General features: G+C 43.4%; 1 protein-coding gene across 1 annotated transcript; it reads right to left on the bottom strand.

The window, feature by feature from the left end:
- Window positions 1–16,536: 16,536 nt before the first annotated feature.
- Window positions 16,537–54,180, bottom strand: LOC311242862 (uncharacterized protein; the record flags this gene model as incomplete). The annotated part of the gene is made up of 6 exons (XM_084331924.1): window positions 54,133–54,180; window positions 53,581–53,618; window positions 35,156–35,335; window positions 25,819–25,947; window positions 23,702–23,740; window positions 16,537–16,686 (listed from the first exon to the last, which is right to left on the bottom strand). The coding sequence occupies exons 3-6, from the start codon at window positions 35,333–35,335 to the stop codon at window positions 16,537–16,539; spliced, it is 498 nt and encodes a 165-aa protein (XP_084188050.1). The 5' UTR covers window positions 53,581–53,618; window positions 54,133–54,180.
- Window positions 54,181–121,896: the final 67,716 nt, after the last annotated feature.

The following is a 121,896-nucleotide window of genomic DNA, read 5'->3' as shown; positions in this document are numbered from 1 at the left end:
CAGCACTGGCTGGAAAATAGTCTTTGATAATGCGATGGGCAGATTAGACACATAGCCATAATTTAAAACATAGATTAGGCGATATTAACGTTAACATTGGCGCCAATGGTGGCATTCAGCGGGTAAAAAGGAAAACCCGGCGTGGCGCTCAAAGTGTTAATTAGTTAGTTAGTTAATACTTTGACAAATGTAGCCTACATTTTTCAGTCTGTTCGGTCTTTGTGTGCCAAACATTATTTAAGGCAAACTGCTGTAAACCTTTTATTTGTTTTCAAATTAATGAGAAGCATGTTTAAATATTTTTTTTAATAAATAACAACGTATATTGAACCAAACCGAAAACCGTGACCACAAAACCGTGATATGAACCGAACCGTGGGTTTTGTGAACCGTTCCACCCCTATATGTAACCCTAAAAAAAATTACATATACATACATATTACATATATATTGTTGGGGCTCCTTACATTTTGGTGGGTGCTCCTACATTTTGTACACCAGTGCTACCAAGTAAAAAAGTTAATTTCGAGCCCGAAGGATGGAAGACTGTGTTGAAAGAGAACTCTGAACGTTTATTCAGCATGATGTTTATTCAGCATGATAAAACACAACAACAGTCCATCACGTTAGTAGCTAAAACAGTCTATCTGCCGACAGGAAGGCAACACTTTATAGTGCCCGTGCGGAATATTCAATATACCAATATTCCCAACAACAGTTCCGTATGTGAATTGTGTCTAATCACCACAGGTGAAAGGTTTGCATCGGAAGCCACGGTAGAAGCCTCGGAATTTCGGTAGGTGAATTGCTTTCCTAGATGTTACTTATGTGTCAGTTATGTTTTAATTTTTTTTTAATCCTCTTTTTCTCCGCCTGATTTTCTATTTTTCTCCCCATCCCAAACGAGCGAATATTCATGTGTGTTGATGGTTATGGTGTTTTTTGTATTTTTTGTTTTCTTTATTATTTTTCATACAATATTGATCCTATGTATATTTTCTGACCCCCTTCTGATCTGGGTCTGGTGGTCGTGGGCTCTGGCTGGGGGGGGCCGCGGTTCGGGAGACCCTGCGGGTTGAGGCGCTAAAGAGGCTTGGTGCTTTGGCTCACGGGGGGGTCGGGCGGTGGGTCCTCCGGGGTGGTGGCTTGCGGTAGCCGGTCTTGGAGACGGAGGGGGCTCGGTAAGCACTTTTTATAGTATATATTTTATTTTATTACCCTTTTACTTTGTGTTTAACTACTTGACTGGTTGTGTATGTAAATATATAATAGGTCTAATTTATTGTCTAATCATTGTTGTGTTAGTTTGTGTTCTTGGATGTCTGTATGTATTATTGTGCTGTGTTGTTGCTTGTTTAAAAAAATGAATAAAAAAAAAGATTGTCAAAAAAAAAAAAAAAAAAAAAATGACACTTGCATCATTGAATCACTCTACCTTTGAGAGCAGGTCTAGCCTGGTCTTCTGTCTCCATCCCTCCATGGTCCTGCCCAGTAGAGGCCAGTAGAGGCCCAGTAGAGGCGGCATCGATGCTGGGTCGGTTCTCTCCCACCTCAGCCTCTTTGATCTGGAGCTCTGGGTGATCGTCAATCAATGACGCAGATGCATCTTTGACCAATGAAGAGGTGGCGTCTGGCAAAGTGGAATGGGCTTGTTTTGTGGGAGGGGGTTGATTTGTGAGAGGGGCTTGTTGATTTGTGAGAGAGGCTTGTTGATTTGTGAGAGGGGCATGTTGTTTTATGGGAGGGGCGTGTTGTTTTATAGGAGGGGCTTGTTTTGTGGGGGGAGCTTGTTTTGTGGGAGGGGCTTGTTGTTTTGTGGGAGGGGCTTGTTTTGTGAGAGGGGCTTGTTGTTTTGTGAGAGGGGCTTGTTGTTTTGTGAGAGGGGCTTGTTGTTTTGTGGGAGGGGCTTGTTGTTTTGTGAGAGATGATTGTTGTTTTGTGGGAGGGGCTTGTTGTTTTGTGAGAGGGGCTTGTTGTTTTGTGAGAGGGGATTGTTGTTTTGTGGGAGGGGCTTGTTGTTTTGTGGGAGGGGCTTGTTGTTTTGTGAGAGGGGATTGTTGTTTTGTGGGAGGGGCTTGTTGTTTTGTGAGATGGGCTGCTTGTTTTGCGGGAGGGGCTTGTTTTGTGGGAGGGGCTTGTTTTGTGGGAGGGGCTTGTTTTGTGAGAGGGGCTTGTTGTTTTAAGGGAATGAATGAATGAATGAATGAAGGGGCTTGTTTTGTGGAAAGGGCTTGTTTTGTGGGAGGCTCTTCCTCCTTTTCCCCCTTCTCTTTCTTCATGGTCCCACGTTTTCCTCTAGTCGACTCTGCAAAAGACATCATGGCATCAGAGTCTGGCAAATACAGATTTTGGATTACTTTAACCTCTTCCACCCGTGCAGTCCGGTACCGGACCGCAAATGCCATCACGTCATAAATCAGTCTCTCTAGACCAGCGTTTCTCAACAGGGTGCCTCAGAGAGCTGCCAGGGGTGCCTTACATAATTTTTATTTTTTTTTGTATTCGACTAAGAGCTCTTTTCGACAGATTAGTCGACTAATCGACTAATAGGGGTCAGCCCTACATCACGGCATAATTCCTCTTAAAATACACACTCCTTCTGACAACTACATCACTGCATAATTCCTCTTAAAATACACTCCTTCTGACAACTACATCACTGCATGCCAATATTATATATATATATCGATACAGCGACGCAAAGTAATAATAATACAAATATTATTGGAATGAGGTGAACGGATTGAAAATGTTATCTTAGATCAAACAGATTATGTATATATAATAACAATAACTTTATTTATATAGCACCATTCATAGATTGCAGCTAATAATAATAATAGCAAAATTAGACCGTAAACAATACGAAAGAAATTCAACAACAGAAAGTAATACCTAAAAAAATAAAGGTAATATGCAAGTACAAATAATAGAAATAAAAAAAAATAAGAATAATAAAGATATTAATTAATTTAAAAAGGTACGTTTTCCGCAGGTTTTTTGTCAACCGAGTCTACTGTCCTAATGACCTGCGGGAGAGTGTTCCAAAGATTTGGGGTGTAGTAGCTGAAAGCACTCTCACCGCTTCCATTTAAAAAAAAATTACAATGGGTACATTAACTCATTCAGAGCCACGCCCCTTTGACCATATTAGGGCTAGCGTGCCAGTAAGGAAGTCAATGGGAGGTCGGGGAAACACCTAAACTATATCTTAAATTATGGCTATGGGTCTAAAACACCCCTCACTTATCAACAGTGTTGTGCTAGTTACTGAAAAATAGTAACTCAGTTACTTTACTAGTTACTTCATTTCAAAGTAACTTCGTTACTGTACTACCCTCTAAACACTGATAGACCCTCTAAACACTGTGACATACCCTCTAAACACTGTGAGAGCCCCTCTAAACACTGTGACAGCCCCTCTAAACACTGATAGACCCTCTAAACACTGTGATAGACCCTCTAAACACTGATAGACCCTCTAAACACTGTGACAGACCCTCTAACCACTGTGACATACCCTCTAAACACTGTGATAGACCCTCTAAACACTGTGATAGACCCTCTAAACACTGATAGACCCTCTAAACACTGTGACAGACCCTCTAACCACTGTGACATACCCTCTAAACACTGTGATAGACCCTCTAAACACTGTGATAGATCTATCACGGTGTTTAGAGGGCCCGACAAACACTGTGATAGACCCGACAAACACTGTGATAGACCCGACAAACACTGTGATAGATCTATCACAGTGTTTAGAGCAGGGGTGGGCAATTATTTTTCCCGGGGGGCCGAATGAGCAACTGAAAATATGTTGGGGGGCCGGGCCAAAATTCCAAACTCAATTATGCATAATATACATTTTATTTCTATATAAAAAGCAGTAAATGGCATTGTTTTGACCCCTGGTAAGAGTGTATGTTATTATTTGGCAATTAAAAGGTGAGGTTAGCTTTCAAAAATATCATTTATTCAAATAGAATTTATTTCCAAAATGATAAACAAAATGTGAAACATTAATAACAAAGGGCATTTTGAGTTTCATATACTATTGAAACAAGGATTTTCTTAGCTTTCTAAAGACATCACATCATCTTATAGCAAAAATAAACAAGACATGTCACTGAACTGTGTAAAGAAAAGTGTCCCAGTTTTGTAGCCTTTTTTTACTTTACATGCCTATATTAAACATTTAATGTTTTCAGAACTGTGCAAAAAAAAGAAAAAAAAATATCAAGTGTCCCATTTCACTTGTTATATTTCCACATTTTAGTGTTCTTCAGTTCTTTTTTTTCATTCAGTGTGAGAAATCCAGTCTCTGTTGAGCTTTAACAAGTCCATCAAAGTCAGGTTGCATGTCTGAGGTGGAGATGCGAAGCACAGCTGCCAGATGTTCATCAGTGAGAGAGGATCTGTACCTGGACTTGGTAAACGTCATGACTGAGAATGTCTGTTCACATATGTAGGTGGATCCAAAGAGAACCAACATCTTCTGAGCATGTCTCCTAAGCGTATACTGTGCGTGTGAACGTTGACATGAAAAAAAAAAAAGTAAAAAAAAAAAAAAAAAAAAAAAACGAAATAAAAAAATATTTTTTATTTTTTTTTTATTTTTTTTTATTATCATGTAATCTTTCGCGGGCCGGTCAGAATCATCCCGCGGGCCGGATCCGGCCCGCGGGCCGTACAATGCCCAGGTCTGGTTTAGAGGGTCTATCACAGTGTTTAGAGGGTAGTTACTTACACCCAAAAGTAATGAGTTACTGTGAAAAGTAACTATTTAGTTATTAAAAAAAAAAAACTCATGGTACCAAAGCACCTCAAAGGCGCTTAAAACAAAATTACAAACATCACAAAACAAACTGGTCAGACTACTACTTGACCTGAACCCCAGAACCCACCTCACCCCTGCCCACTTTGACAACCTAGGATGGCTTAGAGTAGACGACAGAGTACAGCAACTTGCAATGGGCCTGGTCTACAAGATACACTATACGACCGGGGTACCCATGTACATGTCAAAATACTTCCCAAAGGTCAGTGAATACCACAACCACTACACCAGAGGAAGCTCAACAAATCATGTAAAACCCAGATTCGGCTCAAACAAGGGACTAAACACGTTTCGCAATTATGCCACAACAATGTGGAACGCCCTACCCAAAGCTAGGGGTAACAGTACTGTATATTTGAATACCGTTTATGTCACAAATGTATCAGTACTAAATACCTATATGTCCCTATGCCATAAATGTCATGTATGTTGTGTATGTCATAAATGTCTATATGAATTGAAAATGGGGGACCCTGATGGAAACAAGACAAACGTCTTTCTCAGGTCTGCATCCCCTTAACAATTGTATGTATTGAGCGTACAGTATTGTACCCATTCTGCAATCTGTTAAATAAAGTTTTCATTCATCCATTCATTCATACACCATCTTGCAAGTTGCAACGTTGTTTAAGATATCAATCAAAGCATTGCAACATTAGAATAGTTAGGATAGCAATTGTGCATGAAAGGACTATATTTATATTGTTTGATTAGTATTATGAGATTCCCTGGCAGATTTCATACAGTCAAAATCCGCTGATCAACTTGAGTTTCAGTGAACACATTGCACTCACCAAAGTCTGCGGTGGTCGAGATGTAGTAACGTTACGTTAGTCCAGTTGACTCCAGCAGCGCCTCAAACATGTTCTTTATCTCGTTTCCATGTTGTATATTAATTATCTCTCCAAGTAGTTGCTAAATGGTTTGTTAGTTTGTTACTGCGTTCTTTTTATGTAGATTCATAGCGAGCGTTTGTTTTGTTTACAATAGAGAGGGTCTATTTCTTTCCGTAGCCGCATTTCTGGTTTGCGCATTTCTGATTGGCCAGTGGCTAGGGCTGGGCGATATGGCCTAAATATGATATCACGATATTTTCTGACCTTTCGGCGATACACGATACACATCACAATGTTTTTCTTTTTTACCCCAAACGATTCATTATGAGGCTTACCAAGACAGTATTTGAGTTTGCAAGCTAACATTAAAGACAAAATAAAATACCCATGCATTTAGCATTTTTATATTATATATTAGATTTAGATTATTGGATTATTAGATTATAATATATTGCATATATTTAGCAATGAGATATTATATGATTTAGATATGAAATATGGTGAATTGAAAATGGGGGACCCTGATGTAAACAAGACAAAAGTCTTTCTCTGGTCTGCATCCCCTTAACAATTGTATGTATTGAGCTGTACTGTACCCATTCTGCAATATGTTAATAAAGTTTTAAATCAATCAATCAATCAATCAATAGCATTTTAGCATTTTTATGAAACTACTGTATATTTGTATGTCTCTAAATGTTTTGATGAATTGAAAATGGAGGACCCTTATGTAAAAAAGCCGAAAGTCTTTTTCTGGTCTTCATCCTCCTGTACTGTATTGTACCCATTCTGCAATATGTTAATAAAGTTTTCATTCATTCTGACGGACAACAGAATAATTTTGATTGACAGTCGAGTCTGCCAATTACGTCACACGGCTTGCACCCGCCCTGCTGTTCTTAGCACCAATCGGCAAGCGCCATTAGTTTTTGACTTCCTGAATGTCCGGTGTGCTGACATCAACAAAGCTACTTACATTAGCTCCCCGCAACCGACTAGTAGGAGACCAGTGCACCACAGGATGACTAAATGAGCCATAATGATTTTACCTCAACGAATGTTATAATAAAAGCCTTTCCATACATCTGTCTGATTGAAAACTTTATTAACAGACCGCGGAATGGGCATATCTCAACACAGGCTGAGATATGAACGAGTAACGTGTGGACCAGATTGACGCGACACAATCCTATTGGGCAAAACATCACGATATCCACGATACGTTGAAAAAGTGTATTGTTAATGAACTGTACCCGATATTTATATAATATCGTCATATCGCCCAGCCCTACCAGTGGCCACTGACTGACGCTCTCTGGTCAGAGAACGTCAGAGAACGTCAGTCAGTGGCCAATCAGAAATGCGAAAACCAGAAATGCGGCTACGGAAAGAAATAGACGCTCTCTATTGTAAACAAAACAAACTCAGGCGAAATCAAACGGAGTTAGGAGGACGCTCGCTATGAATCTACATAAAAAGAACGCAGTAACGAACTAACAAACCATTTAGTAACGGTAACAGCGTTACTGAATTTAAAAAGTAATGCGTTAGAGTACTAGAACGGCAAAAAGTAACTTCGTTACTGTAACGCGTTAGTCCCAACACTGCTTATCAATGACTTGCAGTCACAACATGTACAAAACGGATTGTTTTTTCATTGGTACATTTCCGTTTTATACCGTTTTGAATACGAGTATAGTTTTGGAGAATTCCAGAGAAATTCCGTGATAATAGCCCTTTACTAGAATACACAAAACACGTCGTCATTTTTCGGCTGATTTATGAATCGTTTTCAAAAACGCTAGATTATCGATAGTATATGTGTACTTATGCATGCTAGAGAAGCAGGCTGAAAAATCGATTATCCATGCCGTGGATACGGCTAACGGCTAACGTCACGCACACGCACACACACACAGCGCGATGGCAGAGAAAAAACATCCGATTACCCCAAGACTGGTAAAATAGAGTCCTTACCTCACATCAGATGTTCTGCAAAAAGATTAATCCAATTCCTGATCGCCATTCCAAATATTGATCGCGTTTATTGATCCAACGTTATAGCACCAAAACACATAATCGACGCTGCTCCCAGTGGGGGGACTCAATGCAATAGTATCCAGCTGTATGCCCGAGAGGTAAAACCTGGACCGGACTTATTTTTTTGATGCAGTCCCACCCAATCCAATCCAATGATGTGCAATACCATCCGGGAGACGATAGGCGGCTGTATTTGCCATTTTCGAGCTCAGACCCATTCCCAATGATAACGTCAGGCTGGATGGATGAAAAATGAATGGATATTGCTAATGAAAAAAATAACGATTAAAACCCGAGTTTTCTCGGGTCTTGGCACTCAACGCATGGCGAGTTAACCTGACTATCATCGTGGTTGGCACTGAATGGGTTAACTCCCATGTGTTCACCTGCAAAAACAAGTATATATATGAGTGAGTGAGTGAGTGAGTGAGTGAGTGAGTGAGTGAGTGAGTGAGTGAGTGAGTGAGTGAGTGAGAGAGAGATAATATATATAATAATATAGGTGTCAGGCGAGCAACAAGCACGAAATGCGCATGCTGCACACAAAACGCGCAATATCTCGCGTTCCAGGAAACAAGCCTGGATTATTTTGAAACGGGACCTGGGATTGCGGAGGAACGAAGGTATGTAGAAATAAATGGTTTGTTCCCTGTTGGAGTATAAATATTGCCTTTCAAATAAGCCATACTATTGTCTCCATAGCTATAATATAGAATATACGATGGGTCTGCAAACATCGTGAAAATGGTCAAAAACGCTGGTGCCAGGGAGTAAAGATGGAAAAACAGCGTGGCAGTCATGAGTTAAGGAGGTCGGCTGTGGTCATTCTAAAAGCTCGAGTTGGCACATAAAATTACAGGAAGTCAGTAATGTATGAAGGTGCTAAACCATTTACCGGCATTAAAATGTAATATCGGAAATGATCGGTATCGGTTTTCAAAAAATTATTATTATTTATTTATTTTGATTTTTTTTACATTTATTTAACCTTTATTTACCCAGGCAAGCAAGTAAGAACAAATTCTTATTTTATTTATTGTGAAAAGTATGCATAATGTTGTGATAATTCCACGACAAGAGATATGTAATGTTAATTACCTGAAATTATTAAGTTTTTTTGGGGGGGGGGAAACCCAGCATATATCGGTATCGGTTGATATCGGTATCGGAAATTAAGAGTTGGACAATATCGGTACATCGGATATCGGTAAAAAAGCCAATATCGAACATCCCTAATTTGTATATAAGTAAATTAACTTTAAAATCAATTCTAAAGGATGCAATGTAGCTAAAACAGGTGTAATATATTTGTATTGCAAATGTTAACATTATTAAATTGCAATATCGTGATATTACAATATCGTCACTCTAGTATTGTGATAATATCGTATTGTAGGTCAGAAATTCTGAATTTACACTTTAAGTTTAACTCATTCAGCGCCAGGGGTCGCTGTCTACCTTCTGGGTAGAATGCCATCGCTGTAAGTCAATGGGGAGACTGCGAAACTTGTGAGTGCTTAAAATATATGAAATAGTATAGCTATGGATCTAATACACCGGTCGATTGTCAGTGAGTTGCTTCTGGTCAACATGCAAAAAACAGATTGTTTTTTCATCCGTACATTTCCGCTTTATACCGTTTTGAATATGAGTATAGTTTGGGTGATTCTTAGTAATCCCAGGAAAAGACGCGATAATAGCCCTTTAGTGAAATCCAGTTATCACGTTGTAATTTTTCGCCTGATTATCGAATCGTCCTGAGATCAACGCTAGATTATCGTTATTAACCTTCCTCATGCACCCATGAAATGGGACCTGGAGCGCGGCGCTCCCCCCCCCCCCCCTCCTGCCACCAACGGTAAACAGCCACACACAGACAGCTTCGATCATGGGAGAAAAAAATATCAGATCAACGCAGGATTGGATATTAGTGTCCTTACCTTGTCTCTGATGTAATGCAAAAAAAAGAATCCAATTATCTGATCGCCATTCCAAATACTGGTCCCGGAGGTCCATCCCACGTTGTCCGGCATTGTATATGAAGGAGAGGGGGGGCAGCCTCGTAGATGTATCGTTGTAAACGCTCGTCCTGCCGGAGTATTTAAACCCCGCCCGCACGGCTCAGCTCGGCCCAGAAAACAAACTACATAGTTTCAAATGGAGTGCAATACCGGCTGGAAGGTGAAGGCGGTGGTATTTGCCCTTTGCGACCCATTCCCAATGATAACATCAGGCTGGATCGATGAAAAATGTATGGATATAGCTAATAAAAGAAATAACGATTTCTCGTGATTGGCGCTCAACGCATGGCAAGTTAACCCAACTTTTTTCGTCATTGGCGCAGAATGAGTTAAAGGTAGAATCTTTAACTCATTCAGCGCCATTCACGAGAAAAGTCAGGTAAACTCGCCATGCGTTGAGCGCCAATCACAAGAAAAGTCGGGTTTTAATCGTTATTTCTTTTATTCGCTATATCCATTCATTTTATCCATCCAGCCTGATGTTATCATTGGGAATGGGTCTGAGCTCGCAAAAGGCCTAACGCCTTCCGGCCGGTATTGCACATCATTGGAATCCCTCCCCATTGGGCTGTGCGATGATCTAAGAAGTCCGGTCCAGGTTTTTCTTCTCGGGCATGCAGTATCGTTATAACACATGGACTGGGGAGACTGGGAGCAGCAAGGATTATGCGTTTTGGACATATAACGTTGGATCAATAAACGCGATCAATATTTGGAATGGCAATCAGGAATTGGATTAAACTTTTTGCTGTACATCAGATGTGAGGTAACTTGCCCCGATCACGTTTTTTGCTACCGATACCGATCATCGATCGTCTATGAGCCATATCGGCCGATACCGCTAGTTTTTGGTTTTATAACAAAAGAAATAAATATATATATATAATTTTTTTTAAATAAAATATATATATTATATAATCATACTTGTAGTTGTATTATCTGCGAGACATCGCCACCACGCAACAAGTCAAAATGCTCGCTATCTGCAAACAGCTCCACTGTCTGTGTGTATACTCGAGTAGCCTCCAGCTACAGCCAGGATTCTCCGGCGCTGCAGCTGGACCCTATTGGTATACCGTACTCTGCTTTGGTCAAATCACATTCAGCATGCCCTCAGCTAGCCCCTTTCGTGACTGCGATGCAAGCCAGGGGCTCGAATACGCATCGAATCAATGTTATAAGACATTGATATCAGGAGCTATCTGTAGCTACTGCTAGCCGGCTAGATAACGTTAAGACAACGCCTCAGTGAACTATTTAGTTTACTGGGACATTTCATATAGAGCTAACGTGAGCTAACGTTGGCTACCGAGCTAACGGAGGTATCATGCACTCGACTATTGCTGGAGCATTTGTTGATATCAGGAGCTATCAGTAGCTAGCCAGCTAGATAACGTTAGACAATGCCTCATGTATTAAACTAAAAGTGAAAGTTGACTGTCATTTTGTTTAAACGGTAAAGATAGCTAGGTAGCTAACGTTATCTCACAGAGGTCCATGCACTAGTGACTAGATGAGCAGACTGTTGCCGGAGGCAATAGGAGCCTCTGTGTTGACACGGGTTTGGGAGGGGCAGAGGGAGGAGGGGCCGTGCGCTGCAGCTTTGTGTGCTTGAGAGAGAAGTCAGCGAGCGAGTGAGAACTCCGCTAAGAATTGGATCATGTTTTTCGATTGGTTTTCACGATCGGCGAAAATAAAGCATTATCGGAATTCACCGATCTCATATTTATACTGAATATCGGCCGATACCGATCGCTGGACAATCGATCGAGGCATCCCTAGAGGTAAGGACTCTATGTTACCAATCTTGGGTTAATCCGATGTTTCTTTCGTAACGATCACGCATGTGTGTGTGTGAGTGTGTGTGTGTGTGCAGTTGGCTGCGACCAAGGCACGGAGAAGCGACTTTTCAGCTTCTGTTCGTGCATGAAGACACATATGTAAGGGATAATGTATAGCTACGAGGTCATTGTCGCAAAATAATTGACCGACGCGGAGTTCTGTTCTAAACGCAGTGAAGGTCAATTATTTTGTGACAATGACAGAGTATAGCTATACATTATCCCGCTTATTACATGGCTAACTTACTAACAATATACCTCATAAATTTTACACCATCGACAAGACGAGATCAAATGCAGACGCAGTTGTTCTGTGGCTCCTCTGTCATCGCCGGCAGGTGTGGACGTGATTGCACCTGATGTAGTGCAGCTGTACGAGATAAAGCTGGGAACGAGGTTATACCTTTCGTGACTGCGATCAAAATGCTTGATTGTGATTGGTCAATAGCGCTCTGTTGCCCCTAACAGCGGTCATTATTGCACGTTACCCATAGCAGCGGTCAATTATCGAGAAATAATTGACCGCTGCTAGGGGTAACGGAGCGCTATTGACCAATCACAATCAAGCATTTTGGCGAATGTTAAAACGCCATGTAATAAAATACCGATAATCTAGCATTATTTTCATAACGATTCATAAATCAAGCGACAAATGGCACGATTTCTAAGGAAATGCATTGAAGCGCGATTTGCTCGAGTTTCTTGAGATTAGACAGAAACGCTCTGGAACTATACTCATATTCACCACGGTATAAAACGGAAATGTATGAAAAAATTATCTGTTTTTTGCATGTTGACTGGAAGAAACTCACTGACAATCGACGTGTTTATTAGATCTATAGCTATAATATTTCATATAGTTTTAGCACTCGCAAAACACGGCATTCTCCCCATTGCATTACAGCGATGGCGTTTTAACCAGAAGGTAAACAGCGCCCCCTTGGCATCCATTGAGTTAATGTCAAACAGTGAGCTCTAGGTAAAAGGGCCGCGCCTGGCACTGCGCTTTGTTTACTTTTTTATGTTTTGGTCTGAAAAGTGGGTTGGAGTTTAGTAACTTATTCTACTGTGAATTTTTCCAGACCCACTGAAATCCAACCCACATATCAGAAAAAAAGAACTATCAATGTAAGGAAAGAGGGGCTCTTCTGCCAAGAGGTTGCCGTTTGACAACATTACAGATTCTACCTTTAAAAAACTGCTATAAGATTCAAATTAAGAATGTCTTACCAGGTGCTTGGCTTTGCGGTTGGAAAATGTGAGTATCAAAATAGCTGAACATCTCTGGGCTCTTCATGAACCAATGAAACACTGCATTCAAGTCCTGTTGAGACTCAAACTCAACATAGACCTGCAAAACACACACACACAACGGTGTGAGAAGAGAACAAAACACATGAAATATATCTGTGTGTGTGTGTGTGTGTGTGTGTGTGTGTGTGTGTGTGTGTGTGTGTGTGTGTGTGTGTGTGTACAGTATGTGAGCTAGTGCTGGGCGATATGGCCTAAATTTGATATCACAATATTCTTTTGCATAAATTTAATCATATTAAAGTTTATAAATAATATTCCTGTATAAAACTGAACCATCAACAAATTGATTCATGTTATAAACCAGAATGTTTATTTAGCAATTATGATCATCACAAAGAAAAATACCTTTTTCCTGCAGGTATTTACAAATATAATAATCAAAAAATAAAAGCCACTGTAGCAGGCAGGGTAGGGGCCTTATTATTTTAACTCACAATATTTCAAATTGCTAATTTGTGCAAAATAACTCTTGAAGCTATGCTCTTCTACATTAACCAAGATTGTAAATACAGTGAAATAATCATAATTAAACTAAAATAAATAAGAAAAATCTCAAATACCAAAGTACAAAAATAAATAAAAATAAATAAAACATGAGAAAATCTTAAATGAAATACAAAAATAAGTCAAGAACAGATAATGCCACCATATGATATGGCTTGTAAAACATTAGAGCATTATAACATTTGGATACTCTTTGTTTCTATACATTTTCACAAATTAGTGCAAAATAACAAGCTTAACACATCCTGCGCCAAAAACTAGTTTATTATTTATTTATTTATTTATTATCGTTATTACACGCATTCATAATTCATCCAGGAAGGCTCCGGGAGCCAGCTGGACCCGGTCTGATATTTCAATGCCTCAATACCGCCGCCTGGTGGATTTCGGGCGAGTTGCACTCCACTCTAAACCGGATGGGGCGCTCTGTGTATCGGGGAAAATCCTCCGGCAGAGATATCTTGTTATGTTGATCAAGACAAACACTCGAGTACATTTGATCGCTTTCGAGACGCAATAATCAATATGCTTTCGGCGTTTATTGCGTCATACAAACGGAAAATGGATCTAGCCGATCAAGATCAGATAATTTGATTTTTTTTTCTCCAGGCGCATCGGCCACAGGTAAGAGGAATCTAACGTTAATTCCAGCTCGATTGTCCATTTATTTCATCTGCTCAACGTATGATGTCTTACTAAGGAAAGCCGTTACTGACAATCAAGGAGTCATAAACGACCCCCCCCCCCCCCCTTTCCTTCACGCATGATGGAGCATAATGTATACCGAGCATATGCATTTGAATTTTTTAATATAGCGTGTATAGGAACGAAACGCCAATCGATTATGTGTAATATGCGTCAGGGCCTATAACTCGCGTTCTAGGAATGACTGCTATACACTCCAAAAACACTTATATTCACGATGGTACTAACACGACAATGTATAAATGGAAAAATATAACGTTCCCACATCCGGAACGATAGATACCCGATGTTGAATGGGCTATAGTAACGTCGATATAGCTATAATATTTAAAAAGTTATAGCCCTGCAAAGAAGGTGAGCGACTCCATAGGCTTACAGCACTGGCAGAGAGTGGTATAAGATGGGCAAACTGCGTGGCACAGAATGTGTTAACAGCTATAACACCATTTGGTTAACAGGCAAAATTATATACTGAACAAACAACCGTAGTCTGTAAGACTTGTATGAAAGATGTTGCGACGAAGACCGGCACCACTACAAATCTGCCGAAGATAAAGCACGTTATCGAGTACGATGAATGTATCAAGCTAAAGGGAGCCGCTCCTGTAACCTCAGTAGGGTTGGGTACCCTTCACATTTGAACCGATACCGGTACCTGTGAATCGATACCGGTACCCAACGGTACCTTTTTCTGTACTTTAGTCTCTAAAAATGTAATCTACCTACCTTAGTTGTAAAAAAAATCAAAACTTCAAATAATTTATTATCATTATTATTAATATATAATATTGCAGCGAGCGTTGTCTGCATATAGCTTTGTAAAGTGTAACAACACTTGCGACCGTTTTCGGCTTGCCATTGCCCCGACTGCTTTGTTGTTGAATCAAGTCAAATCCTAGGTAAGCGTGTATTGTGTGTGTGAACGTTGACGTGAACGTGCGGCACACTTCATAGGTTTCGTTTCGCGTACCGAAATGTGGCACCGGCGGATCTCAAGTGAATCGGTACTCTGTAGTACCGACGTGATTCGGTCGGTACCCTTAAAAGTACCTGATTCGGTACCCATCCCTAAACCTCAGCCAAACAAACTTCACTAATGCCGCTTTTCCACTGCATGGTACCTACTTGACTCGACTCTCTACTCGCTATTGGTACCTGGTACTTTGTTTGTTTTCCAGTGCAGGAAAACAAATTAAAACATTAGAACCGAGATAAGAGTTTCAAATTGATACACGTTACATGTCCTTTTTTGGAACTAACAGTCCAGCTTGCATCTTTCTTTTTCTCCGCCATGTTCGCCTGCGAGAGCTACTCAGATCAGGGGTGGAGTCTTCTACACACAACAAGGAAGGAGCGCTGCCGCGGAAAACGAAAAGCAAGAGCAACGAAATCTTGTGTGAAAACTTTGAAGTAGTTTAGAAATTAAAACTCGATGTTACTCTTTCCATATCGAGCATTAAAGTGGAACTATTTAGCAATTTTTTTCACTATTTATTTGGGCAATTTTACACAATTCCTGTGAGTTTATGGAACACATCTGTAAGGTTTTTTTCAATCAAATTCATTGTTATGTATTTTTAATCAAGTACTTTGGTGGACCACTTTCTGCCCTTCCAGATTCCAAGCTGTTTTTGGCTGGGCTCCGCCCATACTCGCAATGCGCTTTGAGTGACAGTCACCCACCTGCACTGGCAGATACCTTTGGGGGAGAGAGAGAGAGAGAGAGAGAGAGAGAGAGAGAGAGAGAGAGAGAGAGAGAGAGAGAGAGAGAGAGAGAGAGAGAGAGAGAGAGAGAGGGGGGGGGAGAGACTGATAGAGAGGGAGATAGAGTGAGAGAGACAGATAGAGGGAGAGAGGGAGAGACAGACAGAGAGACGAGAGCACAGAGCTGTGTGCATGTGTGAGCGACTCGAGTCGCGAGTGTGTGTAAAAAGCAGGGGCAGTCGGCAGGGAGGAGAGATCGCTCCGAGACTCGCACCGTATGAGCCTCTCTCTCCCTCTCTCTATCCGTCTCTCCGTCTCTCTCTCTCTTTTTCTCTCTTTTGGGGAAGTGTCTGACAGGGAAACCGCTTCCGCATTATTTCCACTCGCTCCGTTTTGATCATAATTTCAGCGTATTACAGTTGATTGTGGGCGGGCGGTGGCAGATCAGCGCCTTACTACGTAGGAGAGCAAGTAAATTCTGAATGGCTTGGTTTAGTGGGGGAGGATCTTGTGTCAGCTGAACTGGAGGAATGGGACTGAATGAGGATTTCACATCTAGTCAGTGTTGGTACAACCCACATTGCTAGAAAACAATGCAAACCACTGGGAAAGGCCATTTATAAGATAGTGGAGCTTTAATAAAATATCGATCGAATCGAGGTTCACGATATATCGCCCAGGACTAATGTGAGCAGGTGGGAGAATGTGTGTGTATGTGTGTGTGCATGAGTTCACACCCTGCGATGAAGGTCCAGATAGTTCCTGGAGCACGCCAGACCTGCCACAGCCTGTCGGATGGTCCTAGCGGCTTGCCAGTTCGACACGTCCCTATGCACGAAAAGCATTAGCCGCTCCTTCAGCGTCGCTGTGTCGACCAGAGGCTGGACAGGAAGACCGTAGGTTAAGATAAGATATTCCTTTATTGATCCCCTTGGGGAAGTTCAGGCATCATAGCAGCATGGGGGAGGGGGGGTACAGGGTAATAGTAGAAGACATGATACAGGTCATACAATTATAGTACAGTAGAAAAGAAAAATAGGCAGTGTAAACAATATAACAATATTATTAACTCCGATATACGCATTATGAGCAAGTGGGCAGTGTAAATCAAGGTGCAGATGAGGGTATGTATGCCATTTCAGTTATATTTGCATTACAGATTTACAATAAATATAGTTACAATAGACACTGTAATCAAAATATATACTATGAGTAAGTATACAGTATACACAGGTGCAGTATGCATAAGGTCAAAACCAAGACTAAATTATGTGACCCAGCACAGACCTTGGGTCCTTTAGAGCAGTGGTTCCCAAAGTCGGGGTCGCGACCCAAAGGTGGGCCGCGAGCAGCCACGGATGGGCCGCGAGATGATTAAAAAAAAAAAAAAAAATCTTTTTTTTATTTTTATTTTTTTTTATTTTTTTATTAAATTTTTTTTTGTCAGGCCACTGAACTTAGAAGCAGGCCAGGACAGTGTTTCTAGTTGTATTCTAAAATTCTATTCTATTGTATTCTAAAATGTGACTATATGGTTTTATATTAACTTAATAAATAAACAAAAACGAAAAATCTACTTATTTCAACGAACATTTCAAACTAAATAACAGATTATGCACATAAAACGCTGAAAACAACCGAAGCAACAATAGTATTTTAATGAGGCTATTATTATTATCATTATTATTTTGCAACAAGTTAGCCCTCTCATAAATAGCACATATAAATGAATAACTAACTTGAACTAACTTAATAGGATTGAAGTGATATTTGGCTTAAAAAATCGGTCGCCTGGCAAAAAAAAAAAGAAAAAAAAGCCTGACGATGTGCATTGGGCCGCGGCTCTCTGACGCCTTATTTTCTGGGCCCCGGCCTGAAAAGTTTGGGAACCCCTGCTTTAGAGGAGTCTTCAAATTAGTTTTTTTCTTTTTTACATGATATGAAAATACAGGTTCATACCTTCAAAATAAGCCATCACCTGTACAAATCTGGGGGATACTTTTCAATCTATGTCTTATGAAACATGCTGATATCTAGTAGGGATGGGAATCGAAAACCGGTTCCCGTTGGGAGCCGGTTCCTAATTGTTCGATTCCTGGAATCGCATGCCTCCGTGACTATCGATTCCTCGTATCGCTGCCAGGTGTTTCCTACAGTTGCGCATAACGTTAGCGTTAGCATGCAGCCATAGAGCAGACTATTTGATTTCTTAAGGGCTCGAAATTGCCTCCGTTTGTCATATGCTCCCGAAATGCTCCCGGTTTGACTGCTTCTATGTGCAGTGAAAACTACTCCAATGTATTAGAACCTAGTCATTGATTTAATTCAGGGTAACCTAAGATTAGCCGTGGAGCTAACGCTAGCCAACGTTAGCTAACCAAGCTGATACAGACACACCAATCACGCAACAGAGAGATAACAGCTGACTGGGCTCAGGTAGGGTTCGTTTCTACACACTGTAGTTTGTAGTTTATTACACGCTGAACATCGCCCATTTCCGAAAGAATCCAGTGTTTTTCCATAGATCGCGAGATAGGACGCTTTATGTGCAATAAGCCCGAATCGTTCTGGTTGATTCCCTGAACCTCCAAATACTCCCAAATCCAGGTACCGTAATTTTCGGACTATAAGCCGCGCCTTTTTCCCCCATTTTTCGACCCTGCGGCTTATATAATGGTGCGGCTTATATGCGACTCCACGTGACCAAACCCGAAAATGTTAAAATCGAAATATTGCTTTTTTGACTGCATTGAAATGTTATTTATCTGTTCCCTTATTTGCTAAACTTAATACAACTTGTAAATGAGTTAATTCTTGTTATTTGTCCGACAGTATTGTGTCCCAATGCTAATTACATATGGTAATTAAACATTAAAACACCTGCGGCTTATAGTCCAGTGCGGCTTATATATGTACACATCATTCAATTTAGCTGCTGCGGCTTATATTCAGGTGCAGCTTATAGTGCGAAAACTACGGTATATAACATGTACATATGTACCGTCTTACCCCGAAAATCCGATCGTTAGAAAAAGCCTTGTTTATGACCGGTACAGTAAGCCACTGTCATAGTTACATAAACATGTTACATACCACGTTCGGTAAAATAGACATGGGTGGTCCTTACCGTAGCCAGAAGGTAATCCAAAAAGAATAATTCCAATGATCCCACCGGCGATCGCAATTACAAGTTTATATGTAATTATAATTACACGTGTTTACTCGATTTGAGGCAAGCGGATCTGCTTGCAATCGCTTTGGAAGAGCTCCTCCCCCACAGAGCCAGTCTCGATGCCTCGATGCATTCAATGACAATAATGCTGCCTTCCTATCCGAGTTCAAATGGTAGACAATACTGCCATCTGGTGATATTCGATGGGCATTGCAGTTCAAGCATATGTGGCTGTGCCAAAATGATTCAGATCTCTCCGGGCGAGTCTGTAGCGCGGGGATCAAAGGAAAAAGATCAAATGATCTAATAACGTATCATCATCACCGTTCAACGCATGGCGAGCAAACACGTATATATACGTGGATGGCGCAGATTGAGTTAATGTCATACAGTCTGGAGGGATTGATTTATGACGTGATGTCATTTGCGGTCCGCCGATGGACCCCTCGGGCTAAATAGGTTAACTGGCGCCCCCAAAAGTGGCAATTTTTTTACTTGAAGTTGAGGACTGCATACTTCTTTTGCAAACCAAAATACTATACGTTATACTTATAGCACATTCATGAGCCTGGTCTCTTTTGAAAGATAACATTCTGAAGTTTCTGATACAATAAAGTTCACTTTTAGTGCTAATGAAATAGAGTAACATAGGTCTGAACTTGAGTTGTAGAAAAACTTGTTACTCAAATTTTTCTGTAGTAGTTGCAATATCCAAATGTATATTTCTAAAAAAAAATTGGTATGGCTTAAAAAACACCCTGGGTCCATAGCCTGAAGTCTTGTGTGTCCATGTCCATAACATTTCATAAAAATCCGTTCAGAAATTAGTGGTTAGGAGCGATTTTGGTAAAAAGTGAGAGATAAAAAAAAGAACTGCATAAAACCAATTCCTCATCGACTCCAATGCATTCAGCGGACATTTCTCTTCCTGTTTGCACTCGTGACTTTTCACCTAGATCCCCGATTCCCTCATCCCCACGTGGGGTAGCATTGGATAGCCACACTCATTGGTTACAACCCTGTCCAATAATTTCCAAGATCACCAAATGATTGACGGATCTAGAGTGTCGGGAGTTGGGAGTGGTATTCGAAAAAAGATTAAGTCTGCCGTGTACTTCGGCGCACACCTCACATGAACGCATAAACTATATCTTAAATTATGGCTATGTGTATAATATAATAATATTTTTCGGTTCATTTCCGTTTTATACCATTTTGAAAAACGCTCGTTTTATGAAAGTTCCAGAACATTTCAGAAGATTCTGTGATAATCGCCCTTTACTGGAATATACTGGAATACACAAAAAAACATTTTTCGGCCTATTTATGAATCGTTTTCAAATAAACGCTAGATTATCGATAGTATATGTGTACTTATGCACGCTATAGAAGCGGGCTGAAAAATCGATTATCCATTTCCAGCACACACACACACACACGCACACATAGGGCCCACGTTGATATATATGTGAGAAAAGCTCTGATTATCCCAAGACTGGTAAAATAGATTCCTTACCTCAGATCAGATGTTCTCCAAAAAGATTATTCCAATTCCTGATCGCCATTCCAAATATCGATCACGTTTATTGATCCAACGCTGGGTACTGTAAACACACATTCTCTGCTGTTCTGCGGCTCGGCAATGACTTCGATCGTCTCGGGTTACTTGTCTGACAAGTAAAATGTGGAAGCAGGATTTGTTTTTCTCCATGCTTTTCATTCAATCCAATGGGGTGCAGTACCATCCGGAGAGACGATAGGGGGCGGTATTTTCCCAATGGAGCTCAGACAGAGTCCCAGTGGTAACGTGAGGCTAGATTGATGAAATATGAATGGAAATCGCTAATAAAGTTAAAAGAAAAACATCAAAAACGAGATCTCTCGTCTCGTTGGCACTGAACGGTTGGCATGAACTAACGAGAAATCTCGTCGTTGGCACTCAAAGTGTTAAAACGTCCATGGGGCCGGGTCGGTGCCAGTTAACACATTAATTGCCAAAAACGAAGATTCTCGTTTCTGTGTAGTTTTTCCTTTTTTTCGATTTTAATACCCTATTCCAGCGGTTCTCAAACTACGGGTCGCGACCCAAAGTGGGGTCGCGGGTAGGTGACAGTGCATTGGCAAAAGAAAATAACTCAGATCGAGTTTTCCACCCGGGAGCTGTGTGTATTTGCCATGTCTCGCAACTCTCACCCCTTCATCAATGGAGGCCGACACACGTATTCCAATACACATCTCACTACACCCTGCGCATTTATAATCGCGGGAGGGGGGGTCTGGTCTTTTGTGTGTAACCCAGACTCGCAATTGATAGGTTTGTTGTCAGAAGCGGTGCTGGTTGGCCGCGATGAAATGGGCTCTGCCTCTGATCTCGAGGCAGAGTATTCGCCTTTGTTAACTCTGAGAAGAAGCGCAGATTTTCCTTGCAAACAAAAACAACACATTGGCAGAGAAATGTGCTGATAATGCGCTGGAAACTCCGTTAGTGGCAATCCAGGATAATCAGCGGAGATTTGGGGGTATTTACTCAGCTTGATGGCTTTTTGTAGGAACAGAATGCAGCCAGGAGGCGCTCAATGATCTTTCGTGTGACGAGCTACTGAAAGTCAAGTTCACTGGACACTGGACAGGCCCTTGCAAAGTTCTGGATATCAGTCCGGAACGAGTACCAAGTGTTGTGTAATGCTGCGGTGATAAAGCGTGTCACCTTCGTTTTATAAATGTGCATCCAGAAACAATTCCATTGCTTTTGTTGATAATATTCATTCATTTTAATTGATAATAGTGCTATAATTTCATTTTCTAAACAACGTGCTTTTATTTTGATATTCCTTATCTCCACGTTGAAATTACACGATACATTAACAAATTGGTTGCCAGCCGGATATGACAATTTATCGCTTGGATGCCACCACGTTAATCAATGGGAGGACGAGCACATTTGCGAACGCATAAACTATATCTTAAATGATGGCTATGTGTCTAATACACCCGTCGCTTATCAATGACTTGCTTGCAGTCAACATGTACGAAACGGATTGTTTTTATCAGTACATTTCCGTTTTATACTGTTTTGAATAAGAGTATAGTTTTGGAGAGTTCTAGTAATTTCAGAGAAATTCCGCCCTTTACTGGAATACACAAAACACGTTGTCATTTTCCGGCTGATTTATGAATAGTTTTCAAATAAACGCTAGATTATCGAGAGTATTTGTGTTCTTATGCACGATACAAAAGCGGCCTGAAAAATAAATTTATTCGTGCTGCACTCAGCGCCTAACGCCACACACACACGTTGTGAAATCTGTGAATAACAACTCTGATTAACCCAAAACTGGTAACATAGATTCCTTACCTCAGATCAGATGTTCTGCAAAAAGATGAATCCAATTCCTGATCGCCATTCCAAATATTGATCGCGTTTATTGCTCCAATGTTATAGTCCGAGACGCATGATCCAAGCTGCTTCCAGCCCCGCAAGTGACTCTGGTAACACAACACTGCTTGCCAGAGATAGGAAAATCCTGGACCGGAGTATTTCTCTGATGCACTTTTTCACTCAATCCAATCCAATGATGTGCATTACCATCCGGGAGACGATAGGGGCCGGTATTTGCCCTTTTCGAGCTCAGAGCCATTCCCAATGATAATGTCAAGCTGGACGGATGAAAATGAATGGATATCGCTAATAAAAGAAATAACAACGTGATTTCTCGTTGTTGGCAACCAATGTGTTAAGTGTGGGGTCGCCAAAAAAAATCCTAAATAAAATGGGGTTGTGGTATAAAAAAAATTGAGAACCCCTGCCCTATTCAATCTCAGGGTGCTGTGTGTTGGCTGAAAAATGCATAGTGGGAATCCGAAGGTGCAGTACCGGCCGCATCCTACCAGGCGGCGGTATCGAGCTACATTTCTAACATTGTATCCTGGGCTGTGGAATGACCCCATGTCTCGGATTTCATTTTTTGTTCTCGGCGAAGCGCACAGTTCAGCCGGTTACATCGAAGCCCGTCAACTATGCTTGATCCGTATGTTATGGTAATTTATAACGTCGAGCAAATGGGGATTGGATCTACCAGATGGCGATCAAGAAATTGGAATATTCTTTTTGGATTACTTTCGGCCAAAGGTAAGAGCGATTTGACGTCAATTCTAGCTTGATCCTGCAATGCTTTCATAGCGATCGGGCTGGTAACCGTTTCTAGTGTTCAATGCGAATGCCGTTTCTGATGCTCGAATAATCAGAAACGACCCCCCCCCCCCCCCCCCCCCTTTCATGCATTCATGATGGAACATAATACCGATAATGTGGACTTGAATCCGGAACAATAGCGGGTTCAGGCGACATATTTTTTTATTAGTATTTATTTTTATTTATTTTTTTACCTTTTTATTTTTCCTTTTGCTGTGAAGCACCTTGAGATCTTGTTGAGTTTAAAGTGTGCTATATAAATGAAATGTACTATTATTATTAATGCTGGCTAATTGTATTTATTCAATTACATGTTTTTCCGTTCAGTGCTCATAGCCAGATAATTTCTTTGCACTTGTCCTATGTAATGAGTGAGTGAGTGAGTGAGTGAGTGAGTGAGTGAGTGAGTGAGTGAGTGAGTGAGTGAGTGAGTGAGTGAGTGAGTGAGTGAGTGAGTGAGTGAGTGAGTGAGTGAGTGAGTGAGTGAGTGAGTGGGTGAGTGAGTGAGTGAGTGAGTGAGTGAGTGACTTACCTTATTGCTAAGCCTCATCAGAGATTCATAAGCTTGTTCCTGCAGTGGACAAATTGAAGAGGAAATTGGGAGTGGATTATTTTTAAATAAAAAAATACAATTAAAAAGAAAATATTATACAGACTGTAAAATAGCAGGACTCAAACTCTCTGCGTGTATAATTCTAGTAATCAACACCAACATCAAGATTCTCATGCTGATATATATATATACTGTATATCTTTTAGTTTTTACCACATATAGCCTACATCGGGATGAGAAATGGCTTACAGAAATAATATTTATTTTGAATATGAGCTCTTCTTCTGAGACAAAGACATTTAGTCATGAGAGCTCAACCCACTGTTGAAACACTGTGCTGTGGGAAGAACGAGGCAGAATCACCATGCGACAGGCTTAGTCTACAACAGGGGTCTCAAACTCCCGGCCCACGAGCCAATTGCGGCCCGCTGGATGATATTTTGTGGCCCCTACTTGACATTAAAGTTTAGTGTTAGTGCACTGCATCCTGTGGGCGACTTTTTGCAGAGTCGTTGCGCGAGGTGGGCGTTTTATTTATTTGATCACTTATAGGCTACCATAGCTCAGGGTCATGACAGCAAACGTTAGTAACTTGGTTGAAACGTGATTCCGGAGTGATACCAAGTGGAAGGAAAATATATCCCGTATGGCAGGCATCCTCAAAATTCTCCGCTATCTCCTCTGCAAGCAGTGCTCTGCCTGCATGTCCGACTGCACTGCGTGTCGTCTCTTTCAACGGGTCAGAGCGAGAGTTGACAGCGCATCTACAGGTAGTCTAATCTGCAGGTACTGTAACTAGTAGCCTAGTTTCGCCAGCAGGCAGCTAGTAGAAAAATATGGCATGTTCAAAGATGGCTAGTAAAAAAAAAGTCAACAGTGAAAATCGCTGCAATTCAAAGGTGAATGGACTGAAAAATATGCATTCATCCTCCCTCCAACCAGCACCAAACCAATGTGCCTAATATGCCAAGAAACTGTAGCTCGTGAAGAGTGGCAATTTGAAACGCCACTACGAAACAATACAGTTATTTTGATGCAACCTTTCCTCAAAATTCAGTGCTAAGAACCACAAAAATAAATGGAATGAAATCATCATATCAAGCTGCAAGCAGAATTATTGTTAAATCTATGTCACAATGAGAAAAAGCAAGCAAGTCCTCACTCAGTAGCATGGGTGTTGGCTAAACACAAGAAGCCATTATCTGATGCATAATTAATTAAATAATGTAAGACTGAAGTGATGGAGACCATGTTTGAAGGCAAGCAAAACCGCCTCAGATAGCACAGCTACCAGAATAACTGAAATACTGGCTGGTGATTTGATTAAACAGCTTTGTGATAGAATAAAAAAATGCACAGTGCATTTCCATAGCTGTGGATGAGTCCACTGATACCACTGAGAATGCTCAGTTGCTGGTGTTTGTGAGGTTTTATGATGAGGCAAAGGGGTAGTTTGTTGAAGATGTATTGTGCCTGACAAACCTCAGAGGACACACAAGGGGGGAAGACATAAGAGGAAGCGCTGCCAAGTCTCTGGCAGCAAGGAGTAGGTAAGAGAAGCCTATGTTTTGAAATGTTATTGCTAAAGATTGAGAAGATTGGATCAGTTGTACTTTTTTTTTTTTAATACTTGAAACCCTTTTTTTGTGGAATATTTGATACGGCCCAGCCTCACCCAGACTCTACCTCCAGTGGCCCCCAGGTAAATTGAGTTGAGATCCCTGGTCTACAACTACAGTAGCTTAGATATTACATTTATAATATTAGTCTTCTATTTTTTTATACCATTGTGTTGTGTCTTGCAGTGCATACCCACACCCCTTCACACACACCCCTTCACACACACACACACACACACACGTAGCCTTAATTAAATATATATTTCATATTATTATTTTATATATTTCTGCTTTGTTTGACCGTACAGTGTCATTAATTATTGGTATTGGTGCTTTAATCAGCACAGCCCTAGCTGACTCCTGTGCAGAGATTGAGTGCAACAAAGGTCCCGGGATGTTGCGATTACATGGTATGCACCTTAGCTTAGTGAGGGCACCGGGACGTCCCGGCCCAAACCTTCCCTTATTTTATGTTACCCGAGTCAGGTCCATGTTCTCCGTCACCAGGTGGAAGAGGAGTGTGTTCCCTTCCAGTACGGGCGGGATGATGTTGTATTCCTTTACGATTGTGATCAGCTGCATCCAAGATGGCATCACGGCGAATGCCTGTGCGGGGGCAAGGAGGCAGGAAGTTAAGAGTTGGTTAGATCAGCGGGAGTTACTTAAAGGGGAACTATCTTATAAATTGCCTTTTCCAGTGTTTAGCATTGTTTTCTAGCAATGTGGGGTTGTATCAACATTGTATATGTCGGAAATAAATTTTTCTGCGCATTCTTCCAGTTCAGATGAGACAAGGTCCTCCCGCACTGAACCAAGCCATTCTGATTTGACTGGTTCGCTGACATGAATTAGGCACTGATCTGCATATCTCAGCCCCTGGTTGTAGCCACCGCCCACAATCAACAATTCGCTCAACAACAGAGCGAGTTGAAATAATGCGAAAGCGGTTTCCCTGTCACTGACACTTCCTCAAATGGGTTGGCGTGGCGCGGGTGCTGGTGGAGAGGGAGCGGGAGAGAGAGCGGGCGGATGGGGGGAGGCGGACGGATAGAGAGAGGGAGAGAGAGGCTCTCATACGGAGCATTTACACACACTCCCGACTGCATGTGTGTGGGGAAACACTCTCGGAGCATCTCTCCGCTCTCTCTCTCTCTCTCTCCCTCTCTCTGTCTGTCTCTCCCTCTCGCTCGTTCTCTGCTCTCAATTCAATTCAATTGGCTTTATTGGCATGACGCAACTTGTACAGGTTGCCAAAGCAAATTATTAATAACATAAACATGGATTACAAAACAGATATTAATGTCATAGCTCTCTCTCGCCACTCGCGTCACGTCAACCTGTTGCAAAATATCATAGCGCACACACACACTCCCACGCGTATTCCGATCCGTGCAATAATATTCACGGGGTATATATTGTCATTTGAAACAAGTTACCAATGCATTGTCCCGTGGGATTATGCCCCCCCCCCCGCGGCAAAATTAATTAGTCTCTCTCTCTCTCTCTCTCTCTCTCTCTCTCTCTGTGCAGACTGTGGGTGACTGTCATACAGCGCATTGCGAGTATGGGCAGAGCCCAGCCAAAAACAGCTTGGAATCTTGAAGGGTAGAAAATGCTGCTCTACAGAACTTGATTAGAAATACAAAACAATGAATAAAAAAAATAAAAAAAACGTACAGATGTGTTCCATAGACTCACAGGAATTGTGTAAAATTGCCCAAATAGTGAAATAAATAGTAAGATAGTTCCCCTTTAATGATGTAAAGTTGGCCCTCATTTATTTAGGGTATTTATTAATGATGATAATTATCATTCATTGCAGCCCTAGTTGTTTAGGAAACATTTAAGTTACTTAAACTCTTCATTCCTTTTCGGGATTACCCCACAAAGGAGGGTCAATTCCCATGGATATTTGTATGAACCTCAATTCATTGGATTGAAAATAGGGCTGGGCGATATGGCCAAAAATGATATTGCGATAACGATATCTATAACAATATCATATCGATAATTATCGATATTGTTATAAGTATAAAAAATTAGTTTTTATTATTATTATTATATATATATTTTTTAAACAACAGATGTATGTTTATTTTGCAGCAATTCGTTGTCGTTGCCGCCATCTTTAGTGTTACATCCCCTCACACTCCAGTTCTCAGGCTGCAGCTGGTTTGAAAGCGAAAGTAAACGGGCTTCTCTGCTGGCTGTGGCTCCAGGGGAGTTGAACAGTTCTGGCTCTGCTAGTTTCTTTTCTATCTTTTGGTGCTTTTTTGGTGGACAAACCACCGCACATGTGCACCGTGAATAGCCTACTGTGTACAGATGGTTTCAAACTGTATTTTACATTAGAAAGCAAACTTAATAAATGGACACGAGAAAAATAAATCTCAATTTGGTCAGTATTGTCATTTGGACAAGCAAAGCCATTACTTTAAGTTGCAGGCAAGAAAGACAAGTCTGTCCACTGTCTCTGGGTTTAACAAAAAAAATTATAAAATGGCATCTGATCATAAATCAATATTTTTCAGAGTGTTGCAAAAAAAATTCGATTTTAAAATCAAACGTATTCAAGTATTAACATCACTAACATGTCATAAAAGCATGTAGAATGTATATGATCATCAATATGTTAGTTTAGCAATAGGTTAAAAGTGCCATTAGATAGTTTTACCTTCTCGATTTGCTGAAGTCTATTCCAAGACGGGGACCATTTTGAAAATGTTGAACCATGGGAATTGTAGTTTCTTTGCCGCCATTTTGTCGAGGGCATGCATAGCTGTGGATCAGCGTTGGAATTATTCCGAACTACACTTCCTGGCAAGTTCTATGGGGGTTCAAAGTTCAGCGTTCTGAATGAATTATGTCAATAACTGTTATTATTTGGGATAATAAGCCACAAAAGGTAACGTTTTTGACAAATATTGAGACGCAGTTAGTTTCTCCTCCCTATTGTTACAGTAGCATGCAGCAACAATTAGATCTGAAATTAGTTTCAAAATGGTTGCACTGTGGTGAAAATAAAAAATACAGTAAATTACAGTAGATATCATTATCTGTTCTTATGCACGCCTGGTGATACTAAATCCAAATTGAACTCTGGCATTTGAAAGATAATATATGTATATATATATATATATATAAATGTGCGAATTGGTTATAATAAGGTAATTTATAAGCATCATATTCTATATTCTATAATAATATTTCAAATTGCATTGGTCCGGATGGGAGAATTCAGTACTGTATCTACAGAACATTCGGTTTAATCATCTTCCCTTTATTAATTTCCTTTGATTTTTTGTACACATGATCTCAAGAGGGTACTGAACGAGATCAGTGGCAGTTTAAGTTGTCATTATTATTATGGTGTTATTCACTGTCAAAGATGCAAAGAAAATCATAATTCATATTCTCCTTTGTTTCATCACAATTTAAGCAAGCCTAGTAATAGACACAATATTTCTGACACTGTGAATACATTCCCTGAGGTCCATAGATGTCCCTAGATACCAAGAATATGCAAATGGTCCTTGTAGAAGTGGAGCAATATTCCATTTACCTAGGTATATATTTTAGGCGAAAAGATTCCACGGGTGGAACAGGTTAAGAGACCATACGAGACACAGAGTGTGGGAGAGATAATAAACGTGAGAAGAGATGTAGTGTTAATTTTAAGCCATAGCAGCGTTTGATTGGGTCAGAGGTGACAAGCGTAGACAAGCGTTGACAGAGAGACAGCAGAGAGTGGGGGAGGGAGGCCAGTTTTGTACAAGACCTTTTGTTTATGAAAATAAACATCAAGAAAAGAGATCACGTTTCCAGTGTAATTCTTCTGATTATGGATGCATCAACGGGGTGAAACAGTGGGTGACAGCCAGTAAGATCAACCAACAAAAAAAAAAAACAGCGCAGAGACTTCACGGAACGGCAGATGACGGGTTGATAAGACTGAAACACGGTTATCTTTCAGTTTGGACCTTCAACTTTCATTTAACCTCTTCCGCCCGTTTGGTCCGGGGCCGGACCGCAAATGACATCACGTCATAAATCAGTTTTTTTTGTCAAACGTATTCAAGTATAAACATCACTAACATGTCATAAAAGCATGTAGAATGTATATGATCATCAATACGTTAGTTTAGCAATAGGTTAAAAGTGCCATTAGATAGTTTTACCTTCTCGATTTGCTGAAGTCTATTCCAAGACGGCGACCATTTTGAAAATGTTCAGCAGTATGATGGAGGTTTTGTTAATGTAATGTAATCTACTTGCACAGATGTATGTTATATAGCCTAGTACTATTCTTACTGGATTAAACGTACATTTAAACAATTCATCTTTTGTGGAAGATCAACAACCACCCACGGGACTATGTGTTGGCGATAAGGGTTCCGCATGGACCATAATATTGCTTGTTACTTTCCCGTCAGCACACTAACTGTTAGCTTAACGTCAACAAAGTTTAACATTAAATAAATGTTTATCGTCGTCTTTCGACATCCCCGCCTCAGACTCCTATCGTTCTCATGATTATGAATATGTAACGGAACGTAGGCCAATCTCACTAACGTTACTCGACCGAAATCAATTAGCAACATGATTCACCGGTACTACTAGCTAGCTGGCTAACTAGCTAACGTTAACTATCTCCCGTCAAAACGTTAGCTGTAATGGATCATACATGATGTGGTGTGCTGTTAAGTTATCTGAAAATAATGCTCTATACACGGGGGGTAATTAACGTGAGCTAACGTTAGCCCTTCGGTGAGTGGTTTGCATGGCCACTGGACAGTAACGTTAGCTACAGCTTCCGACGTTAGCCTAGCTAACGTTAGCTACATATCTAGCAAGCTATAGACAAAGAACGTTTAATGTGACTGATCTAGTGAGCTAGAATCAGAATATTTCACCCATCAATAGCGGGTCCTACTAATCACCCCAAAGTACCAGAAAATACCAGAAAATACCAGAAACTACCCCAAAATACCCCAAAGTATAACCCAAAATACCAGAAACTACCCCAAAATACCCCAAAATACCAGAAAATACCAGAAAATACCAGAAAATACCCCAAAGTATACCCCAAAATACCAGAAACTACCCCAAAATACCAGAAAATACCCCAAAATACACCAAAGTATACCCCAAAATACCAGAAACTACCCCAAAATACCAGAAAATACCCCAAAATACACCAAAGTATACCCCAAAATACCAGAAACTACCCCAAAGTATACCACAAAATACCAGAAACTACCCCAAAATACCAGAAAATACCCCAAAATACCCCCAAAGTTGACCCCAAAATACCAGAAACTACCCCAAAATACCAGAAAATACCAGAAAATACCCCAAAGTATACCCCAAAATACCAGAAAATACCAGAAACTACCCCAAAATACCAGAAAATACCCCAAAATATACCCCAAAATACCAGAGAATACCAGAAAATACCCCAAAATACCCCAAAGTATACCCCAAAATACCAGAAACTACCCCAAAATACCAGAAAAAACCCAAAATACACCTGGTACTTTGGGGTGATTAGTAGGACCCTTGGGGTATTTTGGGGTATTTTCTGGTATTGTCTGGTATTTTGGGGTAGTTTCTGGTATTTTGGGGTATACTTTGGGGTATTTTGGGGTAGTTTCTGGTATTTTGGGGTATTTTCTGGTATTTTGGGAGAATACCAGAAAATACCCCAAAATACCCCAAAGTATACCCCAAAATACCAGAAACTACCCCAAAATACCCCAAAATACCAGAAAAAACCCAAAATACACCTGGTACTTTGGGGTGATTAGTAGGACCCTTGGGGTATTTTGGGGTATTTTCTGGTATTGTCTGGTATTTTGGGGTAGTTTCTGGTATTTTGGGGTATACTTTGGGGTATTTTGGGGTAGTTTCTGGTATTTTGGGGTATTTTCTGGTATTTTGGAGTAGTTTCTGGTATTTTGGGGTATACTTTGGGGTATTTTGGGGTATTTTCTGGTATTTTCTGGTATTTTGGGGTAGTTTCTGGTATTTTGGGGTATACTTTGGGGTATTTTGGGGTAGTTTCTGGTATTTTCTGGTATTGTCTGGTATTTTGGGGTAGTTTCTGGTATTTTCTGGTATTTTGGGGTAGTTTCTGGTATTTTGGGGTATACTTTGGGGTATTTTGGGGTAGTTTCTGGTATTTTGGGGTAGTTTCTGGTATTTTGGGGTATACTTTGGGGTATTTTCTGGTATTTTGGGGTAAACTTTGGGGTATTTTGGGGCATTTTCTTGTATTTTGGGGTAGTTTCTGGTATTTTGGGGTATACTTTGGGGTATTTTGGGGTATTTTCTGGTATTTTGGGGTATTTTGGGGTATTTTCTGGTATTTTCTGGTATTTTGGGGTAAACTTTGGGGTATTTTGGGGTATTTTGGGGTAGTTTCTGGTATTTTGGGGTATACTTTGGTGTATTTTGGGGTATTTCCTGGTATTTTGGGGTAGTTTCTGGTATTTTGGGGTATACTTTGGGGTATTTTGGGGTATTTTCTGGTATTTTCTGGTATTTTGGGGTGTTTTCTGGTATTTTCTGGTATTTTGGGGTATTTTGGGGTCGTTTCTGGTATTTTGGGGTATACTTTGGGGTATTTTGGGGGTAGTTTCTGGTATTTTCTGGTATTTTCTGGTACTTTGGGGTGATTAGTAGGACCCTCAATAGCTAATGTCAAGTATAAATAACGCAATGGCCATACCAACCCGTTCGTTTTAACGGGAGCTAGTTAACGCTAAGTTAAGCCAGCTACTGACAGTTTGTAAACAGACAGGCAGATTCGCAAAATACCGTCGGCGCCTACCGTCTGAACGTAATTTTAAAGGTTTTGACACAAACATTTTCAAACCGCAGTAAACCGTGAAACCGGTTAACGGCACATGCCTAGTCACAACAGCAGTTATAATGTATATTATCATCAATACGTTAGTTTACCAATAGGTTAAAGTGTTATTAGTGCAATTTTAATATTCGTTTGTGTTGTTTTCATCGTGAAAGTCCGTCATTTTGAAGAATTTACGTTGTAATTTTTTTTTTTTTTTTTTTGCCATTTTGAAGAGGACATCCAGAGCTTTGAATGAGCGTTGGAATTTTTCAGAAGCACACTTCCCATAGGCCTCTAGGTCAAAAAAGCAAATGGGTTCTGTATGAATTTCTTTAATATCTCTTATTATTCGGGATAATATACCACAAAACTAAATGTTATTGGCATATATTGGAGTGCAGTTAGTTTGTCTCCCATATTTTTAGCATTTAGCAACAATCAGATTTTTAATCAGTGTAAAAATGGCGGCACTCTGGCAAAAATAAGAAAGCTACTGTACATACAGTAGATTTCATTATCTGTTCTTATGCACGCCTGGTGATACTAAATCCAAATTAAACTTGGGCATTTGAAAGATACGATTTGGCACAATCCATAAATGTGAGAATTGGCTATAATAAGGTCATTTATAAGCCTGGTATTCTATAATAATATTTCAAATTGCATTGGTCCGGATGGGAGAATTCAGTACTGTATAATCTACAAAACCTTCTGTTTAATCATCTTCCCTTTATTCATTTCCTTAGATTTTTTGTACACATGATCTCAAGAAGGTACTGAACAAGCTCAGTGGCAGTTTTTCATGTCTGGTCATTTTTAGCATGGTGTTATTCACTGTCAAAGATGCAAAGAAAAATCATAATTTGTTTCATCACAATTTAAGCAAGCCTAGTAATAGACAATATTTCTGACACTGGGAATACATTCACAGAGGTCCATAGATGTCCCTAGACACTAAAAAGTGTTATTAGTGAAATATTCGTTTATAGAAATCTCAGGGCATCGAGACGGAAAAAGGCGAGGATTGGCGCGAGGATTTGGCGCAACCTAACTTGAGTGTAGTCTTTTGAGAGAAGAGAGCCAAGGCTTTAGAGTAAAATAAAAAACTACACTTTCCAGCTCACGCCAGCCCTGTCAATCATCTGACTTCTTTTTCAGTTTTTTTCCCCTCTCATTAGTTTCGGGATCATATCTCACCGGTAGAACAAACCTGAGCGTTATTACCATAAATTAGAATGCAGTTAGTTTCTCTACCCTTCTGTGAACGTCTAGCAAAAAACAGCGTTGCAATCTGATGAACAATGGCGGAGAAGTTTAGATTATAAAAAAGTAACTGTAGATTTCATTCATGGTTTGTGAATCACGCTTGGTGATACTAAATCCAGATTGAACTCTGCCATTGGAAAGGGGAGATTTGGCCCGATCCATAGATGTGCGACATTCTATAATCATATTTCAAATTGCATGTGTCCGGATGGCAGAATTCAGTACGGTCTCTACAAAATCTCCCGTTTTACTCATCTTCCCTTTATTCATTTGCTTAGATTTTTTTTACACGTGATCAAGAATCTGAATGAGCTCAGTGGCAATTTTTCACGTGTAGTAATTTTTAGCATGGTGTTATTCACCGTCAAAGATTAAAATTATTATTATTATATTTTGATATTCTCCTTTGGTTAATCACAATTTACTCAAACCTAGTAATGGACACAATATTTCTGACAGTGGGAATACATTCCATGAGATCCATAGATGTCCCTAGATACCAAGAACATGCAAATGAACCTTGTAGAAGTGGAGCAATCTTCCATTTACTTAGGTATGTATTTTTAGGCGGATTTTCCGAAAATAGGGCTAGGGCTTAAAGGGTTAAAAAAGAACTACAGATCCTGTAGTCTTTAGTATCCTTGTGAGTAGTCTTTTTAATTTTTTTTATTCAACATTGTAATTGTTGTATAATGCTGTATTGTATGTATCTGTTGTGTATGAGAGAGGGATATGCGCATGTGTTTGCGCATTAATGAGTGTAGGGGGGAGGGGGGGTTTCGGTGTAGTTATTCTACCGGTATATAGGTTTAAGAGGGGGAGTCGCTTATAAGCCCTTGGGCTTCATGACCTTTCCTGCTGTTCTTTTACTTCTTTTTATTCCAGAATGTATGTTTGTAAGTGCAAATAACAATAAACAAAAATGTGTGAATCTAATTTCTCATCGTTCCACCGCCCCTTTATTTATTTTTATATAATATCCTCGGAAATATCCCTCATGCAAGATATCGTGATTTCAAGAATTTCATAATTTTCCCCTTCAGAGGTGATTGATCCGGTCACCGGGAGACAAAGCCGGAGGTGGTAACTTTTTCCGACCAAACGCTCGTTGGCTGTTTGGGCGTATAACCCGAAATTGGAAGCACATAATAGGCCGAGTAGGGTGTCAATCAAACAGTGGCCATTTTAGCTTTCAACCGACAATAACACAGCGTGACGCGACAGACAAGGGAAAATGTGCTGCGACGTGTGCAGGCGGGCTGTCGGAACATTAAGAGGTTAAAGACTTATTTAGTTTTTATTTATATACTCAAACGTTTTGTTCCATTAGACAACTTTCATGCTAAAGTGTAGAGATGAGCTGGGATGCATACTTATGACCATAGTTAATGTGTTTACTTTATAAATGGAAGCTGATACAAACCTCTAGCCTATCTTAAAACTCTGGGAGATGTGTTTTTGGCCAACAGCTAGGCTAGTGGTCCCTAACCGCTTCCATTAATTTGTGCTAAGCTAGGCTAGCTAAGCTGGATAGCTTTCTACTGAACGAACAGAGAGGACATTGGTATCCATCTTCTTTGTGGGACTCTGGAGAGGACGGAAAGCATATTTCCCATAATGTTGGTGTGCCCGTTTAAGTATTTACAAAGTGATCCTATAAATGGGATGGTGGGGAACAAGGGTCATGTTTCTTACCATGCGTTGGTCTGGCAGTATGTAGAGGTTGTTGTTTGTATGGAGGTATCCATGCGGCGCCAGCAGCTGGATGATGTCCTGCTCTGAGTAGGTAGCCGTCGAGGTCACCCAAGGCAGGTTTGTTATCATCACTACGGGCCTCTGGTCCCCATGCTCAAAATGTTCCATGATACAGCTCATCTACAAAAAAATAGATATATCTTTTTATAGAAAATGCAGAAATATGGAGCTGCATGGGTGTAGATTTAGAGCATCTCAAAAGGAGCAGCATTTTCTTCTTTTGAAATTATTTATCTACTCACTCACACTCACATGGCGCCATTGCAGTTTTTGGATCCTTGTAACACACAGCAAGTTAGCCATTACAGCTCTCATAGCCTTCTCCCAAACAACTGAAGTCAATAGGGTCCATTTCTTTATAGTTCCAAAACGAGCATTTTTTAACCCAATGGAGGCCAAATGGAGGCCTCCATTTAACCCAATGGAGGCCAAACCCGATATAAGTCGGGTTAACTCGCCAGCGGTTGGGCGCCAGACCAGAGATATCTCAGGTTTTGGTAATTTATTCTTTTATTCAATATTTTTATTAATTATTCATCTGGGGACCTTGGCGTTACCATAGGGAATGAGTCTGAGATCGCCAAAGTGCAATACCGGCCGCATCCAGCTAGACGGTATGGAGCACCCTTTGATATCTTGTATGTGCGTCGATGATATGTCTCCAGGCGGACTTTTCTTTGTCGGGCGAATTAAGCGGTTATAACAATCGGATTAAGATGCATCAAATGCTCCCGATGCATGATGTGTGGTGGATTATGTTGGCGACACGATGGACATCAATACTTGGAATCGCGATCAGATAAGTGCAATATTCTTTTTGGGGTACATCCTAGTAAAGGTAAGGACTATATGATATCAATCCTGCGTTGATCCAACCATGTCTTCACCTCAATCTGAACGTGTGTGTGTAACGTTACTCCACAACGTATGCCGTTGGTGACGATCAAAGCATCAAAAAACGTAATACCGGTAACTAGATTTGATTTGAGAATAGTAGCGTGTCCAGGCAAGAAACGGCAACGGTTATAGTAGAATTGACGTATAAGGCTATAACTCAGCATTTCGGGAATTACCCCAGACCGATCTAAAAATATACTTATATTCACCACGGTATAACACACGAATGTATGCATGGAAAAATTATCTCTTTTTTGCATCTTGACCGGAAGAAAGTCACTGTCAAATGACCATAGTATTGTATCCATGGCTAGAATATAGAATATAGATTTAGCTCTACAAACAAGGTGACACACTTATCTTTTAAAGCGTTGGCCTAGCTACAACCGTCTAATGGCTGGCGCTGAATGAGTTAAAATCCCAATTCAATTAATTTGTCCCTTTTACAACATGTTTTAAAAAATAATTAGAAGCTGCGTCTATAGTCATTGATTTTGCGGTTACCACAGGTGCAGTTTTGTTTTTCTTTTCATCATAATCTGCAATCATAAATCAGTAATGTGCAAAAAATATGTGGCGGCGTGGTTGGGGTAAATAAATAATATTCCTGACACTGTCGTTCGGGGATATAGTAAGCATGTAATTTAGTGGTGTGAGTCTACATGATTTAGTGGTGTGACTGAGACTACATGATTTAGTGGTATGACTGAGACTACATGATTTAGTGGTGTGAGTATACATGCTTTAGTGGTGTGAGACTACATGATTTAGTGGTGTGAGTATACATGCTTTAGTGGTGTGACTGAGTCTACATGATTTAGTGGTGAGACTGAGTCTACATGATTTAGTGGTGAGACTGAGTCTACATGATTTAGTGGTGAGACTGAGACTACATGATTTAGTGGTGTGACTGAGTCTACATGATTTAGTGGTGAGACTGAGACTACATGATTTAGTGGTGAGTCTACATGATTTAGTGGTGTGACTGAGTCTACATGATTTAGTGGTGAGACTGAGACTACATGATTTAGTGGTGTGACTGAGTCTACATGATTTAGTGGTGAGACTGAGTCTACATGATTTAGTGGTGTGACTGAGTCTACATGATTTAGTGGTGTGACTGAGACTACATGATTTAGTGGTGAGACTGAGTCTACATGATTTAGTGGTGTGAGTCTACATGATTTAGTGGTGTGAGTCTACATGATTTAGTGGTGTGACTGAGTCTACATGATTTAGAGGTGTGACTGAGTCTACATGATTTAGAGGTGAGTCTACATGATTTAGAGGTGTGAGACTACATGATTTAGAGGTGTGAGTCTACATGATTTAGAGGTGCGAGTCTACATGATTTAGAGGTGTGAGACTACATGATTTAGTGGTGTGAGTCTACATGATTTAGAGGTGAGTCTACATGATTTAGTGGTGTGAGTCTACATGATTTAGAGGTGTGAGTCTACATGATTTAGAGGTGTGAGTCTACATGATTTAGAGGTGTGAGTCTACATGATTTAGAGGTGAGTCTACATGATTTAGTGGTGTGAGTCTACATGATTTAGTGGTGTGAGTCTACATGATTTAGAGGTGTGAGTCTACATGATTTAGAGGTGTGAGTCTACATGATTTAGAGGTGTGAGTCTACATGATTTAGAGGTGTGAGTCTACATGATTTAGGGGTGTGAGTCTACATGATTTAGTGGTGTAAGTCTACATGATTTAGTGGTGTGACTGTGAGTCTACATGATTTAGTGGTGTGACTGTGAGTCTACATGATTTAGTCTACATGATTTAGTGGTGTGAGTCTACATGATTTAGTGGTGTGAGTCTACATGATTTAGTGGTGTGAGTCTACATGATTTAGAGGTGTGAGTCTACATGATTTAGTGGCAAGTCTACATGATTTAGTGGTGTGAGTCTACATGATTTAGTGGCGAGTCTACATGATTTAGTGGCGAGTCTACATGATTTAGTGGTGTGAGTCTACATGATTTAGTGGCGAGTCTACATGATTTAGTGGCGAGTCTACATGATTTAGTGGTGTGAGTCTACATGATTTAGTGGTGTGAGTCTACATGATTTAGTCTACATGATTTAGAGGTGAGTCTACATGATTTAGTGGTGTGAGTCTACATGATTTAGTGGTGTGAGTCTACATGATTTAGTGGTGTGAGACTACATGATTTAGTGGTGTGAGACTACATGATTTAGTGGTGTGAGTCTACATGATTTAGTGGTGTGAGTCTACATGATTTAGAGGTGTGAGTCTACATGATTTAGTGGTGAGTCTACATGATTTAGTGGTGTGACTGAGTCTACATGATTTAGTGGTGTGACTGAAACTACATGATTTAGAGGTGTGAGTCTACATGATTTAGTGGTGTGAGTCTACATGATTTAGTGGTGTGAGTCTACATGATTTAGGGGTGTGACTGTGAGTCTACATGATTTAGTCTACATGATTTAGTGGCGAGTCTACATGATTTAGAGGTGTGAGACTACATGATTTAGTGGTGTGAGTCTACATGATTTAGAGGTGTGAGTCTACATGATTTAGTGGTGTGAGTCTACATGATTTAGGGGTGTGAGACTACATGATTTAGGGGTGTGAGTCTACATGATTTAGAGGTGAGTCTACATGATTTAGGGGTGTGAGTCTACATGATTTAGAGGTGAGTCTACATGATTTAGGGGTGTGAGACTACATGATTTAGGGGTGTGAGACTACATGATTTAGTGGTGTGAGTCTACATGATTTAGTCTACATGATTTAGTGGCGAGTCTACATGATTTAGGGGTGTGAGACTACATGATTTAGCGGTGTGAGTCTACATGATTTAGAGGTGTGAGACTACATGATTTAGCGGTGTGAGTCTACATGATTTAGAGGTGAGTCTACATGATTTAGTGGTGTGAGACTACATGATTTAGGGGTGTGAGTCTACATGATTTAGAGGTGAGTCTACATGATTTAGTGGTGTGAGACTACATGATTTAGTGGTGTGAGTCTACATGATTTAGAGGTGAGTCTACATGATTTAGTGGTGTGAGACTACATGATTTAGCGGTGTGAGTCTACATGATTTAGAGGTGAGTCTACATGATTTAGTCGTGTGAGACTACATGATTTAGTGGTGTGAGACTACATGATTTAGCGGTGTGAGTCTACATGATTTAGAGGTGTGAGTCTACATGATTTAGGGGTGAGTCTACATGATTTAGTGGTGTGAGTCTACATGATTTAGAGGTGAGTCTACATGATTTAGTGGTGTGAGTAGGGCTGGGCGATATGACGATATTATATAAATATCGGGTACAGTTCATTAACGATACACTTTTTTAACGTATCGTGGATATCGTGATGTTTTGCCCAAGAGGATTGTGTCGCGTCAATCTGGTCCACCCCGTTCAAACTTTTGAACAACGCCGCTCCCACACACACACTACTGCATCAAAGTTAGTTAGTACTTATGATTAACAAAGGCATTCGTTTTGTGGCATCAACATTATATAGTTACACGTTATATAGTTACACATCAGCGTATTTACCCAAACATAGCAACGTCCGATGACGACATAGATAGCAAGCGTTACTGTTCATATCTCAGTCCGTGCCGAGTTGTGCGTGCCCATTCTGCGGTCTGTTAATAAAGTTTTCAATCAGACAGATGTATGGAAAGGCTTTTATTATAACATTTGTTGCAGTAAAATCATTATGCCTCGTTGTCATGCTGCGGTGCGCTAGTAATCACTCGTCGGCTGCGGTGAGCTGTTGTTGTTGTCGTTGAGCTGAGCTCTCGTTAAAATCAAGGAGGGCATTCAGGAAGTAAAAAAACAATAGCGCTGCTTGCCGATTGGTGCTAAGAACAGCAGGGCGGGTACAATCGGTGTGACGTAATTGGCAGACTCGACTGTCAATCAAAATTATTCTGAACGTTATTAACGATTGCAGAATGGGTACAATACAGTACAGCTCAATACAACAACAGTGGACTGACTGGAGGATGAAGACCAGAAAAAGACTTTCGGCTTTTTTACATAAGGGTCCTCCATTTTCAATTCATCAAAACATTTAGAGACATACAAATATACAGTAGTTTCATAAAAATGCTAAAATCCTATTGATTGATTTAAAACTTTATTAACATATTGCAGAATGGGTACAGTACAGCTCAATACATACAATTGTTAAGGGGATGCAGACCAGCGAAAGACTTTCGTCTTGTTTACATCAGGGTCCCCCATTTTCAATTCATCATATTTCATATCTAAATCATATAATATCTCATTGCTAAATATATGCAATATATAATCTAATAATCCAATAATCTAAATCTAATATATAATATAAAAATGCTAAATGCATGGGTATTTTATTTTGTCTTTAATGTTAGCTTGCAAACTCAAATACTGTCTTGGTAAGCCTCATAATGAATTGTTTGGGGAAAAAAAGAAAAACATCGTGATGCGTATCGTGTATCGCCGAAAGGTCAGAAAATATCGTGATATCATATTTAGGCCATATCGCCCAGCCCTAGGTGTGAGTCTACATGATTTAGAGGTGAGTCTACATGATTTAGTGGTGTGAGTCTACATGATTTAGAGGTGAGTCTACATGATTTAGTGGTGTGAGTCTACATGATTTAGAGGTGAGTCTACATGATTTAGTGGTGTGAGTCTACATGATTTAGAGGTGAGTCTACATGATTCAGAGGTGTGAGACTACATGATTTAGGGGTGTGACTGAGTCTACATGATTTAGAGGTGTGAGTCTACATGATTTAGAGGTGAGTCTACATGATTTAGTGGTGTGAGTCTACATGATTTAGAGGTGAGTCTACATGATTTAGTGGTGTGAGTCTACATGATTTAGAGGTGAGTCTACATGATTTAGAGGTGTGAGACTACATGATTTAGAGGTGTGAGTCTACATGATTTAGTGGTGAGTCTACATGATTTAGAGGTGAGTCTACATGATTTAGGGGTGTGAGACTACATGATTTAGAGGTGAGTCTACATGATTTAGTGGTGCGAGTCTACATGATTTAGAGGTGTGAGTCTACATGATTTAGTGGTGTGAGTCTACATGATTTAGGGGTGTGAGACTACATGATTTAGAGGTGTGAGTCTACATGATTTAGTGGTGTGAGTCTACATGATTTAGTGGTGTGAGTCTACATGATTTAGAGGTGTGAGACTACATGATTTAGTGGTGTGAGTCTACATGATTTAGAGGTGTGAGACTACATGATTTAGTGGTGTGAGTCTACATGATTTAGGGGTGTGAGTCTACATGATTTAGAGGTGTGAGTCTACATGATTTAGAGGTGTGAGTCTACATGATTTAGTGGTGTGAGTCTACATGATTTAGTGGTGTGACTGAGTCTACATGATTTAGTGGTGTGACTGAGTCTACATGATTTAGTGGTGTGACTGAGTCTACATGATTTAGTGGTGTGACTGAGTCTACATGATTTAGAGGTGTGAGACTACATGATTTAGGGGTGTGACTGAGTCTACATGATTTAGAGGTGTGAGACTACATGATTTAGTGGTGTGAGTCTACATGATTTAGTGGTGTGACTGAGTCTACATGATTTAGAGGTGTGAGACTACATGATTTAGCAGTGTGAGTCTACATGATTTAGAGGTGTGAGACTACATGATTTAGCAGTGTGAGTCTACATGATTTAGAGGTGAGTCTACATGATTTAGGGGTGTGAGACTACATGATTTAGTGGTGTGAGTCTACATGATTTAGTCTACATGATTTAGTGGTGAGTCTACATGATTTAGAGGTGTGAGACTACATGATTTAGTGGTGTGAGTCTACATGATTTAGGGGTGTGAGTAGGCCTGCCACGATAACACATTTTGCTGGGCGATTAATTGCCCCCGAAAATATCGCGATAAGCGATATTATTGCGACCGGTTAGAGAATTTTTTTTGAGAAATTTATTTCCCAAAACTTTTATTTTGAAGCCCACCGCTCCGTCTTTTCCGGTTTTAGACTTTTATTTTGAAGCCCACCGACCGGACCGGAAGTATTGTTGTGATTATCCTAAGCAGAACATATGAGCCGACAACTTGTCTCGTCCGGTTGTTTTTGAGCTAATAACAAATGTTGAGATTGTTGGTGAACAACTAACTTTAGGTTAGTTTTAACGTTAGCTACTAACGTTAGATGCAGCTACTACAGGCAATCAACGATGAGGAGGAAGCGTCAAAGCAGTATATAATAGAATAGCTGTGGTGCGTAAGCACTGCAGCACGACTCGAAACTACCGGAGTGTTATAATAAATTAATTCATGTTTAACTTGTCCCCGTGTCCAGTCCTTTGACTAGCCCCACCCGTTCATTGTAAACAATGATGCATGTAATTGTATTAACGTTATTCTGTGTTGTACTTGTAGCTATGCTATACGTTGTATTTCGTTTGTTAGTTATTTAGCTAATGTTGTTGGCATGGAATGAGAATCAACGCTCTATCTTTCATCTTTATTTAGCAGTCCAGTTTCTCCGGGCAGTAGCGAGTAACTACTTGGGTCTAAAAATAGCTAACGTTACACTACAAATAATGCTACTTGGTTAAAAGGAGCAACACTATTGAGAAATGTAGTTAAGCTGTGGCGTTGCCCCACGGAGCTCCCGTGCTGTACTCTAGTAACGTCAGCGGCCCGCCTCCCAACACGGACAGTGACTGACAAGCGGCACTGGTTCCGCCTCATTAAAACAAACGCGCAAATAGCAATTAATCGCGCCCGTCAAAATCATTGCATTCATTTTAATTATCGCAGCAATTAATCGATTTATTGCTTATCGCGGCAGGCCTAGGTGTGAGTCTACATGATTTAGAGGTGAGTCTACATGATTTAGGGGTGTGAGACTACATGATTTAGTGGTGTGAGTCTACATGATTTAGTGGCGAGTCTACATGATTTAGAGGTGTGAGTCTACATAATTTAGTGGCGAGTCTACATGATTTAGTGGTGTGAGACTACATGATTTAGAGGTGCGAGTCTACATGATTTAGTGGTGAGTCTACATGATTTAGTGGCAAGTCTACATGATTTAGTAGTGTGAGTGTTGTGAAGGGCCAGATTAAACCGAATATATATATTTATTTATATATATATATTTAATTGTATTTGTATATTCTCTAATATTCCCTGATATCCCTTGTATATTCCTTGTACCATATGCATTGAATATCCATTCTAGCCTACTGAACATCCCATAATAGTCTCCATTCTACTATTGGTCGAGACCTTGGTGCCAGGCTGCCATACCCCCCAGACCCAGTTCAAACGTACCGCTCAACATGTACGAACAAGTCCTAGTTCCGCGTAGGAATCTGGCTACCGCACCACTAATGGTACTATTTGTTCATAGTGCGTATATATACTGCGCTACTAAAGTAGGACTTCCCTTTTAGTCCAGTTTCTTACCCTCCAATAGAGTGACAGACGTAAAGCCTCCCCGCGACGCCACGTGTGGGAGTAAGGCCAAGTTCGGCCTACCATCGGTATTGAGACATCGTGTATATTAATATTTGTAATATAATATTTAATTCATATTTGGCACTATATCGTCGAGTTGGACGTAGTCTATTAAGCTAATAATAGTCTATTCATATGTAGTGCTTCGTGCGGTGAGAATACTATCGTAGTCAGCACCCCCATCGTTTCGGGTAGAACTGGCTGCTTATCCAGGGTGGCCGACCCCATGTGAGGCTGCACCCGAGGAGCCCCAGAGCCGACGAGCGAGTGGACCTGCATACCGGATTATTCTACCGACGACAGCCCGCCTTCCCAGGCACGGATTATGCTTTGTATACAGTGATTATTCTATGGATAAAGACCAACACTGCCGTGTGTTGGAAACCCCCCCCCCGGAGAGGACGACAGGTGAGGAGACGCTCTACACGACGAGGTCGCTTCACGTCTCTCCATCGTGGACCGGAGGAAGCCGGCCCACAGAGAGTCCAACTGCTTTCATCTGTGGATCGAGGATCGCTGAGGCACCGAGCCGCACAACCGTGGGTTCTCCCAGGATACCCTCGGCCAGACGGATACAGCCAGACTCTACCCCCCCCCCCCCTTCTCCAGTTGTCTTACAAGCGACCGGAATTCCCCCCTAGTGTATCCAGTTCTATAATCATTAAAGTATCATTGCTATTATTCCTTAAATATTCCAGGTTGTATATTTACCGCCTGCGCCACCAGAGATTGGACGTTCTCTATTGATATACCAACGAATACTCATTTGCCATAAAAGTGCATCCTATTTCAAATCATAAATGTAATTAAGTGATTGCTCTACATACCTTTTGCTATGTATTAATTATTATTAAACGCAGACTTTCGACTTGGTACATTTGTGTTGGATCGTTTCATCTACGTGGGAGTGTTTACCATAATTATTTATGCCTAGTACTGGGTGGCCAGAGTCTAAAGTACAAGAGGTAGTGGTAGTAAGTATCATATCTAACAATACAGTCAGGGAATTGTACCCCTCAGTTACAATTGGTCCTTCGAGCCGGATGGTAATTAGTGTAATATTAATATAGTGTTATTAATATTGAAATGGCCTATGATGAACACTCCACGAAACGATCCTCCTAACCAACGCCCGCAGCGCGAACGACGGCTCCCTCAGTACTTAGAGGCTTACGCTGTCAGTCAACAACCTAGTCTTCTACTAACAGTAAACGCGGTAAAACTAGAAAGTAAAAGTATGTCTAACCCCAACGCCCAGACTACCCCGACCATAGAGGCCCCTACGGGTTCTAATGTAACTGACCAAGCTCACGGTGGGGACCAGTGGGAACCAGACATGACTTCACACCCCGCCAGTACTGAAGAAGTAGTCCCCGATGAGTCCCGGGAGGAATACAACGCTACCGAGAGAGAACTCGGCACGGAAGAAGACGGGGAGAGCACCGTGGAGATAGAGCTCCAAGGCTCCGCAAGGAGTACCCCGAGGGAAGGCTCCCCTATACAACCGCCTTCTCCCAGCGAGGCAGAGAGGACCCTACAGCAGGCCTTCCTCATCAGCCTGAACGCCGCTGCTGAACGCGACCGACTGCAGATCCAGCAGCGGAGCGAAGAAGAGCATATACGTCTAGAAATAAGACGCATTCAGATGGAAGAGAATGTGGCCCGAGACCGAGCAGACAGCCAGCGAGCAGCTGCTGGTGCTCTACGGGACGCAGAGCGCGACAGACAGCAAGCGCAACTAATAGAACAGCTGATCAGACGGACAACACCCTCTCCCTCCGCCAGAGGCTCCAGGAACTCGTCTAGACACACCTCCAGGGCGGCATCCCCTAGCCGAGTAAACAACCCTGAACTTGACCAACAGACGAGGTCTATACCCCCCACAGACCACCTCCCCCCACCGGTCCAAGCGAGACCTAGCAACCGGGAAGGAGCAGCATATCCTGTGGAGAGGCTAAACCAGAGACTACAAGCACTGGATGACCTAACTGAAGACGAAGGGGAAGAGGAGGAGAACCACGCCCGACGACAGCACAGTACTCTACCGGACCAGGAGGTCCGGTACAGCCCAGGCTATACTCCCGCGGAGCTGCGCTACAGACCCCCGACTCTATACACGGGTGAGCACGACGCACGACCCGCACCGAGGAACAGCACCTGGACAAGCGGGCCATGGTACACTGCCGGTACCAGCCCATACCAAGGAGCGGGAGGAGACTCGCCTAGGAGGCCTCTCCCCCAACGCTCGCCGATGTATCCACAGTCAGCGTCATACATTGGCACGCCTATGGTACCCGACTTCACCCAAGAGAACCGGGCCCAGTATACAGAACTCCGCATGTGTCTGGAGACCATGTTGGTGGATGTATTGGATGAACGCCATAAATACGCCATCCTACTGAAGCACTTAAAGGTACCCCGCGCACATAATATAGCGCTCGCCTACGCGACTTCCACCACCCCATACACAGCAGCGCTGGTAGCATTGGACCAGAGGTATGGGCGCATATGGGATTACGTGATCCAGGAGATCCGACACATCGACCGCTTACCCCCAGCAATAGACAATCGAGCACTGGACGACCTGTCCATCAGAGTGCAGTCCCTGGTAGGGATGTTGGGAGCGCAGAGAGAGAAGGGGAGGCATGAACTTTACGCCAACTCAAATGTGGAAAGGATCTTGGAGAAGCTGCCGCCCGCTCGACAGGAGCGTTTTAGGCGGCAGAGAGACCACCGAGACCCGAATGGCCCCGAACCGAACCTCCTCGATCTAGCAGACTTCCTGGCGAGAGAAGTCAGCAGCCTACGGCTAGATACATTCGGACGGAGCACCCCTGGCTCCAGAGAAGGAACCAGACGACTAAATGATGGAAGAAGATCGGTGACTGTGATGCACCAATCGGAGTCAGTACCGAGCAGCAGGAGCCACAGTACCCCCTCCAGAACGGAGAAGTGGAAGATAGTGTGCCCCTACTGTGAGAAAGAACACTGGCTAGCGCAATGTGACTCCTTCCCCAAGCTGAACGCGGAGGAAGCAAGTCAATGGATAAAGTCCAACAAGCGCTGTTTTCGCTGTGCGCGCTCACACATGGCAGCCGAATGCCGCTTAAAGAAAAGGTGCACCAAGTGCGATGGAGCCCATCTGGACATACTTCACGACAGTAACAGACGGCGCCCTTCACCCGCACCATCCAGCAGCAAAGCGAGCGTCATGTACATCGATCCCGCCAGCAGCAGTGGAGCTCGAGTACTCCTAAAAGTAGTGCGTGTGACACTAAGCTACCAGAATAAAGTCCTGGACACTTACGCCGTCCTCGATGACGGGTCAGAGAAGACCCTTCTGCTCGCCTCCGCTGCGGCCCAGCTAGGGCTGCGGGGAAGCGAAACCCAAATGACAATTCGGACAATAAGACGAGATTTGAAGACGATAAAGGGCGAGAATGTCTCATTCTCTATCGCAGCAAGCGGCCAGCCTGAGCGACGGTACCAGATTACAGACGCTTTCACCAGCCAAGAAATAGGACTGTCGCGGTACACATACCCCGTCGCCAAGCTGATGGAGAAATATGCACATCTGCGCAAGTTACCGATCCCGCTCATAGACAATGCTATGCCGACCCTGTTGATAGGCTCCGACCATGCAGACCTCATTGTCCCGATAGACCGGGTTCATACCGGACCCCGAGGCTGTCCTGCAGCAGTCGAGACCCGTTTGGGATGGACTCTCCAAGGCCCGCTCGCCAAATCTCTCAACCGAAGTACAGCCACTAGATGTCTCCACTCCCGAGTCACAGAGGGAGAAACCGCACTCCTGCAACACGTAGAGCGGCTATGGACCTTGGAACAAATGCCCTTTAAGAACGGAAAGAAAGACATTCGCTCTAAAGATGACATTTACGCCATTCACCTCCTCGAGACAGGGACCAAGAGAGTCCCGGTCAACGGCGTGTTGAGATACGCCACGCCACTCCTGCGGCGAGAAGGAATGCCTACTTTCCACGCCAAGACAGACGCCACAGAACGGTACCTGCTGAACACGGAGCGGCGCTTAGCCAAGAACCCCGCCCAAGAGAGTGTATACCGCGCTGAGATTGAGAAGCTCATCACAGCGGGACACGTCACAAAGATGGACATTAAAGAGGCTGACCAGACCACTGAATCGTGGTACGTGCCTCACCACAAGGTCCATCACAACGGTAAAGACTGCATAGTATTTAACTGCAGCTACCAGATCGGATCCCAAAATCTGAATAAAGAGTTACTGCCCGGTCCCACACTCGGCCCCTCCCTACTCGGCGTTCTACTCCGCTTCCGCCAGGAAAAGGTGGCCATCAGCGGGGACATTAAAGGAATGTTCCTGCAGGTGAGATTAGTAGAGGAGGACAAGCCCCTGTTACGGTTCCTATGGAGAGAGAAGCCAGGAGATGAGCACCCAGCCATCTACCAATGGGAAGTCCTCCCCTTCGGAACGACGTGCAGCCCCTGCTGTGCTACATTTGCACTACAGAAATATGTAGCAGAGGACCCAGCAGCGGACGAAGAGGTCCGACACAGCGTAAAGAACAGCTTCTACGTAGACAACTGTCTACAAAGCCTTTCAACCCAGGAAGAAGCCGAGGCTCTCCTGATTAAACTCCGCGCCTCATTGATCAAAGGCGGCTTTGATCTCAGGCAGTGGGCCAGCAGCGATCCGCAAGTACTGCGCAGCCTCTCCCCCGAGGACAAGGCAGCCAGCAGCGAGACCTGGATGGCTACAATCCCGGGAGAAGCCCAGGAGATGACCCTGGGATTGGTGTGGCGATTCAAAACAGATTCGCTTCACTACAGACACAAGCCCCTGACTACGGAGCAGGGAAGGCCGGCGGCGGCGCCGACCACCAGACGGAGTGTGTACACAACACCCGCCCGACAATATGACCCGCTAGGATGTATTCTACCGTACACCACCAGGGCAAAAATGATTGTACGAGCATTGTGGGACAAGGACCAGGGCTGGGACGACCCCATTCCCGCACACCTTGCATCCACCTGGAGAGAGTGGGAGATGGAGCTCCACTCACTCCCAGGCGTTAATATGCGCCGAAGCTACTTCCCACCCACGGTGAGGCCAGAGACATGTAAAATGGACTTACACGTCTTCAGTGACGCCTCAGAGGTCGCATACGGATCAGTAGCCTACTTGCGGGCCCAAGAAGAGGGGGGAGAGATCTACACAGCATTTGTCCTCGCCCGCTCGAGAATAGCCCCACGCAAGCAACAATCTATCCCACGTCTAGAGCTCTGCGCAGCCCTAGCCGGAGCGCACCTAGCCACGCTCATCCAACGTGAGCTCACCATACCGGTGTCTAGAACAATCCTGTGGTCAGATTCCACGACAGTACTCGCCTGGATCAAATCGGACTCATGCAAGTACAAAGTCTTCGTGGGAGTCAGAGTCACCGAGATTCAAGACTTAACCGAAGAGTTAACCGGAGAAACAGAGTGGCGCTACGTTGATACAAAACAGAACCCAGCTGACGTCATCACCCGGGAAATGCCCCTAGATGACCTCACCCGTCGCAATGTCTACAGTGACGGCCCAGCATTCCTAAAGCTCCCGGAAGGAGAGTGGCCCACGCCTATCCCGAGGGAAGCAAGTCAAGAGGAGGCTGAGAATAAGAAACCTATGTTCTGTGGATTGAGCACTGTTATCTCCGCAGACCCCAACATAGATGATTGCACTACCATAGAGAGTGCACAACAAAGGACATTCCTGCGGCACCACCCGGAGTGTAAGTCCCCCGCTGAAATGTCAGCAGCTAACTACGAGGAAGCAGAATTGCTTCTACTGCAGCGAGCCCAGAGAGACTCGTTCCCCGATGAATTGGCCTGTCTACAGGGAGGAAAGCCCGTCCCATCCGACAGCAGATTAATTCATCTGGCCCCCGAGAGCGACGCTCATACCCTCATCAGAGTGGGTGGTCGCCTACGCAGAGCCCCCAATCTACCGGATGACATTAAATACCCGATCGTATTGAACAGCCGACACAAGGTCACAGAGCTGATTATAAAGAAATACGATGAGGATGTACATCACGCAGGAGCAGAAAGAGTCTTCGCGGAGATCAGACGTCGTTACTGGATCCTACAAGGAAGAGAGGCGGTACGACGCTTCCAGCGAACATGTCTAGACTGCCGCAAGTGGCGCGCGCAGCCCAGCATACCAAGGATGGCTGACCTTCCTCCATGTCGCCTCCGAATCGGTGACAAGCCATTCCACTCAACGGGTATGGACTGCTTTGGCCCGCTGCACATAAAGAAAGGAAGAGGAACCGAGAAGCGGTGGGGTATTGTATTCAAATGCATGACCACCAGAGCGATACACATCGAGCTTGTCCCGACCATGAGCACAGACTCATTCCTTATGGCCTTCCGTAGATTCACATCACGGAAAGGAAGACCGTCTACACTATTGTCCGATCATGGGACAAACTTCAAAGGCGGCGAAAGAGAGCTGAGAGAGAGCTTCCAAGCTATGGGCCCAGAACTTAAGACCCACCTCGCTCCAGCACAGATTGACTTCCAATTCAACCCCCCAAACGCACCCCACTTCGGTGGTACTTGGGAACGGGAAGTGCGTTCCATAAAGACAGCCCTGTACGCAGTACTTGGGGCCCAGACTGTGGCGGAAGAAGTCCTAATGACAGTCCTCACGGAGATTGAGGGAGTATTGAACTCTAAGCCCCTCGGCTACGTCTCCAGCGATGTGGCGGATATCGACCCAGTTACCCCCAACACACTCCTGATGGGGCGGCTAGATCCCGCGTTACCCCAGACAATGTACCGGCCTGAAGAAGCGAACGGCCGACGAATGTGGAGGTACAGCCAAGTATTAGCCGACAAGTTTTGGAGCAGTTTCCTACTGCACTACCTACCGTCTCTACAGACCCGCCAGAAGTGGGTAAAGGAGAGAGACAATTTGACAGAAGGAACAGTCGTCATGATTATTGATCAATCACTGCCCAGAGCTATGTGGCCGGCCGGCCGCGTAAGCAAAGTGATCACCGGTGCCGACGGCAAGGTCCGAGCAGCTGAAGTGCTTGTCCAGGGTCGCACTTACACCCGTCCCGTGGCGAGGCTCATAGAACTGCCCCGACTCCCAGACACAATAGATGATGACCATGACCCTATAACCCTATGACTTTGTGAAGTTGACTGACCCCTACAGCAAACCCTTATGTGTAAATAGACAACGCGATTAATCTGTCTCTGCTTAACTGATTAGGTCTGGGACCAATCAGGGGGTGGCTGTTGTGAAGGGCCAGATTAAACCGAATATATATATTTATTTATATATATATATTTAATTGTATTTGTATATTCTCTAATATTCCCTGATATCCCTTGTATATTCCTTGTACAATATGCATTGAATATCCATTCTAGCCTACTGAACATCCCATAATAGTCTCCATTCTACTATTGGTCGAGACCTTGGTGCCAGGCTGCCATACCCCCCAGACCCAGTTCAAACGTACCGCTCAACATGTACGAACAAGTCCTAGTTCCGCGTAGGAATCTGGCTACCGCACCACTAATGGTACTATTTGTTCATAGTGCGTATATATACTGCGCTACTAAAGTAGGACTTCCCTTTTAGTCCAGTTTCTTACCCTCCAATAGAGTGACAGACGTAAAGCCTCCCCGCGACGCCACATGTGGGAGTAAGGCCAAGTTCGGCCTACCATCGGTATTGAGACATCGTGTATATTAATATTTGAATAGTCATATTTGGCACTATATCGTCGAGTTGGACGTAGTCTATTAAGCTAATAATAGTCTATTCATATGTAGTGCTTCGTGCGGTGAGAATACTATCGTAGTCAGCACCCCCATCGTTTCGGGTAGAACTGGCTGCTTATCCAGGGTGGCCGACCCCATGTGAGGCTGCACCCGAGGAGCCCCAGAGCCGACGAGCGAGTGGACCTGCATACCGGATTATTCTACCGACGACAGCCCGCCTTCCCAGGCACGGATTATGCTTTGTATACAGTGATTATTCTATGGATAAAGACCAACACTGCCGTGTGTTGGAAACCCCCCCCCCGGAGAGGACGACAGGTGAGGAGACGCTCTACACGACGAGGTCGCTTCACGTCTCTCCATCGTGGACCGGAGGAAGCCGGCCCACAGAGAGTCCAACTGCTTTCATCTGTGGATCGAGGATCGCTGAGGCACCGAGCCGCACAACCGTGGGTTCTCCCAGGATACCCTCGGCCAGACGGATACAGCCAGACTCTACCCCCCCCCCCCCCCCCTTCTCCAGTTGTCTTACAAGCGACCGGAATTCCCCCCTAGTGTATCCAGTTCTATAATCATTAAAGTATCATTGCTATTATTCCTTAAATATTCCAGGTTGTATATTTACCGCCTGCGCCACCAGAGATTGGACGTTCTCTATTGATATACCAACGAATACTCATTTGCCATAAAAGTGCATCCTATTTCAAATCATAAATGTAATTAAGTGATTGCTCTACATACCTTTTGCTATGTATTAATTATTATTAAACGCAGACTTTCGACTTGGTACATTTGTGTTGGATCGTTTCATCTACGTGGGAGTGTTTACCATAATTATTTATGCCTAGTACTGGGTGGCCAGAGTCTAAAGTACAAGAGGTAGTGGTAGTAAGTATCATATCTAACAATACAGTCAGGGAATTGTACCCCTCAGTTACAGTGAGTCTACATGATTTAGTGGTGTGAGTCTACATGATTTAGTGGTGTGAGTCTACATGATTTAGTAGTGTGAGTCTACATGATTTAGTGGTGTGAGTCTACATGATTTAGTGGTGTGAGTCTACATGATTTAGTGGTGTGAGTCTACATGATTTAGTGGTGAATAATTTTCATTCTCTGCTGCAGTCAGAGCTGGGTCCGGACTTCAGTGAGGACTTTTTAATTATACAACTCAAACTATTTATAGAGAAAAAAAATTGTATCCACTTTTTTCTCCACATTTTCTATTTTTCTCCCATCCCAATTTCGTATTGGCAATTCTCCCCTTCCCTGTCTTGAACGTTGCTAGACTATGCCCCCCACTGGTCAGTTGTAGCGAGGATAGAAGCCTTGCATCACGTATCCCCTCCAGTACACGAGGAGGCAGCCTGTCGCATCTTTTCACCAGACAGAGTGGAGTAACGTGTGGGAGGCTCACGCTGCCCCCGATACTTCCCGTCTCTGCTGTGCAGGCGTCACCCAACCGACCTGTATGAGTCGCTGTCCACAATGTCCAATCCCCACCCATCAACTTCCACCCGCTGACTCTTCCAAACTCCAAAGTCGAAGGCAATGCTGAAACTGGGATTCGATACCGGAGTCTCTTGCATTGGTGACGAGCGCAATCTCTGCTACGCCACCCAGCCGCCCTTTATAGAGACATTTTATGATTGTTATATTTTGGAAAGAAAATGGCACCCATTAACTTCAATTGGAGAAGCCTGAGATGGAGCTGTGCTAGCTAACTCGCTGTATTTTACAAGGGTCTCAACAACTGTGATATGGTTGCGACAGACATGGGGTTAAGTAAACAAGAGCACTTCATTGTAAAGCAGTTACTATACAGTTTAGCTCAATTACACTCCGATTTCTGGCACCATCGTTTTCCATCATCTATGGAAATCAGCTGTAATCAGTTCTAGGATGTCTGGCTAGTGTTTTGCTATTGTCGTCAAGTTGACAGTTTCAGAGGAATGTTTGATCCGTTGCTAGGAAACAGCTATGGCGACAGTTGATTCCTTGTTGCAGCATTAGCTAATCTGAACAACTGACAAGAATTCAAACGTAGTCCGTTCAAGAATGCTTGTTCATATTTGTTGTCAAGTTGATAATGTCTGAGGGGTGCCCACCCATGATCATCATCATTTCAAAAGAGGGGATTAAAGGGGGTGGGGATCAGATACAGTACTGTGATGCGAGATCAGACTCACCTCATCTTGATTTAAGTTACACCATATTGGAACTATGGCTGTAACAAGAAATATAGAAAGTAGAAAGAGACAGGGAGAGAGAGAGAGAGAGAGAGAGAGCAATGTAAGATGAATAAAACACCATGGAGTCGATCACCCAGTTTACATTCAACCATTACCATTTTCATATTATGCTTATGGCTGTCCATCATTGCTGAAGATGACATCCCTTCCATGATTGTAGCCATGTGAGTTGTTGAGGCTAGCATGCAACGGTGCCATTGGACGTGGCTGTGAAGCCCAATCAGACGCCCCCCGACTCTATAGGGAATGTGTTGTCAGGTAACGTTACGTTAATGCCCCATGTCCCAAACAGGCACTGCCCCAGGACTTCAAATGTTAAGACCCTTTAGTTTTCATACTAATCAAAAGGTGGTTTAGAAACATATCCCTACTTAAAATATTAGACGTGTTAAAATGAAGAGTTTGAACGGATCTCTTTTGTGTACTGTATTACCATGCCAACAGATCACATACTGAGAAATAAGACATAAGCGCAAATTAATATCTCACCTGGCCATCGAAATGTCAAGGGTTGGGCTCCAGGCGCCAGGCGTTTAGTTTCTGTTGCTGCCACAACTGCTTGTTTTTCTCCAGGGGTTGTGGTTCTACTTGTAGAGTCTGTTGCCAATCCCAGTGTTATCCCTGCACAATCAATCAATCAATCAATCAATCAATCAATCAATGACTGAAATGTGGACATTGTAGAAGGTTTGGAAAATTCAATGTCACAAATAACCATTTACATATAGTATAGCTCTTTGTTTTGTTATGGTAAACATTTATATAGTGCTTCTGTCCAAAGAGCTTTACAACTTATACCACACATTCACCCATTCACTCACACACAGACGGCAGGGGCAACCATGCAAGATGCCAACCGGGAGCAATTAGGGGTTCAGTGATTTGCTCAAGGACACTTCAACATGCTGCCGGAATCAAACTGGGAACCTTCCAATCATCAGACGACGCTCTACCTCCTGAGCCACTGTTGCCAGAGTTTTGAATGATCAATACTGCTAAATGCTTGCCATGTATTATGCAAAACAATAAAAGATAAATAAGTAGCATAAACATACCTTCAGTGGGTGGGGTGGTTGAATCTTTAGCTGTGGCCTCCACAACACCTTTGACTGCCGTGGCACTGACCTCCACAACACTTCTATGTGCAGTGGGAGTAGCCTCAATCTCAGCTTTGGGTAGCGTTGTTGAATATTTAGATGCAGGTGAGGTTGTAGCTTCTTTCGGTGCATTATCTACCACTGCTTTGAGTTGGGATGTAGCTTCTTTCAGTGTAACCTCTACCACTGCTTTGAGTGGGATTGTAGCTTTTTTAGGTGAATTATCTACCACTACTTTGAGTGGGGTAGGGGCATCTCTACCTGCATCAACTACGTTCTGTGTTTTGCAAACCAGGACCGTAGCAGTACTAGTGGTTAAAGGTTTGAGTTTGGGAGTAGGTAGCACAACCCCTTTAATGGAGGTGGAAGATTTGGAGGTACTGGACATTATAGGCTTTCTGTGGAGGGGAGAGAAATAAAATCAATAAAGTCAATCAAGCTTTATTTATACAGCTATTGTAATTTGCAATTATACAGTATCAATGCATGGCACTTTACAAACACCTAAAGAAGGTAATCTAAAAGACGTAACAAGATGAGCGAAGACAAAATATACAAGATTAAAAGTAGGGGTGCACCGATATGAAAATTTGCCGCCGATACCGATTGTTCAACTAACACAATCGGCCGATACCGATACCGATATTTGTGGCAAAAAAAATAAAAAATTAATATATATATATATATAATTTTTAAACTACTGTATATGTCACCACCACGTTAACCTGAGACGTGAAATTAAGTACCAACATGGACAAAGTCTCAACCCGTTCATAACAGAGGATCGCCAGTTGCCCCTTACTGGTGCAATGTCAAACCCATTTACTGCACATAATAAACCATTGATAATGGCCAATGGTACCAATACATACATGATACATCGGTTTACCCCTACTACCTGTCATCATTATCACTGTCATAATGAATGAGTGAAACACACTACCTGTCATCATCATCATCATCATCATCACCGTCATAATCATCATCACCACCATCATAATGAATGAGTGAAACACACTACCTGTCATCACACCACCATCACCTTCATAATGAATGAGGGAAACACACTACCTGTCATCACACCACCACCTGGGCTATTTTGTGTGTGTGTGTATACTGTGTGGGTATACTGTCTGGGTATCAGATGGTTTTAAACTGAGTATCAGATGGTTTTAAACTGTGTGGGTATCAAACAGGGAAGAAAGACTGTCAGGTTTTAAACTGTATGTTCGATACCAACACAGTTTAAAAAACTGTCATAGGAAGAAAGACCGTCTGGTTTTAAACTTTGGATATCAAATAGAAAGAAAGACTGTCAGGTTTTATACAATACTCACTGGATTTCATAACCTTACAGACTAACTTCTTGTCTTGTTTATGACTTATGAGTTTTAATAAGAGAGAGCACCATCTCTCTCAACCAAAGCAATGCATGGTGACGGGTGACTGCAACAGAACAATCTTTATTGACAGTCGATTCTGCCAATTACGTCACACCGCTAGCACCCACCTCCTGCTGTTCTTACCACCAATCGGCAAGCGTTTATTCGTTTTTTACTTCCGGGAAGTCCGCCATTGATCTGCAGTGAGAGATCAACAACAAACCTACCGGCGCTAATAACGTTAGCTCCCCGCCGGCCACGAGTAGATTACCAGTGCTCCGCAGGATGACCAAACGAGGCATAATGATTTTACTGCAACGAATGTTATAATAAAACAAAGCTTTTCTATACATTTGTCTGATTGAAAACTTTATTAACAGATTGCAGAATGGGTACAACTCAGTACGGGCTCTATGAGCAACGGAAGGAACTGAGCTATGAATGAGTAATGCTTGCTACTTGCTATGTTCGGGTAAATAATATGCTGATGTTATTGAACGTGTAACACTAACTATATAACGTTAATGCCACAAAACGAATGCCTTTGTTAAACATAAGTAGTAACTTTGATGCAGTAGCTTGTGTGTGTGTGGGGGCGGCGTTGTGCAGGTCGCTTGACTGAACTTTTTTTTGCCTTTTGACGCGACACAAATTGATGGATATTTATCGGCTACTGCCATCGGCACATTTGAGCTTATCGGCCGATAGGCCGATTGCAGTCAACAAGGCACTTATCGGCCGATACCGATACCCGATACATCGGTGCACCCCTAATTAAAAGAGGGTCATAAAAAGGTATAATATATGGTTAGTTTGTATGGCTAGTTTGACGGCTTCTTACTTTTTTTTTTCTTTTTTTTATCCACTTTTTCTCCCATTTTCTATATTTTCTCCCATCCCAATTTCGTATCATCCAATTCAACCCTTCCCTGTCACGAACGCTGTTTCTTGCCTCCCACAAGCCGGCTGCAATGTGGACTAAGTCATACATAGCACAAGTCCCCTCCGGTACTTGAGGTAACAGCAGTCGCATCTTTTCACCTGCGCAGCTCGATCTCTCAGTGGCGAGGAGTAACGCGTGGGAGGCTCACGCTGCCCCCGACACTTCCTGATTCTACTGCGCAGGCGCACCAACCGACCTGTAGGAGTCGCTGTCCACAACGCCCGATCCCCACCCATCAGTTTCCCACCCCCTAATACGGCCAATGTGTATTAGTATGAACGACCAACTAAACTGAAAGCAATGTGGAGCGCTGGGCTCGAACAGGCGAGCCCAGCGTCTCCGCATTCGTGGCGAGCGCCTTGCCCACTACGCCACGTAGCCGCCCGCTTCTTACATGAAAGCAAAACTAAAGTACTGTGCTCAGGTTACAATGTTACAATATGGAGGTCATTTTAAACTTAGAAAAGCACTAAGATTTATATAATTTGAAGTGAGGACCATGTAGACTCAACCAACACACATGATTCTGTGGAATACGTATGTAATATGGTGGTTAAATCTACACAATCCTTGCAGCAACGTTGACTTTTCTAGACGAAAACACTACATTTAATGCTTAGTCAACAAGAATGTAAGTGATTCCTACACGGTCCTCATTTCAACTCATCAAAATCGTTGCATTTTTAATATTGATATATATTGTTAATGATGACTTACTTGTCAGGCAGCTTCTTCTGCTCCTCAGATAAGACACGCTATAGACAAAACACACAAACAACTTTACAAACCACACTGGCAAACTGGAAGGGCACTGACCGAGATGCCTGCACCTCCACATCAAACAGTAAGAAGTGTTTTCTAGTGGGGCCTGGGGTCTCCTGTGCATTTAAGGTAAGATTTCTATATTCATATTTAATGTCAATCAATACATTTTTAACATGTTGTTAACACATAAAAAAAGATGTACTAAAATGTGTCAAATGTGGCCATATTCATTCAAATCTTTAGAGGAAGTAATCATAAGTACTTATCAGTCACAGGACGTAACACTACTGCTAACGTTACTATGCATAATTGGCAAGCAAAACTTAGCAAAATAGGCCCTAGCTTGACCTGTTTGTGTGTAGTGTTACTTAGGCCCTAGCTCAACCTGTTTGTGTGTAGTGTTACTTAGGCCCTAGCTCAACCTGTTTGTGTGTAGTGTTATGTAGGCCCTAGCTCAACCTTGTTTGTGTGTAGTGTTACATAGGCCCTAGCTCGACCTACTAAGAAGCAAGTATTTTTTGTAGGCTCTAAAATCTCCCACTAGGTGCACCGAAATGCGGACTTGTGTCAAAACAGGCATCAGACCATTCACCAATGGTGTTTTGTTTGTTCCTCAATGTCTTAATAATAATAATAATAACAACCCTACTGATTATGGTGAATATTCATGGCCCCTAAAGGAACAACCCTACTGATTTTGATCATCCCATGACATTTTCTCCAGCGCCACCATCATTATAACAAACTGACAATAAGACACCTTGATCTTTCCTCTAGTGGCAACTGGCAACATAACACTTTGCCTGCCTTTTTTCTGCTGTAAAACACTTTGAGCTGCAATTCTTGTATGAAAGGTGCTATACAAATAGTGCTTAGTGTCTAAATGCATAATGTCCATTGCATAATACCGTAATGCTTAACGTCATAATGCACAATGCCATATTACTTATGCTTCAGTGCGCCATATGCCCAATGCTTGGACCCCTGCATAATGCAGCTACATGTTGTATTTATATTGAACGCAAACACCTCACCTGAGAACTTGAGGCAGATGTCTCGTTGCTCCTCTTGCTTGAACTAGACTTAGTTCGCAATGATGATTTACTAGACTCCTCCTTCCTCAATGAGGAGTGTTCTGCCCCTTTGGAGGAAGATGATGATGATGTCATCTTGGCAAGCTCAACCAGTAGAGCTGGGGTCAGAGACTGCACCATGGCCTCTAGGCCGGACTGTCCAGAATGGACACCTGGAGAAAGAATGGCACACTTGATGCATGCACTACAGTTTGGGGGCTAGCAAAGGTTATGCCCAACAAGCTAGCATGACATGGTTGGTACCAATGGATACTAGGGGTGGGACGATACATCGATCCAGATCGATACATCGATGTAATTATCAACAATCGAATCGGATCGATGCGATGTAATAAGATCGATTCATATCGATACTCTTATTTTGAAAATCCTGTGGCGAGTCCAAGAACAACAGCAGTAGCTCCGTGTGTGTAGACGTTACAGCATAGCATTCTCCCTTTCTGTGTGTGTGTGTGTGTGCGCGCGTCTTTGGAAAGACCAGATGAGGTCAGAGGAGTTTGATGTTTAAATGTTATTTAAACATAAACAATATAATACATAATAAATGTAGGCCTATACATGATCATGCAACATCAACAAATTGTTGTAGGAACGGTTTGGGAGAGGGAGGTTGTGAGTTTTGAGTTCCAAAAAAATTTAGCTTAAAGTTTAAAGCTCAATATATAAAAACGTGGCACTTTACAGTGAACATGAGGTATATTTGTATTAAAAACAATAGATTGATTTTCCTTTAAATGTCTGGAAGAGCTCAAAAATACAAATGTCAAATGATATTTTCATTACCTTTTTTTTGTTGATCTAAATGTTACTGATTGTGTTAAATGGGCATATGATATCATCTCATATCGATCGCAGGCACCTGAATCTAATCGTATCGTATTGTATCGTGAGAGACTTTGTGATATCGGCAAATATCGTATCGTTGTCCAAAGAATCAATATCGTATCGTATCATGATGAAACTGGTGATTCCCACCCCTAATGGATACCTTAAGTTGTCTGGTTTCATATGATGTCACTACCTTCGATAGCTTAAAAAATGTACACATTTGAAAGATGGCAATGTCGGCCGAGTTCACAGCCCAGAGCCCGACTATTTTTTCAATGGCGAGCGAACTATTGGGAGATTATTATGAAGAGGACAAAATTATCACACTTAGGGATGATAAGGTGCGTTTTCACCAGACTACATTGGACTCAGCACTTCTGGTAAATCATAAAAATACTATAGTCAAACCGGCCGAGCATGTTATCTGTTCACCACTCTGTGGTAGTCGCCGGCACTAGAGTTGAGAGCACTCCAGACTAGGGCCAACTAACGTTCAGCAATGGCGATCGCCTAGAGCAAACTATTGGAGATTATTATGAAGAGGACAAACGGTGACAATCAAGAGTGGACAGGGTTTTGGTGGACCTGCTGACAAAGGTAACGTCTATTTTACCGAACCCCATCATAAAACATGCCTTTGTGATGATCCCAGCGTCAGAAAACGAGTCCGCGAGGGACCCTCCCCCCCATGGTGGCTTAGTGAATAGAACCATTCTATGTATGGTCATGTTTACCTTTGACCTAGAAATAATATAGGTGTCAGGCGAGCAACAAGCTCGAAATGCGCATGCTGCACACAAAACACGCAATATCTTGCGTTCCAGGAAACGAGCCTGGAGTATTTTGAAATGGGATGTTTTTTAGCCTGGGATTGCGCAGGAACGAAGGTATGTAGAAATAAACGGTTTGTTCCCTGTTGGAGTATAAATATTGCCTTTTAAATGAGCCATACTATTGTCTCCTATAACTATAATATAGAATATACAATGGGTCTGCAAACATCATGAAAATGGTAAAAAAAAATATACATGCAATGTCGGCCGAGTTCACAGCTGCTCCTGCAGGTCTCTGAGTTTAATCAGCATTTCATCAAGTCTGGTCACATTTATGACGCTGCTATTCCTCCCTGCTCCCCTCTCCCTGCAGAAGCCAGGCATTCATTGGTCTGTTCTTAATGACTTACCTGTTCAAATAAAGGTTAAAAAGATTTGATAGAAATAGTCTCTGAGGGTCAATGTGTGTGTGTATGCATCTCTCTCTTTCGCTGACCTGATGACTCCAGTAGTCTCTTGGCCAGTCTCTCAACGTTGCTCTCTTTCTGTTGACGGCTGGAGGACTTTGGGGATGACCGTCTCTCGTAGCTCCTCGACCGCGAGCGCAGGCGGCTAGAGGAGGAGGGAGGCGAGCGGCGAGAGGAAGAGGGAGGCGAGCGGCGAGAGGAACGGTGAGGGGAGCGGGAAGAAGACCTGATGGTATGAGAGACGACATTTTAGTGGATGTAATTAAAAAGGGCATTTACTTGTCCAATTTGGTACTGTTGTCATAGAAATGAGTAGTGGAAAAAGATAATGACTTTGGCCCAATCCCAATAACGCCCCTTGGCCCTACCCCTCCATTTTGCGCATGGAAAACCTGTGGTGTTTTGTAACTCATAGGTGTGGTGGAGGTATTGAGAAAAAGTGCAGAATTGTGTGGCTTTTTTCTATCTAACTTTTCTCCAGACGCACACCATTCCAATAATTTCAGTTCCACGACATTTCAGTTCAAATCTAAAAAAAAATATATATTATAGGCACACAAATAACATTCTCAAAATACACTGTAAAAAGGTGCTGTGTTTGATACATATAATAATGATAGGCCTACATATTTATTGTATGTTAAACTACACTGTACTTAAATAAATCACTTATTTGGAATTTACCCTTGTGTTTGCTATTTTATTGAAATTAGGTTTTTAAATTGCAGGAAATTACAGCAAATGGCTTTCTTTATTGCAATTGTTTTGCCTCCCCTCCCTAGTTGTGACTCATACTATCTTGTTTGAAAATCCTGAAAATATAATGCATATCATGTAGGTTTATACCGTATGTAAATTTTTATTGGGCCACACAAAGCAGACATTACCTTTATATTATAAGAAAAGCAATGTGTTGGAATACGTCTTTAACACTTTGGATGCCAAAAGCGTGTTAATACGTTTCTGGGCCCCGACCGTAGAGTGCCAAAAACTGTGTTTTTACGTTTCTGGGTAGTTTTTCCAGGCGGGTCCAGGCAAGAAACGGCAACGGTTATAGTATAATACACGCATAAGGCTATTCCTCAGCATTTCAGGAATTACCCCAGACCGATCTAAAAAACACTTATATTCACCACGGTATAACACGCAAATGTATGCATGGAAAAATTCGCTTTTTTGCATCTTGACCGGAAGAAAGTCAGTCAAATGACCATAGTATTGTATCCATAGCTATATTAAGTCAAGTCAAGTCAAGTCAAGAGTTTTATTTGTCACGGCATACAAGTATACAATGAAATGCGGGGGGTCTTGCCCGCAACGATTGTGCATAATACAATAATAATATAATAAGCATCCAATAGAACGACATTGTGCAATAATACAAGTAATCAAAGTAGGGCATATCGGTATATGTACATGAGTTTTTACAGAGCATGGTAGGACATGCTAGGTCCTGTGGTAGTGCAATACACTGTTAGCTACGGATGAGGCACTGGGTCTTTATGTACACTGCTATACAATGCTATATTATATATATATAGAATATAGTTATAGCTCTACAAACAAGGTGACTGACTCCTATCTTTTAAAGCATGGCAGTGAATAGATGGGGCCCGAAAACAGCGTGGCACCCAATGTGTTAAGAGGCCAATGTTAAAGTCCCCACAAATTATAAATGTTTTGTTTTCATTTAACCTATTCATTAATGCTTCCAAACTATTGTTATTGTTATTTAATAACTATTGTTATTAAATGTTTCAACATTTGACCCTGGTGTTCTGTACACAGAACAAACAACAATATTTCTCTGCTTTTGCATTTCAATTTCCAGTTATGCATTCCATTAAATCATCAATTACTGTTGTCATATATTCAATTGTTCTGCATTTCAAGTCATTGTCCACATATAGGGCCACACCCCCTCCCCTCTTGTTGGTTCTATTGATATAATGTAACTCATAACCGTCAATATTGAGATCAATAACCTTCTCTTGATTTAACCATGTATCAGATAAGGCTATCAACTTAAATTAATAAGCAATAAACGTTTAAATGTATTAAAGTATTCATTGATGTTAGTGAAGTTTGCATAAAGACTTCCACAATTGAAATATATTAACGAAAATGTATTTTCCAGTTCAACATAGTCATTAAATTGTCCTCGATAGAATTAAACAAATGGCTCTCCGGATCTATATCTTTTTTTTTTTTTTTTTTTTAAATCATACATTTTATATTTCTTATAGTTGGATCTTGAAAATATTTGACTTCTGAGCGGCTCAGTCATTTGTTTGTTTCAAAATAAATGTGTGTCTGCAGGGAATCAACAATCCCTGGACATGTGTCTTTGTTTTAGACATCCACTCACTCATTTTCAGTCCTTTGCTCTTTCGTGCAGATGTAGAGAACCCAGTAGTGACTTTACTCCGGACATCAGTTCACTGGCTGTTGTTTTCCTGCTCCTGGAGCGTCTGCCAGCCTGCTGCTTGCAGAGTGGACTCCAAGTCCGGCTCCAAGTCCTGCTCCCAGTCCGGCTCCCAGTCCGGCTCCCAGTCCGGCTCCAAGTCCTGCTCCCAGTCCGGCTCCCAGTCCGGCTCCCAGTCCGGCTGTAATCTCCATGTTAACGTCAGACTCGTAGACCCTCTGACCGGTGTGGGGGTTGTTGTCAAAACACCTTGATTTTTCCATCCTTCTCAAATATATTCAGTCTTGCAGGAAACATTATGCACTTAATCTTGCCGATAAAATCTTTGTTTTCTTACTTGTCTATTTTGAGCGCTCCTGAAACACCAGAGTAGTGAAGTCTTCATCAAAATATATCCTCTGGTCATTCACCAGAATGTCCTTCTTTGCCCAGGCAGCATGAAGCACCCTTTGTCTCACGGTGTCGTTTTGGAAACAAACTATTATTGATCCGTTCGTTGTGCCCAGTCTTCAGCCCAGTTGCCCTGTGCGCTCTTTCAATGTCGATTTCACGGTTAATGCCACAGACGTGTTATCTCGTTATTTCATGCCCCAAGTTGAGTGCCACCAACGCGAATTGTCGTTTGATTTTTTTATTAGCGATCTGAATTCCTATTTCATCAACCGAGTCTCCTGTTGGTACAGGAGCTCAGATGGGAAAATACCGCCCCCTATCGTCTATCCCTGTGTAACTGCAGGCCATTCGATTATACTGGTGGATCTGTGGAGGGGGAGCCTCCTCGCTCCACTATGCTGGCGAGGGATCTGATGAACAGGGATGTGATCGCGAGATGAAAAGCAGCCTGGAATATATATTTACAGCAGCCAATAATCAATCAATAAACGTGATCGATATTTGGAATGGCGATCAGGAATTGGAATAATCTTTTTGGAGAACATCTGATCTAAGGTAAGGAGTCTATGTTACCAGTTTTAGGATAATCAGAGCTGTATTCACTGAGATAACAGCGTGTCCCGTATGTGTATATGTGTGTGTGTGTGTGTGTGTGTGTGTGTGCTGTTGAGGAAATGAGAATCGATTTCTCAGCTCGCTTCTATAGCGTGCATAAGTACACATATACTATCGATAATCTAGCATTTATTTGAAAACGATTCATAAGTAGGCAGACAAATGACAACATGTCTAGTGTATTCGAGAATATTCCAATAAATGCTGTTTATGAGGGAATCTTTCTATTTTCTGGAAATTTTTCAGAAAACGATAGCTTTTCGAAATGCTATAAAAGGGATATGAACAGATTAAAAAACTATAGTTTCGACAATGTTGACTGCAAACAAGTCATTGATAAGCGACGGGCAGATTAGACACATTAATCAACGTTAACACTGGCACTGAAAGTGTTAACATCCAGTTTTCCCCGAATTTGTTCCCCCACAAACTCCACGGTGTTATTTCCTTCACATTTTCAGGCACAGAATAAATTCTTAGATTCTTCCTTCAGTCACGGCTTTCGAGATCCTCGCAGTTAGCTTCCAGTTGTCTCTGTAGGCGCAAACTGTGGATAAGCACTTTAGTCATATCCATTTCACAGTCCTCATTTTCCACGATTCTTAACTCTGCTGCTTCCATTCTTGTTTCCAACTCTATGATGCCTTCTTTTAATTTGTTTATTTCCTTCTTCTCAATGCTCCAAAGTTCCCAGCAGTTTCCATACATAATTCTTTGATTTCTTTCAGTATTTCAGAGAGTCCCAAGACACCTTCCCTAACCTCTTCAGGTTGATTTCCCTCAGGTTGATTTCCCTCAGGTGGATGGTTTACGTGAACTTTTTGTTTCCGTCTTGTTGTCATTTTCCCTTTTTCTTTTCCTCCTTTGCGCCACAAAAATCCTTGAATAATTACAAAAAGCTTTCTGCAGTCTCAATTTAGAATTTCCTACAAGATTTGGAAGATTTGGAAATAGTTTGTAGCTTGTTGTCTCAAGTCTAGTGAGGTGAGCGCGTTCTACTACTTCTTTTTAGCTTGTTGTCTCTCAACACCTGCTGGTAGAACCAGGGACATGCTCCTCTCTATCCTCTGTTACAGAGACATGCTCCTCTCTATCCTCTGTTACAGAGACATGCTCCTCTCTATCCTGTTACAGAGACATGCTCCTCTCTATCCTCTGTTACAGAGACATGCTCCTCTCTATCCTCTGTTACAGAGACATGCTCCTCTCTATCCTCTGTTACAGAGACATGATCCTCTCTCTGTTACAGAGACATGCTCCTCTCTATCCTCTGTTACAGAGACATGCTCCTCTCTATCCTCCTCTCTATCCTCTGTTACAGAGACATGTTCCTCTCTATCCTCTGTTACAGAAACATGCTCCTCTCTATCCACGGAGGACGCCATAGCCCATGTGCTGCACACAGCAGCATCACACCTGGACAAGAGGCAGGGGAACTATGTGAGAATGCTGTTCATCGACTACAGCTCAGCATTCAATACCATAGTCCCCTCCAAACTCATAGCCAAGCTCAGGGACCTGGGCTTTAACTATGACCTCTGCCAGTGGGTCTTGGACTTCCTGACGGGCAGACCCCAGGTGGTAAGAGCAGGCAACTGCACCTCCTCATCCATCACGCTCAACATAGGGGCCCCCCAGGGCTGTGTTCTGAGCCCCCTCCTCTACTCCCTGTACACACATGACTGCGTAGCACAGCGGAACAACAACACAATCATCAAATTTGCTGATGACACAGTAGTGGTGGGCCTGATCTCTGCCAACGACGAGAGGGCCTACCTGGAAGAGGTAGAGAATCTGTCACAGTGGTGTCAGGAGAACTGCCTCTCCCTGAACGTCAGCAAAACAAAAGAGATGATTGTGGACTTCAGGAGGTCGGGGGTCAAGGACTACAGCCCCCTCAGCATCGACGGGGCACCGGTTGAGAGAGTGAACAGTTTCAAGTACCTCGGCTCGGAGCCCACATATCCGAGGACTTGACATGGACCACACACATTGACAGTGTTGTGAAGAAGGCACGACAACGCCTCTACTTCCTCAGGCGCCTAAGGAAGTTCCAAGTCAGTCAGAAGATCCTTAGGAACTTCTACTCATGTACAATAGAGAGCATCCTGACTGGCAACATCACCTCCTGGTTTGGGAATAGCACTGCACAAGACCGTAGCAGACTACAAAGAGTGACACGTTCAGCCGAACGCACAATTGGAGGGGGGCTTCCCACCCTCCAGAACATTTACAACAAGCGGTGCAGGGGGAAGGCTAAGAGAATTATTAAGGACTCGAGCCACCCGAACAACTGCCTCTTTGAACTGCTGCGGTCAGGCAAGCGATACCGGAGTCTTAAGGCGAGCACAGAAAGACTCAGAAGAAGCTTCTATCCCCAGGCCATCAGGCTGCTAAACGAACAATAAACACTATGCAACAACCATCAAATGCACACAGCACACACTCACTTAAACAAACAACACACTGCAGCACCCACTCACCACACTTTAGATCACACAAACACACTTTATATTTATTGATAAAGGATTTGCACTACAACTCGTACACCTACTGTAAATTGTACCTAAATTGCACCTCATCCCATTTCTGCCTTGCACTATATAGTATTGTATATTAGTACACTGCATAGTATTGTATATTATATGGTAACTCAGTTACGTCTATTCTGCATCGAACATTGTACATATGTCTATACTGAACACTGTGACCTCATTTCTTTACTTCTAATTTACATGCTATACTATGTTATTTTATTTCATACTTATCTTGTCTTGCACAGTCTCTGGAGCGTAACAGTAAGAAGCATTTTGTATAAAAGTATTCTGTACTTCTGTATGACAACTATTAAAGAAACTTGATCCTCTGTTACAGAGACATGTTCCTCTATATCCTCTGTTACAGAGACATGCGTTGTCAATATAACCCACCCCCTTTCCTCACGAATGGGAACTGGTGTTGTGGAGTTCGCTTTGACCAGTGTCCAGGGTTAGCTTAGCATAGTCCTAATGGATACCGTGGATAGCAGCTAGCCCATTGCTTGTGTCAATTAAAACGCATGTTATTAAAGGTCCGCGCTGGTCTGTCTAATGAAATTACAACCGCAACATTATGCCCTGTTTGCAATCATCTCATCGCAGTGTACAGCCCTGAAGCGATAAACTCATCCCAATAGTATGCAACTGCAGAGCCGCAGAGCCAGCGGCGCTATCAGGTCCGGTCTGGGGACCGCTCCGCAGCGCCACCAACCCAATGGCTGAATTTGAGTACTGCACTGTGCGGGCACAACTGTGAGCTCTGCGGCTCTGCAGCTGCACGCCTCTCGCTAATCCAGCACCAAGCTCCCGCACCAGTAAACTGTCGGGAGCATTTTGTGCCCCCCTTAAATGATTTTCGAGGGCATTTTGTCCATTTTCACAGGCATTTTGCCACAAGCCCCCGTTAATTTCGCACCCTGCATGCTCCACTCTATCCTCTGTTACAGAGACATGTTCCACTCTATCCTCTGTTACAGAGACATGCTCCTCTCTATCCTCTGTTAGAGACATGCTCCTCTCTATCCTCTGTTAGAGACATGCTCCTCTCTATCCTCTGTTAGAGACATGCTCCTCTCTATCCTCTGTTACAGAGACATGCTCCTCTCTATCCTCTGTTACAGAGCGGATTAACTAGTCTTCATTCGGAAAAGAGAAAAATTCTCATCCAGATATTTCAAGATTCTAGGCCTTACTTCTGTGCACTTCCAGTCAGCCTGTGGGCGACGGAGAAATACAATTCAATGTTGACAGATACAATTCAAAGAGAGTCTTTATCATAAACTGTTCAAAAGATATTTAATGTTTTGCAAAACATGTCTAGCACCGCATGGGCGGGACACTCGGCTTTAGAGGGTTAAAGACATTCCAGCTTAAGGTCCCAAAAACTGACTACATCGACCGGAGAAGCCATATTTGGAGCCCAACTCTTATGGGTGGATTCTCTACATGTGGTAATATTACAAAGAGTGACATATACCTGGAAAGTATCATTGGTTAGTTGCAGATCCACCTCCCAGTGCGTCTGAAAGGGTAAAACCATCAAACTACTGTCATACCCTTTGGTAAGGTGATAGAATTAATATTTTATATTTAAAGGCACGTATGTCTGCCTTCTCCTCTCTCCTGCATTTTGGCTTGACCTGCTGACCCTTGGTGCAGGCTGAAGCCCAGTCCCTTTTCCACACGCACGGTTTAAGTGACCTGCTGACCTCGTGGCTGTAGGCTCCTTCCACACACAAACACACCCATTAACACACACACATAGATGGACACACACACACCCATTAACACACATAGATGGACAGACATACACACACACGCCTCACACACACACACACACACATACACATGTCTCCCTCACACACAACGCACACTCATACACACTTACAAACACATACACACAGATAGTCTCAGACACACACATGGCCCTAGGCCTCCCTCACACACACCACACACATCTCCTCCACTCCACACGGGCACCATTGTCTCTCCCTACATCTGGAAGTCATTACTAGCCTCCTCTTCCGACGCGCGCACACGCACACACACTCACGTACACCTGACAAACTGAACTGTTTGTATTACAGTCATATTCCAACTTAACTGAATGCACATGTGTGTGTGTGTGTGTGTGTGTGTGTGTGGACTACTGTACTATTAGAGGTATTGAAATGAACAATGCAACTTCCTTATACACATTTTATTTTATTTTTTGTATGAATAATTAAATATCGATACTTGGCGTCCCTGTATCGATACAGTATCGCCACGCAAAGTATCGCGATACTACTACGTATCGATTTTTTCCCCCACCCCTAGTGTTATTGTCATTGAGCATCCTGATGGCCTGGGGATAGAAGCTCCTTGCTCCTCCTGTGCTTGCCATGAGACTTCGGTATCGCTTGCCTGACCGCAGCAGTTCAAAGAAGCAGTTGTGTGGGTGGCTGTCTATGTACGAATGTGTGACAGGTGATGTTCACTTGAGTGTATGCAGTGATGGGCAAGCTACTTGGAAAATGTAGTAAGCTACACTACAAGTTACTCTCGATTAAATATAGCTCAACTACAACGGAAGCTATCCCCAGAAAAATTTAGCAAGCTACACTACAAGAACATGGCAAAAATAGCTAGCTACATCGGCACTACTTTTTTCTTTTCTTTTTTACTTCATGATCAAGTTTCCACCAAACAAATAGGCAGGCAAAAAATTCTCAGTTTGATTGTTTATTATAAAACAAACTGAAACTGGAAACAAGCCCTCTGTCTGGCTTTTTGTGTCATCCTTTTAACATGTACTTGTATTAATGTACCTTGCGGTACCATGTACAAAGTGTTAATAAAGTATAAGGAAAAAACTGTGGAAACGTAATAAATAAAAGGCAGTGAAACAATAATCAAATAAACACCAAAATATATACTATCTCTATTGGAATGGAGACTTTTCAGCACAGGATAAACTACTGTTTCAACTCAAACCACAGTAGCAAAATGACAATAACGTTTGCCTTTTCTTTTCCCCACCCCCATAATATTGTTCATTTTCTGCCTACAGTGAAACATGATAGCAGCTATCTGTTAGTTAGCTGTTGACAAAAAGGTGCACTGACTTGTGTGCTGTTTGGGAACAGTTGACAATGGTTGGTTATGTAAAGCTTTTCATCAGCTCAACTGTTCTCAAATTAGTTGGTTTGCGGAGCCTTGGCCATGACCCGCCCCTATCCTGCCTCTGATTGGCCTACCCGTAATGTTTTGCCCTAACCAATCGTGAGTAGGCATATCTAAACCGACCAACCAATCATAGTGGGTTTTCTCCGGGGAGATTTTTTTTCTTCACAAAATCTTTATTTAGCAGTCCAGTTCTCCGGACAGTAGCGTGTAGCGTTTGCTCACGCTACGTCACTACTTAGGTCTAAAAATAGTTACACTACAGACAACGCTACTTTGTTCAAAGGGAGCAACGCTACCATCACACTACTGAGAAATGTAGCTAAGCTATGTAGCGTCGCTACTTGTAGCTAGCTACTGCCCAACACTGAGTGTATGTATCCCACAAACCTGTGTGTGTGTCTGGATCTACGTGGCGACCGGGAACGGGCCCTGTGCTTCTCCCTCGTTGACCCAGACGGTGCTTTGCCATGGTAACGACGGGGGCTGGGAGAGCGGGACCGGGAGCGGGAGCCAGAGTGGGAGTGGCTGCCACTGGTTGCCTGGTGACGGTGCTTAGAATTCTGGGAAGAGGAGGTGGAGAGCTGGACATCTCCACTGACAGGACTGGAGAGAGAGGGGTGGAGGAAAATGAAAAGGAGAGAAAAGTCAGAAATTATAAAAAGGTCAGCAAACAGCCAATGGTATTTTATTTAGTCTCAACTACAACTAATTCCAAGAAGATAGTTGTCTCATGTTAGGGCCAAGGCTCACAGTGGTTTTCGACCGATATCTTTATTGAATTACATTTTTATTTTTATTTGTGTTTATTAGACTAGTGGGGGTTTAATCAGGGGTTTATCTAGAGGGGGGTCGGAGTGGAGAGCGTCTTATTGGATCCATGACTCCAGTGGGAAATGATAGGAAGATGACCATCCTTAGTGGATGGGGCATAGGGAGGGGATTGGAGAGTGGGTATAGGAGGGTTAATAATAGGACGGGTGGGTTAGGGTTTAGAGTAGAAGGAGGGGGGGTTGTAACTGGGGTGGTATTTTTCTGTGTTTTATGTACTGTTGTCTTATATGTGTGTAATTGTTCCTCCTCTGAACTCCTGGGATTGACCGTCTGGGCCCGCCTGGATCAGCGCCTCTGTACTCAGCCTGGCTGCACTGGTATGTTCTCTACGCATTTAGACAAACTCGACCATGGCTAAATTGAATATTTTAATTTGGAACGCAGGGGGTCTTAACGCCCCACACGAGCGTGCCAGTGTCCTTTGGTTATTGAAGAGAAGAAATATTGACATTGCTCTCCTTAGTGAGACGCATTTATTGGTGGGTGATGTGTCAAGGCTAGCAAATCGACAATATCACGTTATCTCCTCATCCTCAGCCGATGATAAGACGAAAGGAGTCGTCATAGTTACAAGACGTAACCTTGATATCAAAGTCCTGGATGTGTGGTCGGACACGAAGGGAAGGATTACTATAGCAAAAGTTGAGTTCTCTCATAGGAAGATGGCAATAATAGCATTGTATGCCCATTTGATAACACATTTGATTCAGCGTTCTATAATACAATCACGAAGAATATGTTGGAACTTACTGGATACGCTCTCATTGTGGGTGGCGATTTTAATGCGTGCTGGGATACGGAGATGGATAGGTCCGGGTCCTCTGAAACAAGCGACCAAAAACGGTCCTCTAAGGCCCTCAGGATGTGGGCCCAGGACACGGGGCTCGCAGACCTATGGCGCTTATCCAATCCCACCCTCAAGGATTACTCTCACCTGTCAGCCAGACACAAAAACTTCTCTCGAATAGACTATGCATTCGCGTCCCCTAATATGTTTAATAGTTTCGACGTCTCATTGGTTCCCCTGGCTCTCTCGGACCACAAGGGGATTTTCCTTGTGGCAACCTTTGGCAGGCTCTCCACGAGAGCTCCCAGGTGGCGTTTTTAACTCAACCTTATTAAAGAACGATGATTTCTGTTCTGAGTTCAGGAGTAAACTAGCTGAATTCTTGCAGATCAATGTTGGCACGGTCGATGACCCCAGGGTCCTATGGAACGCATTGAAAGGATTTATCAGGGGTCATGTCACACTTTTCGCCTCCAATTTGCGTAAATCCCGGTCAAAAAAACTTGAAGGACTGGAAACATTATATGCGGACCTATACGCATCTTTGCAAACTAACTATAGTGAACGACTAAACACACAACGTAAGATAGTCAAGAAAGAAAGAAACTCCATACTTAAACAACAGTCTGAGTTCTTGATACATAGGACAAGGCAAAATTACTACTTTCACGGCTCCAGGCCTAGCCATCTATTGGCATATCGGATATCCCCTCGCATATCGGCATATCGGATATCCCCTCGATCAAGACGCGACAGGGTACAGTCACTACTGATTCGAAAAAGATCAACAACACTTTTAAAGAGTTTTACTCAGTTATATAGCTCAGAGGTTAATCTCGACGACTCTAAATTTGAATCGTTCATTGGCGGGCTTGAGATACCCCACATTTCTGAGGAAGAGGCTAAGGAACTGGGGAAACCGATCACTCTTATGGAACTAAGGGAGACGATTGCTGAAATGCAGAGGGGTAAGGCTCCAGGCTGGGATGGTATTCCACCCGAGGTGTATTTAGCTTTCTGGGACCAACTGGGTCCATTGATGCTCGATATGATCAATTACGCTATCGAACAAGGGGAGTTCTCAAGAGATGTCAACATGGCGTTGATTTCTTTACTTCTCAAGAAGGACAAAGATCCCAATGATTGTGGTAGCTATAGGCCCTTGAGTCTTCTCGGGGCCGATTTAAAAGTGTTTGCCAAGGTGCTGGCCCGCCGCCTGCAGAGATTTATGACGGTATTGGTACACTGCGATCAAACTGGTTTTATCCCGGGGCGCCTGGCTGCAGATAATCTTAGGAGGCTGTTGCATGTAGTCGATAACAGTAAAGACAATACAGCTCCGTCCACAGTTCTGTCTTTGGATGCCATGAAGGCGTTTGACAGACTAGAATGGTCATACCTGTGGAAGGTACTTGAGGTCATGGGTCTTGGAAAGAATTGTATTCATATGATTAAAGTCCTGTAGGGCGGCTACGTGGCGTAGAGGGCAAGGCGCTCGCCACGAAATCTGGAGACGCTGGGCTTGCCTGTTCGAGCCCAGCGCTCCACATTTGCTTTCAGTTTAGCTGGTCGTCCGTACTAATACACATTGGCCGTATTAGGGGGTGGGAAACTGATGGGTGGGGATCGGACGTTGTGGACAGCGACTCCTACAGGTCGGTTGGTGCGCCTGCGCAGTAGAATCAGGAAGTGTCGGGGGCAGCGTGAGCCTCCCACGCGTTACTCCTCGTCACTGAGAGATCGAGCTGCGCAGGTGAAAAGATGCGACTGCTGTTACCTCAAGTACCGGAGGGGACTTGTGCTATGTATGACTTAGTCCACATTGCAGCCGGCTTGTGGGAGGCAAGAAACAGCGTTCGTGACAGGGGAGGGTTGAATTGGATGATACGAAATTGGGATGGGAGAAAATATAGAAAATGGGAGAAAAAGTGGATCAAAAAAAATTATTAAAGTCCTGTATGCCTCGCCGTCGGCAATGATACTGACAGGCAAAAACTGTTCCACACTTTTCCCAGTCTCCAGATCTTCTAGACAGGGTTGTCCTCTGAGCCCAGGACTATTCGCGCTTTCCCTCAAACCATTGGCCCAATTTATTAGGCAATCGGAGGACATCGTCCCCATAATGATCAATAATACACCACACAATATTGCTCTCTATGCGGATGACCTACTGATTTTTATGGATGACCCTTCCCGGTCGGCCACAAAATTATTGGGAATAATCGACGACTTTGGTAAATTGTCAGGCTTTAAGATTAACTGGAACAGATCAGCCTGCCTACCTCTTAATGAGCTGGCCAAGGTGGTGCGACTACCAGCTGATATCCCCATAGTGGAACATTTTAAATACTTAGGCATAGAGATATTCCCAACGCTGAGTCAAACTACTAAGTACAACTTCACGGGTACTTATGATCAAATACGCCAGGATCTAGACAGATGGTCGTCCCTTCCTAACTCCTTACAAGCCCGAGCTTCCATAATCAAAATGAACGTCCTGCCTAGGATACATTTTGTTAGCTCAATGCTCCCCCTGCCCCCTCCAATAGACCACTGGCGCAAGGTACAATCGATGGTATCTAAGTTTATCTGGAATAACAAACGCCCGAGAATCAAAAGAGCTACTACTCAACGTAGGAAACAAGATGGGGGCCTCGCAATCCCTGATTTTTTTTGTATCCACTTTTTCTCCCATTTTCTATATTTTCTCCCATCCCAATTTCGTATCATCCAATTTCAACCCTCCCCTGTCACGGACGCTGTTTCTTGCCTCCCACAAGCCGGCTGCAATGTGGACTAAGTCATACATACCTCAAGTACCGGAGGGGACTTGTGCTAACAGCAGTCGCATCTTTTCACCTGCGCAGCTCGATCTCTCAGTGGCGAGGAGTAACACGTGGGAGGCTCACGCTGCCCCCGACACTTCCTGATTCTACTGCGCAGGCGCACCAACCGACCTGTAGGAGTCGCTGTCCACAACGCCCGATCCCCACCCAGTAACCACTTTTGCTTCATTTCTTTGATGGCTCAAATGTATGCTCTAGTAGTTCTCCTCTCCTCGAGGCACCGCAGCCGTTCCATGCATTTGTTAAATTCCACCACCAGCACATCTGATTCAACTAATAAAGGGCTAGTTAAGTTGAATCAGGTGTGCTGGTGGTGGAATTTAACAAATACATGGAATGGCTGGGGTGCTTCCAGGAGAGGATTGGGAAGCACTAGTCTAGTCGATTTTGTGTTTTGACCACAAAGTTCATCATAGATTTAGCCTCTTTATTTTGCTCTCAAAGTGCACCAGATTGATGCATTTAACTTTCAAATGTACAAATGGGCATGCCCCAGGACCCCCCTAGAGGGTCGGAGGTTCACCCCCCATAGTCTCTGAAAATCGTGTGGGAACCACTGCTACATCATTTATGATAAATGTTTTATTTACATTTTTATGATGAGTCATATACTATAATAGTATAATATTAGTGTAGCCTAATCTTTATCTGCAACTGTAAAGAAAATGAATACACGTAAAAAAAAAAAACATTAAAAAAAAATATATATATATATATATATATTTTAATAAATTAAAAATTCAAATGTTGATTTAGAATTCGAATGTCAACATTATGAACGAAGCTTCGAAGCTTCTAACTATTCGGTACAGCCCTAGAAGATACAAAACATTTGTTTTTAAATCTCAATATTGTCATATAGATTCTGTGAATATAGCATTTTCCAGAGTAAATATATTATGTCCACACTGCAAGAGACTTCTGGCTACGTCTAGTTTTATTGTGGATCCCCATTAGTCTACACCAGGGGTAAGCAACCCTAGGCACGCGCATAGGCACGCGGGGGCATTTTCATAGGCACAGGGGGCAGCATAAAAAGATTTAAGAAAATTAAGAATTATTATTTTTTATTTATTTATTTTTGCTTTGAAATATTATAGTGAAATATTTTGCACTGTTGTCGCATTTATCTTGTTGAAATCCTCCCACAGGTTCTTTTTACTACCACATATTTAATTGAGACCCTTTATTTGTTTATTATTTCAATTTAGCTGGAAATACATTGCTACATCATTCAGTAACATTTGCAGAGCCTTCTAACAAAAACATTATTACGGTCACCATTGTGACCAGTGGGATTAATCAACACATTATTATTTATTTTTCTATTTCATTGAACATTGCACATGTTAAAAGCCATTTTTTACCAAGTCAACTTGTGTTCTTAAAACAATGACAATAAACATAGTTTTATTAGGTTGAAATAATGTGGTTGTGTACTTATTTTTCTGTTAACTTATTATGGATTGAAAACGATAGGTTATGACTATAACCAAGTTCTGTTAGTTAGGGGCGATGCTTGGCATCACACTGCACTATCTCGCGTACGTGCACGCGTACTGAATAAACCACAAATGTACCTCTAATACCAGTATTAGTCTGACCACACCCCTCATCAGCTTACCTTCATAAGCAGGTGTGTGGTCACCTGCTCTCCTCCTTCCCAAGCTTTCACCACAAGGTGAGGACAAGGGCTGCAGCGGCCGTCTGATGCCAAGCATCGCCCCTAACTAACAGAACTTCTTCGTTCTGTATCGTTAGTGGCTTAGCTTGGCATCACACTGCACAAGGGAGGCCAAGCGGAGCCACTGGCTGACAAATACACCCCGCTGACAGCCCCCCCACAACCATCAGAACAGGGAGGGCCGAGCCCCCCCGACCCCCCCTAATGGCGGGTAGCCCCCCTATTAGGGACGTCACGGGAGGGCGACGGACCCGACCGTGCGAAGAGGCACTCAAGCAACTCAACGCACAGGGTGAGCAAACCGTGGCTTGACCCCACGACTACACACACGCACAACCCGCATGCCACCCGGGAACGAACGGAGGAACAACCTCGTTACTGCCCCCAGAATCACGGGGTCAAGGGCAAACCCAACCCCGTGGCAAGGCCGTAGCAGCGGAGCACGAAGGAAGACCCAGACCCACCAAAAGGACTGGACTCCCTAGAATGGGGGCCCGGAGAAGTCCATGATGCCAGCATCAAGACCCCACCAGGTGGGCACGTAGTGCCCCGCCCCCCACATCGCCAGCGTATTCGGACAAAGGCCCCTCAGTTACTGCACCTGGTATTCCCAGGCGGAATCCCATCCAAGTACTAACCAGGCCAGAACCTGCTTAGCTTCCGAGATCGGACGAGATCGGGCGTGTTCAGGTTGGTATGGCCGTAAGCCGAGCGGGCCCCGTCCCCCCAATAGTACACCGCCTGGCACACTGACCCTGCAGAACAGGCAGTCAGCATGGCCGTAAGCACACAAAAAAGGTTAACCAACGGAAGCAGGCAGCGCACCGGGGAAAAACCAGGCAACAGGCTGTTAACCCTAGCCTGGAGACTGCGGACGAGACAGGCGCCAGAGGGGACAGCTGAACACAGCCGCCCCGGCGGAAGGAGCGTAAGCTGGCGGTGTTGCATGACCAAGCCTCCATTTAAAAACCCCCACCCAGAGGGGTCGAGGCAGAGAAGGCTGACACGATTGGCAGACGTCATGAACGTGCAGGGGCACCCTCAAACGGTGAACCCGGGAGTTGACACTGCTCCAACACACCAGGGAATCAACCACCTCGGTGTTACCCAATGCGGTGGTTGTTCCTATAACCCCTCAAGAAAAAACTCCAAAACACACCTGCGGGTATACACCGGCTATACCGCAGTCAGCGTTTCCGTTAGCCGGTAATTACCGGTATTTGGCCGGCAAAATCTGTTTAAGTCCGACAAATTTAATCTCTCCGGTCATAGTGTCCGGTGAAAATAGTTCCCTCTGGGCACAGTTTGATTATTTGAATTGTATTTGGATGGGCTGGAGTTGGGTGGCCTATGCGATGAACGAAACAATCATTGCGTTTGTTGTCGTTGCTTCGCCAAGCAGCCGGTCTGGTAATGACGACGCTGTGTCAGTGAGAGCTTGCTGCTGGATTTGCGGAAGGCATGCAGCTGCAGACCCACAGAACCCACCAGCTTTGCTGGCACAGTGCGGTCCCCAGACCTGGAAAGCTGCTCTGCGGGTCTGCAGCTGGATGCTTCTTGCAAACTAACTGCAGGCGGCTGGCCGGCTCGCGCTGATATTGTTGGACCGGCTGCTTGGTGGAGCAACGATGAAACGAATGTAATGAATCGTTCGTCGCATGGGCTATTTAATTTTGGCCTGTTTTGGTACGGTTCGGGTGGTCAAGTTGTGCTTGGAGGGAGTTGTTTTCACCGGACATTATGACCAGCACCAAGTCGAGGTGGAGATATACATCACGCAAACCCACGATAATGTTGCCGTCTCTCTGCCAAATTTCTCAGTTCTTCGCTTGATATAATTAATACAAATGTCCAATATAACGGAATTCGTTAGCTCATAAAAATGTGATTATAACAGACTGCTGTTTATTAAGGTCGGGCAGACTGCCCACCGACACCTCAAGTCGGCAGCAGCACGCAGTCTCGAGGGACTTATTTTATTTGGAATATATTAATGACTGTATATACGCAAAAGTAGCATAGTTTTAAGTTAAAATATTATAAATGCCTTGATGATGTCATTCTTTATATAGGCCTATCAATTGTTTTTAAGCTCAATATAAACTCTGACCGGAATTTATCCCATTTGTCCGGTAGATTGAAATCTACCGGACACTCGGACCTGCAAAAAAAAATTCTAACGGAAACCCTGACCGCAGTACAAGTGTTTCAGTTTCCAAAAAGGGTTAACCCAGGCCTACGGGTCGCAAACATCACTTCGGACCGGGCCTGGCGGTACGGGAAGCACAGGGTCACCAGAGGAGGTCAAAAAACCACCCCCACAGGCCCCTCTTCGCCATGCGTGAGAGAGGAGCGAAAAATAATGGAGAACCAGCCCCTAAGCACACCGTACCTGGTATTCCCCGGCGGTCTCCCAACCAAGTACTAACCAGGACCAACCTGTGTAGCGGCCGAGATCCGACGAGATCGAGCGCGTACAGAATGGCATGGCTGTAAGCCATGACGACAGTGCTGAGTAAAAACATACCCAACCAGGGTCTCCATAGCGCTTAACCCTGTGACACCCAGACCGACCTGGCATTTTTCCCCCTGAAAAAAGCCCAAGTCCCTCAGGGTACCAGAACAGCAGATCTGCATCCCCGGCGGACAACGGGTTCAACTGATCTGGACCAGCGTGACCAGAACCAGTCCCGTGCCCTAACCACGCCGACATGCCTACTCCAGGAGAAGGGCAGATATGCGTGTTGATCTTAACATGAAAAGAAGGCGCCACCCAGATGTTCGGACGAACCGCGCCTGGTGGCCCACCCCAAGGGCGTGAGACCCCACCACATATGTTCAGATCCATCCCGTCATCATCCCCCAGCATGAACGAGAATCCGTCGACAACCCACCCAGGTCATGGGATGTGGTCGTCGGAAGAGGAAAAACCCCCATCTCAGTTGCTTTATAAAAACGCTGTTTCAACCACAAGCAACCAAGGCGTGCCAGTCAATCGCCTGTTTACAGCGAGCTAGCACTATACGTGCGTCGGGACACACCCCCATCAATGAACAGGCTAATTAGACCCGTCATTGAATCCCCAAGGCGCCCAGGGGAACGACAAGAGGGGTGTGACACTCCCTAACTCCAACACTTCTGGAATAGAAAGAAGGAAGCATCAACAGTATGTATCCCAGTCTACACAGCCGGGGTAAAAAAATTTCACATTTTTACATCCCACCACCCTCCCATAGGAAAGAGACGGGGATCCCCAGAGAGACTTCCCACGCGAGCTGTACAGATTGAAAAGAATATATTGCACCTCGAGCCATGTAAAAAACTGGTTTTAGGGCCTCCGGGGAAGAGGCACTGAACCCATACACACTCAATAAACGAATTGAATCGAATATACATACAATAGAAAAGGACCCTTCTAGAGGGTCCACTCACTTTGACAATCTGAGGAGGAAGGCTCTGTACTCTGATGGAGGCTTCCTCACATGGAAGAAGGAGTCCGAACTCACAGAAGGCCTGAATAGGCGCTTGGTGAGGAGGAGCCCTGACCACCCCCCCTGAAAACAGATCCATCACATGGACCTGAACAGCACACGGAAGTCCTACCAACAGAGACGCGCACGGTGACGTACTCTATGGCGGGGGAATTCCTGCGGTGCACACGCCCAATATACCAGGCCGTGGGACCAGGAACTCCCTCCCCCCCCCACATAACGCCCCCCCCGTAACGTGCCGAACCGCCACGTGACGGGAACCTTGAAGGACAGGGGGTGTACCCCTGACCGACAGAACAATGGGGAGAGGAAAGGTTACCAGTTCACCCCTTTACGACCCCACACCCATGATACGATGTAACGACAAAAAGAGAATATGACACAGTCATAGTCAGCTCTATGAAGCGTTTCACAGCTCCACACAGCGCATGAGCTAACCTGCTATCTGATTTTTACTAAGGAAAAACACAGAATAGAGAGGGCTCTAAGAACCCCGGTCCAACATACACATGTGCTTCTGTGGCCAGTACAACCCAGTTGTAGGTCACATGACACACACAACCCATCATCACCTACAAAAAATGGCAAAAACACTCAACAGAGGAACGCCGTTTTTTTCACAATGAGAGAATACATCATTCTTGATTAGTATCGACCACAGGCCTTGCTAAGCACACATGACAGCAACCAAACCAATTTCCCTTTAGGAAATAAGTTTCTCCAGCAGATTTAGCACAACCTCAGCAATCAAGCTAAGAGTTACATCGTATCCCTACCACACAAAAGACACAATTAATGCACAACATGTCTGACAGGAGGATGAAAAAGTCCCCAGGGAACCGGGGGGGAAAAACACAATCCTCCTATTTTACCCTCAATACGGCCAGTTAAAACAGGAAAACCTGTTAATGTGTGAACACACTGTTCATTGTCATTACAGTCTGAGAAAGAACATTCTTTTACTCACTTGTCACCAAGCATAGCTTCATAGGTTAGTTGCCTTAGTAGTGAGTACACGGTACACATAAACACCATGATGTTTCTCACACAACAACCAGATCATTACATCACGATTTGCACGGAGAAGCTAACTGCCAGTGACAAAAAACAGCTCACACATAACCCGCAACGTATCCTAAATGCATTGCAACAACACACGTTTTGGGAAAAAACACCGTTATTCACAATACATTTAGCAAAGTAAAACCAGAAGACGTGTTATGAGGTCTGGTCAACCCCGTTCCTACCCGGAACGCAGATCAGCGAAGTGCAGTCACAGACACCGTAGGAACACAGCCGTCCTGTGTTGTCCGAACTGGGCAGCGTCACCGCTCCAACCCGTACTACAGTCCCCCGTTGATGCAACCTTGCCGTCCAGGCTCAGGGCAGGGTCGACGAAACATCCCCTGTCAAGGATGACGTCGCGGTCAAGAGTGTAAAACATGTTAAAATCAAAGCACGTTCAACAGAATAGCATCAAGCTAACGGCGATCAGAAGCGAGCTCACGGCGGCGCGCGAGAAGCTAAGCTACCCCGCGCCAGCCATGGCCATAGCAGCAAGCTAACGTTACCTAGCGACCACGACATGCTAGCCCCGCAGCTAACAGCTGACTGGCTAATAGTAGGCCCTAAGCAGGCCATGCAGCGATCCAGCAGGCTAACGCAGCAGTTAACAGCTGACTGGCTAACCGTAAGCTATGAACATGTAAACAATGACATAACACTCACCCAGACAGGCCGCCGTTCTGAACCTCTCCTCACTTTTTAAGAGAAAAGAGAAAACAAGATGTCAACACCGCTTCACAACGGTGACTTTACCACATCCGACGGAATCAGCACAGTACCAACTGGCCTGTGTAGCTGACTTTGAACATGAATCTGCCGCTATCGCACATTACATGCACATATCCCCTCGTGAAGGAATACTCTCATTTGGATATGAAAGATGGGGCCTTAACACGGTGACAGAGAGAATCCACTCGTCCAGAACACACAGGGATCACCAGTGTCAATGGTCGCGGCCCACTAGTTAAAACTATAATGGTCTCCAGACCAAGGCCTTCTGTCGCCTAGGCGGCTAAACAAAGGACCCTAGCCTGGGGCCGGTTTCCATAAACTTTGTCAAGTAGCCCCCATAGCACTAACAGACAAGTGGAGCCCGCCAGCAAACACTACTCACCCAACCTGGAACGCACCGCTTCTCACAACAGCGGCATGTCCGACAGTTCAGCTGTGGCCCGACAGGTTTCACCCCAACAAACACAGCAAGGAACTGCAGTTGAGAAGCATGCAGCGGCGTGCTCCCAATACGAAAACCGGTGGAGGGTTTTTAGAATGATCATCATCTTCCAGACACTCCAGTACGAAGACAATATCGCCGTATTTTCTCGAAAATAGTGAGAGAGAAAATAAAGATATGATGTCAACGTATCCTTGTTTCCCAAAGCTGCTCCTAAACCTTTCTTCCATCATGGTGTCAAGTGTGGGGATCTACCGAGGCACTTCTTCCTTGTGGTGAAAGCGAGAAGGAGGAGAGCAGGTGACCACACACCTGCTTATGAAGGTAAGCTGATGAGGGGTGTGGTCAGACTAATACTGGTATTAGAGGTACATTTGTGGTTTATTCAGTACGCGTGCACGTACGCGAGATAGTGCAGTGTGATGCCAAGCTAAGCCACTAACGATACAGAACTGAAAACCTTAATGCACAGTAACTGAACTCAATATTTTTAAGTTCTGGTAACTTATTATTATTTATTTTTTTACAGTGTAGTCTTGCGATCAATCAAAACTTATTTACACGATATACCTCACATTCACCCTCCATTCACATCCTGGTGTTCTCCTGGTGTTCTCCATTAGGCCTGTAGGTGGAGCTATGACGGCACACGTACAGTACACACACCGATGGTGTGTGATGTGTCCAAAAATGAATGGGCAAATGTGAGTGAAATGGTCGCACTGTATGCAGCTGTTTGTCTGCATTGCATTCCCCCCCCCCCCCCCCCCCCCAACTCAGATTTAGGGTTGATACAACCATCATAATAATATTGTTAATAATAACAATAACAATAATGATGTAATGTAAAAATTATCATTAAAAAGACCTGATTATGAGAAAAAAAATTTACGATGCATGGAATATTGTTGAGGCACACTAGTTACAACTATATTTCAAACAGGCACTCCATGTCAAAAAGGTTGCTGACCCCTGGTCTACACCAAAGTGAGACTACTCTTCCTGGGGTCCAAACATTAAAAATACAAACACACAAAAAAAGTCAAATAAAAATATAAAACCACAATTTACCTACTGTAAATTGTACCTAAATTGCACCTCATCCCATTTCTGCCTTGCACTATATAGTATTGTATATTAGTACACTGCATTGTATTGTATATTATATGGTAACTCAGTTACGTCTATTCTGCATCGAACATTGTACATATGTCTATACTGAACACTGTGAGCTCATTTTTTTTACTTCTAATTTACATACTATACTATGTTATTTTATTTCATACTTATCTCGTCTTGCACAGTCTCTGGAGCGTAACAGTAAGAAGCATTTTGTATAAAAGTATTCTGTACTTCTGTATGACAACTATTAAAGAAACTTGAAACTTGAACAAGAAAACATCACAACGAACAAAACAGTGAATAAAAGCTCACTCAATATTGATAAGTTAGATATCACAATTGTATATTTTTTTATCCACTTTTTCTCTCATTTTCTATTTTTCTCCCATCCCAATTTTGTATCGTCCAATTCAACCCGCCCCTGTCTCGAACGCTGTTTCTTGCCTCCCACAAGCCGGCTGCAATGTGAACTAAGCCATACATAGCACGAGTCCCCTCCGATACCCGAGGTAGCAGCAGTCGCATCTTTTCACCTGCGCGGCGCGATCTTTCAGCGTCAGGGGTCTGTGCTTTGGAGGGGCGCCGCCCCCATCGCTTCCTGATTCTACTGCGCAGGCGCACCAACCGACCTGTAGGAGTCGCTGTCCACAACGCCCGATCCCCACCCATCAGTTTCCCACCCCCTAATACTGTCAATGTGTATTAGGACGGACGACCAGCTAAACTAAAAGCAATGTGGAGCGCTGGGATCGAACCCAGCGTCTCCAGCATTCGAGGTGAGCGCCTTGCCCACTGCACCACGTAGCCGCCCCCCTTTATCACAATTCTCAACCATAAAATACAAATTACATAGTCAAAACAGAGAACAAAGAAGAACAAAACAGATCAAAATCATTTATATGATTTTAACTCATTATAGCATAACTTCTCAAGTCACCTTTATATTTCCATACTAATTTCCATAATAAGTCAATGATCAAAATGTAACTAATTATTAATGAGCGCAATTTTAAACTTTTTCAAACATCAATTTGTACCTTACCATAGTTATATTTCTGGGTATTTTATTCCAATAAGCAACTGCTCTATACATTACCGTCTTTTTCAGAGCATTTGTTTTTGGTAGAGGTAAAGTAAAGCATGAATCTAATGCTTGCCTTGTGCTATATCCATGTCTCATATTAGTTGGGTACAGTTGTGAGTGCAAACCCTCCGGTTTCCCAGTATTACAGATATTAAACAAAAAAGTTACCAGTAGGGATGTCCGATATTATCGGCCTACAGATATTATCGGCCGATATTGGTATTAAAATGTGATATCGGAAAATATCTGTATCGGTTTTCAAATTTTTTTATTATTTTTTTACATTTCTATAACCTTTATTTACCCAGGCACGCAAGTAAGAACAAATTCAGATTTTTTTTCAAACGTATGCATAATGTTGTGTTAATTCCACAACAAGATGTGTAATATTAGGTAATTTCAGGTTTGAAATTATTCCGTTTTTTGGGGGGGGGAAACCCTGCATATATCGGTATCGGTTGATATCGGTATCGGAAATTAACACTTTGAGCGCCACTCACGGCTAATCTCGTGTTTACGATAGTTACGTTGAAAGCCACGTCACGGCTTTTCTCGGATATATATATTTTTTTTTTAGCAATCTGAAATCATATTGCATCACGCGAGCCTACCCTAGCCTACCCAGGGGCCGCCGGCAATCAGATGTGAAAAAAGCGCCCCCTATCGTCTCCCAGATGGTAAATCACCCTTTTGGAATGGACTCAATGAAAATGGATGGGGGAAAAAAAATATTCCAGTCCACATTTTCCAGTCCACTGATGCAGCCGGAGTTACCAGAGTTCATTCTGGATCCTCTGAGCCGCGGCGAGCATGGGTTATACTGTACACACGTTGGATCAATATACTTATCGATTTTTTTGAATGGTGATCAGGAATTGGAATATACCATTTGGATACCATCTGATGTCAGGTAAGGAATCTATGTTATCAGTGTTAGGATAATCAGACTCGTTTTCGAGGAGATAAGCTTTTTTGTGATATGTGCTCTAGCTGTTTCACTGTAAAATCCATGAGGAAATGAAAGCAGCTATTATCAGCGCGCGGCTCGAACGTGCGTGCGTGCATGTATACTATTGATCATCTAGCGTTTATTTGAAAACGATTCATAAATAGGCCGACAAATATCAACGTTCTGGAATATTCCAGTAAAAGGCGATTATCATAGAATATGTTGTTTTTCACCTGAAAACGGGTGCTTTTCAAAATGCTCTCAAACGGAAATGAAGCGATAAAAAACCAATCTGCCTTGACAACACTGACGGGCAGATTAGACACATAGCCATAATTTAAAACATAGATTAGGCGATATTAATGTTAACATTGGGAGTGGACCGTGGCATTCAAGGGGGTAAAAAGAAAAACACGGCGTGGCACTCAAAGTGTTAAGAGTTGGACAATATCGGTATATCGGTATCGGTAAAAAAGCCAATATCGAGCATCCCTAGTTAGTTACCAGGCTACATGCCATCCTCTGTTCCACTGTCATCCAGGTCAGCGCGGCATGCATCACTCCAACACTACTCCTCACAGAGCAGCGGAGAGCGAGGCGTGCTGCCCTGTTCTGAGCTAACTGGAGTTTGTTCAGATCAAGCCTAGAGCCTAGTGGGAGCGGCCAAAGCAGACGGCTTGAAAACCCAGCTCCACTAAACTTGTAACTAAAATAGTCTAAAACAGAGATATAGTTGACAAATGAACATTAGATTGGAAACCTTCACAGAGTTTGAACCAGGAAAACACAATGAAATGAAGGCAGGCCAGAAGCAACGCTAGCAGCAACCACGCCATTCGTGGCTAACTGTGAATCAAGTGGTGAATCAGATTATTATCTTTCCAGGACACTAAACTATAGCTTAACAGGCTAGAATCATCCATGGGAGAAATAAAGCAGCAAATGGAGAAAGAATAACGGAAGCAAAGCACCACAGAAGACAGACGTGTTTAACTTGCTTTAGCTCCCTTATTTGTTGCAAAGTAAATCAGTCTGCAGCCCAACGTTGGGGTAATAACTTTACTAGTACTGCCCTATGTCCAACCTATTGCTTCAACATGATTGGTGCAGCAGCTACCAGTCAGATCACTCAAATCATCTAGTGGACATTGGTGAAGGGAAGTAGGGCTGAAAAATATGGAATTAAATAAATATCACAATAAGCAGACAGAACTTTTCCAATACCGATATGTAGCACGATATCTGCTTAGGTTTGGAAAAATAATGTTAAATAATCCACAACTGATGTTCAACATAAGGGACTGCATGGTAATGTGGTCCGTGCTTTGTCTGGGTGCTGGAAGACATGAGGTGCTGGAAGACACATGAGGTGCTGGAAGACACATGAAGTGCTGGAAGACACATGAGGTGCTGGAAGACACATGAGGTGCTGGAAGACATGAGGTGCTGGAAGACATGAGGTGCTGGAAGACACATGAGGTGCTGGAAGTGCTGGAAGACACATGAGGTGCTGGAAGACACATGAGGTGCTGGAAGACACATGAAGTGCTGGAAGACACATGAGGTGCTGGAAGACACATGAGGTGCTGGAAGACACATGTGCTGCTGGAAGACATATCATGAATTCACCACATTGTAACATGCATCAATCAGATATCATCATGAATTCACCACATTGTAACATATCAATAAGATGTTATCATCATGACAGGTGATGTTCACTTGAGTGTACATGTATTCCACAAACCTGTGTGTGTGTCTGGAGCTACGTGGCGACCGGGAATGGGTCCTGGTAACCATGGTACCACCACGGTAAGGACGGGGGCTGGGAGAGCGGGACCGGGAGCGGGAGCCAGAGTGGGAGCGGCTGCCACTGGTTGCCTGGTGACGGTGCTTTCTCAGTGGATGAGTTCCAGGCATACTGTTTATACCAGCGGTGTCAAAATCCGTCCGGATGGCTTTGCTAAGTGTGGAAGACATACATTGCATTTCTATAAAACCTTGCTATATAATAAAAGTAACTGCTATTCCTAATCAGTCCATTGGGGGTCACACTGTATCCGTAAAAGCATAGATATATAAAACAAGAGTTAAGAGTAGCGATTGTAACACAACATTGAGAACCAGAACTTAATATCAGATGGCATCAATCCACCTGTCAAAAATACGACCGCTTGCAAAGACAACTGAGAAAAGAGAAGATAAATGACCTGCTAGCGGGTCTAATGAAACAACAGTCTGTTTTTTACCCACAGCCAAGATATAATTGATGCAGCAGTGAAAGCTAGCTATCTTTTATTTTTTTAACTTTTTTTGTTTGTTCTCACTTTTTCTGTATTTTGCTCCCATCCCAATTTAGTCGTTATGCCAATTCCCTTCCTGGTCGCTGTGCGCATTGCCCCACTGTCGGCCTAGGGAGGGTGTAGAACTACCACATGCCTCCTCCGATACATGTGGAGTCAGCAACATTATTTAAATATTGAGTGCAACTGTGGTGGATTAACGTAATTCGGTGAGTTAGAACTATCTATGGGTTGGGGGACCGCACGGACAATTTAGCGTCACGGACCTTCTCGACTCTAACGTTACCGGAGTTGAATCGAGTTGATAACATGCAGTGGAAAGGCGACAATAGTCCTGGTTGGAGTTAGTCAACACAGTTGTATGTTAGCCTTCTTGGATGTTGAATAAACGCCTATTATTGTCTTTCAACACCCCGCCTCTCAGACTCCAATTTTCTCCTCTGCTAGCTAGTAGCTACTAGCTACGGTAACATTTCATTGGCTGTATTAGCTGGCAGGCTACCATAGTTAAAACGTGCGTTGTGTTGTACAAACTGCTAACGTTATGGCAAGATGTGTGTAGGCCTATGTAATGTTAACAGCTTGAGTGCCAGCAGGGGGCGCAGGATTTAGCGCTTGAGTGCCAGCGCTCTATTCAATGAGAGGGCGAGCACATTTGCGAACGCATAAACTATATCTTAAATTATGGCTGTGTCTAATACGCCCGTTGCTTATCAATGACTTGCTTGCAGTCAACATTGTCGAAACGGATTGTACCGTTTTATACCATTTTGAAAAACGCTTGTTTTTTGAAATTTCCAGAAAAGAAAAGTGATTCTGCAGGAATCGCCCTTTACTGGAATACACAAAAAAAAATCATTTTTCGGCCTATTTATGAAATAAACACTAGATTATCGATAGTATATGTGTACTTATGCACGCTAGAGAAGCGGGCTGAAAAATCGATTATCTTATTTCCTGATCAGCACACACACACACACACATAGGGCCCACGTTGATATATCTGTGAAAAAAGCTCTGATTATCCCAAGACTGGTAAAATAGATTCCTTACCTCAGATCAGATGTTCTCCAAAAAGATTATTCCAATTCATTGCCAATATCGATCGCGTTTATTGATCCAACGCTGGGTGCTTGAAACACATTCCATGCTGTTCTGAGGGACCACAAAGACTGCAATCGGCTCGGATTACATGCCTGACAAGTAAAATGTGGATTCCGGATTTTCTTTTCCCCATGCGTTTTCATTCAGTCCAATCCAAAGGGTGCATTACCATCCGGGAGACGATAGGGGGCGGAATTTTCCCTGTTCGAGCTCAGAGAGAGTCCCAGTGGTAACGTAAGGCTAGATTGATGAAACATTTATGGAAATCGCTAATAAAAAAAATAACGATTAATAATGAGATTTCTCGTCGTTGGCACTGAACGGTTGGCATGAAATAACGAGAATTCTCATTGTTGGCACTCAAAGTGTTAATGGCTATGTTTTTAACGTCGTAATGAAGATTGATTTATATTTCGCTTGCCATTTCCACAAACTGACCAGCACCTGCTGCAGCCAGCGTGGCACCTCTCTCGCCTCCGTGCCAAATATATATATTTTTTTCTTTTGCGCATCCCCTGAACCGAACAATACCCACACGCCCCTAACCGTAGGGCTGGGCGATATGGCCTAAATATGATATCACGATATTTTCTGACCTTTCGGCGATACACGATACACATCACGATGTTTTTCTTTTTTACCCCAAACAATTCATTATGAGGCTTACCAAGACAGTATTTGATTTTGCAAGCTAACATTAAAGACAAAATAAAATACCCATGCATTTAGCATTTTTATATTATATATTAGATTTAGATTATTAGATTATATATTGCATATATTTAGCAATGAGATATTATATGATTTAGATATGAAATATGATGAATTGAAAATGGGGGACCCTGATGTAAACAAGACTAAAGTCTTTCTCTGGTCTGCATCCCCTTAACAATTGTATGTATTGAGCTGTACTGTACCCATTCTGCAATATGTTAATAAAGTTTTAAATCAATCAATCAATCAATAGCATTTTAGCATTTTTATGAAACTACTGTATATAAGTATGTCTCTAAATGTTTTGATGAATTGAAAATGGAGGACCCTTATGTAAAAAAGTCGAAAGTCTTTTTCTGGTCTTCATCCTCCTGTACTGTATTGTACCCATTCTGCAACCCTTTAACAAAGTCCTTCACACCGTTTTCCGTTTTCCGTGTGGTCCTAGTGCCTGTCCCCTTATTATCGTGTAATATTGTTTTGGACGGTAAAAAAGTGCGGGGGACAATAACTGCCTTCTGAAATCGTGCAGGGGACATGTCCCCCCCGTTAATTACGCCCCTGCGTTATATGCAATAAGCCCAAACCGTTCTGGTTGATCCCATGAAACCCCAAATAAAAAGGTATATACTAGGGCTGTCCCCGACTAAGGATTTGGATGGTCGACCATGATTGGCCAAAATTTGCCGTTAGTCGACTATTGGTCCAAAAAAAATCATCGTTTTTTTAAAGATTTTTATTATTATTATTTTTTTATTATTTCTTATCATTCCATTTGGGCTGTGGGGGTGCTTAATGTCTGAAGGAGTCGACTGAAGGCTTCTTGTCCTCTGCAAAAGCATGCAATTGGTCCACTGATGGATACATCTTGATATTTGTCTAGTCTAGTGTGTTCATTAGATGGGTGAAATCCTCTTTCAGTGCCTCTGTGCCTGTTTTCGTAGGCAGTTAGCCTCTGGTATGCGTGCCATTAGCGTTAGCCACGCTCCTAGGCCTCTTTCTTTTGGAAAGAATGATAAAAAATAAAAATAAAGAATTATATATATATATATATTTTTTTTTTTATTAATATATTCGACTAAGAGGTTGGCCAGTCGACTACGGCTCCTTTCGACCGATTAGTCGACTAATCGACTTATAGGGGTCAGCCCTAGTATATACCATAAACACATGAGCCTTCACAAAATTATCAAGGGGGGGGGGGGGGGGGGGGGGGGTAGTCTTACCCCGAAAATGAGATTGTTACAAAACGGTTGGTTTATATCCGGCAAAGTAAGAAACTGCAGTCGTTACAGAAACATGTTTCAGGTTCGGTAAAATAGACATAGGGGGTCCTTACCTTAGCCAGAAGGTAATCCAAAAAGAATAATTCCAATGATCCCATCGGCGATCGCAATTACTCGTTTATATGTAATTACACGTGTTTACGGGACAGTATAGGTGATTGATTGAAAACTTTATTAACAGATTGCAGAATGGGTACAATACAGTACAGCTCAATACACACAATTGTTAAGGGGATGCAGACCAGAGAAAGACTTTCGTCTTGTTTACATCAGGGTCCCCCATTTTCAATTCATCAGGAGATTTTTGAGGCGATTGCTTTGCAAGAGCTCCTCCCCCTCAGAGAGAGTCTTGCTAGTCCAGTTCATTCATTGTCTGTCCTGATCCCTTTCTATCAGAGTTCAAAAGTTAGGCGATACTGCCACCTGGTGAGATTCGATCTGTATTGCAATTCAAACGTAGGTAGCTGTGCCACAGTGATTCAGAGAGCTCTGGCCAAGTGTGTAGAATGGGGATCAAAGGAAAAAGATCAAATAGATCTTATAACAAGTATACTCGTTATTGGCGGTCAAGCGTCGGCGGCCAATAACGAGTATACTCGTGATTGGCGGCCAATGAGTTAAGAAAAGACACGAGGTGAATGAGCGAATTTTGTATTTTTCAAAGTCAACCACTGACTTGTGGTGTTAGGCTCTCCAGCGACCCGTTTCAAGGTTATAATATGTAATAACTACCATGTAGTTGATTTTATTAGAACAAGGCTTTATGATATCCTCCACAACACATATATAAGCACAGCAAAACTATGTTTCACCATTTTGAAAATTCTGAAGGTATCTGCAGAAAAAAAGGTACGACTGTGGTGTTAGGGCTTGTGTCCATAGCGGACGTTTTTTTCAAGGCGGACCGCTTTGAAATAAAGGGAAAAAAAGCTCAGAGGGTTTTCCTGGGTCTCGCGACTGCCGCGGCTCCGTCCCTTCCTCGATGTTGATTACCTTGATGAGCGCGCTCCTTTCCAAAAGTTGAACTAGTTTCAACTTTATGCGCTGGGAGTGCTCCGCCCAAAAACGCTGCCGCCGAGAGCTCATAAACGTGAGGCGCGGCGCTGGGAAGAGGAGCGCGCCTGTCGCGCCTGTAGCATAGAAATGAATGACAGGAAGGAGCTGACAACTCATAAAACGTCCGCTATGGACACAAGCCCTTAGGGTCATTCTTGACCCGGCAAGGTAAAACTATACTATAAAAATACTAAATATAAATAAATAAAATAATAATATACTAAACTTTGTTTCAGAAGTTATATTCTAATATTGTTCTATTATAGTCAGAAAACATTATTATCTATGGGTTTCACATTTAGTATATTATGATTGAACAACCTCATTTTCATCTTAAAAATAAGGGACATGATGTGTCTCGGGGGCCATAAAATCTAATTACAATGGGATTATATGGTTATGAATCCATATAATGTTAGTTAGGATGTAGTATTAACTATATCGAGTGATACTCCTTTCTTTTTAGTGGTCAGGACTGAGTTAGACCCCGGGTCAACATTGACCCGCTAACAACGGGCAGTGGTTCCAATTCCTAACACAACATGAGGGTTAAAGCATAAATCAGGGCCTACATTTATCAAGCATCTCAAATTAGGAGTGATGATCTGAGACTAGTCATACTGAGGCGCATATTATGGTCATGTGATCAGATAAGACTGATCCTAGGTCAGTACTCCTACTCCTAGTTTGATAAATAGGCCCAGGCTTTAGATCAGATGAAAGAAAGGAAAGACAGAAACAGACTGACTTGCGTAGTTTGTTGTAGTTAACGGTGTGAAGACTGGAGTTCTGGTGAGAGATCCAATCCTGATCATCAAAACAGAACACAACAAATTGGTAGTTAGACAAGCCTTCAATGTAACCATTCTCATCAGCTTCCAGCTTCACCATCATCATCTTCACGTGTTTACAGGATCGCGCCATCTTCAGCAACTTCTGCTTTCTTAAATCCAGTTTTACAAAGTTGGTCTTCCATGAAATTGTCCATAAAACTTGTTAATTTCAAACAAAAGTTTAAAAGTCCCCAAAAGTCCATTTCTGCATTCTCAGCATTCGTAGAGTTGATACAACCTGACAAGTGTCCATGTAAAAATAGTATTAGGCTGATGACCGACAATAAAAAGGAAAAGGAACATCCACCTTCGGTCTTGTTAAAAATACCCTTTTTTTTTTTTTACATCATGGGACTGCGACATAGTCTGGGTTTGTTCCATTTCATTCTTCCTGACCGGGCATCCAGAATTAATAGAAAACCCATAAATATATTCTTAACCGTCATTGCATAGAAATATTAGTGCATATACATCAAATGAAACATTTTATTGTGTGTGATGGTGACAGCAGTCAAGTTGTTAAAGGCATACCGAGTAGAATTATCATAAGAAATGATGTATAGACTCATACAAACAATCCCTCTCAATCACAGGGATTTTTATTTTTAATAGCATTAGCGTTTTAAGGGAAGTAGATTATTTTGAACATCTTTTCTATTGCCAGTTTGCTTTTACGTAATATCAATGCTATTTTTAATTCATTAAATACAATTTAGGGTTGACTCTGACTTTGTCATACAAATAATCAACCATCTACATACTGTAACTTTTCAGAGCCCCACGATTCCTTGGAGACATAGGAATATGATATGATATATAGGCTACTGGTCCGTCAGCGAGGAGATAGCCATTTGAAAATAGGCTATTATGGCCAAACAAGGGTAGGCTAGGCTATAGCCTATAAATATTATTTAATGTTTTCATAAGCGTAAAGATACAAGGACAACAGTTATATTAACGATCAAGTTAGTTTACTGTATGCAGGCTTCACAGGGCTCCGTGTCTGTGCCATGCATTATGCACAAGTTACTGTCGCATAGTTCGATAAAGGCCGATATGTAGGGTATGCCATTATATATAATTTATATAGGCTACCTAATACCGACATCAAAATAGATTGTATTCCTCTACAAATCATATTATATCAGGTAGCCAATTGATAGAAAATCCATTCTCCGTCAAATGACCACGTCCGGTAATGGACGGTCCTGAACTGACCAATCACCGCTGATGGCGAAAATGATTGATCACCACTGTAGCCAACAAGCGTCCGCTCCGAAAGAGGTTCCACATGGGCGCATGAGAGTGGGGGAAGGTGACACAAGGTGAAGAAGTCCATTGTTTTGACTTACGCATTTGAATGAATGGCAGCGGTACACACATTACCAAAACCTCTCTCAAGCACAGATTTTTCGTGAGATTTTAATCAAATTTGGACCTGTACTACATAAGACTTCAGGCTATGGAACTGCAGTCTCTTCCAGCTCCTACCTCGATGCTGGAAATTAAAAACAGGCATCTGGCAACCACTAAACAGAAATGTGAGTACACACAACTTTTACTTCAGTGTGTTCAACCTGTTTCTCTAATACATTAGCAGATATTTATTGACTGAGCAACTTCAGAATTTTACCTTTCAAAAGAGACCAGCCTCATGCATGTGCTATAAGTATAAAGTATAAAGCTAAGCTTTGCAAAAGATTTATGCAGTCGTCAAAAACTGCCCAGTTTTTGCCTGATGCTTAAGAGGTTAAGGGGATAAGTATATATAAAACGTTATACACCGTTATCTTCATTTTAGGGTAAATAGGTTTTGCGGAATTTTATTTCGTGGGAGGGAGGGGGAAATGGCTCTTTTAATAGTAAAGGTTGCTGACCCCTGGCCTAGATGGATGGTTTGATCTGAACTACCGGTAGTTCGATGGTACCGTGTTTCCTCCGTTTTGGTGGTGCTCTATTGACATCTAGTGGCTGAAAGTACTTTCATGTTTCACCTTTAAAGTCACCATGTAACGGTTTTGCGATCGTGTTTCGCTTCAGTGATTTGACGCATTTCTGAATGAACAGTGTAGTTCAGGAGGGACATGACTGAAACCACGGACTGAAGGCCAACATCCTTTTTGGCGCCATCTTTGGTCAGTATTTAAACCAAGTACCTCCCTGCGTTAAGTCACACCCACACAGACAAATTAATCCAGAAAAAAGGTCAAATCACGAAAGCGAAACACGATCACTGAAAAAACTGGTGTCTGGTCATTCTGAGAGGGGTCGGGATTAACGTAGTTTCTTGCAAAACAATTCATTGTGTGTATTAGGGAGGGGCAATACAGCAGAAACAATTAATAAATCACCTTATTGAGAAGGACTTGATATATTAATCCAATTGATGTCCATCCTATTGGACTGCACTGGTAATGGAAAAATGAAAATCTGAAGAATTTAAATAATAATTTGTTAAATCTGACTTAATATTTACTTTATCATCATCATTTTTATTTATTCGTACATGGAATTGTTAGTCGAACAGTGTCTTCAGTACATATAGTTCACTTAATATGATCCACTAAATTCCATGGCCGAAAGGAACAGGAAGAAGAAAACTCTTATTGTACCTGCCCCTACACACATACAGTACACCGATACTCTTAACACATTGGACGCCAGACCCGAGATAAGTCGGATTTTCTATCGTTATTTCTTTTATTCGATATTCCCATTCATAATCCATCGAGGGAGCCTGTGTTATCATTGGGAATGAGTCTGAGATCGCAAATGTCCAATACCGCCGCCTGCCGCCTTGCGGCCGGTATTGCACATCCTTTGAAACTCTGGCTTGGGCTGTGCGTCAATCTAAAAAGTCCGGTCCGGGTTTTCCTTGTCGGGCAGGACAAGCGTTTATAACGCATGGATTGAGGAGAATCAAGCACTCCCGGTTCATGTTCTTTGGTGTATTATGTTGGCAACACGATCGACATCAATACTTGGAATGGCGATCAGATAATTGGAATATTCTTTTTAGAGTACATCCTAGTCAAGGTAAGGGCTATATGGTATCAATCTTGCGTTGATCCAAGAATCCTTTCACTGTGATCAAGCGTTTGTGTGTAATGTGTGTGTAACGTATTCTGTTGGTGACGATCAAAGCGTAGCGTCGTTTTCTGGGATTAGACAGGATTACTCTAAAACTATACTCATATTCACCACGGTATAAAACGGGAATGTATGGATGAAAAAAATATTTATTTTTCACAAATTGAACGATATATACTCAATGTCAAATGGGCAATAGTATTATATCCATAGCTATGATATATAATATAGTTTGAGCCCTGCAAACACCACCATGTATCCGTATACTTTAAAGCGGTGGCCTTCTTACCACACGGTACACAGCGACCTCTGGCGTCCAATGAGTTAATAGCACAATGTTTACCAAACTAAACAGAATGTACATACTTATTTTGCAGAAATGAAAACATCAACACAATTAAATTAACATACAGTAAATAAATAAATGTTGTGTATCTATCAGTTAATTGCATATTTAATGAGGTGCATTCATTTATACACACACATCTATATATTTATAGTACACCATTATATTATATCATGTATTATTAACATTTTATTATACTATAACTAAAACATACTATATACTATATCATACAATAGTATACTACACTATATTGGTATACAGTATTATACAATATTATTTTAATTTATATATATAGTGTTATTTTAATATATTATTCTATGTTAAGCTGCTATATACTATAATCCTACTAGCCTATACTGTAATGCTATGCTATATTATCCCGTTATGGTATACTGCAATACTATAGTCTATTTATCTTTTCTTTGTACAACTTTTTGAAGTGAAATATATTAATAGATTTAGACAACAAAATTGTCTCATGATTCACAATATCAAAACATCAAACAATCCAATAATACAGAATATTACATATATTGGCCAACCCTAGGTCTGTGTAGTATGTTTCAACTAAATCAATTCAAAGTGTGTATGTGGAATGTAGCAACAGCCCTGTTTGAACCATAATAAGCCTAATGTCCCTTGGCCAGAGATCCTCTTTGGCTTAAATTAATGGTAGATGCTCGTTTAGCCATGAGGGGCACCCAGGTAAACCAAGTGGGTTACATACAGTGTATTCTGTTCCCCATCCATAGCTTCTCCTCTTAGTCCTTGGGCATTATCATCTTCAGTCAGAAAAGGCTATATTGCAAATAAAAGTAACAGATGGGATGATTTACAATAAACATGTCTCATTGACACTCTTAGAACACTTGCTGGGAGGGGCTGGACAATAAGACAAGTTACCCAATTGAAATATTAACAAATACTTGCAAACAAAGAAAATAAGTATTGGGTGTGGGTACATTTAAAATAATAGTAAAGTAAGTAATATGTCAACACTAAAGAAAAAACAAGTTGAAAACTTGAATAATAATCAACTGTTTCATTTGAATTCATGATCTCAAAATAGTGACTTGAATTAAAGTGGTATTTATTTGGGTAAAATTAAGTGATAGCTCTAGTCCCTCCAGGAGATTAAAAAAGATTGCAAGTGTAATACTTTAAGTTTACACTGCAAACCACTTAACAAAAAACTAATGAGATGAGATGAAAGTCATTGCAATTTCCATGAATCACTGCAATTGTACTTACATGATTAGTCTAAGCACAGCACTTATCACAAACAAATCAGATAGATTTTTTTACCAGGGACTTGTAACAGTGTGACGCTCTACTCACCTTCATCTGTAGTATACATTCTATGTTACATAGAGAACAGGTATGAGGAAAGATTATGGGCGAGTAGTCCCTCATCATCGTTGGTGTCGGCAGCCTCTTAGCGACCGCCGTCGCTGCCGGTGGTTTCAGGGGAGATGGTGGAGCCGTCATGTGGGGCAGAGATGGTGGAGCCGTCATGTGGGGCAGAGGTGGTGGAGCAGTCATGTGGGGCAGAGATGGTGGAGTCGTCATGTGGGGCAGAGGAGGAGGAGCCGCCATGTGGGGCAGAGATGGTGGAGCCGTCATGTGGGGCAGAGGTGGAGGAGCCGCCATGTGGGGCAGAGATGGTGGAGCCGTCATGTGGGGCAGAGATGGTGGAGCCGTCATGTGGGGCAGAGGTGGAGGAGCCGCCATGTGGGGCAGAGATGGTGGAGCCGTCATGTGGGGCAGAGATGGTGGAGCCGTCATCTGCTTATGCAGCTGGTTCATTTGAAGTGCTTCTTGAAGTCCCCCAGTTTGACCATGGCCAGTGACCCCATGCCCTGAATCTTTACTGTGAGTATCATCATCTTCCTTACTGCCAAGCACCACCAGACTGGGGTGGTTTGGGTTCACTCCACGGTCCAGAGTTGGCTGTGGGGTCGGAGTTGTCACTGAAACCTGACCATCAACGCCCAACTTCTTCACTAAAATGGACTTGAGAGTTTTGGACTGGAGGATCCTGTTGTCCTCGTCTTTCTTTGGAAGAGAAACCTGGCTCTGAATCGGCTTCTGGGTTGACTGTCTGGTCTGCTCTGGCCTCTGGGATAGTTTGGGAGGGTCTAGGTTAGGTGGAGTCACAACGTTTAACAATGATCCATAAGGATTGCTGGAACCAGAAACAGAGCTAATCTGGCCACGGGAAGAGCCTGCACCACTATATTTCACTGTACCAAAATCTTTGGGTGGAGGTTCTCTACCATGACTGCTAATACGATAACTGTCCATCGACATGCTTTCACTCCCTCCACTGCTACTACTGAGACCACTACTTCTTCCAGCAATCTCATCCCCAAATCCTCCCATATATTTACTAGAAAGTCCATATTCAATCAGTTTACTTGGCTGGCGGAGGATGGGTGTCAATTCCTCTGAGCGCCTCAGCCCCACTCCGGAAGCTCCAAAGTGGTCACTAACAGCCCCGCTGGTCTGTGGTCGACGGTCCACATTTGACCTGCTGGTGGCTGTAGCCCCCTTGGATTTCTGGAGGTGGATTTCTTGTAGGATGAAAGGTAAGTTTTCAGGGGTGAAATCACTGTCAGGATAGTTGGTAAGAAGTTCCAAGTCATCGTCCTCAAGGCCAAATTTATTAAGGATGTCGGTAGTAGATTTGATAGTGAATTGGGGTCGGTTGGTGTTGGTGGTCGAAGACGAGGGCTGGTTAGACAATGAATAATCCCCTAGTCCTGGTATAGAGGACATAGCACCCCCTTGCTCACTGGATGTGTAACTGCTGCTACCACCACTACCAGTATAACTAGATGCCGGAAATGCATTTGAGGATTTGGACCAGTGGGATATGGGCATGTTTTGAGCCATGGAAGAGGATGAGGAGTCAGGATAATCGGAAAGAAGTTTCAAATCTTCTTTCTCAAAGCCAAATTTGTTAAGGATATCGGTAGCAGATTCCAAAATGTGTTTGGGTTGGTTGGTGTTGGTGATCAATGAAGATGAGGGCTGGTCAGACAATGGATAATCCCCTAGTCCTGGTATAGAGGACATAGCACCCCCTTGCTCACTGGATGTGTAACTACTGCTACCACCACCACCAGCAGAAGTATAACTATACGTCTGAAATACATTCGAGGACTGGTACGAGTGGGATATAGGTACGTTTTGAGCCATGGAAGAGGATGAGGAGGAGTAGAAATTAGATGAAGAGGCAGCAGAGGGCATCTGGTAGCTCGACAACCTGTCCATGGAGCTACCACCACTGCACTGCATGTCTGAGTGTCCAACAGATCGCCCAAATGATGCAGAGGAAGAAGATGAGGGGTAACTGGTCAAACCTGCACCCATAGAAGACATGTCCTCTCTGGGGTTCTTGGTCAGGCGAGGATCTGCGTCCAAGTCTGTGGCCTGTTGTGGTTGGTGCGGTTTCAGCTGCATTATCTGGTCCAGTAGCCTTATCGCGTCTCTAGTTTGAGATGAGATCATCCCCCCAGGGTTGGTAGAAAGCCCAGAGGACACAGAGGTTCCGAGGCCAGACCCAGAGTCCAGGTGAGAAGAAGCCCCAAGTGGGTCCATCCCTGCCTGGGTACCAGTGAGTCCATACTGCCCCTGTGTGGATCTCTGAGCTCCAGGGGCATAGGGGTTGTACAGGGGATTGGACATGGTGTTAACAGCCTTGAGACGACTGAGGGGATTGAGGGCTGGAGCTGCAGGCGAAGGGGGAATTGTAGGGAGATGGTGAGTTGTGCCACTGGTTTTCGAGGTGGCACCTTGGTTGCCGTTAGCGATAGCGTTGCTTATCTGAGCCAGCTGCAAGGAGGCAGCTTGTTGGCCAATCAGGAAGGAGGTCCCCGTAAGCCCTCCAATCAGGGGGCTCGTTAGGGGCCCAGGGGTGAGAGGAGGGGCACAACACTCCAATACCAACGCAACGCTGAAATATCTAAGAAAAAAAGGGAAAAAGGGGGTTATTGAACTGCAGTAGTCTTTATCACCACAGCCATCATCATCATCTACTCAGAGTTCTTGGATCGGTTGGTCTTGTCTAGTAACGCCAGTCTGCAGATTCACACTTTCACATCAGCAGTTTTCACTGGGGAAAGAGAACACCGCAGGCGAAAGCAACAGAGCATGGATACATAGAGAGAAAACAAGGTAATTGTGATAAGGTTACGGTATATTTGCAACTAACTCACACTGATGGTACTACGTAGTTAGGGCTGTCACGATTCGTCGGCCATGTCAACGTAATAGACAATGAAATGTTGTCGATTTGCATATTCATGATCGATGCATCGTATTGTTGTTACTTCTTTTTTTTATTATCTTTTTCCCCCTTCCTTTTTTCCGATTTTTCTCCCATCCCACTGTTAGTCGTTATGCCAATTCCCAACCCCCTTCCTGGTTGTTGCGCACTCCCCCCTACTGTTGGTCCGGGAGGCCGGAGACTGTCGCATGCTTTCCTCCGACGCATGTGCAGCCAGCCGGCAGCCAGCCTGGCCGCGCAGATTCTCACCGGGAGAGTGTAACGTGTGGAAGGTCACACTACCTCCCTCCAGATCCTACCCTCGCTGTGCAGGCGCCCCGACCGAACTGTAGGGGTCGCTGTCCACAACGCCCAGGACCCACCCATCAGCTTTCCCACCCCTAACCATGCCAATTGTGTTAGTATGAACGACCAGCCAAGCTGATAGCAACGCCGAGAGCTGGATTCGAACCCAGCGTCTCCAGCGTTGATGGCGAGCGCCTTGCCCACTACACCACCTAGCCGCCCGTATTGTTGTTACTTCTAAAGTGTACTTTACAGTGCTTGGACTGTGAAGGAACATGATTGTGTGACATTGACAGTGAAATAGGCCTAGCTAGTTTTTTGTAAGGAAAATGACGTAAATCTCCTTATGATGGCTCTATTCTATGGTTTTATAGAGCATAATGATGACTTTGTATATATATTTTTTTGTTTTATGGGTATTTGAATGGCCAATTGAACAACAACTGAAACCTCTTAAATATGCCAACTTGCCAAGTGTTCTAATAATTTTGGCCACCACTGTATCGTATGGATTACTTATTGTTATTGCTATCCGTGGTAGCTCTCCACCTACACAAATAGTTTTTTTGCTGCTGTGCTGTCCATTGAGCATGCACCTTCATGTGGTAGGCACATTAACAAACAAGCACACCATTGATTTAATTGTGATATAAATCACATACAAAGATCTAACTATTACTCCTCTCTGAACATGAATATAAAACAAAAAGGTGTGTAAACCCTATGCAATATTCATGATTGATATTTGGATACTTGAAATCTATGAACGGAGTAGTTAGTATCAAATTAAATAAGATGAAACGGCTCCATACATTAATTGAATACAACTATTTGCTCATTACCAGTATAGTATTGTTTAAATTGTACAGCTTTTCGCACATCTTTGTCACGGAATTCCAACAATTCTGGACCTGAATGTACCAGTTAATTATAATGATCTCTCTCTCTCTCCTTATGTCTGGTCAGTGGTCTGGTCATGCCAGGTTGTGGAGGAGAGAGACAGGGTGGAACAGGCTATAGACTACTTTGCCCGTCCTGAGTCTGCTATGATGCAGATGTTTTTACATCACCACCCAAAACAAGATTCAGCCAAGAGGGAGTGAGTACACTGGTCCACTTGCACTGGTCCACTTGTCCATGGCCCTTACTACCCAGCTACCGCAAGGATCTTGTACTGGTGGGTGGTGTCCGACCGATTGTGGTGGGCCGTGGTGGGCCGGTCTGGGCCAAAAAAAAAATGTTTTGTCCCAGTCCAGCCCTGGCTGTACACACACTCCCATGAGGTCAATGTAACCCGGGAGTGCAGTGGTCTATAGGGAGCTAGCGATCATTCATAGAACTGTTCACTGTCCGCGTCAGACTCAGTGTGCTCGCGCATCAAGGGGGCAAAAGGATGAATGAATGAATGAAAACTTTATTTAACAGATTGCAGAATGGGTACAATACAGTACGGCTCAATACATACAATTGTTAAGGGGATGCAGACCTGAGAAAGACGTTTGTCTTGTTTCCATCAGGGTCCCCCATTTTCAATTCATATAGACATTTATGACATACACAACATACATGACATTTATGCATAGCTGTCAATGTGTACGGTTTGACCGGGATTCTCCTGTTTTTTCGAGCTCTGCACGGCCTTTTTACGGCTCACGGATTGGTACGTATTTTGTACTTATTATTATTTTTATTTTTTTACAAAATGGGTGCAATTCTCCTCCGTGACAACAGGTGGCAGCAGTGTAGATTGGACCGTTATCACAGGAAGTCAGACGTTGCTACCAGAAGAAGACAGCGACGCGACCGGAGCTCAGAGCTCAGGGAAGAGAGTTGATGATGCACCGAGGCGGCCGCGGACCGAGGGTGTCATCAAATCAACTTAGCCAGTGTCTCTTGATTGCCCACTCTGTGGCTTTTGTCTCTGGAACAAAAGGTTTGCAAATCTTCTGTGGATAAAACAATACAAATGCAGGAATGTGTTGATGGTTGGTGAACACTAACAGCCGTTTGCTCCTGCTCCTGCCATTCCTCCACGGATAGCATGCTTTCACTGACGCCCAATTTCCTGAATGCGATTTATACATATAAATAAATTGATCCGTTTTAAAAGTTGTCGTGAATTGTCATGGTATGACAAATACAGTTACTGGTAACTCGCAGGCATTGCAGAGATATTGAGGAAAAACACAAAATCGCATTGGCTTTTTTTCTATCTCATTTTTCTCTGTAGAATGAATGAAAACTTTATTTAACAGATTGCAGAATGGGTACAATACAGTACGGCTCAATACAGACATACTACACAGACTTAATAGACACACACACACTGTTCCAAAAATGATATTCCCATTTCCCACTGCTAAATTAATGACCATAGGTATTTTTTATAGCTTTTTCAGGAACATGGCATGTCTTTTTTTATCATGCATATCCTGTGTCTATATTTCTTTGCATTTTGCACAATCAATGCGGGCGTGACCACCTGCATTTCACTGTATGTGACAAATAAACCTCTTGATTCTTCTTGAGTTGTCGTATTAATATAATATAGGGGCGACAGTGGCTCAGGAGGTAGAGCAGTCGTCTGGCAATCCGGAGGTTCCCGGTTCGATTCCCGCTCCTCCTGGGCAGCGTGTCGATGTGTCCTTGAGCAAGACACTTAACCCCTAATTGCTCCCGATGAGCAGGTTGGCACCTTGCATGGTTGCTTCCGCCGTCGGTGTGTGAATGGGTAATATGTAAGTAACAAATTGTAAAGCGCTTTGGATAAAAGCGCTATATAAAAAAGCAGCCATTTACCATATGTAGCCTACAGTGATGAAGGTATAAAGACACTGGTAATACATTGATTGATTGCTAACTAAGGCGCAGCTCTATTCAGATGCAAAAATACCCCCCCCCCCCCCACTGTGGAGAGTACAAACTGTTTCAAAACAGTTTTAAACACAGAATTCTTACAATTAGTTATTATATCTGTTCGCGGTTATACTAAATATGTTCTTCATGTTCTAAGTGGTTGCCTAGTGGAGATTTAGGATTCACTGACTGTAGACTGTAAGAAAAAAAGCTGCAAGAAAACTAAATGTCTGGCATCTATGGTTTCCAAATACTGTCAAATTACAGTAAAATCAAATGCATTTACAGATTACAACCTTTATTTAATGGTTAATATTTTGATAAAAGGTAATTTACTGTATTTTTATAGCATTTACACTCTACACCAGTGGTGCCCAACCAGTCGATCGCGATCGACAGGTAGATCGCGGGCTGATTTCAAGTAGATCTTGATTAAAAAAATGTGATTATTAAAAAAAAAAAAAAAAAAAAAAAAAAAAAAAAAAATGTTTTTTTTTTTTTTTGCTAAATCAACTCTTCCTCTCCTTGTTAACTACAACAAGCAATGCTGTTTGTTATTTAAGATGAGGTCGGACTCGGCACTGACAGATTTTTGTTCATTATGCTGCTTTTATAAAGCCTCAAATGACGGCTTACAATATACAATTTTGGCTGGTAGCTCTCGGGCTAGGTGGTAAATAAAAAAGTAGATCTTGGTTCAAAAAAGGTTGGCCACCCCTGCTCTACACAGTAGGAAAACAAAATAATACCGGTTTTGACCAGCAGATGGCAGCGACGAGGCAGCTCCATTGGGAGGGGGCGGGGCCGGGTGGGAGGGGGCGGGCTGAGGGGCGGGGCCAGGAGAAGGGGCGGGGCTAAAACCTGCACGTTTTTTAAAAACCCAATGTTGACAGCTATGCATTTATGGCATAGGGACATATAGGTATTTAGTACTGATACATTTGTGACATAAGCGGTATTCAAATATACAGTACTGTTACCCCTAGATCCTGACAGAGTATATACATATGATGGGGAGGGGACTGTACATTAGGAGGGGGTGGGTGGGAGGGAAATATACATACGGCGGGGAGGGAATATATACATGCGGTGGGGAGGAGACTGTCTATTAGGAGGTGGTGGGGGTTTTGGGCATTTACGGTGGCCAGTTTCGAATTGCAGCCTCCCGTAGGTGCTCTGCTCTTTAAGAGCGGTTTGCAAGAACGTAATGCTAGTCAAAACAACGGGGCAGACAGACTACAATATATTTGCATTCGTTAGCAATCTAACGAATCTAAACAATCAATCTGAATCCATGCCAAAGCTAGATTATGTAAAATGAGAGACTCGGTAAAACACTTAAATAATCAATTCCATAATTTAAATGGTAGCATCTAACGGCTAGCCATACTGCTCATTAGTTCATCCACTGGCTAGCCACGATATTGTTTATCCAATATACTATCATAGTGTGCTGTGCAAACACTAATTTACTCCGTATCTTTTTCATATGCATGCGTTAGTTAAAGTAAACTGTATACTGTCTACAATCACTGTTTATTTGCGATCTGGACTGTTAGAAAGTGAATTTAGTTGTGCTTGTGCCCTGTACTTATACAATGACAACACATCTACTGTGAGATTAATCATTACCCGACTCCCGTTTAATTGTAAATTAACATGGAAGTGAATTAACTAGTCAACTAGTCCTCATGAACATTCATATCGATATAAGAAAATAGAGTAGTGGGGGGGGGGTAACGTATTCATGACACCATGCTTCTAATGCAACCCACATCACGTAGCCAGCAAGCTAAACGTCTAACTAGTTAGTTAAATTCACAACAATGCTGTACAAAACAATAATGTAATGTTCCAACCTGCACTAAACTGCAAGCTAACCCGTTAACGTTATAGCCTGGTCTGTCCGTCATCACTGCAGCTGCAGGGCCGTTCAGTAGCAACACTAAGCTAGCGAATACTTAATAACACAAACAGACGTTAATATTAGTAACTAACTACTAATGGTTCATTCTTTCGGGGGGGGGGACAAATCACAACATACCTTCCGTTACATGTGTTACTTTCGCTTGTCTTTCGGCGTCTTCGTTGACACAACACACAACAACACACCAAGTTGTTTACGGATCACAGACACGAATGATAGAAGAAGATGTGTGGGAGAAGTTCAATAGGGGATATTTTGCAGAGCCGCAGAGTAGGGGGTATCTGCAGAGCCGCAGGCGTGAATATTAAAGGCAACCAACTTGTGTTCAGCGTTTCTCTGATTGGCCACACGGCCAATCAATCAATCCACTAGCACACGCCCTCGCGCAAAGAGAGACGCGGCAGAACGCTGGTCGAACCAGCAGTGTTCTGTTGTGTGACTGTTACAGCGGTGTTCTGTTGTGTGACTGTACTAAACTCTTCCACCATATGACCGACATTTGACATACAGTACACCTCCTATCTATGTTGGGATTATGTTTGGTCATGACAAAACAATAAAAATCGCTACTGTTAGTAATGCTGCCACCACCCACTTCAATGACAGAGCTCTCATATTTGCGAATGCATAAACTATATCTTAAATTATGGCGATGTGTCTAATATGGCTGTCGCGAAGTCATTGATAAGCGACAGCCATATTAGACACATAGCCATAATTTAAGATATAGTTTATGCATTCGCAAAATATGAGAGCGCGCCGCTGTCATTGAAGGGCTTCCTACAACAGAGCACTGCCGCTGCTGCTGCTGAAGCTGTATCAAGCCGGCAGCGGCGCACGGACGCCGGGGAAAAACCACCGCGTCGCCCCGCTGGCGTTTCAGGCTCAGCAGCCTCCACGGGCGAAATAACATATAACGTTACAGTTCCACACTGATGTACAGTCTAATATGGCTGTCGCGAAGTCATGCCTCTCCCTCTGAAAGCCCATCCACGCTGTGTATCATAGACTACCAGATTCACTTGTGTATAAACAAAGCCCATACAGTTATGAAATGCGCTGAACTAGAAGCGTGTTTCGCGTTCCATTGATTAACGCCATTACCTGCTGTGCTGTAGGAAGCAGAGGTACAGTAAGTTACAGTAGGTGTAGGTTACATGTTTAATCAAAGCCCATACAATTTTTTAGATGAATGATTGTAGATATAATATAGAAAACACATCATTATGATATTTGAACATTTGAATTGGCGCGGCCAATCAGAGAAAAGCCGAACACAAGTTGGTTGCCTTTAATATTCACGCGAGCCGCAGAGCCAGGCTGGACGGGTTGGAGGCGGGGCTTCGTGGTCTGGACAAGTATTGCGGATGAGGGGGGGGGGGGCTCTCTCGCTATGTGTTGGAGTGCGCAATGTGTATGCGCATTCGTGTGGCCTGGAGCACGTGAGAGTATAAAGAGTAAATTTTTTCCTAACTCTTTCTCACATCACAACAAGAAGAAGAAGAAGAAGAAGAAGAAGAAGAAGAAGAAGAAGAAGAAGAAGAAGAAGAAGAAGAAGAAGAAGAAGAAGAAGAAGAAGAAGAAGAAGAAGAAGAAGAAGAAGAAGAAGAAGAAGAAGAAGAAGAAGAAGAAGAAGAACTATTTCACAGTGTGGTGTGCGCGCACTGCGCCGGCAGAACAAGATGTCTTTCAGTAAAAACCAGACCAGCTGTGCAATCGAATTTAATTAGCTAACTGGCTCTCTCTTTCTCTCTCTGCTCTCTCTGCTATCTTTACTAAATATAAACGTGCAAGTAGCCTACATGGTGTAGTAGGACTGCTATCTTTACTAAATATAAACTTGCAAGTAGGGATGCTCGATATTGGCTTTTTTACCGATACTGTAACTGAGGGGTACAATTCCCTGACTGTATTAATCAAGTATGGTATCATTAAACCACTACCGTCTTATGTACATTATTCTGGCCATACCGTACACAAGTATATGATGAGAACAACTCCACAATGATACGGTTTCCACACAAATACTCGTTTAGAAGAATATTTATTAACAGCAAATATTATTACATAATATACTTTACTTAGATTGCGCTTATAAGGCAAAGAATGTGCGTAGGCAAGTCAATGACGAATGTCCATTCTCTGGTTACGCAGGAGGTAATTATACAACCTGAATATTAGGAACCATATCCAAGGGATACTGGCAGGGGGATTCCTACCGGTTGTAAGCCAGCAGGGGGAGCAAATGTTCTAATGCAAGGTCTGGTTCCACAGGGACTCTAATAAGCTCCTGCGAGGGGGAGCGGTATTACTCCCTGGCTCAGCGGATGAAAGTCAGCCGCTGTAATCCCAATGTGCGGGCGGCACAGGTGGAACCGGTCAGCCTCTGGTCCAACAGAGACGGGCTCGAATGATGGTCCTCACGGTAGATCCCACACAGCAGCGGGGTAGACGGTTCTCTGCTCCAGCAGCCACAGTACCAAAGCAATAATCCAGCCGGAAAGGGGCTCTGCTGGCGCCGGTGTAGATATCCTCCGGTGCGCGGTGGTTCACAGTTGAACTTGACGTTACTATCCTATTCGCACGTGGCTATAAGTGCTCTATTTAGACGCACAATTACTCACTTCACGTGGTCTTTGACTCGTAATGAAGGCTTTTACTAGTAAGGAGCGAACGATACGTTGAACAAACGTATTAGGATAAAACACGACTCTATTTTGGGGCAATACGGGCCCTACTTCACCGCACGTTGCATAGTGGGTGAGGCGTCACTTGGGTAACTCGAACTGAACAGACTGCGGACTGAACTGAACAAGACTGAACTGAACTCGAACTACTTCTGTATTCACCTACGCCATATTTATATGTACGGGGAATAAACGAGTGCCAGCCTCCTCACTGTCTCGTAGCCCTGGGCAGAAGCGGGCATGTTGAGACAAGCCTTGACGGTAGCTTTCAACTTGACTCTAGGGGTAAGACACTGGCGCTGGTGGGCGCTGTCCAATAGGAGAACGAAATATTATGGTCTGTAGGCTACTAGGTTAAAGGGACATTCCGTGTATATGTACAAAGAATATACAAGAGATATCAAACGATATACAAATATTATGCAATATATATCAATCAATAAATACATATATTCGGTTTAATCTGACCCTTTGTAACAGCCGCGCCCTAATTAGTCCCACCTAATTAGCTAAGCAGAGACAGATTAACCGCACTGTCCACTACTCAATGTCCGTTGTGAGGGTAGGCAGGTCACAAAGTCAGGGGTCATGGTCGTCATTAAGCGAGTCGGGGAGCCTTGGCGACTCTATCAGCCTCGCCACGGGTCGGTTGTAGGTCCGCCCTTGGCCGAGCACTTCTGCCACTCTGACCTTTCCGTCGGCACCAGTGGTCACTTTGCTTACGCGGCCGGCCGGCCACGCAGCTCGGGGTAGTGACTGGTCTATGGTCATGACGACTGGACGGGATGAAGGGGGGCTTAGGAGGAAGCGGGCCTGAGACTGCTTTGATCTGTGCTTGGCTGTGCCTCCTCCTTCTCCGTCTGTTTCTCTTGTTTGCTCTGTACCCCGTCTGAGGAGGGGCCGGTCCCGGCCGCCCCGTCAAGGAGTCGTTTGGGGTGCTGGGTTCAAGGTCAGCTACGTCTGAAGCGCAGCTGAGGGGGGTGGAGTTCCGAACTCCCTCTGGTGCCCACGGTTCTCTCACGGGCCTCTCGCTTAATGTCAATAGCCTCTGCTGTACGAGGGAGTGGCCGGTGTCGCTCGCCTTTGTGTGTAGGCAGCGTGTAGACGTGGGTTGACTGTCAAGTCCGTAGAGGGGGCCCTGGAGCGTCCATCCCAGTCGGGTCTGAACCGCGACTGGGCATCCCTTGGGTCCGATGTGGGCCGCCTCAATTGGGAGAATGAGGTCCGCGTGGTCGGAGCCGATGAGCAGGGTCGGTGTGGCGCCGTCGATAAGCGGTATAGGTAGTTGACGTAGGTGCACATACTTAGCCATCAGCTGTGGGATGGGGTAGGTGTACTGAGACAAGCCTATGTCGTGGCTGGTGAAGACGTTGGTTATACTATACTGCTCCTCGGGCTGGTCCACCGCTGCTATCTTGAAGGAGACCTTTTCACCCTTTATGGTCTTCTGGTCCCTTCTGATGGTGCGTATGGTCATGGTATCTTTGACACCCCGCAGGCCCAACTGGGCTGCTGCGGAAGCGAGGAGGAGAGTCTTTTCAGACCCATCGTCCAGGACGGCGTAAGTGTCCAGGACCTTGTCCTCGTAGCTCAGGAGCACTCTGACCACTTTGAGGAGCACTCGGGGGGTCCCGCTATGCTGGTCAATGTGGAGCACTCCTGTTGGTCGGTTGCCTTGGACCTTCTGGTGGGCTCCGTACCGTGCTGCGCGGTAAGCGGCGCCCGCCTGGGCCGCCTCACGCCACTGGTTAACTTGGACGGGGCTCAGTGTCTTATATTCGGCGCACTGTGCCAGCCAGTGTCCGCCGTCGCAGTAGGTACAGTAGGGAGCGGTCTGGTGGCTCTTCGGTACTGGTGCCACCGCCTCGGCATGGTACATTACCGCGACGGGCCCACTCTGTTGTCCTGGCTGACGCCTGTTGATGTCATGCAGGACCTCCAGGTGGGTGCCACCGCACCTGCTGCACTTCTTCTTCAAGCGGCACTCAGCTGCTAGGTGGCTGCGCGCGCAGCGGAAGCAGCGGCGGTGGTCCTTGATCCACTGACTCACCTCGTCCGTGGTCAGCTTCCCGAAGGTGTCGCATTGGTACAGCCGATGTTCTCCCTCACAGTACTGGCACTCAATCTTCCACTGGTCCTCTTTCGTCGAGGGGGTGTTGTGGTTCTTGTGCTGCGGTACTGATTCGGCTTGGTGCATAACGGTCACCAACCGGCGGTTATCCGTTTGTCCTCGAGGTCCGAGTCTTGGGCTTGGTCCACTCCATACGAACGTGTCGAGTCGTAGGCTACTGACCTCCCTGGCGAGGAACTCAGATAGGTCTAGGAGGGATGCCTCTGGACCGTTGGGGTCGCGGTAGTCTCTCTGCCGCCTGAAGCACTCTTGTCGGGCGGGAGGGAGCTTCTCTAATATCCTCTCTACGTTAGAGTTAGCGTACAGTTCATAGATACCCTTTTCCTTTTGGGACCCCAGCATCCCTACCAGGGACTGTACCTTGATAGACAGGTCATCTAATGCTCTGTTGTCTCTGGCTGGGGGGAGACGGTCAATGTCTCTTATCTCCTGTATCACATAGTCCCATATGCGTCCATAGCGTTGGTCGAGTGCTGCTAGAGCCGCTGTGTATGGGGTAGTAGAGTTGGCATAGGCCAGCGCTATATTGTGCGCTCGGGGCACCTTGAGGTGCTTTAGTAGGATAGCATACTTGTACGGTTCGTCAGCTACATCGGACAACATTGTCTCTAAGCACATTCGAGCTGGATGCAATCCTACCTTGAGGGGAGGGAACAGATGGTGGAGGTAAACGGTACCCTATCCCCCCCCCCTCACAGTGAGCTGTGGTGTTCCACAAGGAAGCATACTAGGACCGCTACTGTTCCTAATTTATGCAAATGACATGTCGTCAGCTTGTGACTGCAACTTGTTCCTGTTTGCGGACGACTCAGCCCTGCTGGTCTCTGACAAGAACAAGTTACAGATTGAAAAAACCCTCAGCTCGGAACTAGGCAGAATCTGCATATGGCTCGCTGATAACAAACTATCATTACACATGGGCAAAACAGAGTCCATTCTCTTCGGTTCAAATAACAAACTCAGCAAGACCGACGGCTTCTCAGTTACAGTGGGTGACAATATTGTCACAAGGAAAGATGAAATTACCTACCTGGGTTCCATCCTAGAGGCTAATCTCTCCTGTGACAAAATGGCATCCAATGTAATAAAAAAAGTCAACCAACGAACTCGATTCTTGTACCGGATCTCCTCTCTGGTAAACAAGAATACCCTGAAGACTCTGGCAGGAGCACTCATTCAGGGGTACTACGACTATGCTTGCACCTCATGGTACCAAAGCACCTCAAAGGCGCTAAAAACAAAATTACAAACATCTCAAAACAAACTGGTCAGACTACTGCTTGACCTTACTCCTAGAACCCACCTCACCCCTGCCCACTTTGACAACCTAGGATGGCTTAGAGTAGACGACAGAGTACAGCAACTTGCAATGGGCCTGGTCTACAAGATACACTACACGACCAAGGTACCCATGTACATGTCAAAATACTTCCCAAAGGTCAGTGAATACCACGATCACAACACCAGAGGGAGCTCCACAAATCATGTTAAACCCAGATTCGGCTCAAATAAGGGACTAAACACGTTTCGCAATTATGCCACATCAATGTGGAACGCCCTACCCAAAGCTCTGGAAAGTGGATCACTACCCACTTTCAAAACCTCTCTCAAGGGACACCTACGGAAGACTGCAATTCAACACTGGCCCCTGTAAATATCCTAACCCAACCCCCTCCAATGTACAGTCATTTACCTAGTATGGTTGTCAATAGTCCAATGTACAATTTTGTTTGTTTGTACAGTGTCTCCTCCCCCCCTCCCTCAATGTACAGTTTTGCTTGTTTATACAGTGTGCCCCCCCCCCCCCAACCACCTCCAATGTAAATTACCCACTATGGTTGTCAATATCCCAATGTACCCAACCCCCCCCACCCAACCTCCTCCAATGTACAGTTTCTACGTCAAATGTATATACTCCCTTTTCTTGACTCCTTCTGTATCACAAACAGTACTGTATTTGCAAATCTGGTATGTCATAAATGTATAGATGTAGCAGTACTGACTATCTGTATGTCATGTATGTCATATATGTCCTGATGAATTGAAAATGGGGGACCCTGATGTAAACAAGACGAAAGTCTTTCTCTGGTCTGCATCCCCTTAACAATTGTGTGTATTGAGCTGTACTGTATTGTACCCATTCTGCAATCTGTTAATAAAGTTTTCAATCAATCAATCAATCAATCAATCAATGTACACTTTATGAACATTGTTACTGAAACGAAAGTTAAGTTTACTCTATTATTACTACTTCAACCATTATCTAAATAAAAAAAATCTAACCCTAACTAACCTTACTGTCATGCACTTGTCCTAATAAACTAACCTACACTGTAGCACTCAACACTTTATGAACATTGTTACTGAGACGAAAGTTAAGTTTACTCTATTATTACTAGATCTGGTATGTCATAAATGTCTAGATGTACACTTTATGAACATTGTTACTGAGACGAAAGTTAAGTTTACTCTATTATTACTAGATCTGGTATGTCTAGATGTAACATTACTGTCTATGTACAAGTTTACTCTATTATTACATGTCATACATGTCTAGATGTAACATTACTGTCTATGTACCTATGTAAACAAGACGAAAGTTAAGGTTGAAAATGGGGGAAGGTAAGTTGAAAATGGGGGATCTATGTAAACGAGACGAAAGTGAAGTTGAAAATGGTGCGCAGTAGTGCAAATACTTGTCCAGACCACTAATACTTGTCCAGACCGCCTCCAACCCGTCCAGCCTGGCTCTGCGGCTCTGCAGATACCCCCTATTGGAGTGAAGCGGGCCTTCGGGGCTTGTACTCGGGTTGACTGTGCGTGGGCGGGGCGTCGGGGCTTGTACCTTGTTTTAAGATAAGATAAGATATTCCTTTATTGATCCCCTTGGGGAAACTCCAATAGGGTATATCTGCAGATGCAGAGCCACAGAGCCCAGGCGTGGATGGTTTGAGGCGGGGCTTCGTGGCGTGGACAAGTATAGTGGCACTACTGCGCATGCGGATGAGGGGGGGGGGGGGGCCGGGGGACTCTCTCGCTTGCGTGCTCCCTCTCTCGTTTACGACATACACAACTTAACTTTCGTCTCTCGTTTACATCAGGGTCCCCCATTTTCAACTTAACTTACGTCTCGTTTACATCAGGGTCCCCCATTTTCAATTCATCATAACATGACATACAGATAGACAGTAATGTTACATCTAGACATTTATGACATACCAGATCTACAAATATACAGCACTGTTTGTGATACAAAAATATAGTAATAATAGAGTATATACATTTGAGGGGGAATAAACTGTACATATACAGCACTGTTTGAACCTGGCACACAACATACTTCACATGTCATTTTTCTTTTTGTGGAGACGAAGATGATGAGTACCAGTCTTCTCCTCAGACATATAAAATCAGTTTTTCAATCAAAAATAGTAGAGTACATTAACCTGGCACACAACATACTTCACATGTCATTTTTCTTTCACTCTAAAGGAAATATGTCTCACATACAGTAGACCCCCCAGTAGCCTACTTTGTGGAGACGAAGATGATGAGTAGGCCTACCAGTCTTCTCCTCAGACATGTAAAATCAGTTTTTCAATACAAGTACGACTCAAGACACAGAACATTAGTATGCAAAATAAAAAATGAACACAGATTTGAGTGTGAATGAAAACTTTATTTTAACAAGATTGCAGAATGGGTACAATACAGTACGGCTCAATACACACAATTGTTAAGGGGATGCAGACCAGAGAAAGACGTTTGTCTTGTTTACATCAGGGTCATATCGACATAGGGACTAGGACATACAGGTATTTAGTACCGATACAGAGAAGAGAAGGGGCGTGGCGCTTGACAGAATGATCGATGGGTGTTTGAGGAACTTTTGCCTAGTTGTAGCTGCTTTAAATAGGCCATAATCACCGCCGCTGAGCAATGCAGAGAAAGCAATTAATTATCCTGCCCTCCTCCATCTGCCTCAAAACAGAGGAGACGTCCTCTGTTTTTTTGTTAAATTGGGCGATCATGATGCTGACTTACTTAGTATTTGAAGTAAACCTGGCTATAGTCATGACAAACTTAAACAGTTGGTTGGGAATGTATGTCCATACATTGTTTGCTGGCTACATGTCACAACAATATGACCAATCATTTTGTGTCATGTACTCATGTCACAATCGCAGTCTTAAAACCCTGTACCCATTGCTCTTGAAGGGTTCATCTATTAGACAAGTACAGTACAATGAAAATAAATTGGCATCTAACCAGAGTGCAAATGTCTAGTCCCTTGAGGGCGAATAGAGTTACAAGGTTTAGACAGATGATGTTTAATGCTTTCCCATTAGGGGTGTAAAGGTACACATATCCGTACCGAACCGTTTCAGTGTGTAACGTACCGAACAAATACAACGGTATGTTAACCACTAATGATTGGGGCGGTCAGGTGGCGTAGCGGAGATTGTGCTCGTCACCAATGCAAGAGGCTGCGGTCTCGACTCCCGGAGAGTCAGCATTGCCTTGGTTTGGGCTGATCGCTATACTAACTCGTTTGGCTGAGTTAGGGGGAGGGAAGCCGTGGGTGGGTCCTGGGCGTTGTGGACAGCGACCCCTACAGTTCGGTCGGGGCGCCTGCACAGCGAGGGTAGGATCTGGAGAGAGGTTGTTAGGGTTTGAAACCGACCTCAACAGCACGGCACAGACAGGTAGTTCAGAGTTAGCCAAACACTAGGGCGTATTTATTTACAGAGTCAAAAAGAGTCAAGTAACAATTCTGAACAACAAAAAAGGGGACTGCTGTCGGCAGAGTTATCTGCGGCTCTGCAGATCCTCTCGGTGTCAGAGGTGGGGAATCGGCGTTGACGCCGTTGCGGCTCTGCAGATACTCCCAGCTTCAACTCGGAGTGGAAACGGAGAGAGAGAGAGAGATCAACAACAGTCCAACAGTACACAGAGGCAGTGTAGTTCAGTCCCCCCTTAGCCGAGTCCAGAACGAAACAAAATGGTACTTCTTCAGTGTTTATCCAAAACACACAATTTAGCTGAGTCCAGTGCAAACAAAAACGATACTCTTCAGTGTTATCCAAAACACACAATTTAGCTGAGTCCAGTGCAAACAAAAACGATACTCTTCAGTGTTTATCCAAAACACACAATTTAGCTGAGTCCAGTGCAAACAAAAACGATACTCTTCAGTGTTATCCAAACACACAAAAACAGATATCCAAAAAGGGTTTGGTTCCAACTCACCAAAGCGCAAACGCGTAAAGCGGGCAATGAGGCGCAGCTCCAAACGGAGGATCAAGGTATTCACCAGCGGCAATCCAAAGATGTCCTGGAGGGAAAGTAGACGAGGCACAACAACGAGGGGAAAGCAGGCAGAAGCAGTAGTATTCAAAACGACCCGACATCGATTGAAAGGAGGTCCCAGTATATGAAGCCTCTGGAGCGCTAATCACAAACTATGACAGGTGCGTGATGAAATTGGTAATCGCTCCAGAAGCGTGTGGCGGGGAATGCACCAATCAACACAGTACCTTAAAGGAGCGTGGCGGGGAACGAACCAATCCTCACTGAGGTACAGATACAGCACTCAAAACTCAAACCTCTCATGCCTCTCTACCACTCTCTACCACTCCTCTATTGTTCTTGACCGGGCCAGATTTCACACCTCCACTTCCTCCCACAGGCTGGGCAGATTTTCATCTTAAATTTTTATTCGTCCCAAATGTCCCAGCCCCATCAGATTTCTTAGCTTTTTTCACTGTTTACTTATCATGCATTGCAACACTAATATATGGTCAGTACCCCAAGTCAGACTGCCCATATAAAAATTATTTTGGGGGTCTGAGGGCAGTAGCCCCCGACCCCCTCCCTGGGGAAGCACTTAAGTTAACTACCCTCCCTTTGTTCCCCCAGCCAACACCCCCGGAAAATTAACACCTGAGTAGACTTAAGTGGCACACAAGCAGCAACAAGCAGCAGACAAGCAGCAGAATTGGTTTGATTTTTGAGCGCTGCGTCTGTAGTGCGACCTTCCACACGTTACACTCTCCCAATCTGTGAGAATCTGCGATGCCAGGCTGGCTGCCGGCTGGCTGCACATGTGTCGGAGGAAAGCATGTGACAGTCTCCGGCCTCTCGGACCAACAGTAGGGGGGGGGGGGGGGGGGGGGTGCACAACAACCAGGAAGGGGGTTGGGAATTGGCATAACGACTAACAGTAGGATGGGAGAAAAATCGGAAAAAAGGGGGGGGGGGGGGGGGGATAATAATATATAAAAAAAAAAACTCTAATGATTGCGGAGGAGGAGGCTCTTGTAGGGGATTCGGTAGTTGATGGGGAGCCAGTGGAGTTTTTGCAGGGTGGGGGTGATGTGCTGCCAGGGTTTGGTGTGCGTGAGGACCCTTGCAGCCGAGTTCAGCGCTGCTTCTTCCTTTCACGGTTGATTTTGTCATCGAATGCCTCCCACTCACTAATATGAAAAAGCATAATATATAGAAAATGTAAAAAAGTTTGACAATGCAATATTCTGGTAATTCTACACTGTACCACTATACATAGTTAGGTCTAATAGCGATATGACCAGGACAACACATACAGTGACAAAGAAAATTCAAAACAAGACATTTAAAAGAGAAAATGTTTCAGATAATAAAAACGAATCTGATGATTAGGATAATGTTGGCATGCCTTTTGTCGACATCTGGGGTCCAGAAGATTTCTTCAGCCCTCTTACTGGTGACCTCATTGACTGCTGCAATAGCGCTTATAGTGGCCTGTCATGGAGAGAGAAGATTACAGTTTACCCCATGAGACAAAGGCAAGTAAATTAGCCCCTGGATCATGCATTCTTTTTCAATAACTGCACACCTCCACACATTAGAATTGAAATCGCTCAACAAAGGCTTGTTTCATACATAGTACATACATAGTTGTAGAAGGGTGGATTATCCCTGCTTGTGGGAGTAGTAGTACACAGACACTGGGTAGTAGGATACTATAGTATTGGACCTATATGTACCCCCGTCTTTGGCCCGGAACGTCGTTCTGGAGGGCTTGCAGCTGGAGTGGATGGGGCCCAGGATTTACTAACCTGGGGACTGGTACTCTGGTCTCCCTCGCCTTCCAAGGCGGTCAGCAGTAGCTCCCCACACACCCTCACTCCCTCAGTACCTCCGACAGCCCTCCCACACCCAGTGACTGTCAATTCAATAGTATTATTGGGCTTCCCTTTAAGCAGTACCCTTCCTTGACCACCTGTATAGACCCTTCAAATGCTATTCTGTAATTGTGGTGTAAGGGTTAAATAATTATGCAGTCACAATATTTACCCAGAGGTTAGAATAGCAAATGGAACTTGAAGAAACAGACACACACAATGATCCCGATTATGTCTACTTTACTGAAGCCTGGGCATGTTATCCATTACAATGTTATTCCTTAATACATGGCACCGGGTGCTCTTGTTATCATAATGTAGGGGAAGCTCTTCCCACCATAGGCACCGAGTGCTCAATACATTAAAACACCCCATTTGTACTAGGGGAACCCAGGCATAAAATGTAGACACATTGGAAATTCAAGAACCAAATAATCAAATAAACAAATAACAAAATAAAACCAAATGTGGGCCCACGTTACCAAAGAAAACCTAACCTAAGCCGGCTTAAATTGTTCGGGGTACCCCTTAGACACTGGTTGTTAGCGTTCACTTCAATGGACGTTGCTGTTGATACACGTGGTACTGTTAGTACTTAGCCAAGATGGCGGACCCACTCTTGTCACCGCTCGTCCGGGTGACAAGATGGCGTCGGCGAACCCGCGAGCACAGCCAGCAGGCTGGGCGGACAGCAGGCAGTGGTTAGCTGGAGGAGCGTGCTGTATGGCGTCCTCTGCTGGTGGGAAGAGGCGTCCTCTGTACCGTCTGGGAAACGTTCACCGCTGCTGTTGCTGGCTTGCTTCTGTCGCGCGAGCTAATACTATGACTACCCTAAACACAGCTAAGCTTTGGGTCTCGACGCACCCTCCTGCTATATCGGTTACACTGCTAACGCAACGTGGCTGGCTATACCACCGGTCTCTTCAGCGCCGCGCGCCCGGTAGTCTACTCAAGTCAGACGGAGCCGTTAGCAGCATACTACTATACCGCACACAGTAACTACTATAACCCGATAACGTTAGACGTTAGTCTCGTTAACTCTAGACGTTAGTCCTTTGGTTCGGTTTCTCTTACTCACACACTATCGCTGATACTTCTAGGATAACCCGTCACTAGCAAGTATTTCTCATCACCCGCCGCTCGCTCCGACGGGGCTCTCCTTCATTAACTTCTTCAACGGGGCTATTCCAAAGCACACGCCCGCTGTGGCTGTGACTGTTCACGGCCAAGTCCAACGCAGAAGAGAGCTTCCTGCTCCCCTCGCCTCCAGGTAACTCCCTCTTCCTCGTTGCTTGCTTCTCTCCACTGCTCCACCTGCCACCACTGCCACTCCGCCCCCTGCTGGCAACCTCCACTGATCCCACTCAAGGACCGCTCCAGAAAGGGAAAAAGGGCTCAATGTTATTGTTAGTAGTCCATACTGCAGCCGGAGAAGAGTAGCACCTCACCTCGTCGTTAGACTGGGCGAGCTATCCAAAGGAACACTGTTAGGCTATCCAAAGGAACACTGTAAATCACACGTTATACACACACAGGGAAAGTAACAGTTAGTTAGCACTACTGAATACTTTGTAGAATATTCAGGCTGCTACATAGTGAAAAGTAAAAATATCATACAAATTCACCTCAGGCAGCAAGACTTCAAGGATATAGGCTACATTATCCAGGATTGGTACAGATGAGACTGTGCTGGCCAGGATGTTTGACAAGAAGTCAAACACTGCGTTTTGATGCCTGTCGTCCTGAAAATAGACTGGGGCACACGTTGACCATGACCGCTTCTTGCTTGGTGACCTCTGGATGTACTTCTGCAACCAGTTTGACGGTTCTCTGCCACTTACGACGGCCTGAGAGTACAGAAAAGCAAGGAGAGAGAATCGTCCAGGATCAAATCATTGTAGACAGTCAGATATGCTTGGTAAACACAGATTTGGCAATTTTTCTTTCACCATCCTAGAGAGCGTTTCTTCGGCTAGCACTTCAATGGGAGCGTTGGATGTGCAGTAGTCAAGTGACCTCAGATGTATACACTTGAAGGAGTTGAATCCACTCAGCCATGCCAACTTCATATTTTTTTGGCACTCCTGTGACTCACAACAACATCAATGTTTTCCACCCCAAATTTTTGCACGACATGCAGTGGAGTACTCACCCCCTGGAATGACTTGAATACTATGAACATTCTATTCTTTGAATCTATGCACTCACTGGTAAGGTGATGCCTTGCTGTTATGTCATGCGTTTGACCCGTGTGTTTCCTTTCGATGTGTTTCTTCAGATTTCTGGTGTTCATGGTAATCTTACACATCAGACACTTCTTTTGAATGACTGGCCGCCTTCTGGCCCGACTTCGGGATGTTTCTGCAGCCAGAGGCAGAGGTGGTTGAGGAGATGGCAGAGTCAGTTGAGGAGATGGCAGAGGTGGTTGAGGAGATGGCAGAGGTGGTTGAGGAGATGGCAGAGTCGGTTGAGGAGATGGCAGAGGTGGTTGAGGAGATGGCAGAGGTGGTTGAGGAGATGGCAGAGGTGGTTGAGGAGATGGCAGAGTCGGTTGAGGAGATGGCAGAGGTGGTTGAGGAGATGGCAGAGGTGGTTGAGGGGAGGGCTGGCTCTTACATGATGATATATGGACCAAAGCCTTTATTTTTGTTGCCTGGCAGTAGAGGCAGTGGTAATGATAGTCTGGGCTGCCTGGTCTGCAGTCCAATCCACATCTGGAGGTCGGGGGTCAAGGACTACAGCCCCCTCAGCATCGACGGGGCACCGGTTGAGAGAGTGAACAGTTTCAAGTACCTCGGAGCCCACATATCCGAGGACTTGACATGGACCACACACATTGACAGTGTTGTGAAGAAGGCACGACAACGCTTCTACTTCCTCAGGCGCCTAAGGAAGTTCCAAGTCAGTCAGAAGATCCTTAGGAACTTCTACTCATGTACAATAGAGAGCATCCTGACCGGCAACATCACCTCCTGGTTTGGGAATAGCACTGCACAAGACCGTAGCAGACTACAAAGAGTGACACGTTCAGCCGAACGCACAATTGGAGGGGGGCTTCCCACCCTCCAGAACATTTACAACAAGCGGTGCAAGGGGAAGGCTAAGAGAATTATTAAGGACTCGAGCCACCCGAACAACTGCCTCTTTGAACTGCTGCGGTCAGGCAAGCGATACCGGAGTCTTAAGGCGAGCACAGAAAGACTCAGAAGAAGCTTCTATCCCCAGGCCATCAGGCTGCTAAACGAACAATAATCGCTAAACGAACAATAATCACTATGCAACAACCATCAAATGCACACAGCACACACACCCACACGCACACACTCACTCACTCAAACAACACACTGCAGCACCCACTCTCCACACTTTAGATCACACAAACACACTTACACTTTATATTTATTGATAAAGGATTTGCACTACAACTCGTACACCTACTGTGAATTGTACCTAAATTGCACCTCGTCCCATTTCTCCATTTCTGCCTTGCACTATATAGTATTGTATATTAGTACACTGCACAGTATTGTATATTGTATGGTAACTACGTCTATTCTGCATCGAACATTGTACATATGTCTAAACTGAACACTGTGACCTCTTTTTTTTACTTCTAATTTTACTATGTTTTTATTTCATACTTATCTTGTCTTGCACAGTCTCTGGAGCGCAACAGTAAGAAGCATTTTGTACAAAAGTATTCTGTACTTCTGTATGACAACTATTAAAGAAACTTGAAACTGGGCAGGGGCTTGCATGATAATATATGGTGCGAAGCATTTTTTTTTTCTTATAATTGTTGCCTGGCAGTAGGGGCAGTGGTAGTGATAGCCTTGTCTGCAGTCCAATCCACATTTGTGTATAGTGTATTCTGTAACACAAACATGAAAAGTAATAAAAGCATAATGTGACCATTATTGTTATTATTATTATACATGACCACCGTATGCGTCGGCTCAGTTATGCTCATTGCCAGAGGCAATGGGAGAAATGTCTAACTTTACCTTGATGGATAACTGCTGTTGAAAAATGGATTTCCAAATGGCTCTGCACTCTGCTGAGTCTGGTAGGCTTGAAAAGGGAAGGCGCACAAAACGGGCAGTGATAGTTGCTGCAACAGGATCTGCATTCCACTACTGGTGGAAGTGACTGGCCTCTTCGTATCGTTATGTGGTCCTGGAAAAAAGAGAATATAATTACTTTCAAAATATGAATAAAAGGTTGTGCCTCTAATCACCACATCACTTGCCCACTTGGAGATGCAAATTGGCTTACTACTACACCATGTACTTGCAAGTTTATATTTAGTAAAGATAGCAGTCCTACTACACCATGTACTTGCAAGTTTATATTTAGTAAAGATAGCAGTCCTACTACACCATGCACTTGCAAGTTTATATTTAGTAAAGATAGCAGTCCTACTACACCACTTGCATGTTTATATTTAGTAAAGATAGCAGAGAGAGAGAAAGAGAGAGAAAGAGAGAGCCAGTTAGCTAATTAAATTCGATTGTACAGCTGGTATGTGGTTGCACAGCTGATCTGTGTTGGCCTTGATAAGCAACGTGCGCACCTAATGTCCAAAATAGCTAAATAGGTACTTAAATGTTTACATATTTAGTAAAGATAGCAGTCCTATACAGTATACACCATGCACTTGC

The sequence above is a fragment of the Notolepis coatsorum genome, assembly GCF_963971535.1.
Source record: "Notolepis coatsorum genome assembly, chromosome: 1".
Classification (NCBI taxonomy): Eukaryota; Metazoa; Chordata; class Actinopteri; order Aulopiformes; family Paralepididae; genus Notolepis; species Notolepis coatsorum.
Note: the sequence above shows the minus strand (reverse complement) of the source record. Positions and strands in the feature narration are given on the sequence as shown.